The following is a 142,546-nucleotide window of genomic DNA, read 5'->3' as shown; positions in this document are numbered from 1 at the left end:
GCGGCTTAAAAGGCATCATACATATATTAATCAATGAAGTGATATACCTGAAAATGGCATAATATTTATTGTAATCAGGCAGGAAAACTGAGGAACAGATGAGGTTTTAATCTCTGTGGTCCAGGAATTTCTCCTAAAGGTGTAGTTCACTCCAAAGCAACAAGGCTTTGTCCAACACGTTACTTATTCCTGAGTCTGGGACTGCTGATTTGACCCAGGTGACATTCCTGTTTCCTGTTGTTCCCATCATTTAAGTTTAGTGAGTTTATTTCAGCTAATGAATCATCTTCATTCACAGGAGTCTTAACACTTGGCCAAGCAGGGAAAAGCCATTCTAGACCCCTATCTCCTTTGCCTATTAAGCCCTTTTTAATCCGTTCTGGAACATAAGAGGTGCAGAACGAGCCCTCTCCAACTGTTTTTAATATGGCTTTTGAACACGCATCTTTGACGTGGTTTTAAAACATATCAATCCTTTATGTGTGTATCTATGCTGATGAGCATTATGTTCTGCTTCAGAAATATCTATTTCTGCACTCGGGTTATTTTATTCCCTATTGTTAAAATGAGAGATTGGCTAAAGCATTTTAGCACAGCCTGTCAAGCACTTCCTTTCTCCTGCAAATCCTAAAGCTCTGATGCTCATCATTAAGTCACTGACAATACAAAGACCTCTTCAAATAAACAATCATCAATAAATATCATCAAGGCCAGGTTGGATGGGGCTTGGAGCAAGCTGCTCTAGTGGAAGGTGTCCCTGCCCTTGGCAGGGGGTTGGAACTGGATGAGCTTTGAGGTCCCTTCCAACCCAAACCAGTCTGGGATTCTATGATAAATGCACATAAATGATACAGAAATTGGCCTGCAGCATCATTGCAATATAAATAGAACTTTCTGAAAAGGAAACACATCCACATTCACTACCCAGAGCTCAACACAGAACAATAATGACCTGCATTTTAAAAGCCTTCTTGTAGCAAATGCTATGCAAATATTAAAAAGCTTTTCGAATTTCATAGACTCTGTGAAAAAAACCCCTCTATTCCATGCAGATAGAGCCATCAACTCCACAAGACAACAACAATACAGTTATCAACCACTTCTCCCTATGAAAATGCAAGTCCAGCTGAAGGTCAATCCAATAGTCTGCCTAACCCAGTTTATCTGGTAGCAGATGCTTAAAGAACAGCGCAATCACAGACAAGCACACAATGATTTGTCACCCATCCTCCAACCAGAGTTGCACTTTTCAGAGCTGAAAGCTGCATCTGGAACATTGGTGAATGTGTCCTTCAGGAAATCCCACAGTAATCATCCCCTTTGTGTCTTCTCCTTACCCATCTTGATTTGTAACTTCTATCATTGAATCTAAACTGGAAGCCATGCCCTCCAATCATCCTTCTCATCCTGCACTGGCTTCCTCAGTTGCTTGGGCTAAGGAATACCAAGTAGAGCATGGCACAAACTATCATACTACAGCTCTGGAAACCCACATTTACACCTTCCCCAGGCACTGGACATATAGTTTAGCACTTGTTCAAGCTAAGAGTTGACTTACATCCTGAAACAAGCACTTGGAAGTCAACCGGGAGATAACAATTGCTGCAATTAATCCAAGTGTAAAAAGATGAGCAACAGTTTACCCAGCTTTTATTCTCCTATGACTGACTCCAGTTAATTCTGCTAACACCCCCATGGACACACAGGCCAGACCCAACAGCAGCTTAATTGCTGCTCACTCTCTATATTCTTTGCTCCGTCTGGAGCAAAGCCTTGGATGCCACAGTGCTGCCAGAATATTATCATCAGAAAAAGACTCAGGAATAGAAACACAGCATTAGGCAGATGGTTGAGGTCCTTCCTTCATTTGCTTTTCAAATTAAGTATGCCCAAATGGCCACTTGGTATCAGTTTTCCTTTTCCCATATAACCCCATATAGCCATACCATAGAAGAACTTGATATTTTTGCCTTTCTGTGGCTGAACACTAGTCACAAATGCTCAGTTTACATTCAGGAATGAAAAGGCAAAGGGTGCTTCTGAACCTGACTTTATGAGGCCAGGTGTTACAAGACATCAAGTCTTTTTAAAGCATTTCCATGCAATAAACACTGCTTCTTTCATATTGTATCTGAAATCACATCAGTGAATTACCAGCAGAGACTGTGTATATTCCATGCAAGCTGCCTGGGACTGTGAAGTCTTCAAACGACACAGCTAGAAAAAGCATGCATGGATAGAGAAGTGGTTTGAGGTACTGAAGTCATCATTTGAGGAGCTGGGGTACTGAGTGTGCTGGGGTGGCACACCAGAGCAACATAAAGCAACTGCAACAGAACAAGAAATACAATGCAGAGCTTGTGAGGACCAGAACTAATCTTCCTTTTGCCCCCAGACAGCTTCCAAGGTAAGAAAATGACATTGCAGAGGCATGAGACACACACACACAAAACCCAACACACCAAAAGAGAAATGCCATCCCCTTTCATTCTGTGGGACCATTCAATCTCTTGTTAGAGCATCTCATCTGTCCTTGCCTTGCAGATGTGCAGCAACAGCGACTGTGCAAAACCAGATTTCTTGGGGCAGCAAGTGCTTCAGCAAATAGCTACATCAAAGTACAAAACAAGCAGATACGATTTCAAGTGTCTGGCAAGGTGCAGGTACAGCATGACAGTGTGTTAAATGCATTAGTCAACACACCACAAAGTAAAACATGTAAAAGGGATAATTTATAGTGCATTTACCTCCCATCAGCAAAGGTATTTGAACAGAACAGTGGGGACTTGAGCAGCACAAATAACGCAGTGCAAGAGATAACCAACCTGGAACAGCAAAGAAAACAGCTTACCAAACTTAGATGTCTCAACCCCAAAAGGGAATTAAAGGAAATACTTTGAGCCAGAATATTTTAGTGAACAAAACCCATTGCATTTAGTTTGCAGACACTGTCTCCCGTGAAAGAATTTTGCAATCACATTTCTAATATCCCCAGAGCCTCACATAAAAGTGGGTTCCCAAATTATATCATCTACCATTTCTCTTCTATTCTTAATGATCCAAAGAACCCAAGGGGATTTTCTGCACTTAAGTCTACTCAGATACAGAAATAGGAGTTCCTTCTGCTAAGAGCACAGCCTAATGAACTGGGGCTCAACAGACCCGGCTTGTCACCCCAGCTCTGCCACTAGCTTGCAGGCTGACCTAGCAGTGAGGAGTGCATCTCCCTCTCAGTCTCTCCATTTGTGAATTGAGGATAACACCAATACTCGGCAGAACTCTTAGAAACAAGCTGATGTGAAGTACAGGCTACAAGAGCAGACATTATTCTGCTGTAATTAAGCACAAGACCTTCTCATTTCCCTTTTCCAAAGCATTCTCTCAGCTCCAAGCAAACAAAAATGAACTGGGAAAGTTATTTAAGCTTCCAGGCTTAAGTTGATAAACAAGAAACCTGCCTGATGCAGGCACACAAACATAAAGGCAATGACTACTACCTTGAGAACTGAGGCAATCCACTGTCTTTATTGCTGCGGCAGCGGTCGGTGCTGGCCCATGTCATGCAGCCCATGAGCAGCAGCAAAGGGCCATTGCTTGTGTTTATTGTCAGTCATCCACTAAAATGGATGTTACAGGACATTCAAAGTATGTTGGGTGTCCGGGTGCACTAAAAAATTCATTTACCACTCAGAAAGCTTCTCATTTAGTTCAATCAGCTGTGTTTCAGCTGCGTTATCTGTATGTTTCTAACATATTTATTCCCTATATTCCTGCAGAGCGAGCTCAAAGTGAGCTTTCTTTTTTATTATTAATTTAATGTAATTTCTATGTATTCCTGGGAGTAGGCCATGGTGTAACAATTCTGCTGCCACATTGCCATCTCCAGGCGAGCCAAAGAACTGTACAAGCAGCTCTCAGAAGTGCATACACATATATACAATCATCTAATAATCTGGGTTGGAAGGGGCCATCAAAGGTTATCTTGTCCAGCCCTGCAATGAGCAGGGACTTCTTCCACTATCTGTATTTATATATTTTAAAGGACATTTTGGGATACTCTTATGGGAATAAGAATCTATGAGAAGGTGTCAATCATTTGCACTGTGTTTTACTTCTGGAGTATTTCCACCACCTGAAGCAAACTGAGGCAGAGTTCTTGCATCCAGAGCAGCAGCTCAATGCTAACTGTTCTGTCTGAACTTGTGCCCTCCAAAAACTGCAATCTGGTTCTAAGACAGATTTTAGATGTACACAAGAGCTCCATTGATCTCTGTTATTCCTAAAGTGACAAACCCTGAGGCAAGTCTTCTATATCCTCCCATCAAACTACTTCCAAGAGCTTTGAGTGACAAGGACAAAAAGTCAGTCGTTTCACATACACAACACTTGATTCTAACATATCCTGTCGCATTAAGACTTCCAGCGCATTTGTAAGGAGCACTACAAAAGATATGCCCAGTTTTAAGTTTTGGCTAGAAAGGGACAACTAACACTGCCGTAAGGGTTTCTCAACCTCACACTGAAATGCAGAGGCACAGTCTAGCTGTGCTGCCCTGTTTTCAACATAATTAAGCTGTTCCAAGTAATTACTATACCCTTCAAGAATCATGATGAGAAGTGACATATGTAAAACTTCTTGGAGGCGTTGTTCACTCGGTAGATTCCTTGTTTTAAGGGAGCAAAATTAATTGTTAAACGTCTTTCATTTAAACACATATATATTAAGACTATAACATTTACAGGGGAATTATCATGGCTCAGAACAGAAAAAGAGCCAGGTTTACAAAGGCATATGGGTCTATAATACAATCCAGGTGAGATGCAAAAGGAAACTGATCCTCACTAGAAGCAACAGATTCCTACATCACCTCATCCTCCCTCCATCAAAGGTGGCTGGAAAACACAGAGCATAGGCTGTCTCTTCTCTGCATGTTCCTTGTCAAGGAGGATTATGCAGGTATCATTGAAGACTTCAAGGATGGCAGGAGAAAACCCAGTTTATCAGGTTTTAGGTTTCTTTTGGGGGTTACGTGTTCTCTCAGAGGTAGAAAGTTCCATCCTGATGTAAATCATCTGATGGACACATCTCTTGACATTTGTAGTAAGTTTAGTCCCAATACTCAAAGAGCATGGAGCTGAAATGATTCATAAAGGAGTTCTATCCTTTAAAATTTTAAAAGCATCATGACCCAAAAAGGAATCAAAACTGTGGCCTCAGACTATTGTTAGTTTCTTCTCAACTGCTTCTTGTGGGTAGAGGTGAAATAATAGAAAACTATATTGCTGGGTTGTCATTCCCCAGCTACACAGTCATATGCCATTACAGCACATCAGCAATACCTACAAACATAGATGCAGTGCAGTCCTCTAGAGCAGCCTAATCCTCACAGTTCCTCTAAGCAAAGAGGTATCAGGAGATGATTTTCTTCATGATAGCAAGCACGTTGTGTACATATGGCTTCCCTCAAGCAAAAGCTTGATGTGCTGACCTGGCTCTGTTCCACACAGGATGGAGAATGAACTGCATCAGCAACATCCACCTTCACAGTAAAACATTGTGTTTCTCAGCAAGGGTCAATGTTGTGGTAGCACCATTTATACATCCCTGCCAATACCAGACTAATCAGTTCCATTGCAAGAAATAAGAATTAATCCCATCCCTATGGAAAACACTTGTGCTTGCACACCAAATACAAAGCAGAAAGGGTTTCAGAGTAAACCACCTCTCACTGCTGTGTGGTATTCACTGAGAACATGTGTGGCAGCTTCATGAAACCTTGTCCACCACAGCAACCAGAACTGAATCCTTCTTGGAGGGATTTTGTTTCTTAGCCTGCACTTGAACTGGAAATAAAACACTTCCATTGCAGGAGCAAAAGGCAGCATCAGTCGAACCTCCCTGGATGTGCTCATCACCTGCTTCGTGTCAAATCAAAATGGTTTGCTTTGTTCTTCAAATTATGAAACCCAAGGACAAATCACCATAGCAAAATCAGACTCTGCATATTAAAACCCAGGTCAAACGTTGTTGTTTTGGTTGGGTGTTGGGTTTTACTGTGGTTATCAAATTACTATAGCTCTACACGTCAGAAACAGAATGAGAAATTCAGAGGTGGCATCTTCTGTCCAATCACCCATTTCCTAATCCCACTTGGCAGCATTTTATGGAACCCTCCACTAGTCATGAGAGCATCATCATTTTATTTAAACCAACACAAAAGTGGACCTGTTCATTACTCCACATCTTATTTATTCAGAATTAGTGCCTTGTAAAGGGTTATAGCCTCATACTCAATGAGTACATCCACATTTCTAGACCCCAACTAACTTTTTGCCCCAATCATTTTAAAACTCAGTTAAAATTCAAAGAAACTAGAAATGAGAAAGTTCCCATTTGGATGTCTCCTGAGTGAGTCAAGTTCAGCTCTGATGTTCACTCTTCAAGCCAGCCTTACTAGCAAGCATAAGACTAAACAGAGAAAAATAGCAAGAAACACTTCATCTCCTCCAAAACTTGGCAGAAGATTAAGCTGTACCTCAAACATTTGATAGATACCTGACTGTTATTTGTAATTTAAATGGAAGTACTACTGCAAAAACAACACAGCTAGATTTTGATGCTAATAAACATCAAGATACTTCACAAAAGAGGACAGTATCATGACACCAACTTTATGCATTAACTCCCCTTTTCCCCCTTTTTTTAAGCCAAAATCACTTTATAGCCCACTGGGAGAAGTAGGAACATAATCAAGCTCTATAAGTCTAAAATATGCAAGGTTTCTATGAGCATTATAAAAGATAATCACTCTAAGTCATTTCATTTTCATGCTGCTTTCCCCCCTCAGCTCCCAAACTGCTGAATGTCTTTCTTGTAGTTACCTCATGTTTGCAGGAAGCAAATAGGCTTTTAAAGCTGGGTAAACGTTTCTGAAGTTGCCATCAGTCCATATTTTCCTATTGCCTGTGGAACAGCATGGGAACCCTTCAGAAACCCCCAATTACTAGGTGCCTTTTGAATTCCAATGCTTGGAAACATGGTGGGGAATTCCCCCTCTCCATCAGGAGTTAGCAATAACTTGAACCAGCTACAGCAGAGGAGCTCTCTGCTCTTTAAAAAGGCTGATTTCTGTCCCTGCCCTGTTATCCACAGCTGCATGCCTGACATTAACTGAAGTTATCGACAAGAGTGTTAAGTGTTAATGCATCCTCATTAAGCAGATTTACTACTCCCCTTCCCTAGTGCCTTCAAAGGAACCATGGAGCTACCTTGTTCTTCCTACTTTACTATTAACCAAGGAAATCAACTCACAAAAAAGACCAAATAAGACCAAAAAGTAGAGCATGATTCCAAAGGAGCATGTGGATCTACAGCTTCAAAGCATACTGTGCCCACAGCAAGAGAGCTCCTTTCTTCTGCAGCTCACACTGACAAAACTAGATATATTCATACAGCTGTCTTCACTAATTGGCATTTGAGCCAGAAGCCCAAGTATTGCAGCCTCTTTAGATGAAGCTTAAATACGAGGGGCACAAGGCCAGAATCCATGCAAGTCTCCAGCACTGAAGACCATGGGCAGGCTGATTCACACCACAGAGCTGGCCCTTGGTTTTTAGACCCAACAAGAGCAATTCAATACCCCTGGATTTTTGAAGGTGATGGCTTTAAGTCTTTAAAACAGAAGCCATTTGTCTTCTAAAACAGCATGTCAAGAATTATGAATGATCTATTGATCATTAAGTTCTAGCTGTAATTTTAAATGCTCCCAAACTAACCAGATCTGAATAAAGAGCACAGTTTGTGATGCCATTGATGCAGCTGCACACACACACAAGCTACATAAGAGCCATCCTCTCCATCCATAGTCTAAATTATGCAGCAGTCTAGAAAAGGAAGGCCAGCACCTGCCCAGCTTTTGGATTTAGCCTTCAGATATAACACTAGTTTTCACAAGCCATGTGAATACAGGCCACTGAAGTTATGCAGACAAAGCACGTATCTGATTTACCCCAAAATACACTTATTTGTGAGTGCAGTCCTTAAATACACTGACTACTAACACTTGCATCATGTTTTCAATAGGAATTTATTTACCTTTCACTTCCAGTCATTGAACTACATTATGTATTATCTTCAACAGCAGAGCTCCTACTGATTGTTGCTACTGAACCTGCACGCACGTATTATGAGCATTTTACTTCCCACAAAGAATGCAAACTTAAATGATTCAAGAAAATGCACTTACCAGTAGCTAAAATATGCTGGCTTGAACAGTAGCTAAAGAAATATCTTAGTCATGCTCTTCCAGTATTAAATCTCTCTTGCCAAGTTAATTCCAGTGAGGAACAGAGTTCCTGTTAAAGAGATGAGGCCTGGCTCTGCATCTCCTCTGCACCATGCATGTGCTTTTGCATTATTGTTGAAACACTATTTTTTAACACAATATTTGGCTTATATTCCCAAAAAACAAAAAAGGAGCCTCCTTTTTGCAGAGGAATTCAAAGTTTCACAAGGGAGAATCAGACTGAGAAGTCAAGAGATACATATGTCTACACATGCAAAAGCATCACTGCAGTATCTCCGGACTCCTATTCCCTAAGGCATATCTAAATTACATTTCCAAATTAAACCTCTCTTGATTTACTATGGCAAAATGTAACAGCATTACACCAGAGCAGCTCAGCAGAGAGGACAGTGTGATATATCATGAGTTACAGGGCTTCACCAGAGAACTGGGCTCTCACAGCATATACCCACAACGTGACTGATCGACTGTGCACATGTAGGAACTGGAGGAGGATGTTTGAAGTGTTTGCTTTCAGGCTGAAGAATCTTTTTTCTCTCCCATGTTAACTTTTCTGCCAAAGCAAACAGCTGGAAATATTAACAAATATTGCTAACCAAGAAACTCATAACCACAAAATATGAATACAAAGCGGGTACAAAGTGATGGTAAACACTATGAAGGTCAAAAGAGCGTAGGATTTGATCCATTAGGGTTTCATTTCCTTAATCAAATTTTGGGCATTCACCCCTTGATAGCATCTCTACAAATGACACAGTTCTGCCATTTGGGGGTTTAAAACCTTTTTACTGTAGTCCAATGGCAAATGATCAATAAAACACAGATTACAAAGAGAAAAGGCTCACCGTGGAGGACCCAGTTAAAGCAGAACAGCAGTATGATGTGATCTGCTTTACCACTGCTCTGTTTCCACAGAACACTGAGAGTCCAGGGGAAACTACAAATTAATTCAGGTATCATTATCAAGCTCATTCCTCATTTTGTGGAATAACACATGTGGCAGAGAAACAAACAGTTACATGCCTCTGAGCATATTCAATGAGACCCGTTGACACAACAGTGCTGCTGAGGCCATCCAGGCCAATTTATTCTGACTAATTTCCATAATCTATTGTGCCTGCATCTGCAGGCATTTGACTCAATTGCTTTCAGAGGCAGCTCACTTTTCCAGACCCCCTATTTTCCATTCCACTTCAATAAATGCCTTTTTCCCCTATTTCCACTCACTCGATTTTATTAGGTCTTTATGTGAAGAATTCCCTTTGGATCACTTGGAAAAGCATGTAACAGTCCAGAGAGAATCTAAAGCAGCAATTTCCATAGGGATCCTTCTCATGAAGGTATCTAACCTAGCCATAAATATTCCTCATTGCAATATCCAAGGAATAAGCCGAGGTAAGAAAAGCCTTTCTAAAGCATTTTTAAACGTCTAATGCAAGTCACACACACTGAAACAAGATGGAAGAAGAAGCAACAAGCTTCTTTTTCCAGAAGAGCTAAGTATGCTGCTTTTATGTTTCAGTGCAGCTAACAACCTATGATGCTACATTGCTTTTAGGCCCAAGAAGACTCTCTGCACAGCACCATCCTGTGCCCCCTGGGTGTGCAAGAGTAGGCAAAAGGAAGGTTAGTCTCTGCTGCCTTCTACTGCATGCAAGTGGAACACGAGCTCTCCTCTCCTGACTTGTGAATAGACTATGGGTAAACAGAATCACTGCATATCAGGACAGAGGGGACTTCTTCCCATGTTCAGGGCTGCAACTCAACCAGAGCAGAAAAACTCAATGCACTGGGGAATCAGCATCCTGGAGCAGCAATCGGCTCCCTATTGGAAGAGGCGTGTGCATCAGATAACCAGAGGTAACAAAGGAGCTGTGAACCTTTCATGACTTTGCAGAAAATCAGTTGTAAATCTCCCATCCATAAACCAAACCTAAGAGGACCCTGAGTTCCGTGAGTGAAAAGTTCCATGTACATTAGTAGTAGTGTTCTTATTCCCAGCCATCAATCATCCATCTTCTAGCAGCACTAAAAATGCAGGCAAAGCCACTCTCAGCAGAACTGCTCCAGAACAGGTCAGGCTGCATAATGAGTGTTCTCCATTTCAGGACTGGTTGGCTGCTACAACATGTACCAGCCCTTGCTCAGCATGCTGCTGGGCTAATGCTTCCTCATGTACCCAATTATACTCTTGTATTTGTTAATGTTACATGAGAAATCTTTACCATTACAGTAAATCACCCGCTATGAATCCTGGAGCTAAAATTCTTTTAATGAACAGTCGTAACAGGAAAAAATATCTCCTCAAACAAAACCATGGGAAAAAAGTAGTTTTATGACACATGAAATTTTGGCTTTCCCTGATTAGTGTAATTTCTTTAGTAGCTTTAGCTCAGGATGCAGCTCTTGCATACATAAACAGGCAATATTTTAGACTCCATCCATTCAATTGGTAAGTGGGAAACTGAACAGTGTCATTGACAGTTTGGATACATGATACAAGCCAAAATGTCTTGTCTGAGCTTGCAGTGCTTGGCACATAGAATCTTAGAATCATAGAATAGTTTGGGTTGGAAAGGACCTTAAGATCATCCAGTTCCAAGCCCCCTGCCTCACACTAAACCATGGCACCCAAGGCTTCGTCCAACCTGGCCTTGAGCACTGCCAGGGATGGAGCATTCACAACCTCCCTGGGCAACCCATTCCAGTACCTCACCATTCTTACAGTAAAGAATTTCTTCCCTATATCCAATCTAAACTTCCCCTGTTTAAGTTTTAACCCATTACCCCTTGTCCTGTCACTACAGTCCCTAATGAAGAGTCCCTCCCCAGCATCCCTATAGGCACCAAGGGAAACCTACAATCTTCTGTCCTGCTTGTAAGGGTCTGGATTCTGGAACCATGGATTTGGAGAAATATCCAGGAATTTGACAATAAAGTTGAAGGTGACAAGCAGGAGTTAACTCCTCTTAGCGTGTCTCTCCCAGGCATCAACCAGGCTGTGATTATATCACCCTTAAACACACATATTCATTAGATTACATACATATTCATTGAGTTACTTATACATCACATCATAAAACACTGTACCACGCCTTCATAATTTCATTTTAGGATCGTTGTCATGTCAGTAACCACCAGGCCGGTTCTGGCCAATTCTTGCACAGTCTTTATCTTAGCCATTTCCTTATCTCTATAGTTGCTAACAAAGCCTAAGGTCCTTGAAGTCACTCATTTACAACCCTATTCTTCAGTCAACCCCATTCTTCAATCCCCTCTTTTCTTGTCCTATTGCAAATTCTTTTGCAACTGAGTTATTTCATTCCTATTTAAGTTTCCTGGAGTATTTCCCTGTTTCTACCTGATGCTTAATTTTGTTTCTCTTCCATTCTTCATAGTTCACCATGGATTGCTTGCAACACCAAAAGGAGCATTGGACCATTATACACGTAATCAAAACCATTCCTATTATTACCAATACAGTTAAAAACAACTGTCTCAATCAGGAGAGATTGTGTACCCATGATGTTAATTCTTCCCAAATTTCCTCAAATCCCCACGAGGTGTCATCCTGCAACACCTCATGAGGTATTTCAACTTGTTTCCACATCTTTAGGTCAGTAGTAATTCTTCCACTTTGATCTACATAGGAACAACAACTATCATTGATTGCAGAACAAACTCCTCTCCTTGGGATGCTAACAGTGTATCTAATGCCACTGTATTTTGGAGCACTACTTTGGATAGGTTGGTTATTTCTTCTTGTAATGCTAGAATAGCATCAGCAGTTCGATTTTCCATTTCAATTGTAGCTGAGATATTTACAATCACTTTTTCTAATTCCCTAACACCTAGAGAGGAAATAAGCCATCCAACAAAGCTATGGAAAGCAGTGTTTCCTTCTGCTATGAGATTATATCCTCGTTTGATTCCTTTAACAAAACTCTGAACCCAGCCTCCAGAGGGATGAAAGTCAATTACTGTAAAGTTGGGAACCACTACTCCCAATGTGCATGTCCCTTTCCAGCTAGGAGGCAAAGCCTTATAGGCATTTTCTCCACATGACCAATACCACCCTTTGCCTTCAGGAACATTCCAATAACCAGTTAAAGGTTTTGCATTGCCCAGCTGCAATATGGGTAATTTCCTACTGACATGTTGCCTTGATTGAAAGTTTTGTTTGTGGTTACAACATTTAACTTCTGACATATCAAGACTTGTATCCTTAAAACATGTAAATTTGTATGGCTCTTGTCAGTATAAATGGGATCTCCCTATAGTCTATTCCAATTTGTCTTAAAGGGCATGGGGAGGCCAATTAAAGGCATACCCAGTCTCTCTCCTGATTTAGGTAGCTGAGTACAGATCCAACAATCACTCTTATTTAAGACACTGGTAACATTTTGTATCAATCTCAGATACAGATTTTGATTCCATGTTTCTACACCCATTATTATACAAGTCCAAATTATGATCGATGCACTCTCATATATGTGGGTCATGAAGACTCGACACACCATACTTTTTCTTTGTCCTGGTGTTTCTCTGGTTCTGGCTCCTTCTTGGTTCTTGAGTAACATATCCAAGCAGGTTGCTCTTTTATCCTAACTGCAGTGAAGGTGATCAGCAGCACTTGATATTCCACTTTACCTCAAGAGGATCACCTGTAAAGTTCTTCATATAAACCCAATCTCCTGGCTTAAAAGGATGAATAGGATAATCTAAACCTCTGGCCTTGGTCCCTAACACTCTGCCATTTATTTCTTCTAACTGTTTTCCTAAGTTTACTAAGAACTGTTGAAGGTATCCTTCTGCTTCTTGAAGGCTCTCTCCTTTCAACTGAGATTGGTATGGCCTTCCATATAGAAATCCATATAGATTCTTCCATATAGAATCTCAACTGAGATTGATATGGCCTTTCCATATGGAAGATAGGGCTCTTCCATATAGAACCTCAAATGGGATAATTCCTTCCTTTGACCGAGGTTTTGTTCTGATTCTCAATAAGGCCAATGGTAATGCTTGGTACCAGTATAACTTAGTCTCTTGACAAATCTTCCCAAGCTGTTGTTTAATTAAATGATTCATTTTTTCCACTTGTGCACTGGCCTGAGGCCTATATGGAACATGTAATTGCCAATCTATTTCCAATTTCTTGCTGACTTCTTGTAATGATTTTGCCCTGAATTGTGTGCTGCAGTCAGAGGAGATAGCTGCTGGTACTCCAAAATGAAGTATTATTTCATTTAATAGCACCTTAATCACTTGTTTTGCATTATTTGCCCTGCATGCTTCTGGCCACCCTGAAAAAGTATCTGTCAATACCAACAAATATTGATAACCTCCTTTCCTAGGTAAAACCTATTTGCCACTGTTGTCCCGGATAATTCCCTTTTCCAACTGTCCCAACCTGATCCCTGTTTTCAGTCTTAGGGTTATTTTTCAGACATAGTTGACATTGTTTTGTCACTGTCAGGTCCTGATAATTTCTGAAGCTTTATTCTAATATCTTCTGTTGTCTGTCCTAGAAATAAGTTAGCGATTTGTCATTTCCCTTCGGTAGAAGAAGGGTCTAAGGTAGTATGTTTTCACATTGCTTCTCTTCATTTATCTAGGAATTTGGTCGGTGTTTCTTTTGGTCCTTGTTTTGTTTCATATAGAACCGACCAATCTACAGTGTTTGGTATTGCATTTTCTAATCCAAATTGAATCAGATTCTAATATCTCTTTAAAGCAGCATAATCTGCCGGATCACAATGTGGTATAGTCAAAGGAACATGTTATTCCATTCTTCCTGCTAATGCACCAGTGATTATTTGGGCATTAACCTGAGCACAAACTGTTCTTATCTCCAATTGCTTTCTGGTTTCGGTTAATGTATCCAATATTAAGCCTATATCTCTCCAATCAGGATCCTGACTTTTGACAATCAATTAAAATTGTTTTTCTACTCCTATTTGATCATTTTGATATTTTTTTTGCAATCTGTTTCCAAGTATCTAAGTCTCTCACTGAAAAATCTACTCGTGTTCTGGTTCATCCCTCTGGTCTCATTGCATCCCTTAAAGGTGCCTGTGTCACAGGTCCTGTTTTACTACAGACACCAACAGTGATCGGGGTACCTTTAAATTCTTTTCTGCTATTGTCATTACTATTCATTCCTTCCTCCTCATCAGAATCAGGAAGACTTGAAGCAGGGGTTACCGGATTTACTGGACCTCACAGGTTTTGTGTTGCAAATCTTGGGGAGACATAATCTTCTATCCTATCCTCCTCCCTTTTCAGACACATTTCACCTATGTCACATCCTGAACAACATCTTTCTAATTCGTGTTTCAGTCTTTTTCTATCCTTTTCTAAGGCTAGAATCAGAGGATCAGGGGGTGCTCTATTTATTCCACATTCTTTCTGCCACTCTGGGTGACTTCTCAATGCGAAAAGCGTATCTGCATACATTACTTTATCCCATTTTCCTTGCTGCCTTAAAAATAGCATTAATTGCAGCAACATATTATAATTCAAAGTCCCATTTTTGGGCCATTTTTCCTGATCCTCTAAGGTATATAATGGCCACCATTGTTTACAATATTTAATTAAAGTCTTTTTATATACCAAGCCCTTGGGGGATCCTCCTACTTCTTTCCAATGAGCCAGAACACACCAAAAGGCTCTTTTCTCTTATTTCTCTGCTCTGTTGATTTCCTATTATTTTCTTCTACACCCTATACACACACTCACACCGGATCCCAAAAACTCCACTCACTTCTTCACAGTTTATAAAACAAAGATAAAAACATACACCAAGTATACAAATCCTAATTAGCAACACAATATAAATACATACTGTTCACTATTCATTAATTACTCAAGCACAGCATCAAATAATGCAGTTCGGAAACTGGGTCAGATACTAGGAAAATACAACAGTGTTCCCGCATCTGATGTCTCCTATGCCTTATGGAACATGTCAGAATGTATACCTGTATACCAAATGGATGCTAACAGCCAGTATACACCTTTACCTACGAGATTTTTCTATCCCAATTTATGGAAAGCTTTCTTATTCCTGCATACACCTTATGGAATATTAACCACATTCCTGCACTGAACATCTCCTATGCCTTACAGTATGCCATAAAATAATCAAAATAATTCCTTTACAATGATGGGGATGGTCCCTGTCTGTTCCTACAATGATCCAAATGAGTCGAGGGATCCATCCAGGGAAATGGGATCTAGGGTCTTGCAGCCAAGCAGAGGGGGTCCCATCTGGGTGCCAGTTTGATTCGGAGAGAACTTGCCAACAAAGTTGAAGGTGACAAGAAGGAATTCTTTACTGTGGCACCAGGAGACACAAGGGATAGCTCCTCCTAGACTGTATCTCCCAAGCATCAACCAGGCTGTGATTATATTGTCCTTAAACACACATATTCATTAGATTACATACATATTCATTGAGTTACTTGTACATTACATAATAAAACATTGTATCGCACCTTCATCACTCCATTTTAGGATTGTTGTCATGTCAGTAACCACCAGGCTGGTTTTGGTCAATTCTTGCACAATCTTTACCTTAGCCATTTCCTTAGCTATATAGTTGCTAACAAAGCCTAATGTCCTTGCAGTCATTCATCTTCAACCCCATTCTTCAACCAACCCCATTCTTCAACCAACCCCATTCTTCAACCAACCCCATTCTTCAACCAACCCCATTCTTCAACCAACCCCATTCTTCAACCAACCCCATTCTTCAACCAACCCCATTCTTCAACCAACCCCATTCTTCAACCAACCCCATTCTTCAACCAACCCCATTCTTCAACGAGACAAGGAGGCACAAAAGCACAAAATGGAATACATGTAGCCTCATGAATATGTATGTGTGCCCAGGGACCATATAAGGATGGCTTGTGTGGCACTATGGGGACACACTCCTGGCACTGCAATAAAGAATACCTGCTTGTCAGCTTGAGTTTGTTCCTGGAGTTTTCTCTGAATCATCGATCAACCCCATTCTTCACTGTACTAGACATGTGGCATGGGCTCTGGCTGCCTAAATCAGAGTTAAGGAGGAAGTTATCTGGTCTGACATGCTCAGATAAATAACCCCTAAAGACGTTTGTTATGATCCACCCCCAGTGGGTCTCCTAGGTCCTTCAAGCTGGTTTTGAGGTCTGAGTGAACCTGCACCCATCTTGGCTGAGAACAGAAGTTTAGACAGCTTTATGCCCCAAATCCATACTGATTGTTACTTACACCATAGAAGCACCAAACAGCCTCACAAGCCAACCATATGCAGCTTGTACCTCATGTAATCTCTATTCAGAAGCCAGCTGCTTCACCCAGGAGCTGTGAGGGCCATTAGCAGGGCTGCCAGTTAATGGGCAAAGTAATCCTTGTATCTGTAAATGTGTCTGACTTCCACATCAATTGTGCCATAGCAGGTAACAGAACTTCACTGTATCATTTCACTTTAGTTTTGAAGAGAGATGACAAGCAGAATCTGATTTTGAAATCAGGTATTTTGAGGCAAGTCTATGTAATAACAGCTCCTCTCTATTGTCAACTGTATTTTCCATTGAGTGCTCTACTCTTTGCCAAGCTCCCATGAAATGTTTGATGGCTGCATAAGGAAAACACCTCTAGGTATGGTTTTTCCAAGGGATTCCCAATAGACCCAAGTGCCCAAAGTTTATGGACTCTTCAGCCAAAGTGAAGAGCTCATACACACAAAAAACCCTTGAAACAACAAATGCTTCATCCTGTGTCCCATTACAGCCATTTGCAGGCACTCTGGAGTGACTGGACACAGATTTGAAGGGCTGCAGGGACAAAGACATGCAGATGGGTCTAATTCTTAGCGAGGATTGCAGTCTTGTGCCTGTTGAGATTAGATTTGTGCCTGGGATGCATTATCTTTGTGACTGTGATAAAGGAGCCAGGTTCTCAAAGAGCACAATGCCAAAATGCTACCTCATTATTCTACTGTAGCTGAGCTTAGAAGAGGAATCAAATGAGACACCCTGTTTTGCCCTGAATGGCAGGTACCCTCAATTCACAGAGGGAGACATAAAAAGCTGCCTGAAAATGATTATGCAGATTTCCTTGGTGGCTTTGGGGGAGGGAAGGAGATGCCTTTAAGGTCATTTGGTGAGACCTTGAATATTTTTAATTCAAAATATGGATCACATTTTAATCAAACCAGTTCTGTGCTATTTCGAGCCAAGCAATTTGCATTCTGGCTATGTCATGGGGGCAGTTATGAGTCAGCTAAGCTCTCTAATATAATAACTATCAGAAAATTGTCTTGCATTATTCATGTTAATTATGCCGAAGCAAACACTGCAGACAGGAAAATGTATTTCCCATTGCAGTATTTTTTGCCTCGTAGAGGTTTTAGGCATTGATTGGACCAAGTTTCTTTCTCAAGATTAAACCTTGAGACAAAAAGGATGTCAGATGCACCTGTGCCTTGGCAAACAACAGTTCTGCCTCTGGGTTTTTGTTCCCTTCAGCTGGTAGATCCACAGTGTAGAGATTTTGCTTCTCCATAAGCAGCACCCTCAACACTTATGGGTGTCTGGATCAGTCCAAGAAAGAAGGAGGTAACAGGAATGGTGATTTTCCCCAGTTGCCACCACTGCACTCAGCCTCAGATGTTGACTTTCAACTTCAAATTGTAACAAGCAACTTGCTTTCTCCTGAGTAGCCTTGTTAAACATCCCAGCCCACCCTGTAATGCAAATACAACATCTATAGCTTTTCTGCTTCTGCAATCCCAACAGACAAGTTGGCATCATCTGCATCTGTAACACAGTTTTACTGGGAAGCCCTATCTGGAAACATATCCTGATATTCTACACAAAGCAATCTGAACATTTACCCATCCCTTCTGCATTGAGACCATGTTCTGCCAGCAGCCAATACCAACCCTAATACTCCAGATGTTGGAAACCACCCCACTGCACACCAGTGTGGTGCCAATAAGTGTCAGGAACACTGTCAGTAGATGGCAGACAACGACCTGTGAACCATCAGCCAAAGCCACTAATTCCTCTGCTTGGTTTGGTAATTTAAATAAGCTCTTAGCAGGTTTTGGTTCATTTTGTAACATTTAAGAGATAAATTAATTGAGCTTTTTTGGTTGCTTTTACTCTCAGAAATTCTCCTTCAACTTGCTAAAGAAAGCATTGATAAAGTAACCTGGCCTCAGGAGCAGAGCTGCAACCAACTCGTGTAAGATGACATCTGTAGTCTTGTTATCGAGGAACTTTCTGGAATGGCATTGGAATTAATGGGCAAGTGAAGATGTGGGAAGGAAAAGGGATGAAAGAAAATGAGGGATTTAAACCCCCACCTTGTTTTTCACAACTGTGACAAACCCCAGTGAAGGAGTCACTAACAGACATTAAGACATGGGCTGGGCTGGGGAAGCTGCTTTTGCATCCAGAAGGTTGAGGAAGTTTTATGGACCTTTTCCACACCAACCTATCGACACTGAGTAAAATAATGAAAAGGAATTTATCAACATAAAGCCAGCCAGTTCACATCCATTTTGCTCCACAGATTCTCAATGGCTCTCTCGAACCCCATTATCGCTGTATCCTCGAGGATGTCTAACATAAAAGGCTATTAACTCCCCTTGTAGGTGGAGACCTGAACATAACCACTGGCAGATTTATGCTACTGCAAATACAGATGCTTAATCGAGTTAGAGTCTGTGATCAGTAAAAGAGATTGATAGCCCGAGCACACTTAACCCTAAAGGGCAGAGTGATAATACTAACTCTTTATTACAGCAATTCAAAAGGTATGTTTCAGGTAATTATAATTGGAGGTTTTATATAATTATAATTGAAGTTTCTGGTAAGTTTATCAGATCTGTGTGGATCCAGCATGATAACATATAGGCAACCTACAGAGTGTGTGTTAATGGACCATGCCTGTAAGTACCTTCAAAGAAGTCAGGAAGTCTTTTTGAAAGCAGTAAGATACCTCCACTCTTTGTAGCTGATGCAAAAGAAACCATATAAGAAATGGAAGATATTTGTGGTCTAAACCTTGCCTGAAGGCCTTTTAATCCTGTGTTTTCCCATGGCTTTCACCAAGGAAACTTGCAAAAAAGCCCAAGCTCAGCACACGAACTTGTCTCTGAATCAAGTTTTAATGAAGGTCTGTTACTCTCAATTTTCAGGACAGGCTTTGGGAGCAACAGGCAATTCCAAGAGCAGCAAACTGAAGATAATAAAAGAGCAAACTTGACCTGTAAGAATGAATACACATGATTAAGCTGACACAGGTACAGAAACACAGTTGCCTGATACTATCTCTGTCAGCTTCTGCAAAGACTGTTGGTTTTACCTTTATGGGCAATAATTGTGCCCAAAATGACAGCAATTACCAGTCAGGCTAACTAGGATTTTCCCTATTAATCACTGCAATTACCTAGCCAGGCATCATCAGGAGGAATCTCGAGTGCTCACTATACTACATCCTTATTTGTGTTTAGAAGGAAAGCTTGAATGCTTGCTAGGAAAGTTGCAAAGGAAGTGCCTTTGACAGAGCCAGTCTCTCTCAGAAGCACCTACCAGTCACTAGATGGTTTGTTACTCCTTCTATTATTGCTTTACTTAACCTTTACTAGAGAATGATATTAGTTCTTACTATACATACCTGTATGCCACATAGCTGCACACACACACAGACTCCATGAGCCTGAATACCAGCCAGCACAATTAACCCCAGCAACAATATACCTATTATCAGGTTAACTATAGATGCAGTAATTCTTCTTAAGGACTTAAATAACCTTTTAACCAGCTAAATAAAAGAAGAAGGTCAGCCAATGCTAATTAAATATAATGCTACTTTGTACAGCAAAGGCTAAAGATGAAGCAAGCCCATTAGTGAGCTAACAAAATCAAAATTAATGGTTTCTATATAACAGAGCCTATCAATTATTCATAGTCAGCATGTCAGGCAGCATACAGCAAGTTACAGAGCCTGAAGTTGCCTGTGCTGGTACCAGTTTGACCTGAGAAACATCCAGGCATTAATCAATAAGGTCCCACATGTGGCAAGTGGGGTAATTCAGAGTAACTTCAGCTTTGTGCTGCTGGTCCACACTCCACCCCCAGTTCACCCATTAAGAGCTGTTTCTTACTACACAGCATCATCCTGCTCAAAACCTTTTGCTGGGGCTTCAAGCTCTAGTGATAAACACCAAGAGATGACTACAAGAAGCAGCTTTCACGAGCTCCTTTATATGAATGTCATCTGGAATTGCTGAGACAGGGAAAAAATGGAGGAGGATAATGATTGTGCCAACTGGATAGCTCCTTACAGCAGGAATTCACAGTGCTTAAAGCCTTCATTAAGGCTCCTAATGGCCCTTCAGCCAGGTATTTGGCTTCGTATGCTGGAACCAACTCAGACACAGCCATGTGGAGGATCCATCCATACTCTCTGTGACAAAGGGAACAAAAACGTGAGAGTTCAGATTTCTACTTGCCTATCTTGGGATAACACCTTGCCACTGAGAAACCCCAGTTACAAAAAGGAGCTTTCCCTGGCCCTGCCTGGAGAGCAAAGCAAGGCTTTTATAACCCTCAGCCCACACTGCCTACAGTACAATATTGTATTAGCAGTAATTCCCCTAGATAGCTCTCATTATATTAAGCCAACAAAAAAGAGTCAAAATTCATGCTGGTTTTTATGCCACTTTCCTCACTAGACAAAACAACTTCCTCTGTAATTTTCTAAGGCTTGTCTGTAGTGCTGCATCCCTTCACATCTGCCACAGCCTCCCAAGTCCATAAGCTGGAATTTAGCTCCAAAAACCAAACATGCAGACTCTGACTGTGCCATATCCAACTTGGATTTAGATTTCCAAAGCTTGACCTGAAGGAAGTTCTTTCCTAGGCCTTTAACTTCCTACTCTTTAGATCAAAACTTGGAGAGCTCTTACACATGTCACAGGGATGCATACAGAAAAGCTCTTGCAACTCTTAGCATCCAAGTCAGCCATTCAACACCTTCTCATCTAAACCCTAAACTGCTCTGCAATACTCAATATCAGAAGGAATTGGCTTTTCCTTCTACCACACAGGCTGAATTTCCACCTTCAGTGATAACTGCAGATAAGTGGGGCAGTACTGAGGGTGTCAAGCTGGGACCCGGGCACTCACATGCAGCATCCCTCTCCAGTGAAGAGGATCACTGTTGGGATTGCTGCCACAGCAGAAACAGTCCTTTACAAGAGGACGTAATTCACTACAAGTCAACCCCATGTTAAGTGGGGTTTCCTTATCTGTTTTGATTATTTAAGGGGAAAAACTGAGTCATACCAAGTGGCTTGTTCTTTCAGTGAGATCGCACCCTCTTCAAAAAAGAAACAAAATGCTTGTCTAAATGATGATGTATTTACTATTGTAAACTATAAATCAATCTTTGGGTACTGATGGCAACACAAACTGCAAAGCCAAAACTTATAAATCAGCCTTAGTTCCCAAAGATGAAATTCACTGCATCTATCTCCACTCATTGTTCTCTCTATAAATCTCTTTGCTAAGAGCAATACCGGCTTTCCCAGAGGCATCATTTACTGTTACAAGTTCCATTCTTCAGCTAAATTTGAGCACAAAATTATTCCAATTTAGGAAGTCATTTTTTAAAAGTTTGTAGCTCACTTTTTCAAATAAATAAACCAAAGCTTTAAACAAATTGGACTCAGATATCCAGCCCCAACACCCCATTTGTGTTGCTGAGAAGTCTCAGACTTCCTCTCCCTCCTCCGCATCTCCTTCTGTTATTTACCATATGGAAAGTCACACTTCACCTACATGGTATTTGAAACATATCTCTTCCAGATCTTAAGCAGTTATATATACAGCAACAAGAGATGACAAGGAAGCAATGCAGAGCTTAGAGCCAAATCCAAACCCAGTGTTTAGTTCTCCTTTTTGCTGCAAACTCCAAGTCACAGAACCACAGAATCCCAAGGGTTGGAAGGGACCTCAAAAGATCATCTAGTCCAACCCCCCTGCAAGAGCAGGGTAACCTAGAGTACATCACACAGGAACTTGTTCAGGCAGCCCTTGAATATCTCCAATGTAGGAGACTCCACAACCCCCCTGGGCAACCTGTTCCAGTGCTCTGTCACTCTCACAGTAAAGGAGTTCTTCCTGATGTTAACGTGGAACCTCCTATGCTCCAGTTTACACCCATTGCCCCTTGTCCTACCACTGGATATCACTGAAAAAAGCCTAGCTCCATCATCCTGACACCCACCCTTTACATATCTGTAAACACTGATGAGGTCACCCCTCAGTCTCCTCCAAGCTATAGAGCCCCAGCTCCCTCAGCCTCTCCTCATAAGGGAGGTGTTCCACTCCCTTCATCATCTTTGTGGCTCTGCGCTGGACTCTTCCAAGCAATTCCCTGTCCTTCTTGAACTGAGGGGCCCAGAACTGGATGCAATATTCCAGATGCGGCCTCACCAAGGCAGAGTAGAAGGGGAGGAGAACCTCTCTTGCCCTACTAACCACCTCCTTTCTAATGCACCCTAGGATGCCATTTGCCTTCTTGGCCACAAGGGCACACTGCTGGCTCATGGTCATCCTCCTATCCAGCAGGACCCCCAGGTCCCTTTCCCCTTCACTCCTTTCCAGCAGGTCAACCCCCAACCTGTACTGGTCCATGGGGTTGTTCTTCCCCAGATGCAAGACTCTACACTTGCCCTTGTTGAATTCCATCCAGTTTCTCCCTGCCCAACTCTCCAGCCTGTCCAGGTCTCGCTGAATGGCAACACAGCCTTCTGGTGTGTCAGCCACTGCTCCCAGTTTAGTGTCATCAGCGAACTTGCTGAGGGTACACTCGGTTCCCTCATCCAGGTCGTTGATGAACATATTAAACAGCACTGGTCCCAGTAACGTCTCCTGAGGGACTCCACTGGTCACAGACCTCCAGCTGGATTCTTCCCCATTGACCACAACTCTCTGCCTTCTTCCTTTCAACCAGTTCTTGATCCACCTCATTACCTGATCATCAAGCCCACACTTCCTTAGCTTATCTATGAGGATGCTGTGGGAGACAGTATCAAATGCCTTACTGAAATCAAGAAAAAACACATCTACCACTCTACCATCATCCCTCCACCTGGTTAATTCCACATAGAAGGCTATAAGGTTGGTAGTTGCAATGCTAACTACCTGCAGAAGAGACCCAGCACCAGTATTCCCTCCTGGCTCTTCGGCTGTGGGAGCAGAGGCCAAACTTCGTGCTCTACTCACTCTGCTGCTGAGCAGCCAGTGAACACCGAGGATTTTGGATTCAAGTGGACTTTTAGGTGGGAAAGCGAGGAGTGACAGCAATGTGGGTAGCACCGCACTAAAGTCCTACAGAAAATAAGGGTTAAAGTTGTAGGGCAGGAATGACCATGAGACAGGGGAAAAAAGCCCAAGGGATTTCATTCAAATCCCACTTATTATTTACTCCATGCCATGAACTCACATCTACAAATGATTTTGGTATCCAGTTTGCCCAGATATCTTTATATCAATGCTCCCTGGGCAGTTTTAAGATGTACACTTCAACCCAAAGTTCCCTGTGGTGTGAGCTATTTATTTAGGTCATAAACTCTGAGGCAAAAGCCTCATTTAGAATCACTCATCCAGCTGTGCCCAGATGTGACAAACATGTGGATTCTAACGTTATTGCCTCATCACAGCCAACTTCTCAACACAGTGGTGGCTGCCTTGAATGAACTGCAATGCCAAGTCTGCTTTCCAATCACAGCAACGTGTGATCTTCATTTTGGGCTATGTGACTGCCCCATCACTGTTGACAGCAACTCTGGCCTGAAACACCCTCCTTTACCTTTCTGCATTGCACTGGTGGCTATTTCCATGCCACTGCAGTGTACATCTGTCCAGATGACAATGAAATGGGAATGGTAGCGGCTTCTAAAGTGTTGCACTTCGACAAGCCCAACAGCATTTTCCAAACGCGAGCTTCATTGCAGGAGACAAAGATGAGATGTGACACTTACTGCAGACCCATCCATCGCAAGGAAAGCTCAACAGCCTGAAAACATCAGCTCTTGTCATGTTCCTGACACCACCAGTGATTTTAATTGCCTCTTGTCCTTCTCATAGAAAGGACAGGTGGAATATTAGATTTGAAACCTCGGGAAGTTTAATCTAAACATAACACAAATGTAAAACCCTTATCATGCCCTTTGCAGGGAGGGTTTTCAAGTGCTGCTTCACAAGCATATGGCCAAAAGGAAAACCTTTAATGAAACAGTTTTGGCCAGACCCCCATTGAAATTATAACACAGCAGGTCTGTTCTGCTTCCCAAACGTTCACCACTTCCATGTTGATTAACATAATCCAAAGAAACTGCTCCAAAAACCATATTTGTGTAGCTAAACATACATCTATCCCAACATGGCACAGCGTAAGACAGGGAACAGGAAAGGACAGATAACACAGTAGACCCAAACAGAGGAAGACCCAGAGCAGGAACGAAGGCACAAACTGCATGAGACATCTTATAAGGACCATACAAACGGGCATTGAATGAACACAATACAGCAATCAGAAGTCAACAGGTTCCTACCTTAAAACTCTGCAAAATCCCGTTTGGTGCAGGAGAAAACTGATGCATCCCTTATCCCAGACCCTTTTCCCTAGAGCCTCTTTTCACATCGCCTTTAGTTTACTCCTTTCCTCACAGTCACAGGTAATGAAAGCATCCTGAATTACAACAAAATGGGGCGGGGTGTGTGAGGCCCCACAAGGCTCCTCCTCCAAAGCTTTGGGTCATTTCCATGTGATTTTGATGGAATCATTTTCCTTAGAGCTGAGGAAAATGGTGTAATTTTGATTGCTTTATTAAACAAAAGGCAGGAGGGAAGGAAGATTTCTTTCACATCCCTTAGTAATCCATTTTGCTGTGTTTCAGCCCTGTTTACTCCAAAGTTAACTCAGTGAATAGAGGAACTACTTCAGGGAATAGAGACTTCAGTTTGAACAGAACGGTTGGTTTGATGCTGTTTTCCCCCCAGTTGCAAACTTGGAGAAATCTTCAGCCATTGGCTTCCTTTATAAAGGAAGTTTCTACCCCAGGGGATATTTTGTAGTATCAATAAATCTAGAGGTAACTCACTGGGATTCCTTTCAAACAGAGCAGGAAAAGCTTTGAATCTATGGCATCCAGAGAATATTTGCAACAAAACAAGTGAATTCAACCTCAAAACATTGTTTAGAGGCAGCAATATCCTGACTTTAAGGTGGGATGGTCAAATATCAGGCTTGGTTTTTCTTTCAGTTTGAAATACAAACATTACCTTTCCTTTTATAACTTCCTATAACTTCTTAGTGAAAAAGCTATGGAGTAAGCTCCGCACTTCAGATTGCTCTGTGCACTCAATCAAACCTTGGATGGTTAACATTTAGCTTTCATAGTATTTGTATCTATAATATAAGGACATGCTCATCTATTTCCTAACTAGAGCAGAAAGTACCAGCAAAACTAATAAATCCTGCTTCTGATGAGTGCTGATGCAGAACCAAGCCATGAACCATTGCTTTAAAAGCGCACCTTTATCCCTCTGACCTTGGACTTTGCTATGACCCAGAGTAAGACAAATCTCAGCTTTTTTAAGAGAACTTCAAGGAGTTTTGAATTGAGTCTTACCTGCAGCACACACAGATTGTGTCAGATTAAAGGCAGAGTTTTAATACCATTTATTACAGCTATGTATATGCAATATACACACTGGCAGTGATTGACTTCTATACTGTGAAGAATACAGTGGGATGCCTGACACTTGCTATGCAACAGGTCCCATACAGTATAGGGATGAAGGTCTTGCTTCCTTGATGCTTGTTACTGAAAACTGTAGCAACAACTTGATTTCTTTTCCCTGTTTCTCTGCTACACCCATGCCAACAAGTTCTCCAGAGTTACTCATGCAATATATTTGTGGAGGTTAATTTGGGACAAAAACCCCAGGAAGCAAATAGCACAGAAACTACCAACGTATTCTCTTTTTTACTGTTTCTGACAATCAGTAGTAAAATGTGTTGCTGCTACCAAGGGAGCCAGTTCTAGCATTACTCATTTTACATTAGGGTCCAGAAGAATAAATCCTTCCAAAGCTCTTGCTGGCATTAACCTAAAACATAAGTCTAGATTTGTATAGGAAATGTATTAAACAGATGAGACAGCAGTGGAATAGAGATTTAAAGGACAAGACAGACATTGTATCTTCCTTCCCTGTATAGTATTAAGGAACAAACAGAAAGCAATCACATGGAAACAGCTGAGCTGCAAATAACTTCATCAACTAATATATAGATATATAATGGAAGAAATAAATCACTGTATTCCACTGTGTTCTAGTTAGATCCTGGAGGTTCCTATAGTAACAGATAAAGTGACCTCTAAGAGAGAAACTGCACTGTCTGGATGGAAACTGCCCAGTGTCCAAAACTAGTTTCTTACAGAGCACAGACAGAATATGAGAGAATTTTCTCTCATATCAAGCATGAAAATGATGCAGAATTAGGACTTTTCCTTCTGGACAAGGTAGAGAGACTTGCAGTGAAGAATCAGAGAGAAAATAAAAGGGAGATACTTTGATAATTATGAGAACAGGTTAAACTGCACTTTCTGAGCCTGGAATAAGGATAACTGATGGGAGGATGGACCACAAATGCCTTTTTATCCCAAGGTTCACAGGTTCACTCCACAAATCAACTGGGGGGTTTATTTTTGTTATCCTGGACCATTTTAAGAACAACAGCAAAGATCAAACCGAAGGTTTCATGAGAATATCACAGCAGAAGACTTGTTTGGGGCTTTTTTATTGTCACTACTCAAAGCTTGAATGTCTTCCATTATTACAGGCTCCAGGTCCAGCAGAGCCTATTTAGAATGCTCAATCAGGACCATTATATGCTGTAAGCAATATAATTGAGACCAAAAGACTTCAGTAGTCCTAAGGGCAGTTATTTAGCAGCACAAAGTAACTCCTAAGCACTGCCTGTAGTGTTCATGAGCTTGGTTGTGTTGGAGTCCTTATGACAGCTATTGCAAGTATTCATAGGCAAATCAGTTTGATGTTTCTGAAGGTAAAAATAACAGAAAGACAAGACTACAGGATTTGAAGTGTCATAGAATACTAAATAATAAAAATAACATTAAAAAATTAGGGTTCCCAAAAGGTTTTCATTTTATTCTTCAGTACTTGGTTCCTAAAAAGTATTTCAGTGGATGTTTTATCATTGGCAGTTTCTTGTATTCTACACAATGCATCTTGTGGCTTATCTTGTTGTGATAAAATGTGAGCTAGGAGAGGGAAGATGCACTCATGTAACACTGGGTACCACCAGACATGTTCCAGCCACCTCTGGTAAGGTGCTTGCAGCAGCTCTTGGAGTGAGTACACAAGTACCAGCACAGCCACAGCATTCCTGAAACCAAGACTTCAGTTAAAAGATGAAAGCAATGGGCTTTAGTGGTCTCTTAGACAAGAGCCACTTGCATTCATTCAGATATCAACCCATATCAGATCAGGATAGACACTTCTTTCATGAAGACAAAGCTTGAATGTCTACTACACTCTGCTTGCATTCAAATAGGCACAGAGTATGACAACCAAGACAGCATTTAAAGTCACCACTCATTCCCTATCCACAACCAAGAGAGCACTGCAAAGCAGAAGGTAACCCAGCCAGAGATAAAGAAAGGTCCTACTTGTGATGCTCTAATAAAGCATCACATCTTTTGGGCCTGATTAAAACTCAGTTCAGATGCTGTAGCATTGCCTCACCTGTCACACAAGGCTGCCCAACCCAGCTGTTTGAGAAGGAGAACAGAATCGGATTGTCTGTGCTTACCACACAAAGGGAGTGAAAAACCACACTGGCTGTCCAGGTGGAAGAAAGATACAGGCTGTGTTGTGCCAAAGGCTGGAGCAATGATAAGCAGCATCAAGCATGGACGCATTACAGCATGACAGATAACACACTGATGCTGCACCCCACGAAGCTGGTGAAGAGGTGGGGAGTGAAGGCTTGGGGGAAAGATGTCAGCTTAGTTTACATCAGGGTGCTTCAAAAGATCACCTGGATATACAGGGATAAAGGAGTTTCTCATAAGCGCACATATAGCAAGCAAGGAACGAGCAAAAGTATTTGCAAGTCACACAAACATCCTAGTCCAGGCCTTTTGGTGACAATACCATCAAATCCTGTCAAGTAAGGCTGCCCAAGGCTGAAAATTGATCTGCAAACCTTCAGTGCATCAAATTAATTGTTCCTTGTGAGACCTTTATCCAATCCTCCTTAAATACTCGATTATTTCTTGCTGTTAACAGAGGCAACGTTATCTCCAGAGAAATATATGGCTCCTCTTGGATGACTGCCCATCAAGCCCTTCCAAAAGCTTTATATAACAGCCACACAAGCCAAGTGAGCATGTGGGAAACGGTGTCTGAAATGCAGTTCTAGGGCCAACAAGCAAACAACTAGATGTATGCAGACCAAGAATGTCTTGTTTTAAGAGGTATTTTCTCACCAGTATAAGAAAGGGCATCTCTTTTCTGGCTGCTCTAGTGAATTGACATGAATCATTAACCAGTGATCCCTCCTTCTCCATCCATTCCCTCCTCCAGGCAGCACGATCCCATCCACCACATTGAGAAGTGGCAGAGCAACCCACCCAGCCCACAGCATTCACAGGCTGCACTGGTCTGCTGAGAACATTCAAGGCCAATGCTGCTGTTGCCTGTGACATCCCAGCTATAGCCAGCTCACCCATGCCTACAAGGCAGGGCTTGAAGCTTTCAGTGATCCACCACCACCCACCCATGGTTTGTGCATCTGATTTCACTGGCTGCATCCCAACATTAACACAAGTAATCCAGAATTCATCCCCAGATCCTGCACAAAAGGTGGGAGAGAAATCCACTGTCATTCCACTACCTCCTCCTTGAAGGCCTGATCCAATGGGGAATCCTGAATATAGCAAATGCTGCTTAAGGTCTTGGGCAAATCTTACCCTTCTGTCCATCAGCCGTGGAAGGCAGATGTAATGGAGTGTAATACAGAACCTCTTCAACGAGTAATTAGTTTTCAAGTCTCATTCAGTGGGAAAGAAACTGCCTGTGCAACAGAATTTAATGCTCTGTACCTGAGCAAGGCAGACCTGAGCAGGGAGGTTACATTCATCCAGCAGCTGGTTTCAACAGCTGTATTCTCTTTATGTTCCCCTCTTTCATAAAAGAGCTGAATTTCAAACCAGCACAGTATTTGGGGCAGTACCAGAAGAACCAATAGAGATCTATTAATACAGAAAGGAGCCATATTCTATTGAATTTAATCACAATTAGGAGTTGAATAGGAGGCACTTTGGAGAATAGAGACAAAACAGGAAAGAGCAATAAAACCTAAACAGCACCATTGAAGTGGCTTGGAAAGAAACAAATATGCTGCTCAAGAGGGGAATTAGAAGCCCAAGCACTGCAGTTACTCTTAGCAGAAACACTCATCTTTTAGTCAAAACTTAGTTTATTTCCAGCTACTGAACTGAGTTGTACATAATTATAGGGTAGAGATTCAACCCCAATGTATTTATCAGGGAAAGACAGATTAGGAGTCCCCTGCTACAGTATTATTCCAAACGAGAGTGGTGTTTGACCATGCCTCTGCATGAATAGCAGCCATGGGTGAGCATAAAGAAGATTTGCAGGTATGAAAGGGTAACCATTACGTCCGCATGCAGCATAACTTCACAAAGGCAGGACTATGTATTGAAGGTATCACAGCTCTAGATAGAATCATAGAATCAACTAGCTTGGAAAAGACCTTTAAGATAATGGGTTTTATTTTTTCCATTAGGAATAATCGCTTGCAGCTTAATGGGAAATTGTATTCATACAAAAATAGTTTATTTCTGAGCTGGAGAAGCTGCATTTGTTATTGAAGCAAAGCTTTAAAGATCAGTCATCTTAATTGAAATCCTTCTCATAAAAACTGTTAACCCTGGCAAAACAGAAGCTATGCTCTCCCATGCTGTGTCCTGGATGGGGAACTCACCCAAGGCAGTGCAGCCTGGCTACCTGCACCCTGCTGATGGGGAACCAAATGACCTGCCACAAGAGCACATGAGGGTAGAGCAGCCCTTTGAACCCCAGAATCCCAGGCTGATGCTCTTCCCTGCTCTGTTTGAAACCTTCAGGGTGCTGAACCTCCTGTTTATGTCCAGTGTCTAACACCATGAGCCAGGAGACTGCTCTATAGCAGAGAATTAATCTGGGAGGGAAAAGCTAGCCTGTCTTCAAGGATGCTGGAGAGGGGCTCTGCATCAGGGACTGTAGGGATAGGACAAGGGGTGATGGGTTCAAACTGAAACAGGGGAAGTTCAGGCTGGAGATAAGGCAGAAGCTCTTCCCTTTGAGGGTGCTGAGGTGCTGGCACAGGGTGCCCAGAGAAATGGTAAATGCCCTATCTCTGGCAGTGCTCGAAGCCAAGTTAGATGGAGCCTTGCATGGTGTGGTTTAGTGTGAGGCATCCCTGCCTATGGCAGGGGGTTGGAACTGGTTGATCTTAAGGTCTTTTCCAACCCAAACCATTCTATAATTCACTTGTGTCTAAGCCTGCTGGAAGAAGAGTCCCTGATGCAACTCTAAACGCAGGCCACATTATCAAACTCACTCATTACTGAAATAAATACCACTTCTATACTATTCAGATGCAGGCATTCATACTTGAATTGCTTTTTTAATCAAGTGTTTTCCCAATGCTCGGCACAACAGATTATTCTTTGATAAGACAAATTAAGGTGTGTACAGGCTTGTGGAGCATCACAGCAAATGCCTGGTGACTATTTGAGCTGCATTTATAAATTGTTCTATTTTAGCACTGATACAATCATGCTGTTAGAGGGATCAGCACTATTCTCCTTAATAGCACAGCAGCTTTTCTTTGAACCTGCTTGGTTATGGGTATCTATGCCTTTGACTCACCAACTGTGCTTCCTTTCTAGTCCTTTAGACTGAATTGCTGCTCTGTATAAAGAGGGCACCACTGTGGGCTGCAGCCCTCACATACCCAGGAACATCTTTGGACTTGAAACTTCATTTCTTTCTCATTGAAGCTGCTGACATCCTAGTTGTGCCCTGTTCTCAAAGCTCCAGCAGACCCTGACAACATCATACTGAACACCATCACTAGCAGCTTCAGAGAGCTCTTCATGGCCCCTGCAACTCAGTTGTAGGGGAAGCTTCATGTGCAGCATTACCAAAACCACTGAGGGGGGGCTCCAGCCATTCTCTTAAGCTGGCATTTCCAGACTTCATCTGCAGCTTTGGTTGTTTGCATTATAACATCTACAGTTCCAGTATCTGCACAAAGCTTTAAGACAGGAAGGATGAACAGCAAGCAGGTGCTTTACCTCCTGTCCTCTCCCCAGCTATCTGACAACATTGCCAAGGATAAATGGCTTAATGCACAACTAACTCTGATGGAAAGAGGTGGGAAAAGGACCCAAATCCTCGACTTGCAGTGAGGAACATCCTATTTGAGGCCTGCTGAAGACACCCCTTGAGCTCAGAGGACTTCCTCCTGACTACCTGGATAAGGTATTAAAACCTCTTGGGTGCCATGGGTTAGTGTGAGACGTCCCAGCCCATGGCAGGGGGGTTTGAACTGGATGATCTTAAGGTCCTTTCCAACCTTTCCTAACCTTTCCTAACTCTTCTATGATTCCTATTTCCTTTCCAACCTTTCTATATTCTATATATAGAATATATATATATTCTATATTCCTATTTCCTTTCCAACCTTTCCTAACTATTCTATGATTCTCTAACCCAAGTTATTAAAAAGCTGGACAAGGTATTAAACATCTTCACTCCCTGATCAATGTGTACATGCCCACCTCAAGGCACATGCAAGACAGCCAGATCCAACCATGATGGACAGGGTAAATTCTAAAGCAAGGTTTATTGTCATGCTGAACACAAGCTGCAGGGCAAAAACTGTAGGACAAGCAGATCTTTATCTGTGCAGCAACACCATAGCTGGTGGAGCATTTTACAGCCTGCTAATAGACTCTAGAAACAGGAGGAAGTTAGCAGGCTTTTTTCCTTGACCCACTCTATTATGAATTAATACAATGTAATGAAGCCAGGGATGTGGTGTAGCAGATGGTTCAATGGGTTGTATTTAAAGTTCAGCTCTCTACAGGCCTTGGATCAGCTTTGTCCATAGGAACACAGCAAATAGGAAGCAGCCTAACCAGGGAGCACAGTTCCTGTTGTGTTTTGCCTTCCCAAGTTGCCCTCATAAAGAAACCCAGAACTGAATTCATCCCTTGCCTTGGTGAAATGTAGTGAATGAGGTGATAAATGGTAATGGAAGTAGCTGTGCTTCTTACAATGGTTTCATTATTAGTATCAAACAATGCATTAACATTTGTTATATTAATGGAAAAATATGGTTTAATAACCTAATCCATTGCTAGCAGAGCAATGCAGAGCTTAATCAAAATGGTGTTCCTTTGGATAGTTTTTAATCAGCAGAGCAGACCATCCTATGCTTGGGCTAAACAATTGTATCTCTAATCACCAAAACTCACTATATCCCCTTCATTACTTGCTTTCCCTCCACAGTAATACCTCTGCAATGTTTAATTATGCAGTACATTATAGATCCATCAACTTTACAGCAGAAACAAGTGGACATGAAGAAATCTTTCTATTGTGAGCAATGGAGTATTTTTCATTGCATACAATCTAAATAATGTAACATGTTATTTGGGTTAGTTACCCAGTGAGACTTAGGTTTCAAGACCCATTTCTTTTAGAAAGGTTCTGTCTTTTAAAGCTGGTCTTGCATTAAGATACACATTCAGCTACTATTGGATTGAGCATGGTGCTGGCAAAGCCAAACCATTGATGGGATTTCTATCCTACCCCAGATTTAGGGTTCCTATAGGTAGCTATTTCCTATCTCCCTGTATGTGATCTCTGTGTTTCAACCAGCCTGAGTTGAAAAACCAAACCAAGACAGATTTCAGGTAGGACACAGAAGGATTTGAGTGTCAGTAGGTGTAAAATACCATTCCAGCTCTGCCTTTGAGACCTCAGGGTGCTCAGTTTAAAAGGACAGGTTTTCCTCAAGAAAACCTTTTGGGAGCTGCTCAAGTTCTATTTTCCATCAAAGGTTAATAGAAAATGCTTATTTCTGATGTAGCACAGGTAAGTAAGAGAACAGCTGAGAGCTAAAACCAGCCAGTGTGGGAAAAGAAGGTTTAAAAGGATACGTGACCCTCTGCAGGCTTTATAACCATTACTGCTCTCCACACATTCCATTCCAAGAATGGACCCAGGCTATGACCTAACCCCCTAGGCTGCTCTGGTTTACACTCTGCTTCCCATTTCTTTACATGATCCCCAGAAATAACTACTGCAAAGCATGCTCTGACATTGCCTCTAAACCATCTTATGCTGGGAGCTGTGCCAGTGTATAGCTTTCAGACAGCTTTCAATGTGGCCATTTCTGCCCATACTGAAGCTCTTTATTTTACAAGAGCACATGAAAAGGGATTGAGGATAACAGAGAATTTAGTCCCAATAGAGAGTTTCAGAAGTTTCAAAGCAGATGATTTTAAATGTCCCAAACTGATGTTTCAAGCTAAACCCCAATGTCTTTAAAGCTCGCCTGTTGCTTTGACAGCATCCCTGCTGCTGTGGCAAAACCTCTACTTCATGAAGCGAGTGTTAAAGGCATTTCTACATGTACCCTAAACACTAAAGAAATGTTCATCTCTACTCTATTGGCATCACCTGACTAAAAGACAGCCACTTGCTCACCCCCTCCTCCTCCAAACCCCAAACACTGCCCATAGTAGCTACTGTGAGGAAAATCAACTCTACCACAACCAAAACCAGCACAAAGAAACCTGCAAAGGCTTTGAAAAGGGAGGTTTAATTGCAAAGCCTCACTCCTTGCTTGATCAAATTATTCCACCTATTCTAAAGGCCTCCAGCTGCAGTTTTCCATTCCCATTCCAGCTGTGGGTCTATGCTTTATTACAATAAGGCTTAGGAAAGAAGAGGAATAAGATAATGGGGACTCCCAGGCTCTATTTCCAACTCTGTCACTTCCCACATCTTCTCTTATGCGGGTTCACAGGGTGACTTGTGATGAGAGAGCTGAAGGGTTTTAAGGTAAGCATCACCTGGCTTTGAAAGGAGAGATTGAGCTGAGCTCTTAGGCAGAAGCTGTTCCCTGTGAGGGTGCTGAGGCGCTGGCACAGGGTGCCCAGAGAAGCTGTGGCTGCCCCATCCCTGGCAGTGCTCAAGGCCAGGTTGGACACAGGGGCTTGGAGCAGCTGCTCCAGTGGAAGGGGTTGGAGCTGGAGGAGCTTTAAGGTCCCTTCCAACCCAAACCAGTCTGGGATTCTATGATCTAAACAAGTTAGACAGACCAAGAAAGCCTTTGCACAGCAATATCCAGGTGGAACACTGCAAAGCCTCACTCCTTGCTTGATCAAATTATAACTTTCCACCCATTCCAAAGGCCTCCAGTTGAAAACTTCCTTTAGATAAGTATCAAGTAATTCTCTGTTTCCAAAACATCACCTATCCCAGTGCAAGGAAACTAGCTACAGTCTCTTGATGAAACCTAAGAAGCTGTCAGAGTCACGAGTTCATTGAGCTGCCTCTCACCATTCCCCAGAAGCAAGGAAAAGATAGATAAATACATAAAATGAGATTTATAGTTGGCTTTCTTTGCCTTGCCATGAGCTGTAGCTTAATTCTGAACCTCCACCCAGAATCACTTCTACACAATGCATTGGAGCTTCCACATCTTGCTACAGATGCTTCCTCCTTGGAAGCCGATTTCAGTTGTAAAGAAGCTGTGCCCAATGACATGTCTCAGCCAGGTCCAGAGCTGTAATTAAAACTTGCATGGGAGGAAGAGAGGTGGCATCAGACTTCCTGCTGCCCTCTTTAATATTGCTTCTGCTTGTCTAATGCCAAACCAGTGTGTGATTCCAGCGGGATGCTCCTTCACCTTCCCCCCCTTGCCCATTAAAAAGGAATGCCCACTTCATGGTGATGAAGAGGGGAAAAAGCTGGAGGATTTGCACAAACACTAAAGAAAGGCAGCTCCAGATCCACGCAAACATCCCAATCCCACTTAGACTCAAGCTGGACAAAAGGAGGAAGGTATAAATCACATGCCATGCTAGGTCAGTTGCAAAGTCAAGGACACACAACCTGAAGCTGGCTGCCATCCTGAATGAAATGGCAATCATGTTCCATCACCCCTGTGCTATTATTTGACACTTAAGCACTTGTATAATAAATCCCTGCTGCTAGAAGATTTCAAATACAAGCAATAATGCAACCAAACCAGATAATCTCTCACCAGGTACATCAGGCATTAAAATCCAATGCTCTGGGTGTGTTTGCTCACGTTTACATCAAGCAATTTGAGATTGGCCTAGGACTGACTAGGTCAGACCTTAAGCAGTTTCATTGTGTTCCCACACTCGTAGAGCAGAGAAAACAGCCCAGTCTTACTGAAGTCTTTGCTTGCAGACACAAACAGATTCATATGGGCAAAACCTGGCACAATAGTAGATCTTTATAATAGGATTGATAAGGATGGCTAAGATCCTTAACTGTGACAGTCAAAGGATGTTGTGGCTCAGAATAAAGCATGGTATTTGCCTGTTTTAACTGATAACAGGGCTTTTGCCCAGATAAGAGAGTAGGTGAAAGCCCAGTGAATAACCATCTGAATAGGAAGTTTCTTGTGTATGTTAAAAGCCAATTTTCTCTCACATCTTTAAGCATCAACATCAAGAATCACAGGGCCCAGCAATCTGCTTCCCTTTCCATCAAAACTAACTGTTCCCACTAAGCTTCTCACTGCCATTCCTGGATGCTGCAGGTTTAGGGGCTGAGGAACATTGGCTGTTGCTCCTTTATAACACACGGGTAAAGGCTCAGTTCAAGAGCTGTTTGGATGCAAGTTATGCTTTCCTAGCGTGAGTGCTACTGCTCAGGGTTCAGTCCTCACCCCATCATCAAACATGCCCCTGGCCTTTCAGAAGTGCTGACAAACCAATACCTTAGGAGTCAGATGCTGTTTTCTCCTCTGTCACGAAGCCGAGTGAGTGAAGGGACTTCAACAGCATCGATTGCCTCTGCAGGCTTTTCCTTCCCGTTTTCCTGGGGTATTGCTGGGAGATTCCACATTCTGGAGCTCAGCAGTTGCTTTTCCACTTCTTGGGTAGTCCCTTAGCCCCATCTAGTGCCAAAGAGAGATAAAAAGCCTTCTTTTACCAGCCTAAAACTACTCGACTCCTTTGTTTCATGGCTAATTCTGCACCTTATGTGTCCCTGCATAGGGATTTCCGTTAAACCAAAAGGGTTTGCAAGCTGGGTTTAGCAAAGCGCATTAGGCAAAGCACCACTATCAGGTGTTCTCAAGGCAGTTTGCCGCAGGAAGGTTTAGAAAGCCAGGCTTTGAATAATACCCACATTGTGGAAGGATAAGCTGTTAGAGGAGAAAATATTTCCCGTAACAAAAGCCTGATTCTTGTAGCTTGTCTTCTTTATCCATGCTCTGCACTACCTTGTGCTTTCCCAGCTGCTACACTGAGATGCAATCAAAATCCATGATTCCCCTTTTGACAGTGATTTCAACATTACTGTTGCAAAGCTTCCCTGGAGATGCTCCTGGAAACAAGTGGGTTTGAAAGAAGTCTTTGAAACTGGATTTCACAACCAAGGAAGAGCTTTTCTTAGTGTTTCCTGAGCTATTTTCTAATGGCAAGCTAGTTTAGGCAACACTAGCTGAGGGTCTTACAAAACCACGCTCTTAACTCTGTCTTCTGCAAAACTTGGGACATATAAAATGTCTCTGAACCCTTAAAACCAAGTTTCTTGGAAGTAATAAAAGTGAAGGAAAACCTCTGCCCATTCCCATAAAACTGTGCTTTGGGAGAAATGTTATTTCCCACTGGAAGATTTGAAACCCAGGCGTCAGCTTCTGTTCTCTTCCCCATCGCTTTGCCATAAATGCAAATAAAGATCAGGAGGATGGATATGTTGCATTTCAATTGGATTAAATGGGAATCAAAGTCTAAATTAATTTCCTAACATTTGCTATGATGTTACTGAGCAACAACTAGCACGAGAACAGAAAGGCTTGATTTTGACCTTCCAACAGCCCTGATTAGATCATCTACTATCAGCCTCTGTGGCTACACAGATTTGTCAAGTCTTCCATAGCAAACATGCACTGCAGCAAAGCAGGCAAGACAACACAGGAAAAAGTCTTCCCTGATTTACATTCCCAACACATGAGTGTGAGCTTTTCATTTGGGAGAGTCAGGGGGGTCCTTACCTGGAATTTGCACTCTAAATAAACTGCACTTTGAAGCCTGCAGCCCCTTGGGCTCTGTTATTATATCAGGCTTTTCATACCCACGCTGAATGGCAATGACTAACTGTGGAAACAAAGGTACTGTGCTTTGGATAATTCCCAGCATAATTGAAGCACTAATTAAACAAAAAGGGGTTTTTTTATCGTGATTCTTAAATATTTATCCAGTGCAAGAAGCATCCCCCAAGAACAGGCACTTTCCCACATCCTCATTTAGCAACGTAATAGTGATGCAGTATTGTGCATTACCTTACTTAATGCAAAAGAAAGAACCATGCTGCCCAGGGAGTAAGTACATAGAATCGTAGAATAGTTAGGGTTGGAAAGGACCTTAAGATCATCCAGTTCCAACCCCCCTGCCATGGGCAGGGACACCTCACACTAAACCATATCACCCAAGGCTTCATCCAACCTGGTCTTGAATACTGCCAGGGATGGAGCATTCACAACCTCCCTGGGCAACCCATTCCAGTGCCTCAGCACCCTCACAGTAAAGAGTTTCTTCCCTATATCCAATCTAAACTTCCCCTCTTTCAGTTTGAACCCATCACCTCTTGTCCTATCCCTACAGTCCCTGATGAAGAGCTCCTCTCAAGCATCCTTGTAGCCCCCTTCAGACACTGGAAGCTGCTTTGAGGTCTCCATGCAGCCTTCTCTTCTCCAGGTTGAACAACCCCAACTTTCTCAGCCTGGCTCCATACAGGAGCTGCTCCAGCCCCTGAGCATCCTCATGGCCTCCTCTGGATTTGCTCCAACAGCTCCATGTCCTTTTTATGTTGAGAACACCAGAACTGCACACAAAGCTCCAGGTGAGGTCTGATGAGAGCAGAGTAGAGGGGCAGGATCACCTCCTTCGACCTGCTGGTCACGCACCTTTTGATGCAGCCCAGGATACGTTTGATTTTTGGGCTCAAGCACACACTGAAGCTGCTCATGTTAAGTTTGCCATCAAAAACCATGTAAACCAACTCCAATTCCATCACATGGATTAGCTCTTTTTCCAATTGAATGAATGAATCCTTTCAAATTGACCAAAGGCAATAAACATGAGAAGGAAGGACAGGTATTTGGTAGCACACAACTATCATTAATATAATCCTGAACTGAGAAAGGTTCAGAGATGACCACCAAGGGCAACACTACCAAAAAGTTAGATTAGACCAAGCATAAATTGCATAAAGAGTGTTTTCTCACCATGAAAACCCTATATTTCTCCTGGAGTCACAGCATAACCTTCAGATCTCAGCAAGCCAAGCTGCTAATAGATCAAGCTTCCTCTCCACACCCTGTGTTTAAAAGCTATCACCACCACCCTCCACCAGCAGAAACACTGATGTGATTGCTCCTAATTGTCTCCAGACTGAATTTGATTAACTTATCAGCTCATGATGCTAATTTGGGTGATTCTGCCCCAAATGAGTTTGGGGATGATAAGATTCTTAGTGCAGGGAACTGGTTGTTTAGATGCTCAGTTGGCATTTATAATTCCACTTACAGAAAATAAGACATGAGATTCACTTTGAGATATGCCCTATAGAATAACCATGGTTACTGTGTAAGTTGAAGCTTGATTTCTTGGTCCTTTCAAGATCCATTTGCCACACGTTTTCTTATTAGCACACCATGTTTTATCAAGCTTTGTGCCCAGATGTGTGGTGCACATAAGCCAGGATGGCCACACCATTCACTCCAAAAGAGGACTTGAGGTTTACCAGGTGAACACATACAGATTGAAGGATTAATATGAAACCAGTCAATTCCTGTGTAGCTTTGTTTGCCAAAGCTTTCCTTACAATAGACCCCAGGCAGGTTTCGATACCTACTTACCTATTGAGACAGGGCTACTGCCCATATGCTTTGGTTCAGCACAAAAGTGCTCAAACCATCTGCTTGAAGGAACCTGTTTGACAGAGCACTGAAGCAGATGAGGAGCCTTTGCCACCAGAAACTGCATCTCCATTGGGAGAAGCCACACAAAAGCCCATTATCAAAGTCTGGAAGCCTGCTTAGGAAAACCAGACCACAGTTAGGGAATACTGCAGTGCTGTGTGTAACTGTCGGCTAACACTGCGGTGTAAACACGTTAATATTTCATAACACTTAATGCAAAATCAACTTCTATGGACTCTGTTAAAGTGAACCAATATGTTAAACGTGACAGTGAAGACTGCTGAGAGCCTTTTCAATGTGGCATTTTCATGGCAAAGCTTAAAAACTCTAGTATCTGTTTGCAGGAAAGAAGACAATGCATGAGCAAGTGAAGGGTATGGCAGGAGAAAGGACATCAAGGTGAGCAAGCTTCCTAAGGGTAATAAAAATGCTATTTCATGCCATTGAAACCAGTATCAAGAAGAGCAAAGGAAACCTTCAACTAAGGGGTTTTGTTCTGCAGGACATCACACAACCCATTTGCCTGTTGAGGACTGCAGCACCACATTCGTGTCTCACGATATCTTAATGCCCACTCAAAGCCATCAACTGAAAGAAGACACCTCAAAGACTGAGTTCAGACCCATGGGCAAGGCTCATAACCCATGTAGATTCAGCCTATTCTGTACTTGGTATTCAAGCTGTTTGCAAGTCTGGTGTGGTCTCTGAGTCAATACAGAAAGGGTTGGATGGTGGGTAGGCAGTGATAGGAACAATAAAGCCTTGAGCAATAAAGCATTGAGTAACTTGATTGTTACTAGCATATAGACAGAACTGTGGATACTTACATTCCTGTTTCTGGCACATAAACTACCACATATGTATATACAGGCATGTGCTTATTTAACTGGCTTAAAAACATGAAGAGAAACAATAAAATGAGGGCTGAATAAAAGAACAAGGGTGAAAATCAGAACTGGAAATCAACTACTCTATAAAAGCAAAGCAAAACACCACTAGAATTCCCATAAGGCATGCTGCAGTTTTGAATGGTGGATATCAAAGCATGGGCAGATGCCTCTTTTCAGGAAGGTAAAAATACCCTGTGTTTACAGGGATTCTTAAAGCAAACAGAGCTCAGTGTTGTGCTCGAGGTTTCTAAGTCAGGCCCAGGGAAATAGAGACAATAAAATACAGTGGAAAAGGTAAATTGTTTGACTTTGGAGACGTTTAATGAATCAATCAGTGCTTAAACCTTAGTGCTTAAAAGGACTGAAGGGCAAGAAATTGATATATGCCACGGACTCAACTTGAAAGCATAATACCAGATGATAGGATAAAATGGGCTTATAAAGTGAACAATATTGTGATTGGGAGTGACCTCCAGCCTCCCTAATCTTTAACAGCAAAACCTTTTTGACACCAAGGGAAGCATGATGGATCTTTTATGGCATTCAGCTGCTTCTTGAAAGACATCAAATGCTACCTGAGATGGTTTATCTAACTCGAGTTCGGAGTGATCAGAGAGGCTAAGGGGATTAAGGAGTCATTCCGATGCAGTCAGGGCACTACATTTTGGGAAGATAAACTAGACCTCAAAAGCAGTGATTTAAAATCATTAAGGAGCATGAGGACAACCATTAAAGCAATCTGAGAAGGAGGCAAAAGAAAAGGCTTGTTCCATGGTCAGAAAGAAAAGCAGAGTATAGGATACATAAAGAAAAATCCCCAGGGCTAAGGTGGCAGCTAAGGACTCTTAACTACCAGACACACTGCTTGACCTTGCATGGTGCAGCTGGCTGGAATCCCATGTGAAAAACCAGCTCTGTAATTTATCATACTTATTACATGAAACTTCCCAAATGGACATCTCAAAGGGTTTTATAAAGGAGATAAGCATCATTACCCAAGCTGGACAGGCAGACTGTGGCTTGGGGAAGGGCAGCTATTTCTTGTTTCCAGCAACACCCAGATGTAGATACAGGATGCAGCTGCTTGAGTTGAAAAGCTAAATTCATCCAAGCTCCTAGGAGTAAATGGAAGCAGCACAATAGACTCCTCACCTTGTACCATAGTCATAGAATCATAGGATAGTTAGGGTTGGAAGGGACTTTAAGATCATCCAGTCCCAATCCACCTGTCATGGGCATGGATGCCTCACACTAAACCTTATGGCTCTGTCCAGCCTGGCCTTGAACACTGCCAGGGATGGAGCTGCCACAGCTTCCCTCACAGGGAAGAGCTTCTGCCTTATCTCCAACCTGAACTCCCCCTGTTTCAGTCTGAACCCATCACCCCTTGTCCTATCCCTACAGTCCCTGATGCAGAGCCCCTCTCCAGCATCCTTGTAGCCCCTTCAGACACTGGAAGCTGCTCTGAGGTCTCCTCACAGCTTCTCCAGCCTCAACAGCCCCAATGTTCTCAGCCTGGCTCCATACAGGAGCTGCTCCAGCCCCTGAGCATCCTCATGGCCTCCTGTGTGGAGGTGCTGCTCCACCAGCTCCATGTCCTCATGTTGAGGACACCAGAACCGCACACAGTGCAGGAGGGTCTCATCAGTGCAGAGTTCTGAGGCACATAGACCTGTCCATCTCCCAGCACACATTCAGGAGTGATAACACCCGGAAGACTTCATATCACCAAATGCTAATTACAAGAATGTGATGGATATGCTGCCTGAGTTAAATTTTCAGGAACAGGAGAGTATGGAAGGGAAAACAAACAGAAACGAGGAGGAGGAATTAATGATGCATTTAATGAAGAGAAATCAAGCCTCATTTGTTGTTTTGGGAAGGAAAGGCAACTTTTAACGCCATTGCAGTGTTAGCTGAACAACATCAAACTGGTGTCTGGCCTGTCAGAGCAAGAGTAATAAATTATTATTTCCCATGATTTAATTGTCCCTTTTAAGGGAAATATTTTCTTCTGTTAAGCTCTAAATAGAAACCCACATTATTTAAAATGACTTCAAGATATCAGCCTAATGAGCTATAACATAGACATTTACAGAACGCAACATGGTTTTGTGATGAGGTCTTTACCTTCTCAGAAGTCTCAAGGAGCAACATCTTTACTAAGAGGTGTATTTCCCGAGCAATTAGGCACAGGAGCCTAATTAAAAATTAAGTCAGTGTTCAAATGAGCATAATGGAATAATCTGCAGAAACACAGGAACAGCTGGAATGTGACTTTGTTTTACCACGTCCTGGAAGAATGATGGGAATTTCAGGAGCACATCCCAGAAGATGCAGTTCCCAGGTCACCTTTGGAAAGAAAATGTTGCTTCCCTCTTGGAAGTGAGGGAATTGGTGGGAACAGACCTGGGAGGTGTTATCTCCACCCAGGGTGCAGTGGATAACTCTTTGCTTGGCATATGTAGGGAGCGGTAATGAAACCCGCCTTGCTTACACCTGGACTTTACCTACAGAAACATATACACACACATACATTCAGACAGATATATCCACATGTAGGGGCAGATCTGCCTATAAACATCACTTTAAACAGGCAAAGAGATTGTTTTGCACCTTTTTTGCCATCTGAGACTCAGACAACACAGCTGCATCCTGAGCCTGCTTTCCAGACTTTGAAGGTAAGAACCCAAGGTGATAAACCTTAATGGCACACCATAAGCTCTGCAAATATTTACCACAATAAAGAAATCACTAAAGCATTCAAGCAGACACTGATCTGTAAGCTGCAGGATGAAGGACTCCTCTAGGGATTCCCAGATTGAAGCTGCCACTGGAAGGATGACATCCATGTCTCTTCACAGTGTTATCCTCCAGGTCTCTGTACCTACAGCCCCTCAGATATGCATTCATAGAATCATAGAATGGTTTGTATGGGAAAGGACCTTAAAGCTCATCCAGTTCCAAACCCCCTGCCATGGGCAGGGACACCTCACACTAAACCATGGTACCCAAGACTCTGCCCAAGCTGGCCATGAACACTGCCAGGGATGGAGCATTCACAACCTCCCTGGGCAACCCATTCCAGTGCCTCAGCACCCTCACAGTAAAGAATTTCTTCCTTATATCCAGCCTAAACTTCCCCTGTTTCAGTCTGAACCCATCACCCCTTGTCCTATCCCTACAGTCCCTGATGCAGAGCCCCTCTCCAGCATCCTTGGAGCCCCCTTCAGACACTGGAAGCTGCTCTGAGGTCTCCTCACAGCTTCTCTTCTCCAGCCTGAACAGCCCCAATGTTCTCAGCCTGGCTCCATACAGGAGCTGCTCCAGCCCCTGAGCATCCTCGTGGCCTCCTCTGGATTTGCTCCAACAGCTCCATGTCCTTCTTATGTTGAGGGCTTGTATTCTGCATACCTGGGAAAAGGTGATATCCTCTATAAAGGAGTCAGGTTTAACCTTATGTGACACAGAGACTTAAGCCAGAGATAAAGTGAACAGGCCCAGGTCACTGAAGTCCACATGCTTAGGCATCTGAAGATCTAGACAATTTGCCATTTAGCACACTAGACCACCATAGCTAGGCATCTACATACTTTCAGTGATGGTCCCCTGGATAATTACAATACTTCTGTCATTATATATGTTGATTTCTCTTCATAAGCTGTTAGTCAGCTATCATGGTATTTAATCCTACACCAACTCTACAGTAGCTGCTACAAACAAGCTAATACAATTCACAGCCCAGAAGTCTTTGTCTTGAGACACCTTTCAAAGATCTCTCAACACAAAATGACTTATGTTGCTAAAGATAAAGATGCCTGCATAAGTTCTAGAGGCAAATCAGCAAAACCTGGCTTTTCTGTTGCTTGGATAAGCTGATTTCCTGGAGGACAGCAGCAAACAGTCAGAGGGGATGACATCCATGGCCATGGATGGTGGCTGTAAGCCTTGAGGTCCCATGTGTGTGTTGTCTCCTGCCAACACAAGGATTCTGTGATGCAGTGGCACCCACAAGAGCTATGAAATGTCCTCATGCATAGGGAGCAAACCAAGTGCATAGAGGTAAGGTGACCCACTTCCTGGTGGGAATGCTTTCCATCTCCTTCCATCTGAAAAACAAAGCCACATTGCAAAGCCAATAGTTAATAACTTTTTAACCATAGCTCCATCCACATATTTAACATTAATTGGTTACATGTTAATTGCTATTGAGAACTTCTTACATTTAATAATTCTGGCTGACAATTCAGGTCTCCTTGTAATGAACACAAAGCTGCAGATGATGGAGACTGAGATTACACAATCGATTGAAGGAACAAGGTCTATTTTTAGACATGACACTGACATTACAGGCATCTCTGGCAGGTTAATTGGAAGTCAATTAACATGGAGCAAGTTAATTGCTAAAGCTGCCTTGTTTTCTTGCAGTGAAACTCAATGGCATTTGGGCAGATGCTCACAACCTGCTCAAGAACAAAATACCAACAGTTCTGTAACGTATTGGCACAAATGTCAATGTTTGTTCTTGAAATAGAACTGGAAGAAACCCCACCATAACCAGCACTCATTTCCCATTTCATCCACATGGCTGCCCAGATGTTTGCCCATCAAACTCATATCTGATCCTTCAGATCCTCTGTTTTCACTGTGAATGAGTCCCTGACCAAGCTTGCTTAGGAGATGATGCAGCAAACAGGCAGCAATATGTGGTTGTCCCAGAAACTTTATTATCACAGGCTGTAAAATGTAGAAATGAAGTAATTCCCACCCTTTTAAAAGGTTCAAAACACAAACAAGGCCTATACATAGTGTAAGTAGGGGTGTAGTATGAGCGAGAAGAAACAGCAATGTATTTACCTGCAGTTAGATGCATGCTGGGGTTTATTTGCCACTTCTGCAGGACAACCAGCTCACTGTTATGACCAGCATCATTTACTAACTCATCCCAGAGGTGTGCAGAAAGCATTGCTGATTGAAATGAGAGTTATATAGGTGTCTAAAACGCAATTGATACCCAGTGGAATTCAATGTGTCTGTAGCCAGGTGTCTACAGACATGGACCTTAAGCACTGGAAAGCACCAAAATATCATAGAATCATAGAATAGTTAGGGTTGCAAAGGACCTTAAGATCATCCAGTTCCAACCCATTGCAATGGGCAGGGACACCTCACACTAAGGCTCTGTCCAACCAAGCCATGTTGCAGAGATACCATCCAAGATGAAAAACAGGCTGGAGAAGACACAAAAATGATGCATTGGCTTACTGGCTTTTAAATACATTCAGCAGGTAAGCTGTAATTGAAGAGTACACTATTACATTAGCCTTAAATCCCCCACTTGATGCTGGGGAGAAAGGAGCCTTCAACTGAAGATGTTTTGACTGTCATGTCATATAGACCCAGGAGATGTGTCATTCCCTCAATCCCCCTCCTGAACAAATAGGCTCTCAAGAGCTTGCATTATTGCTGCTTCTCAACTGATGAGTTGTAGATCTGTGCAAAGCCATTTACTCCCTTCTAGGCTGCTCCCAAGGGGCTCAAAGAGCAGGAGCATCAGGACAGCACAGAAATAGTGACAATATGAATAGCACAAAGCTGTTCTGCCCTGCCTCAGGGTGTGAGTCTGTGTGTATGCTCCTCAGCTCTGCTAACAGTCAGCAAGGGTCCTTGTATCTAACTGCACTGAAATTGGGGATTGTGTAGTATTTCCAAGGACTTAACTAAAAGCAGTTGCACATGCTCTGGACTGGAATTGGTTCCCATCTGGGAATGAACATTAACTACTTAAGAACAGGAATCACTTCATGGGTAAAACTGCACATACATTACAACTGGTTGGTGGGAAATAAAGCACAGACAGGCTGGTAAGTTGCTAAATAGAACCCCTGCAGTTTGAGCCTGCTTTCTATTAAATCATTGTGCTTATTAGAAGAGCATAGAACCACATTACAGACACAGAGAGAAACATACCCAGGACACTGACGAAGAGATTAAGCATCAGTATCTGCAATGGTGAGAAAACCAAACAGGACTATACCCAGCCCATGTATATTTAGTGGATTGCACCTAAAACCCCATCCTATGAATGTCGTGGCAGACTGACTGCTCATTAGTGAATTCATCTTGTATTCCAGTGGGTGTCAAGAGCTGTTCTGCACAGCTCATGGTGTTTTGACATTGATGGACATTCACATGACAAGCTATGGCAGGAGTGAAAAGTCAAGTGCTTTCCAAAAAGCAGCAGGTTTGCCAACAGCCCAGATTTTGACCTGCAGCTTTCTAAATGGAACTATCTATTATAACCCTCCTACCTGGTCAGAGACTCTAACTCCTGCCTACCATTGAGAGGTTTAGTCCTTACATAGGTTAAATGATGAATACATATGCAGACAGCATGTAAAATTCTAGCTCACGGACAGTGCAGTTCAGTCCTGTGTAATACTTAGTCTCTCCTACCAGCTGCATGATGACATGGACTGGGAATCAGCCCTGAAGAGGGGATATGTGCCTATTAAAGCAATCTGAGCTCTAGCTTTCCATCACCTGTGTGCACAGAGAATACTCAGCTCAATATACTCTATGTATCTGACTTTACCTGCAGTGGCTGAAGAGAACTGTAACAAGAGACAGGATTTAAGGGTAAATCCACATTCCTTCCCAAATTCCAGAGATCACTTCAGAGAGATCTTTATTAACTGAGCAGCTCACATGGATTCCTGCAAAAGGAAGCATGAGAAAGTGTTCTAACACTGATGGCTATGGTCAAAACCCATTTCAGAGAGCAGGCACCTTTGTGATTAGCCTTGTGCTCATCATTGCAGAAGAACAGTCAGTGTAAAGCCTTAGGTTAATGAGTCTAAGGCTCGTTCCTATGAAACTCTTGTGTTGAATTAGTCACAGACATTTCAGTAGCAGTTGACGGTCTGGTAGGGCTAATTCTGGTTGCTAAGGCATTATACCATGGCAAAAGCAACATAGATAAACCTGTGCTCATCTCAGTACATTTCCCTTTCTATTTCTTTCCTCTTGTAGCTCAATTCAAACAAGAACATGTCAAACACTAGCAGGGGCAGACCATGGACATTCCCCTTTGCTCAGCTGGCATCGTGGATAGTCAAGCTTGACACGAGTCCTCAGGCACAGGAGGCTTCCAAAAGAAACACTGGGGAATGGAGGAACGTTACAAATGGCATGGACATTCCCATTATGGCTGGTTGGGGAACAGTCAGGTTCGAACTCCTGCATTTCATTGCTTTTCTCTGTTATTTCCCTTCTTGTCTTCTGCCTCTTATACTGATGTTCTTCAGGAAACAGACATCTCCTCTTGATCTCTAGCTCATGGGATAACAGGAGTGTGGTTTCAGGCAGTAACAGTAGGTAACACTGGCCTACAACAGAGAACAGTTCCCTGTATGATTTGAATTGGATTGTTTCCTTTCCTCCTCATTGCAGGTTCAGGTGACTTCCTGATGCTCTGAGCGCCAGGCTGCAGATAAGGATGTCCCAGCTCACACTGTGCAAAACTTACTCACAGGTTGGGCTCTAAAATCCACATTTTGTAGGTTTTCTTCTTGTCATAAGGGTGGAAAAGGTGATTTTGTCTCCCTTCTTCTCAAGGTGTCTGAGGGAGGCAGTGAAAGGCAACAAGCTGGAGTAACAGCATTTGATTTGTTCTAGATGTGACTGAGATGGGCTTTCCAAGCTCCAAGCAGGGGTTAATCCCAGCAGCAGTCAAGGAGGAAATCATTCCACATCATAGCAAAGCCTGAGGAGAAACAGGAGAGCAGGAACCTCTTACAATAAAACTGGGAAATAAATCAATGGAGTGAAATGGAGTTTCCAAGACAAAGTGGGAAAGTGCAGAGGCCACACAATAGCTTGGCACTATCTGTAAAGCACAGACCACCTTGTGCTGGGCATCACCTACACATGCTGAGCTCCAGAACAGTGCCACAAACACGAATATCCATTAATGCTTTGCCATCTAGAATTCCATGGTATTCCAGTCTATGTGGCCCAGGTTAAACTATGTGGCCTTTGTACCTGGGATGATGGTTTTGCTTTTCCTGGTCCTGCCTCCCCAGAATCCAGACCCCCTAGCAGAGGTGGTAATAGCCATCCCAGCATTATCACTGCAAGCTTTCTCCCTCCTCATATAGATTAAAGAGAGAGGAAAAGAATCTCAGGAATGACAGTGAGTGCTCTGGACATTACTTACATCTCCACATACAGAGTAAGAACAAAAGCCCAAGGGCTCTGACTTGAACTGTGTCCATACTCTCAGGAGGTCCCCATCCATAGGAACAGGTCACCCCTTTCATCTGAACTATGCTTGAAAAGAGAACAGCTTGCCAGAGATCAGGATAACAAGAAGCTCTACCATTGTGCTGTGAGCAGACCAAGCATTTCTAGGTGTACTCAACAGGGCAAAAGCTAACAAGCATGCTTCAAAAAGAACATGCTCCAGTCTTCTTTTATCAGGCAATAGAAGCAAAAACCCCATCAAGTCACAGGCTGGTACCAGCTGAGGCAATGCAAGCAAACAACAATGAAACCAGAAGGCAAACAAACCTAAACTTAAGGACAGCAGGAAACCAGAGATCCCCATACACACAGGAATCAAAGGCAGCCCAACAGCACTATGGCAATAAAGACAGAAAATAAATACAGCAATAAAATAGAAACACTAATAGAAAATATTTATAACACAGCTCCCAGAGAACAGTATTTATATTTATGTATTTATTTTATATATATTTATGTATTTTATATTCATATTATGTATTGATAACACAGCTCCTGACCTGAGCTTAAATACAGAGCTGGGGCCAGTGGGGAGGGATGTGTGGCTGGGGAGGCTCCAGATGAGGCTATTGGGGCGATGGGGACCTGCTGGATACCCTGAAGACCAAGAGTCACCCCACACACCGTGGTCTTTGTCATCTGTGGCATCAGTTATGTTGGGGAGTTCACTCCTTTTGCTTCTCATTAGAACAGGCAAATGATGGGCACAGGCTATGAACTGAATGCTTACTGCTTGGTTTGCTCCTGCCCTTCGCATCAATCCACATCAGCTGAAACCAGAAACACTCATTTAGAGTAACACATGTGGGAACAAGGGAGAAACATCTCCAGCATTCCCAGATCTCAGACCCATCCCAAGCACATCAAGGGCAGCACCAGGCTGGCACCATTTGCAACCAGCAGGATGGGTGGCTCTAAGAAGACAAGAGGTCCCTGTGGGTTCTGTAGAGGGACAGGAGCATCAATCTCACACTTGGATCAGGCATTTACAGAATCACTTGGGAAGTGAAACACCTCCTTCCGAAGCTGGCTTTTCTGCTGGGAAAGAATGGATCCAGTCTGGGACAAGCAGGGCAAGGGGCTCAAATCCCACTCAACTCCAGATGGATTTCCAGCTCCTGTGGCTCGGAAGGGTTCAGGTTAGGTCTGGTTGGGTGACGGTGAGGGTTAGTTTCCTGATGGAAATCCATGTGGAGCAGGTTTGGGTGTTCATTCCTGCCTTGATTCCTCACTCTGTTTCTCAAGATGCTGGTTAGGGAATTCCCACGTTCAGCACTGAGGCGATGGGGAAATGATGGTTCATAATGCAAATCACCGCTCGGAGACCCGAGCCCCTTACTCACGGGCCATGGAACATCTTCTCTGCCCTGTTCCATCCAACAGTGCTTTGGACAGCCTGGAATACTGGGATGCTCCCACCGTGTTCCAGAGCGCCCCATAGGGGGCACCAGAGAGACCGGACCCAACAGCCCCAAGTCCTCCACCAGGGTCCTCCGAGCCGATAGGGGTCGCGGCGGTGCAGCTCCATTCCCTGCTGGCTGACTGGCTGCTCGGGATGTGACCCTGCGTCCGGGCCAGCATGGCCGCCGCTGTGGGGCTGCGGGGCTGGGGCCCGGTGAGTGTTCCCTTGTGTCCGTCTGTCCTCCGCGGCTCCTGTGTCTGTGTGTCCGGGTCCCCTCCGTGTGTTTCGCCTTCGTCTCCCTCTCTGTGTCCCCCGGTCGGTGCCGTGTGTCCGTTAACGGCATCGGTGAAGGTCCTTCCCCCCCCCCCCCCTTTTCCCCCTCTGTCCCCATTCCCAGAGCCGTTCCTCAGGGATGTTCCCCCCCAGCTCCTGCTCCGAGGCAGCTCCTGGCGCAGCTTCACCTCACAGACGGACGGGGAAGCTCGAGTGAGCCGTGTCCTGCGGGAGAAGTTCCCCCGCGCCGCCGCCATCCGCGTCGTGGACATCTCAGGTACAGCCCGAAGCGCTTTGGTCCCCTCCGAACCGGCTTGGGGGGGACGGGACCCCCAAACAGGAGCAGGGACATGGGGGGGGTCACGGGGACCCTCATTTGCTCTGTGGTTGCAGGAGGATGCGGGGCTATGTATGAGATTCACATCGAGTCGGAGGAGTTCAGAGAGAAGCGAACGGTGCAGCAGCACCAGATGGTGAACGAGGTGAGAGGCACTGGGGGGGTGTTGTGTGCACTGCACTGCAGCTGGGCACTCAGGTGTGGGGGGTACTTAGTGGTGATGTGCTGCCTGTACTCAAGCATCACAGTGCTTCGGTTCAGCATCACTGATCGCATGTGTACAGCACAACTGTGGCATGCCCTCCCAGTTAAAACCAGTGTCTCTGCCATTGTGTGGGCAGCACTTGCAGAAGACGCTCTGCCTGTAGCAGGGCACTGTATGTGTGGGCACACAGTCAGTGTTGGACTAAAGTACTCTGCACACACATAGTGCTGCCTGTGACATGCTGTGCCTGATAGTGTCTAACAGCATCACCCTTCTTTTCCCCCCCTTCCTTCCCAGTAAACCCAGTGTAGCTTTCCCTCTCAATCGATAGTGTAGCTGTGTGCAGAGAACCGGTGGCTGTGAACTGGAGCACACTTAAGTACCCAGCTCAAGGTGTCACAGGTAGAGAACAGGTGCCATGAGGAACCACTTTATTTACCTCCCCTTCGTAACAACCAGTGTAGCCCTTCCCTCACAGCTACACCAGTATGTGTACATACACCTGGCCACATGTGTGTGCACAAGTGCTGTGTGAGTGTCACAGTGATGCAAATAGCAGTCCTCCCTTTTTTTGCCTTACAAACTGGTGGTGGGGCACTTACTTGTGCACAGCATGTCCCTGTTGGTGTTGTGAGGGTACTACTCATTGTGAGTGCCCAACACACACTGTGTGCAGGACTTTGCAGCTCTTCCTTTAGCCATCAATAACCACCACAGTCCTTAAACAATAGTGTGTAACCCCCTTAAGTGAGGGTGCTGCACTGTGTGTAACCTTTACACCTGGGCTCACTGCTTACAGCATGTTGTGATGCTCTGAAGTGTGTGTACACAAGTGCTGGTGTTAAGGGTGCACATGCACAGTGCCTAAAACAGACTGTGAAGCACTTAGTTGCTCTTTAGTAAGAGCAGCAGTTGTGTATCTGGTGTGCAGTGCTTGTACTCACACCAGAGAGTACTTGGGTAGTACACACACCATTCTGACAGTAGTGCAATACTCTCCCCTTGCACTGTGCACAAGCACTTCACTCAGAGCTGCTGCTCCCCCTCAGCGTGGTGCTTGTGTCATTGCAGGCACTAAGTGAGGAGATCAAGAGCATGCACGGACTGCGAATCTTCACCTCCACCCCTAAATCCTGAGCAATAAAGGTGCTGCCTCCTTCCAGACATTTCCTGTGCCATTTTGTGCTGCCTCTTTCCAACTATCCCCATGGGCTGTGTTTTTAGTCAAGGCACCTGTGCATAGGGGCTGGGGGATTCAAGGGAAAGAAGGAAGAAGAGGAGGCACCCCCTCTTCCTCTGAAAGAACAGCAAGAAGGAGAAACTTTATTATTGCCTTGCCACACGGTGGGGTCCCTCCCTCAGCCCCCCACTGTGTGAACACCTTCAGCCCAGGACCAGGCACTTTTCTTCCTGCCCCCCAGCACTGCTGCCAAAGGGGAGGTGAAGGCTCTGGGCCAAAGTGCACCTCTTCTGCAAAAATAAGCACTTCCAAAAATAAGCTGAGCCACTCGGGGCTTAGGCACAGAGGAAAACTTTACCTCTGGGAGGAGAAAGCAGCTGAGCAGCACTCGGAGCTTCACCCCATGCTTATGGGGAACCAAACCTGCTCCAAGTCCAGGTCCCATCTTCAACCAGAGCACAGTCTTTGCTGGGCTTGTGCACACACAGCCTGGAGAACCATGTGGGCTGCAGAGGCTGGGGCTGCACAGCAGAAGCATGGAAGTGGCTGGAGTATAAAGCAGAAAGGAGCAGCCAGAAAGGGTCCTCCCTTGAAAAGTCTTATCTGTCCTTGGAGCCCAGCTTCTCAATGAGTTCCTGCAGAGGAGCCAGCTCCCGCCTGTCAATCAAGTTGAATTCCTGGCAGGGAAAAAGCAACATAAAAACTAAAGGCACCACTCAAAGCGCTTCTGGAAAACACATCCCACTATGTGTGCTGGGAAGCTGCTGTGTCAGTGTGTGCCAGTGCCCAGAACATCGAACCAGCCTCTCATTCCTCTGCAGGGAAACTCAGGCATTTCAGGACAACAGAATATTTTCTGCTGTCACCAGGCTGTTCAGCACAAGTCACACGTGCAGTCATATGGAACAGGTTGTTGATATACTGGCAAGGAAAAAGGGACCCCCCACCATTTCTAAGTTGATTCTTGGAGCTACAAACCCACAAAGTTCTCCTCTGAGCCTGTCTGCTTCTGCTGCAGGCTGACAGCTAAAACCCAAGAAGGAAATTCAAGCATTTACAGACAGTTTGACCATGCTTCCTGCAAAAATGCCCCCAAAATAAAACCCACAGACCTACGCTGCTGCAGCTGCATGATTCACATGGAACAGGGTGTGAGCTGAGTGGCTCATACAGGGTACACCACGGCTCTTCGAAGAGCAAAGAGGTGTTGAAATCCAACTCCCCTTAAAAGCAAGTGGGGAATGACAAACCCCAGAGATGTCACTGTGTCACAACTCACCTGCACAAAGAAGATAAAGTGCTTGAAGGAGGTGTTGAGGTGGGCCTCCTCCTGCAGCCGCATGACAGAGTCGAAGTGCTGGTGGTAGATGTGGGCATACACACGGAACAGCCGCTTCAGGATCGTCTTGGCCACTGACATGAAGTTCTTGGGAAAAGGGACCCCTGAATCATAGGATCAATCAGGTTGGAAAAGACCTTTAACATCATCAAGTCCAACCATTTCCCAGCACTGCCAAGTACCCATGGCACTGAGGGCCTTGGCTACACGTGGTGTGAACACTTCCAGGCATGGCTGACTCCAGCCCTGCCCTGGGCAGCCTGTTCCAGCTGTTCCTCTGGGGCAGGAATTGTTCCTCAGCTCCATCTAAACCTCCCCTGGTGCAGCTTGAGGCCATTTCCTTTGGTCCCATCACTTGTTCCTTGGGAGAAGAGACCAACCTCACCTCACTACAACCTCCTGTCAGGCAGTTGTAGAGAGTGATAAGGTCCCCCCTGAGCCTTCTCCAGACTAAACCCCCCAGGTTCCTCAACTGTTCCTCAGCACACTTGTGCTCCAGGCCCTGCACCAGCACCATTTTCCTTCTCTGGACCCAACTCCAGCACCTTCAATGTCTCCAAAGAGCAGAGATGAGTCCTTCAGTTTGGTCAGGAGAACCAAAGCCAGATATTGCAGCAGTGAGGCCACACTTACCTATCTTGGAGGGGAAGAGGGTTTCATCATCCAGCTGGTCCTGCACCCAGGTCATCAAGTAATCGATGTACTTTGGGGCAGAGCACTTGATAGGCTTCTTGATGTTGGTGCCATCTGCCCAGTGGTACTCATATCTGTAGGGAGAGGGAAGGAAAATCAATTCTCTGCTCAAGGAGAAATAACACTGCATTTTCAGGCCCTGCAGCTTCCTCCTTATCCCAGTAAGGAGCAATGCAGCAATGCTAATGCTCCTCTAAAGCAACAAGAGCAGCACTTCGAGTTTCTCAAGCACAACACAACAGAGTGGAGTTAACGCCTCCATTGTGGCCACCCTTAAGGGTTTAACTCTCAAAAGTGAACTTCTACTTTGTGGCAACCTCCTCCATCAGCATTTCCTTAAATTAAAACAAAAAATGTCCAAAAAGGAAGCATCAGGGCTGTTGCCCACCATTCAAATTAATTCAATTATGGCTTTCAGACAGCCTCCAGGAATTTGGTGTTCCTTCTCCCTTCTCATGAGGTGGATGAGTTCTGCAAGAGACCCTTCCCAGGGCTGCACGTGAGCCAAAGGCTTTTGGAAGCCACCAGCTCAAATCAATGTATGTGGTCATTGATCCCATAGCTCCTCCAAACCAGGGCTGATGTTCACTTGGCACAACCCACTTTCTCAGAGATCTTCTGCAAAATGCCTCAAAAGCAGGGAATCCTCCCTGCCCTGTACTTAGTCTGTTGTGTCTTGACCAGCAACAAGCAAAACCAGAGCCATTAGACAGGAAACTGTTACAGGAAATGTCCCCCAGTATAGAAACAGGAACTTGCATCTAGATACTTGTGGGTAGAAAAGCAGGGCAGGATGTGACAGACTGATTCAACAAGGCAGATAATACCAGCCCTGATGCAGCATAGGGAAGGCCTAGAAGACACTTGGCTGGTCCCTACCACATGTACCTGTCTCTATAAGCACTTCCTGGCTTTAGAATCACTTGTGCATAGAAAAACCACACTCTGGTCTCTCAGAGCACCTGCTCTGTGAGCACTAACGGGTTACTTGAGTCTCTGACAGCAAGACCAGACACTTCAGTCAAGTCAGGTCTCACATTTTCTTTCAGACAAACTATTTCAACAGCCTTTTCAGCTTCTAAACACAGGGACCCAATCAACAAGGACTAAAAAAGATCCTCATGCATACTTCCCCTGGATAGATACTGACTGATGGCTACACACAGCATCCCCAACAAACAGCATAGCTTCATGTGTGGGTAAATGACCCCAGGAGAGCACAGTGCTGTACCTTGACCTGATCTGGACACATCCCATACTCTTTCTAGTTTCTTTCTGCACATGCTTGAGTCACCCCTACACCCATCTGCATAGACACTAATGACAGACCACATCTCACCTTGGTCCTGCAGACATGACCGGGCAGCTTGCCTCTGTACAGAACTCTGTGATGGTCCCATATAACATGTTGATTTGGTTGAAGAAATCCACCGCTGGAAAGGAAACACATCAAGTTTACTCCAGGTGTGACACAAAGCTGATGCAGTGCCAGATCACCCTCCTACTGCCAACATAGCTTCTGAGGATCACTGTCATGGGCCCACAGAAGTCCCAGCAAAAACAAGCATCCTCCTTCTCTATAATGTCACATCACTGATGACTTCCACAACTTTTGGACCATCTAGGAACTGGAATTGCTCTGTCAATTATTCACCCTCTGGCTGCCACTACCAACTGATTTGTGTGGCACAAAGCTCCATTGAGCCTGACATACCTTGGACTGCTTTAGGTTCCAGACACCTTTACAGTACCTCAAAAACCTGACTGATTTTGATAATATGGGAGAGATCTTTCTTAGGTTGAATACTTGTGGCCTGACTTACTGTCTTCCATTGTTCAAAACTGCCCTTTCCTCCTCCAGCCTCCAAATAAACAATGTTCGAGGCCACGAATAGCAACTGCTAAAAGCAAAATAAATGTGTAGCTTGTGGCTTTTTAAACTATGGATGCAGTAAAACTAAAATGAAACTAGAATCATAGAATCACAGGATGGTTTGGGTTAAAAAAGACATTAAACTCATCTATTTCCAACACCCTGCCACTGGCAAGGACACATCCCACTAGGGTAGCTTGCTCCGAGCCCTGTCCAGCCTGGCCTTGAACACTGCCAGGGATGGGGCAGCCACAGCTTCTCTGGGCACCCTGTGCCAGTGCCTCAGCACCCTCACAGGGAAGAACTTCTTTCCTTGTATCTAACCTGAACTTCCCCTGTTTCAGTTGGAACCCATCACCCCTTGTCCTATCCCTCCAGTCCCTGGTGAAGTCCCTCTTCAGCATCCTTGCAGCCCCCTTCAGACACTGGAAGCTGCTCTCTAAGGGCTCCACGCAGCTTCTCTTCTCCAGGCTGAAGACCCCAATTTTCTTAGTTAGAAAACAAATAAGAAACTCTACAAACCCAGAGTTCAGTGGAAAACACTGTTCCACCTTTCCCCTGGATTATCTGCTGTCATTGCTTTCACAGTTGTGACAACACTAATTCCTAATTACAAAGAGTGACACTGGAAGGTTGCTGCCCAGTATAAAAATAACCACACACCTCATCCCCTTGGCAAGTCTGAATGCAGAAAACCCCACCCCAAAACCACAACAGCGCAGGTTTGCACCTCACTTTTTGCACCTTTACTTTCCTTTTATCCCAACTCAGTCACCTAAACAGAGCATGCCTGGGGGGGAAACATCATTCAGGGAATTTCAAGCTTCTTCTGAGGCTAAACCCCAGAGATTTTTGGGTTTCCCATCCACCTCCATGCTTGAGTTCATCCCTCTTTTGTAGCACTTACTGTTAACTGCGATCCACTCATTAAGGTCCTCCCCCTCCGGCAGCATAACTGCTTGTCTGAGGTTACCACTCCCCAGCGTGGCTTCCGCATGTTTCAGGAGCTCGTACTGATGGGAGCCTTCGGGGATGTTCTTCTTGGGTTTAAATGTTTTTGAAGACCGACTCCCACTGACAAGAGAGAAAACATTTCCAGTCAGTGCCTTAACAGCATTCCCTTCCCAGAAACATTTCCTGTATCACCCTTTGCTACCCAGCACTTCCAACCAGGGTGACGGCAGCCCTTTCCCACTTCACCCCAACCCTACACACAAGCCACCCTCCTGCTTCCCTCTTTCACCTGCCCTTTTTAAAGGTGACAAATGTTGCGTGCAAAGGCTCAAAGACTCATCAAGCAACAGTGGATCATGGAAATAAAAGCTCATGTAAAACTGGCAGGGAATGGAGGAACCTCCTGACCGGGTCAGTTTGACAATGGCAAATATGAGATGTGCTGTAGGAAACAGCTTGCTAAAAATAGTGATTTAACAGACTCCAGCCCCAAAATGCAAATCACCACCACAATAATCCTTCCCTGTGCTCAGTGACGATTACTGTTCAGCACACCTCACTGAACGCCCACCCCTGTCCCTCCAACCAACTGCACCATAGCCTCTCCCCACACAAAACAGAATGAGTTTTGACACCTCTCAACCACAACACATTGACTTTCAGCCCCCACCAGCTCTCTGCTTCCCAGTACAAACAGGAGGGCTCAGGGGAAACAGGCATTCCACCCCCATTGCTCCTAGTGCTGGCACACGCCACATGGGCTTCCTGGTGCGATGTTCTGCCCTTGCTTTACACACTGTTTACAACGCTCAGTGCGGAAACAAGACCTTCAGATCCAGCTCACTCCTAAACCAAACCACTGGCTACTGCCAAAACACAGGCCCAATAGCACATCACCAACCCTAAACCCGAGGGGGAGGGTCCCCAGCTCCTTCTGAAACCACAAAACACCTCCAGTTCTCACCCACATCCTAGCGGGCCTCAAGAAGCCCTCTCACATTTCACAAGCCTTCACATTCACACCACAGATCTGCAACAGGCCACCCTCTACAAATGGTTAAAGATGCATTTTGGACATCACATGCCTGTAGGGCTGCCAAGTGAACAGCATCCCCCTGGCAACCACCTCACCTTGCAGCGGGGCAGCCCCTCACACAAACACCAGCCAGCACCCTTTGCCCATAGATGCAGGGTAAGACCCACCTAAAGCCCCACAGTGGAGCATCCCTGCAGGCACCCCAACTCCCTCAGCACCTCCCCAAATTCCCTTAGAAGACCAATCAATCTCCTTAAGTCTCCCCACTTGGGAAGTATTAACCCTCAGAAGACAACCCCTCCCTGGAGCCCTCCCTCTAAGACTAACCCCCCAAAGCTCCCTATCCCCTTTTACACCCCCAAAGGCCTCCCCATCCTCCATAGCACTCACCTAACACCAGCACTCCTCAGGGTGCCAGCCCTCTGGGGCTACCAAGCTCCCACTGCCAGCATCCCTTCACATCCCTGCCTGGCACCTTCTCTTACCCCATCTTCCTCCCCACAAACAACTACACCCCCAGGGCTCATCCTTCCCAGGGCTCCACTCCCCCCAGAGTGTGTTCCAGCCCTGCCCCAGACATCCCAGGGACTCTCCAAAAGCTCTTCCCCAAAGGGCCAAAGCCCCTCATGAGCCCCCAGGATCTCTGCCCAAAGCCACCCAAGGCTTCCTCCTAAAACCTCCCATAAGAGCCCCCCTGTACCTCATCACAAAGCCTTAAAAATCATAAAATCACAGACTCGTTAGGGCTGGAAGGGACCTTAAAGCTCACCCAGCTCCAACCCCTGCCATAGCAGGGACCCCTTCCACTGGAGCAGCTGCTCCAAGCCCCTGTGTCCAACCTGGCCTTGAACACTGCCAGGGATGGGGCAGCCACAGCTTCTCTGGGCACCCTGTGCCAGCGCCTCAGCACCCTCACAGGGAACAGCTTCTGCCTTATCTCCAACCTGAACTTCCCCTGTTTCAGTTGGAACCCATCACTCCTTGTCCTAGCCCTACAGTGTCTGATGGAGAGCCCTTCCTCAGCTCCTGGGCACCGCTGGGGCCTTCAACCCCAAAACCCTTCCTTTATGACTTCCCTCAGGGCCCCCCAACACCCCTTGCCCCATGAACCCCTCAGGGCCTCCACAAAACCCTTCCTCCCCCTCAATCCCCTCACAGACCTAACCCTCAAGACCACCCCAAGCGCTTCCCCCTCTAGTATCACCCACAAACCCAGTCAGGATGCTCTCCCCTCATCCCCCCCCATCCCCTCACAGCGTCCCCCTGCAGAGGCCTTCCCCACCAAACCCTCTCACACAGCACCTCCCCAAAGCCCCTTATCCCCCTCAAAACCCCTCAACCCCCCTCCAAACCCCTCCCCGGGGCCCGGGCACTCACAAGAGGAAGCTCATGGCGAGGGGAGCCGCGGCCGGAGCCGGGCCGAGCTAAAGGAAGCGCCGGCAGCGACTCTGGTGCTCGGCCCCAGCCCCGCTCCAGCCCCGCCACCAACTCTCGCGAGAGCTCAGCAACGGGGCGGGGCTTCACGCTGAAGGGGAGGGGGGTAAGGGGGGGGGCTCTCACGGCGCCATCACCATGGCAACAGCCCCGGGCTGAGGTACACGTGGGTCTGCGCTGGCTTCGAGCATCAGCCATGGGGCTGGGAATCCCCATGAACCTGCGACCCCCTCATATGTCTGGAGAGCAGCAGAGCTCCCTTCTCATGGGTCTGCAGACCACCAAAACCTCCTTCTCATTGGCCTGGGTACATTCCCATGGTTCGGGGGACACCCCTATGAGCATGGAGACCCTTCCAGGGACTGGTGTCCCATAGCAGTCCCTTCACATTGGCCTGGGGACCTCTCCATCAGCATGGGATCCCAAAAGGCCCTCTGCATGCGGCTGGGGAGCTATCACATGGGTTTGGGGACTCCAGAGCCTCTTTCTCATGAGCCTGGAGAACTCCCACGAGCCTGAGATCATTCTGAACCCCCTCCGCATCAGTCTGGGCACCCCCAAAGATGCTTTCCTGTGGGCCTGGGGCACCAGGGCCCCCTTCCCATGGGACTGGACACAACCCAATGGGCCTAATGATCCTGCAATCAGCATAGACACGCTTTCAGTGGCTGGGGTTCCCACAGAGTTCCCTCTAGCTTTCCTGTGGACCCTTTAGGCACTGGAGCTGCTCTCAGGTCTCCCCTTCAGGAACCTTCTCTTGTCCAGGCTGCCCCAGCCCAGCTCTCTCAGCCTGGCTCCAGAGCAGAGCTGCTCCAGCCCTCACAGCAGCTCCATTGCCACCTGCGGCCTTGATCCAACAGCTCCAGGTCCCTCTGGTGTTGTTGTCCCCAGAAACATGTTCCCACCCCTCTGGTCTGTTCAGATCTGAATGGTCTCAACCCCAGCTCTGATTCCTATCCCTATCCCTATCCCTATCGCTATCGCTATCGCTATGCCTATCGCTATCCCTATCCCTATCCCTATCCCGGAGCCCACTCCAGACCCAGCCCCTCACCTTGTACAACCCTCAAGCTCTCTTGCCCGCTTGAGCGCAGCCAATGAGCGCCGCCGTGCCCAATTAGAGCGGGGAAGCCCTGCCCACCCCACCAATCACATTCCTCCTTCCCCTTTCGCCCCTCCCACTCCTTTGCCGAGCCCCTCTCTCCCTCTCCCCCAATCACAGCGTGGAGCGCCCGCTCCGCCCGCCCCTTTCCCTCTCCTCCGCCACTCACCTCTCTCCTCGGCGGCGCTCGCCGCGCTGATTGGCTCCCTCCTGCCGCGCTATATAAACCACCGGGTTGCCCAGCCTGTGCCACTGCCGCTGCCGGTCTCTCGTCGCCCGTTGCTGCCATGGCAACCGCGCTGTGCCCGCTCCGCGGCCTTGCGAGCTCCGCGCTCCGGCCCCGCCGCATCCACCTCAGCGCACCCAGGTACGGCCCAGCCCGGCCCGGGGTTAATGTGTGAGGAACCGGGACCCGTCCGCCCCTTCCGCCTATGCCCCGGGGTGCGGAGGGATGAGGGAGGGGGGAGCCGGTTGCCCATCGCGGCCCCACATCGCCCACCGGGTGAGGGTAAGGCCCAGTCTCGCCCCTGCCGGTACCGGGGATGAATGAGGCGGCTCCCAGCGGCCGCGATGGGCATTGCAGGCTGATGAAATCCCGCTCCTGCCTTGCATGGGATGCTCCGGGCATCCATCCCCCGGGCAGGGGGGCACCGGCTCTTCCCGGCCCCTCCGCACCCTAGAGGGGCCTCAGGGACCGGGCTCACCCCGGGTGTACGGGAGATGAGAGGGACCAGAACCCCCCGAGCATCCTGCCCGTGCCCCACCTCATCTGCCCCTCCGTGGGGTTTGAGCTTATGCAGTGAAGCAGCCCCGGAGGGAGCTGTTTCCTGCTCTAAACACGGCTCCGGCTTCGGCTTCCGTGGAGCTTACGAGGGGAAGATGCTGCTCCCTACCCTCTGGGCAGCTCATTCGTGGGGTTATAGGAAAATCTCTTGGCATGAGGTGTTTCTGATATGATTTCTCCTTGTGCTTGCCAGGCGCTCACAATAATTCCTTTTAGATGAGAGTAGACATGCATAAGAACTAGAGAGCCAGTGGGCTCTGCTGGCTTGGGATGGGTTTTTATCGGTTGCTGTTAGATAGGTTTGAGTGGATGATTGCTGTTAAGGATGAAGTAATGTTTAATTCCCTGTAAATGGGGAGCACTACATAATTGCATAGAGCAAGGACTAAAAACGTACAAATGATCATAGAATCCCAGCCTGGTATGGGTGTGAAAGGACCCTAAAGCTCCTCCAGCTCCAATCCCAACACCTTCCACTGGAGCAGCTGCTCCAAGCCCCTGTGTCCAATCTGGCCTTGAGCACTGCCAGGGATGGGGCAGCCACAGCTGCTCTGGGCACCCTGTGCCAGCGCCTCAGCACCCTCCCAGGGAACAGCTTCTGCCTCAGAGCTCAGCTCAGTCTCCCCTCTCTTGGGCAGGTTCAAGCCATTCCCCTTGGCCTGTCCCTACAGGTCCTTGTCCCAAGCCCCTCTCCATGTTTCCTGCAGCCCCTTTAGGCACTGGAGCTGCTCTCAGGTCTCCCCTTCAGGAGCCTTCTCTTGTCCAGGCTGCCCCAGCCCAGCTCTCTCAGCCTGGCTCCAGAGCAGAGCTGCTCCAGCTCTCTGCATCTCTAAGTAAGCAAAACACTTTCCTGCTTTTCATGTGGCTGTCCTGGAGCAGTTGTTGCAGTGGTTCTCCTTGGTGTCAGCTGCCCCCAGAGCTTCAGGGTGAGCATTGTACCTAGAGAAGATCAGAAGACAGCAGCATTGAATTTAATGTGAGAACCTGTACATGAGGCAGCTGATGGAGAAACTCCAGCAATTTACTTGCTCCTCTTCTATGTTGTGTTGAAGGGAGGGTTGGAACCATGACCGGTGTGGCTGGGCTTTCCTCCCATGGGTCAGTTGTCTCCTGGATTCCTGTGGCAAGCAAAATAGGTTGTAGTGTTGATGCACCTTGCTTGGGGATTGCCTCGGAAGTGATTTTTTGTGATTTGGGAAGGTCCTATGGATGACATGGTAGCTTCCCAAATCACAAGGAATCACAGTAATGCGCCTGTGAGCATCTTTGCTCCAGCTCAGGGGTAAGAGCGATTGGGCAGATGACTAAGGTGCATGTCATGAAGCCTTGCAGTGAGGTGAGACATAAATACAAGGTCTAGAAGTGAAGCTTGTGAAGGCAAATCCTCTCACAAAGGGATTACTGGATGAGAATGATGCTCAAGTAAGAGTCACAGTGATAACCTAAAGAAAAAGAGCCAGGCATGAGCAGTGTGAGCAGCCTGTTGTGACAGGGACTGGCCATCTATAGGTCAAGGCTTTCTATATCCTGCAGGGTGTCCAGTTGCCTGGAATATATTTGGCAGTGACTGGATATTCCCGTTTCTAATTTAGAAATGTACGTGAGGAACTGTTCTGATGTTGTTAAAATGGGAAAATGTCCCTTCCACTGCAGACAGACACTGGAGTCTGTTGGAGGGAGTGAAACCACATACCCCAGCTCAGCTTTAACAGCCTGGAGATACAGCTTGAAGATACAGCTCGAGAGGAGAGGGTGTGAGGTTGGCTGTGCAAGGTGTGTGCTGTGCTAGGTGATGGGACTTGCCAAGGAATCTGTGTGGGATGAGGATCTCTGCGAGCAGCGCTCCATACGGAAGTACGGCACATTATGCCAATGCCAGAATTATTCCATAGACCTCTTCAGTGGGGGAAGCTCCACTGGAGTGAGTTCTGCTTTTTGCCTTCACAAGGAATGGGCAACTGCCTTTCTAAAAATGGCAGCTATGAGTATTTTAGCTTGAGATATGTGCCAGGAAAATGATGCACACAGACTCTAGCAGAGAAGAGCGTGTGTGCTCTCTCAGGCTGCATGAATGAGCTGATTCCTCTGGCAGCCTTATTTGCTAAGCCCGGCTTTGGGCATCTTTAAACTAAGGCTGAAATGTGCTGCTTGACATTGTTTAGCAAAAAGTTGCAAAGGGCTTGTACAGAGCTCAAGGAAACTTCACCCTGTGTCCAGCTCTGGGGCAGCAGCACAAGAGGGACCTGGAGCTGCTGGAGTGTGTCCAGAGGAGGCCATGGAGATGCTGCAAGGGCTGGAGCAGCTCTGCTCTGGAGCCAGGCTGAGAGAGCTGGGCTGGGGCAGCCTGGACAAGAGAAGGCTCCTGAAGGGGAGACCTGAGAGCAGCTCCAGTGCCTAAAGGGGCTGCAGGAAAGCTGGAGAGGGGCTTGGGACAAGGACCTGTAGGGACAGGCCAAGGGGAATGGCTTGAACCTGCCCAAGAGAGGGGAGACTGAGCTGAGCTCTTAGGCAGAAGCTGTTCCCTGTGAGGGTGCTGAGGTGCTGGCACAGGGTGCCCAGAGAAGCTGTGGCTGCCCCATCCCTGTCAGTGCTCAAGGCCAGGTTGGACACAGGGGCTTGGAGCAGCTGCTCCAGTGGAAGGGGTCCCTGCCCGTGGCAGGGGTTGGAGCTGGGTGAGCTTTAAGGTCCCTTCCAACCCAAACCAGTCTGGGATTCTATGAAAAGAACCTTTTCTGCCCTGTCTTGCTGTTTGTTTGCATCTGTTTTTCCTGGTGTGTCTTACCCAGAGCTTGGGTTTGAAGGTCTGAGGGGTGCTGACTGCTTTGGTAACACCTTATCTGTTGCAGCAATGATGCAGTTGTGATCTCAGGCAGAAAGCTGGCCCGGCAGATCCGGCAGGAAGCCCGTCACGAGGTCGAGCAGTGGGTAGCAGCTGGAAACAAGAGACCTCACCTCAGCGTTGTCCTCGTGGGTGAGAATCCAGCAAGTCACTCCTATGTGCTGAACAAAACCAAAGCAGCTGCTGACGTCGGTATGTCTGTGCTCTGCTCTGCTAAAGTGGAGCTATTCACTGTTCTGTCTCACTTTAGCTGGTGCTGGATGCTGGGAGAAGCTTTTTGGGATGTCTCCATCTGGCAGCTTTCCACCTCAGCTCTGTGGCAGTTTGTTTGACCCAGCATTTGCTTTATGACTCTTCTGGCTGCCTTCTTTGTACTGGGATGGAGTTAGTAAACACGGTTCACATGTGCTTTGTGCCATTTGGGCCCTGTGGGGCAACATCAAGCTCTGTAGTTTGGATTTGCAGTTGTCCTATGGCCATATAAAACACAGGCAAGGCTCAGATTTGCCTACTTTTCTCAGCTGCCTGAGATGCTGTTGTCATTCAGCAGCCTTGACACCCTCTGATTCCTTCCAGTCTTGCAAGCTGAGGCCCTGCTCTGTGTTGAGCCAAGTGTGCTTGTGGAGAAAATGTGCTGAAAGGGGTTTGGGGCAAGATATGGTTTATTTTTCCCTTTGATTCTGTGCTGCTGAAGCCTTATGGAGCTGAGGTTTTTGAGGTTAACATCCCCCTCCTGCTGTGCCCAGAAGGACCACAGGATGTGTGGCTGCACCTTCATCATTGCACTCTTTGCTTAGGTTGAAGTCCTGCCTGCACTTGAAATGTCTGTTCTCTCAAATAGTTCTTTCCAGGTCATTAGACTGATACTAACTGTCCTTACCCATAACTCACAAGACTTGTCAAGGTCTCTATCCTGGAAGGTACTTATTGTTACCTAAAGCGTACAGTCCTTGGTGTGTAGAGCAGGGAAACCTGGCAGCTTAAATCACATGGATTAAGGAAGTTGCTCACTCACTTGTGCACAAGTGATTCCCTAACATGGGACTTCTGGTTACACAGGTATCAGCAGTGAAACCATCCTCAGGCCAGCTTCTATTACTGAAGAGGAGCTCCTGGATTTGATCAGCAAACTCAATAATGATGCCAATGTGGATGGCCTGTTAGTGCAGCTTCCTTTACCTGGTGAGTAGCTACACTTCCACCCGTTCCCTTTTAACATAAAGCCACAATGTAGCTTAATGAAGTTGATGCAGCTCCTTCCACATGAGTTAAGCTGCTGAGGGTCACAGATGTCTATTCTTGTGTAGGGAATATCAGTTTCCCTTGAGTCAGAAGCCTGAGGCTGCCTAAAATTACCCTCTCAGCAATGCTGAGATCTCAGAGTGGTTCCAGTCTCCTTCTACTGGGCACAGTAGCCTCGTGCTTGCTGGACATCTTGAGCAGCTTCAAGGCTCCAAACCCAAGGACATGGTGCAGCAGGTCAGGGCACTGGCTGACTGCAAAAAGCAGCTTTTTGGCTCATCCCTAGGGTTCAAGCTTTTTGTTTTCTTCCAGAACATATTGATGAACGCAAGATTTGCAACGCTGTGAGTCCAGACAAAGATGTTGATGGCTTTCACGTGATAAACGTGGGGCGCATGTGCCTTGACCAGTACTCCATGCTGCCAGCCACCCCCTGGGGCGTATGGGAGATCATTAAGAGAACTGGTAAGTTACTACTGCTGCAATATTTAGCTGTTGCCTGGTGTAACTCCTGCTTGTCTTTGTTTTAAGACTCCACTTTCTCCTTTGCAGGCATCCCAACACTGGGGAAGAACGTGGTGGTGGCTGGCAGGTCGAAGAACGTGGGCATGCCCATTGCCATGTTGCTGCATACAGATGGCAGGCATGAGCGCCCAGGAGGTAGGAGCTTGGTGGCCTTGGAGCCCATGTGCCAGGCAACTGCAGAAGGAAGCCTTCTGCCTATCACACTGTCCCCTTGAGGCTCTGAAAGGGGTCCCAGGAGCACTTAAGTGGCTCTGGCCCATCACATCAGCTGTGGTCAAGGCTGAGGAGTTAACTTTCTGCATAGTCATAGAATCCTAGAATGGTTTGGGTTGGAAGGGACCTTAGGGCTCATCCAGTTCCACCCCCTCTGCCATGGTCAGGGACACCTTCCACTAGAGCAGGTTGTTCCAAGCCACATCCAACCTGGCCTTGAACACTGCCAGGGATGGGGGCAATCTCTAAGGTCTCCCCTTAAGGAGCCTTCTCTTCTCCAGGCTGAACCAGCCCAGTGCTCTCAGCCTGTACGTCTTGTAATGTTTCAGAGCCTTCTTCAGTGAGTCCTTGTTTTCTTCTGTGCCAGATCCCTCCCTCTGACTTTGGAGGCTGTTCCCTGGGAAACAGCCTGTTCCATCAGGCTGTGATGTTCCTGATAAACACACGTGTGTCTCAAAGGGGAAGATCTAGAGATATGGCTGGGTTTGGGTGTTACATGTGAATAAAAGCTCCATGTATCCACTCTCTTGCAGGTGATGCCACAGTCACGATATCCCACCGCTACACTCCCAAGGAGCAACTGAAGCAACACACTATCCGTGCTGATATTGTGGTAGCAGCAGCAGGTAAGACCTGACTCTGACAGCACAGACAAGGTGCTGAGGGTGAGGACTTCAAGTGAGGGGCTGTTTGAGCCAGTCAGTTGCTCCAGGCCTTCACCACAGGATTCACACACTTGTTCTTAGAAGCAGAGCTGCTTGGAGCCTTTGAAATGCAAAACAACATCTGGCAGGAAGGCTTTGGTGTGCCAACACTTGATCAAATCTAGAGAACAGCTATAGACAGGCTGATATACATGGGGAGAGCTCTGTATTTCTGTGGGGGAGGGAAAATAATATCAAGATAGGATCTGCTTACCTAGAGACAGTCAAATGCTGAGGGACAGATGCTGTGCTGTCTTCAGAGCACAAGGACTCTTCGGAGGTGTACTCCTCTCCAGGCTGTTCCTTTGGCATGGAAGCAGCTCATCAGCAGGGCAGTTGAGCTGATTTGGGGTCTCTATGTGGGAGCCTGTGGGGAGGGAGGAGAGAAAACGTGGGTTGGAAATCGTGTATGGAGACAAGGTGCTGGAAGGATAAGGAGTGGTGCTGGAGGTGTCAGTGCATGTCCTGATGGCAGAAGTGCTGCTGGCAAGTAGAACACATTCATAATCAAAGGGTGGCAGAGCAGAGGAAGGCTTGTATGAAAGAGTTAACTAAGCAAGAGTGGAATAAGCCTCCTGGCTCAGTCCTGAGGCAGCAGTATCTGGCAGGACCAGATAAACACACTCTTAAGCTGAAAGCGTGGCTTAGCTGCAAGCTGCTGCTCCCACCCCTATCTCCTTGTCAGGCTGTGGGTTTTACAGCCCCAGGGAGAAGCCGGTGTGCTGTGTTGGCCTTGGACACTGCTTCAATTTGCTGACTTAGTGCAGGGGCAAAACCACTGCTGGAGCTGCATGAACAAACACAACCACAGACTTCAAATGCAAGCTTTAGTGTTTCGGCTTGGAGAGGATGCTTTGGTCCCAGTTGCTTTGCCAGAACTCTTCCTGGGGGTAAATTCCAGCTCTGAGGTTATCAGTAAACCGCTCACATTCCTGATGGAACCAAACATCACTAGCTCTGGGTTGTGCAGCTGGGGTTAGATATGCATTTTGTGGGATTATTTAGGTTGGAAAAGTCCCTTAAGGTTGAGTCCAACTGCTTTGTGAGGCAGGAAGACCCAGGTGGGTCAAAAGAAGGTGACCACAGGGTGAGAGGAACATATTGAGCTCCACCATGAGTTTGTGATTCTGTCATCCCTTGCAGGCATTCCCAATCTGATCACAGCTGATATGATCAAAGAAGGAGCTGCAGTTATTGATGTGGGAATAACGAGAGTGCAGGATCCCATCACTGCCAAACCCAGGCTGGTTGGGGATGTGGATTTTGAAGGTATGGAAAGGCTGTGGCTGGTTTCTTGAGCATTGAACATTTATGGTGGGGAGGAGAAGGTCCTGATTGATGCAACTGAGCTGATGCAGTCAGATGCTTGCATTCCCTTGCTTGCTGCATCCAATATTGTGCCATAAAATCAACTAAACTGGAACAGACTGTTAAGCTTATCCAGTCCAACCATTCCCCAGCACTGCCAAGGCCACCACTAACGCATGGCACTGAGGGCCTCAGTTACACAGTGTGTGAACACTTCCAGGGATGGTGATTCCAGCATTGCCCTGGGCAGCCTGTTCCAATGCCTGAGCACCCTTTGGGGAAGGAATTGTTCCTCATCTCCATCTAAACCTCCCCTGGTGCAGCTTGAGGCCATTTCCTCTTGTCCTGTCAGTTCATCCTTGGAGAAGAGACCAACTCCACCTCACTACAACCTCCTTTCTGGAGAGGTTGCAGAACTTACCCTCTGGCTGCTGTTCACCACTGTAGTGCCCAACATGCTGTTGTGATGAGCCCTGTGCCTCCAGCTGCCTGCTGAAACACCAGGAACCTCCTCCTAGAATAACAAGAGAGGGAAAAGCTTGAGAATTTTGTTAGCTTTTTACTGTGGCTGCCACCAGGGACAATTCTGAAGCCCACATCTAGTCTTGGACTTGACATTTCTGTGCTAGAAATCCAGCTGTTAGACCTTGCTTTTTGCTTTGCCCCCAGCTTGGGCTTTGCAGTTAAGCTTGGGCAGTAGCAGGGATTGACAGTTTGGTGTGGGGGAAAGTCCACCTTGAGAGACTCCTATTTTTTAGCTGGTCATAGAATCACAGACTGGTTTGTGTTGGAAAGGAGCTTAAGATCATCTAGTTGCAACCCACCTGCTGATGTTAGGCTGGTCACAGCTTCCTGCTGGCCAACCAGCTTGGGAAGCATTGCTGACTCATGTGCTCCTGTCTTCCCTTCCTGCAGGGGTGAAGAAGAAAGCCAGCTACATCACCCCAGTCCCAGGGGGAGTTGGGCCCATGACTGTTGCCATGCTGATGAAGAACACCATCATCGCTGCCAAGAAGCTGTTGAAACCCAAAGAGCTGCAGGCATTAACAGTATAATGGGGGCTCTGCTTAGCCATGAGCATGACATTCCAAACTGACTCCCAAGCAGGCCGAGAGAAAATGCAATATATTTATGGTATTGGAAGTGGTATTTCCTATTCTGGGGCCACAGATGTTTATTGGAAGCTGAAGCACATGCACATTAGTTGTATGAAGGTGTGAATATCTACACTCCTGGCCTACTCGTGCTAGCAAAGCTGCTTTACAGTTAAGTAAGCTCTTCTAGGAGCTGGTCCTGCTCTTGCAGGGCTGGGATTAGGATCCTGGGAGCTCAGCGTGGCATTAGCAATCCCATGGGATGTAGAGCACTGCTCCACAGTGCAAAAGCAACAGCTCTGTGGTCCTGTCCTCACAAAATGCTCAGTCTGCTGGTGTTTGAGAAGACCTCAGCATGAGTCAATGCTGGATGTTTAGTGTGAGTTAAGCTCTTCTGTAAGGTAAGCTACTTGAAGAATATACAATGAAAAGCCATATCTCTGTTCTCAGTCTGTGCAGGGCCCTGGGCATTGGTGGATCTGTTGTAACATGTTAGTAGTGTGTGGCTAAGCTGGATTTTGGTTTTGCTATTTGAAGAGTGACTTTTTAAAGCCTTTTTTTCTAACCAAAGAACAAGATGGGGCTGTTGGTGTGTTCCCTGGGCACACAGGAGGCTGCCTGGGCTCTTGTAAAGTGTTGCAAGTGCTTAGTGAATGATGCAGGCTGGCTCTAAATAAAGTGTGGTAAGGTAAAAAAGCCCTGCTTGTGTCCTGGGATTGTTCCTAAGTCTCCCATTTCTCCCAAAAGCAGTTTATTAAAGCACTTATGGGGTGAGCTCCCTCCAGAGCAGGGTCAGGTCTGGCTTCTCCTTTAGTTTAGCTGAAGCACAACTGCTCCACACATCAACCTGATGCACAAGTAAGATCTTGTACTTTCATGCCTGAACAAAGCCCATTCTGCTTCCTGACTCTGTTTCCTAACAGGACAGTGTAAACTTCACCCTCCTAATGAGTAGTTTGCAAGCTGTAATTACCCACTAAACATTAACCTTACCTGAGGTTGCAATGCCTTGGGCAGGATGGAAAACTACTTGCATGTGTATACAGCGAGGTAAGTCTTGGACTCCTTCCTCTTCACTTAAGTCATGGACTCCTTCCTCTTCACATATTCCCTGGAAAGGTTGATCCCACCTTCCCAGGAGCAGGAAACGTTTGTTGTGATGCTAAAGGGCTGTTGCTGGAGGCACCTGGGGAGAAAACTAACCTTCCATAGGGAAAAGTGCTGAGAAAAACACTGAATATGGGGAAGGGAAACTGAGGCTCAAGGGCTCTGCACCAGTAACACACTGAGAGACTCATTGAAACGAGGTTTATTGGGTTGTATCACCGATAAATACAAAATTACTACAGTGGTACAGCAGCAAGGGAGTAAGTCTGAGATGCTCCACTTTTTCATAGACAAAAAGTATTAACCCACGTGTGAACCATGTAAAATGGACCAATTCAGTCAAGCTGGATGCTGGAGAGGCTTCAGCTCTGCTCTTGGAAACATCTACCAGAGTCCACAAAGCCTTTCTGGAGCTGATGGACTGAATAAAGCAAATTTAACCTGGTTGATTAAAATCTTAAGCCTACCTGTACCACACTTCAGCTACCACACAGGAGTACAAAAATGCTACACAAGAGACACAATGTGCTCAAGTGGAAATAGTTCTTTTAACGTCAGAGCTACGTGGCTCTTGCTTTAAGCAGTGCCAGGAGTAATACTGAGTTAGTTATCTTGCCACATCTCACCAGGAGGTGTACCTGAACCAGAACAAAAAGGGCTATAAATAGGAAATTGCCTTCAAGTTGGTGTTGGACTCAACTATTTACAGAGAGCCAGGATCTGTCCGAGGTTCAGACCAGTTGAGATATTTAACTGGGGTCCCAGCCCCCCCTGTATGACCGGTATAAATAGCAGGGAGGCTGTTTCTGCTCAGGGAGGTGTTGGGGCTCTGTGAGGTTTGAAATAGAGGCAAAATAAAGACTCCATGAGTAAAGGAAATGGATTTGAGGGTTCTTCAGACCAGTGGTTCTGGCTTAGCCCATGGAAGGAAAAAAGCCCCTTTAAGAGCCTTGTCACCACCCTGATGCTGCTGGATAAAGGGAGTCAGAGTTGGGTAGCACCAACTTGAGCTTGGTGCCTGCGCCAGCTCCTGACTTACTCCTTTCCTTCCTTTCCCAGAGGACCCAAAGGCAGCAGCAGGTGGGAAGAGCCCTTTGTGGAGCCAAAATGCCAATGGAGACCGACCAGGGAGCTGCTGGATGGGACCTGAAAGCACGGGGAGGAGGGATGTGTCTCCAGTGGGATAACAGCTTGGACATGTCTTGCTCCCGACCATCAGAGGAAGAGATAGAGCCAATACCAACAACAGGGCCAGGGACTGCTGCAGTGAGCACATGGGGATGGGTGACCAAACAGCTTCACTGCATCCACCATTCCCATTTTCCAGTAGAAACCATGCCTGATTCCCTGTGGCAAGCAAAGCCCCATTCCCTGCCCTGCTCTCCCCCCATAGTCCCAGTGGTGTTGCCTTCAAGCAGCAACAACCTTAAACCTGAGCTGCTTTTCCTCCTTTCCCTACCAGACCCAAAGCTCCTTTCTGACCCTGCCAGGCCTCCTCACCCCCATCCACCCTGGCACAAGCACAGCCAGGTCCTTCCCGCATCCTTGCTACCACATTGGGAATGCCATGCCACAGGAAGGAATTCCCATTGCCATGGCCTGGACCAGTGCCTTCCTGCCCACACAAAGCCTGATGCACCATCTCCTTCATGGAACAAGACTCCCCAGGAGCCACATTGTGGTTTCAGGGAGCAGGGAGCAGGGATGCATGCTCCTTCTTCCTCCACACACCAAAGCCCCCTCAAAACCATCACCCCTTCCCCATACCTGCTCCCACAGCCCTGGTCATCATCAGCTTTTCCAGCTCTGGAGCGAGTAGAGGCCAAAATCTCCGATTTCACCTTTTCAGCCCCATTTCACCACCAGTGGGGATGCCTTTGCCCAGCAGAAAGAGAGGAAATTCCACAAAGCATTTAACCCATGACACTAAAAACTACCAGAGCAACGGAGCCCTGGGGCCACCGGTCTCCTTCTTCTCACATAGAAAAATAAGCCCAATTTGCTTTATATATATATATGAATATAGAAATATCTATATATATATATAAATGGCTGCAGGAGTGCAGCGTGGGGTTATAGTGTGGTCTCACTGCCCATGTCCCGAGGTTGTTTCTCAGTGTCAGTGTCCTCATAGTCTGACTCCATCTCTATCTTCACCTGGGGCACGGCACAGATGGGGCTTCGGGAGTAGTTAAAGGCAGGAGATGATGGGCATGAAATCTTCAGGTGAAGTGTAATACTGAGGAGGAGGAGGAGAAGGGGAAATGAACATCCAGGAATGAGTATTCGCAACCCAAAGCTACCCCAGCACCCTCAGGATGATGCTACCACCAGTAAAACCTCACAAAGATACAGTGTTTTGCTGTTAATATGTACAAGCCTAGAACATGAGGCTGAAGTGGAGAATAATCCCCAGATTTCAAGATTTAGATGAACATCTCCATCCTAAAAATCCCTGTGGATGTTGCCCAAGTGGCATTTTTAGTGCTCTAAACCCTCTGGTGTCAGCCTTGGGATGCTCCATCCCACTCAATCCTGCTCCCAACATCCCTAATAGCTGGGGCCAGCAAACAAAAGCACCCCAAAACCAGAGGGATGTTGTGAAAATCATGGAATCCCACTTGGGAGCACCATGCAGTGACCCCAAAACTTCCCCACAGCTGGTCCCCTGGGATGGGGGCGCAGGTTGGGGGACCCTATTTGATGCCAGGGGGACCCTATTTGATGCCATTTACCTGCGATCCAGGTCCGAACCATTCGGGGAGGAATCAGAACGCAAAGCTCCGGGTGGAGGACCTCTTTCCTGGGGGCGACACGGAGGTAAAACACTTCCCAGGTGAGGAAGGAGCCCCCCAGTAACCCACTCCTCATCCTCCCTCCAAGTGCCAACAGGTCCTGCATCCTCCAGGCAATGGAAGAGGACACAAGCTCCTGGGTAATGCTGATTTGGGGGTGATTAAGCAAAGAGAAAGGCCCAACGAGCAGCTTGAGGATGGAGTCATGAATCATTGCATTCAAACTTGCTGGCACCAGGATGCATCCCGGTGCTGAGCTGGAACTGAGTCATCCGGCTTTATCCTGCATTGCTTTTGGTCACGGCTGCCTTTGCACCAGCTCATGTGTGATGTTTGAGGTTATTGAACCAAATGAGATGGACCCAAAACTTGGGATCAAGATTCCCGTGTTTTGCCATTTCATGGACATTAAGAAGGAAGAGGAGGAGGAGGAGGAGGAGGAGCACTCACATCTGCTCTCTCACAGCTGGGATAATGCCACCATGAGCTCTACATCCCTGGTTTTGAGGGCTCAGACCCTTCCCAGGTATATGTATATGATAGAACAATAGATCAGCATTGGCTCATAGGGGACATCCAGGAGGATCCTGGCTTCCTGGCCACAGGAATACAAGTTATTAGCAGCACTGCATCCTCTCACCCTTGCTTTGAACAGGGCAAACCTTCCTCCCTGCTCCAACGGGATGGATCCAGGCTGCTTCTCCCAGCAGTGTTAGTGCCATCGGATCCTGGTGCAGGGGGTTAGGAAGCAATAGGGAACACAGGAAGGGCTCCTGAGCTCTTTACTTACAGCTGAGGCAATGGGAACCCCCATTTTGGGGCTGCCCTGGCAGGGGCTCCATAGGGATAGTAATGATTGAGGAAGGTGGGAACTGGGGAAGAAAGTGGGGAAATGAGATGAAGGCAGCGCCTGGGTGAGCTCCAGGAGCACCCAAAGGGACCCAGAACCTCCAGGAGTGGGTGCATGAGGAGGAGGAGGCTTTGCCTTCCTCTTCCTAAACACACCCTCAGCTCTTGTGCCTGGGGAAGGGTCTGCAGGAGGGGCTTAGTGATGTTTTGCCACCATACGATGGATGCTGTTCCCTCAGCCATGGGATTTGGGCTCTTATTCCTAATGATTTAAGTATTTTCCATGATTTTCCAGCTTTCAGGACAGTTGAAGCATTCCCTGGAGCCTCTGTCCATCCCCTAAGCATCACTCAAAACCCCTCCATCAGTAAATGCAGTGAAACACCTCCATGAATCAAAGATCTTCATCCCAGACCTTTCCCTCTATGACTGGTCCAGGACATCCTCCCCATCCATGGGAGCCGCTCACCCACCTCCTCATCGCTGCTGCTGTCTCCTTTGTTGCCTTTCTTCTTCTTCTTCTTGTCATCCTCTTTCTTCTTCTCCTTCTCGGGGATGATGTTGTCAATCCAGGCCAGGTCGTGTTGGGAGAAGACAAAATCCAGCAGCCGCCTCACCAGGATCAGGGCTAAAATCTAGGAGGGGAGAGGCACAAAAGCATCTTTCATCCCCAGATGCAGGTAACACCATGGGACCAAGCTGTGGCTGCCCCATCCCTGGTGGTGTTCAAGGCCAGGTTGGACACAGGGGCTTGGAGCAGCTGCTCCATTGGAAGGTGTCCCTGCTATGGCAGGGGTTGAAGCTGGATGAGCTTTAAGGTCCCTTCCAACCCAAACCAATCTGGGATCCTATGACTCTAACCGAGGTTGCAGCCGCTGCCGGGGGTTGCTCTCACCATGACGGGGAAGATGATGGCAGCCACGGTGGACTTGAGGATCCAGAGGACAGCCAAGCAGATGATCTGCACCAGTGTGAAGAGGTGGATGCGACGCAAGGGCACGTGCCGCAGGAAGACATAGTCGGGCTGGTGCTTGGCTGGCATGAGGAAGAGCTTGCAGCGGTCCCAAAACTGTGGGGGGATGAAGGCTTAGCCCTCGGCCCCATTCCCCAGGTTCCCATGTTGCCCAGAGAAACCCTCTTTTAGCCCCCCAAAAGAGGAATTTGAGGGTTTTAATGTGTTTCCTGGAGGGTTTTGCATATCTGGTGTCCCCCACAGCTGGGAATGTTTGATGCATCCAGACACTGCAGTGCATAACCTGGGGTCAAGATTCCTGCGTTTTGCCACTTCATGGACATTAAGGAGGAAGAGGAGGAGGAGGAGGAGCACTCACCTGGATGCCATTCAGCGATGCAACACCCATGTAGAGGAAGACTCCGTACAGCACCGGCATGGGGATGTACTGGGGATATGGGAGAAACACACTGCTTACCCCAGGGAAGGTGGCAGCCCATTCCCAGATATGGGAATGGATGCTGGAGACTATGGTGGTGTGGGAGAATCCAGCTTTTTCTTCCCCCATCTGCAGGCAGGGAGCAGCAATGTGGGAATGGGAATGTTTTACCTTCAGGATAGGGGCCAGGAAGACAGAAATCCCCGTCAGCACAAAGACGATGATCCCCGTCACTCTCTGCTCCCTGGAATGATGAAGAGCAGGATGAGGCCATGCTGGATGAGGGCTCCTCACCCCGAGGAAGAGCATGGCTGAGCCTTCCTCACCTGACACCCAGGAACTGGGGCTGCTCCCCCGGGGCGCTGGTCTCTGTCTCCATCTTCAGGCTGTCGATGTGGGCGATGGAGATGACGGTGGCTGCCACGTACCAGGGCAGCCCCATGAAGGAGCACACGGCCATGAGGATGCCCACCCAGAACAGGTCCAGGTGGTAGCCTGCGGCTTTCTGCAACACAGCACCCAGGAGGGGCAGGGGGGGTAACACGGCTCATGTTCACCCCGGGGACCAGCAAGGTGGGGGTTCCCTGGTAATGCACCCCCTGAAGCATCCTGCATCACCATAGTGCACTCTGTGTTGTCCTGATGCACCCTACAGTGCTATGGTGCACCCTGTATCACCCTGAAGCACCCCATGTTGTGATAGTGCACCCTGCATCACCCTGATGCACCCCACAGTGCTATGGTGCACCCTGTATCACCTTGAAGCACCCCATGTTGTGATAGTGCACCCTGCATCACCCTGATGCTCCCAACAGTGCTATGGTGCACCCTGCATTGCCCTGATGCACCCCATATTATGATAGTGCACCCTGTATCACCTTGAAGCACCCCACAGTGCTATGGCACATCCTGCATCATCCTGATGCATCCCACAGTGCTATGGTGCACCCTGCATCACCCTGATGCACCCCATATTGCGATAGTGCACCCTGTATCACCTTGAAGCACCCCACGGTGCTATGGCACATCCTGCATCGCCCTGATGCTCCCCACTATGCTATGGTTCACCCTGCAGCATCCTGATGCTCCCTACTGTGTTATGGTGCACCCTGCAGCATCCTGATGCTCCCTACTGTGTTATGGTGCACCCTGCATTGCTTTGAGGCATCCCACAGTGCTACAGTGCACTCTTCATCATCCTGATGCTCTCCATAATGCTATGGTGCACACTACATTGTTTTGAGGCACCCCACATTGCTATAGTGCACCCTGCACCACCCAGGTACACCCATCATTGCTGTGATGCACCTCAGATTGCATCAATGCATTCCACATCACCATGAAGCATCCTGTATCACTGCAGAGCACCCTGCATCACCCTCATGCACCCTGCATGACCCTGAAACACCTTACTCTGCTTTATACACACTGTATCACCCTGATGCACCCCAAATTGCCACAGCACACCCTTGCAACACCTCAAGTCACCCTGAAGCAACTTGTGTTATCCTCATGAACTCCACAGTGCACCCTGCATCATCCCACACAATCCTAAACCATCCTGCATCACTCTCATGCAATCCACTTTGTACGGATGCACCCCACCACATTGCCATGGTGCACCCTGCAGCACCCCACATTGCTCTCATACATCCCCCTGATGCACCCTACATTGTCATGCTGCACCCTGCATCCCATGCAGTGCGCCCTGCATCCTCCTACTGCACTGTGCTCCATTGCAACACACCCCATATCCCCCCCCCACACTACATCAGATGAATTTAACACCCTGGAGGCTTTGTCACCCCAGAAATACAGCTTGAAAGGAAAGGGCTTTGCACAGCCAGGGTGAACCCCTTGTGCCTTGCAGCAGCACCCAACAGTGGGTGCTTGCAGAGATGCAGATGGTACCCAAAGTGATGCTGTATCCCCCAGCATGGGATGAGTCCCGGCTCACCCGCAGCTTGTGCTCCTTCCTGTTGACGATGACGGCTGTGATCTGCTGGTCCATGAAGATGAGGATGGTGACGAGGAGGGCAGGCAGGGCGCTCGCCAGGTAAACCCACCATGGGTTCTTCCCAAAGGGAAAAACGAACCACCCTCGGTCCACACGGGTGGGCTGGGGGGGAAAGGGAAGAGAAGAGGGTTGGACACCATGGCCTGGAATGGGTCAGAGAGGGACCCACATCACCCTGAACCCCATTGCCTCTGAGCATTGTCCTGTCCTGTTGGCTGGTCTCTTCTCCCAGGGAATAAGTGATGGGACAAGAGGAACCAGCCTCAAGCTGCACCAGGGCAGGTTCAGATGGAGCTGAGGAACAATTCCTTGCCCCACAGGGTGCTCAGGCATTGGAACAGGCTGCCCAGGGCAGGGCTGCAGGCACCAGCCCTGCAAGGGTTCACACCCCCTCAGTGCCATGGGGCAGGGGTGGCCTTGGCAGTGCTGGGGAATGGTTGGACCGGATGAGCTTAAAGCTCTTTTCCAACCTGGTTGATTCTCTGACCCTGTATCCATCCCAGAATCCCATCACCACCACACATTTGCCACCCAAACCACCCCTGGCATCCACATGCCTCAACCCTACACTTTGCCTTGATGCTCACTGGGACTCCCCACATCATCCATAGCAGTACTGAGGGCAGGGGAAGAAAGACATTTGGGGCAATGTTTTACCCTAAAGGGGGTGTATTTTACCTTAAAATCAGTAGGCACTTGGAGCTTTGGGGTGTTGAGTCCGAAAAGCACATCCAGCCCCACAAACATTAGTATGGACATAAAGATAGAGAAATCACTAATAAGTTTACGCAGCTGCCAAGGATGAGAGAGAAAAGGGAAGGAAAAGAAAAACAGAAGGAAAAGAAGTCACAGAATTAGAATATTCCCTCAGAAAAGACAAAGTAGCTTCTAAGAAGGTGCTTGGACACTGCAGGAGCCATGTTTTATACCCAAGACCATTGAGAAGCTGGAAAGAGAGTGTGGATGGAGAGGTGAGGAGCAGCCGAACCTTGATGATACTGGGGATGTGGAGCTTAGGGGTGTCCAGTCCGAAACAGGCATCCACTGCGCAGAAGATCAGGATGGAGAAGACATTGGAAAAATCAGCAATGAAAGCCCTGACCTGGAAGCAAGACAGGGAAATGGGGGTGGAAAGGGTAAGTAATGGGATGCTGAGGGTTATTAATGGGATGGAGTTATTAATAGGATGGAGAGAGTTATTAATGGGATGGAGTTTTGCTCCTGCTTCAGCATCCTTCCAGCTCTGCTCATTCACGGATAACCTGGGTATCACCATCAAAATGCAGATGTTTCCCCTTTGGGAATGGGTTATTCAGCATGCAAGAGCCAAATCAGCAGCCAAAAGGATCCCAAATAAGGGAGGATTCCCCTAATCTCTCCCAACACCTAGAAATGGGGATTTCTTTTCCTGGAGTTCCTTGCAAGGAGACCTCCAGCTCCCATTTTTCCTCCCCTTTGGAAAAGAAGGAGGTAAAACTTCACATTTCCCTTACCTTGGTGGGGAAATAGCGGCTGAACTTGAATTTCTTCAGGGTCAAGGTCATGGAATAGGTCCCAAAGAAGAGGATGAAGGACATCAGGGCCAGGTCAGGCACGAATTTACAGGACTTCCCTACTAAGCTGCCGCCGTATTTGAGACATTCCTTCTTACTGAGCTGAGTCCAGTCCAGAGCTGTGAGGTTAATAGTATTGTACTGGGGAGAAAACCCCCAAAACAGCAAAATTAGTGGTTTAGGGAATTGCAATGGGATGGGAAAAGGGCATTTCCTGGCCTCAAAAGCTAAATTTGCCATTTAGGGAATTGTGGTGTGCAGGGGAAAGGGGATTTCCCAGCCTAAAAGAGCAAAATTAGGGGTTTAAGTCAAAGGAAAAGGATATTCTCAGTTTCCTGCCACTAGAAACCCCAAACCCATAGGAAAATCCTGGAGCTGCTTGGTAATTTGGGTGAAAAAAGTGGGGATTTGGTGCTGCTGAGTTGAGCCATAAACCCAAATCAATGTGAATCCTGCATTTCCCTGACTCAAGCCAGCACACCTCGCTCCACAGATACCCAAATCCTTTGGATTTGCCCTCCCTTGTCCCACATTTCCCATCAGGATGAGCAAACTCGCTTACCAGAGAAACATTAGTGGTGTTTGGTGCCACTGGAGCTGAAGCATCGAACAAGGTCGCATTGGCTGCGGGAAAGGAGTTTGTTATTGAGGTTTTTGGCTAATATCGAGCTTATGGCACTCAAAGCAGCCGGGCTTCACCCGGAGAGGCCCAGCTGAGCCCAGCCGGTGCCAAAGCAAATGTGGGATCGGGCACATCCTCCAAGAGCCACACAGGGATCAGCATCCCAAGGGCAGACCGGGATGTAGGGAGAAAACCCCCTGGTTCTAACCCCACAGCCACTTCTCCCTGATTAATCCCATGCACCAGTGGAAAACATGGATTTCCTTCAGCATCTTCTGCTTCTAGGGCTGGCAAGCACACAGGGGGATGGAGGTAGTTTTAGGAGCTTCCCAGCTCCTTGAGCTTAAAGGAGCTTCCTGAGGAAGCCACCAGCATCCCGACACCCGCGCCTTCAAACCATGGGGTTAGACTGGAAAAGCAGCCTTGTTTTGGGGAGGCAGCACCCAATTATACCCAATTTGCTTTTGAAACTCATTATTTTGGGTTCATTTGGGGGTTTTACAATATTTTAGGGGTGTTTTAGTGTCTCACTGCAAAAAAATTCCATCATTTCTACCCCCCAGCACCTTCACTTCCAGTGCAAAAAGCAGCTCCGCAGCTCTTCGGGTGATGCAGCTCCAAGCTTCAGGAGCACCCACATCCTATAGGGGTGCCCCTAAGCGGGGTCCAGGACCATTCTGCCCCACCCTCTTCCCTCTGCTCCATCCTCTTTCTGTGCCATGTGGGAATTTCGGCTGCCCCAACCTGTAGCCTCCATCCCTGGCATAGGGGATTAATGAAGGAGAAGCGATTGCTGGGTTAGACACAGAGACCTAAGGCTGCCAAAACCAGGCTCCAGGAAACAGCATTATCATCATTATATTATTATTATTACTATTATTATTATATATTATTATTTATTAATTATTATTATTCCTCCATAACCTTTTACTTTGCTGGAAACCAGCCTTATTTGTGACTTCTACAACGTAAAGGCTAACACCCCATTGGTGGCATGGTAAAAGAGGGTCCCAAAGCTCTACAGAATCCCTCTTAGCAGAGCAGAGAGAAAAGCCAAATACATGGGGGGGGGAAAAAATAGAGCAGCAAAACCTCCCTATGGGGGAAGAGTATCAGAGATTACAAGAGTTTGAATATTTAGAAGGCGATACTCACTTGAGATTGAAATCAGCCCAAATTGATGTGTGCAGCAGAGACAAATATGGGACAAATCAGTTATAATAATCAAAAATCAGAACTGATTAAAAAAGATTTAAAAAAAGGATTTTGAGGGGAATAAATATTATATCTCAGGAGGTAAAGGAATGGAAAATCCAATGTGGATACCACTGCTGTGGGTGCCCAGGGCAGTAAGGGCAAGGAATGGGGCTAGGCTGCAAAGAGACCTCAGGTTTCGGGGTGCAAATGCATCTTGGCAGCCTGGGATTTGCTTGGGATGGGGCTTGGAAAAGGGGAAGACCTCCCTGGAGGTTAAAGGCTTCATCTTCATCCATGTGGATGGATGGAAGTGATCATGGTCCTGCTTGGGATATTTTGGTCCCCTGGGAATTTGGCATCAGGCTTTGCTTTCCTGCAGGTCAGATTTGGGAGGGTTTTGGTTTGGGAAGGGTTGTGTTGTCTCTACTGTGTGCAGGGTTTTCCAAACCCAACGGGATCAGGTTGTTCAGTGGGTGGCTGATGAATAGAAATCAAGGAGAAATACAGCATTCAACCAAATAAATGTTATTCCCATCCTGGAGGGTAAGATCTCTTCCTGCAGCGATGGATGTGTTGGGAACATGTTGCATGGCAGGCCTCGGATGCTTTTATTGCTGGTGTGAAATTCACTGTCACACCTCTCTGCCTCCTCTGTCTGCAGCTGATGCTCCCCAAAAGCACCAGCATTTAGACTTTGTAGCTAAACTCAGCTTTTAGGAAGCGGTCGTTGTCATTAGACCAAAGCAAGGATTCTGCTCCTTTCCAGGTGCCCATAGGAGAATCTGAGCTGCTCAATGCGGATGGGGGATCATCCAGTACATCTATCCAAGAGCAAAATCAGGGGAGCCATCAAAAGACCATCTGCTCCGAGCTCAGTGGCCTCTCCTTTATGAAAAGGAGTGAGAAAGAGAAGGAAAAACAGTCCAAGGAAGTTTCCACATCCAAGTGGGACATCCTGGGGTGTCACAGACACAAGAGAGGACAAAATCCCTCTGGTTTATTTTCTGGGGCTGTTTTCATCGGCAGCAGGTTGGAATGATCTAAAATGTCCTTTTTTCCCCCCATATTTCTTTTTTATCCATCTAGGTCTGGCTGCTCCAGGTTGAAGCTCCAGTTCTCCAGCACCATTTGCTGTGTCCTGACAAGCACCAACGTTTCCATCCATGGGGGACAAGCCTCTACTTCCATCTTGCACCAAACAACCCTCAGAGGAGGGGGACAAGGTCGTTCTACCCCATGCTGACCAGGCAGCTGCCTCCTTCCGTGTCCTCAGCCAATGATCCAGTGGGATTTACTCACAGCAGGACCCCACAACCCCTTCATCTTTCCCAAAGAAACAGATGTGTACTCACCTGGGTCGGGTGCAATGCACTCGCACTTGTACATGGTCACGTAGTCCGGCTTGAAGTCCGAATTGATGGGATAGTACTTAAAGGCTCCGATCATCTTCTTGATGGCATCATAGATGAAGATGAAGCTGATGAGGGTGGAGAAGCCTTCCTCTGTGAAGCGGGTGATGTACTTTATAATGAAGCTGGCATCGGTGGCCACCAGGATAAGGCACTGGAAGGCAGAGTGGAGGCCAATCCAGAGGCGAAACTCCATGTAGTCAATGCCGTTGCCTCTGAAAGTGGGAACAAGGGAAGAGCAGCCCTGTAAGAGCATACCATGGGCTGGAGAACAGCCCAAATCCCAGTACGGATGGGTCCCAGTTCCCCCTGGCATCTCCCAGCACCTACTTGCTGAAGTCAAAGAGCAGCTTCTCGAAGATGAGGATGGGGCCGGTGCTGCTAAGGATGATGAGTGGCTGCCCAGCAAAGAGGCAGAACATGGAGCCTGCCATCGCCGTGCCGAGGAAGCTCTCCATGACACCCTGGGGATGGATCAAACCCAGCACTGTAGTGATGCTGGTCCACCTTACCTGCCCCACCGACAGAGGTGGGAATTAAGAACCTCTCCTTGGATCTGTATAGGATGGTTGGGACCATGTCCCATTGCTGCTGGCTTTGGCATTGAGAAGGGTTTTCCCATTCTGTAGGTATTTCAGGACCGCCAGTCCCACTTGGTGATGAATTTCCATCTCCAGCATTAAAGCTTGGCATGTCACAAGGAAGGTAAAATCCATCCCATCCCACTGTCCCCATGCCAAACTGACCCCCTCCCCTTGGACTTTACCTGGTAGTTGTCTGTGGCATCCCCAAGCAAGCCCCCAAACGTGATGGCATTGGTGATGCAGCCCAGGTAGATGAACAAGATGGCAGAAATGGACTGGATATGAAAGCCTTCATAGAAGTCGCTTGGGAACCAGGGCAGCTTCCTCTTGATATCCAGATAGAGGCCACCACAAAACCTGGGGAGAAACCATGAAGGACCCTGTGCCCAAAAGGATTTCACCCCTCCATGTCCCTGAGACCACAGGATGAGCCAGGAGAGGACACTGATGGGTTTTGGGTAGTGGGGTGCTTGTTTACCTGCCGGTCCATGCAAGTTCTTCCCCGATTTCATGTACTTCAGGCATCTCCCCATCATCGCTGCCTCCTCCACCAGCCCCAGCGCCTGCCCCACCAGCCGTGCCATTCATCTGCCCCACTTCATTCAGTGAGAAAACTGATTTCCTAGGGGAGAGAGCCACCAGCATTGGCCATGGCACCTGCCCTACCAACCCAGTCTTGATGCAGGGCCCATGACCAAGGCCATGGTGTAGTTCTTCACATTCATTAGAGCTTGGAGTTTGGGGTGAATGTGGAAAGATCAAGAGTTGGGTTTTCCCAGCCCAAAGGTGGAAACATCCCTGAGCTGCTCTGGGGGGAAAGAGTGCTGAAAAAGTAGCATTTCTGGAACATCTGCAGGGGTTACTTGTAGGGATGAAGGCAAACAAAGCTGCTGTGTCCCAGCACCTCCAAAACTGGAGGTGGGGATGGCCACAGGGATGGCTCCAGCCCCACATCTCCCACTCACCTCTTCTCAGCTGAGGGCACTTTTTTGGGTGGCTCAATCCGAATGTTGGGGTCCCACTCGCCGGGTGGCAGCACAATGACTTCATCCAGGAACTCATCGATGCCAGCAATCAGGTCTTCTCTATCCCGGGCTTTGTAGGCAACGTCGCTGAAGAGCTGGGGGTCAAGAGAGGAGAGGTGTCAACCTGGGAACAGCATCCAGTACACGTGTCCCATGTTAGTATGGGATTTTAAAGCTCATTTGGTGAGGTGACAGGGCAATAGGGTTCCTGGTGAGGACCGGGTGATGCATCTACTCACATCATCCACCATGAGAGTCGCAATGGCTCTGCCTATCTCATTGTAGGATTTGGCTTTTCCCGCAGGACCAAGGAGAATGAAAAGGAACCTGGGGAGGGAAAGGGATGATGTTGGCAACCTCAAACCACCACCATCTATATCATGAGACCACTTTGGACCCAAACTCATTGTGCTTACCTGGTGGGGACTGGCACCTCTGTCACCCCTCCCAGCATTGTCGCCTGTAGGAGCCGCACAAAAGCCACAAAGGGCTTCTCCAGGAACTCCACTTCTCCCACCAGCACATTGGATGCTTCTGCATCCTTAGGGATCTTCTTCATGAACTTGTTCTTCAGCTGTTGGAAAGATGAGGGTCGGAATGGGACTGGTTGCCAAAATTTACCTTTTCCCCCCTGTTTCCACACTGCAAATGAAAAGCTGAAGCCAGAGGCTCAGACTCCTTCATCTCTGATAGTCTGAGGACTCCCAGAGGTGGGATTTAAGAGCCATGCCCTAGAACGAGCCAGCAAGGATTCATCAAGCGCTATTTCTTCATTACTCCAAACCACCACTAAGCCTGAGATTAACTTGAAACCACACGCCTGGAGCTCCCTGGTAGGACACGCAACTGGGTGGATTGCAGGAGGTGCTACACAAGGAAAACCCCATGGAATCCAAGAAGGATCCCTGCATTTCTGCAAGCCTATCTGCAGCCACAACCTCCCCTATCCCATGCAGAAACACCACTGGATGCTGTGCACAGGGGATGCTTTTGGAGCTCTTTCCTCCTCAATCTCATCCTCCGAGCAGGAATCAATGACGGAAGTAGGAAACCTCACGCATGGATTTGCTCCCCGGGTCTCTTCTCCCCTGCAGCTCTTTCATTATTAGTTTAAAAGGGTTCAATACCAACCCAGGCAGGGTGTTATTATAATCTATATGCCAGCATGAGGGGAGGCATGTGAGCCGGGCAGCAAGCGCTCCCCTTTCTAATCTTTTAAACCCAAATGGAAAAAAATCATCATAATAAAGCAACTCCTCCAATGCTGCTTGGAATAAGCAAGAGCAGGAGTTAACAGTGACCACTAAGCTTCATGTAACACTTAAAAAGTCCCTTTGTAGTGGGTCTAATAGGGTGATTAAACCTAAATGCTTTGCATATTTTGGGATTAACCCTCCGCACCCCACTGCTGGAGGCTGAGATTTGGGGTTCGTTTGGGGCAGTTGGATTGGTTTATTGAGAGTTTTGATTTTGGAAGGTGTCCTGGGAACCTTCTGCTTTCCTATTATCCTGACATGTCCATGGCTCCCAGCAATACATGAACTTCCATCCTTTGCTTCCCCCTGAATTGCATCACCTCAGCAAGCATCCCTGGTGTTGTCATAGAATCCCAGCCTGGTTCAGGTTGGAAGGGACCTTAAAGCTCATCCAGTCCCAAACCCCTGCCACAGACAGGACACCTTCTACTAGCCCAGATCCCTCAAGGCCCTGTCCAACCTTATCCCACACTGTGTTTAGCTTTCCCTTAGGTTTATGCTGAAATCCCACACAAACAGAAGCAAAATGAAGCCCATGGAATGCATCAGCAGGTCCCAACTAAAACACCTTGATGGGAATGGGACATCCAGCAGAAGAACAACACAAACCCTATGGATCCATCCATCACCAAGCAGAGACCTGGCCACAAACTGCCCGAGCAGCCTGAGCTCCATCTCAGCTCTCCAGTTTAAAGCAAACCAGGGGGAAAAAGCTCCTAATGGATTAAATTCACATCCATCATGGTGAAAAACTGGAACCTGCCTCTATTTACAGACCACAGTTGCAAGAGCTGTATCCATGTTTGCAGTCCTGAGTGCTTGGATGGGATTTATCCCCTCCAACTGCCAAGCAAAGGCTTTTGCAGGATCCCAAAGCTCTTCCAAGAACCTTTCCTTTCCTACCTAAAGTTTGTAAGGAATGTTTTCTCCACCATGAGACTCTCAAGCTACATCATCATCCTCACATGTCCCTCCCTGTGTTCAGCTCACAAGCACAGGTATTATTTATGGGACAGCTTCCCCATGAGCAAGCTGGGATCAATACATGGATTCATTTCCCTAATTAGGAATTTATGTGGTTATCGACTGAGTGAAACTGCACAAGGCTCACATGGACTTCCACAACCACAGAGTCCCTCCCATGTCCGAGATGCTCCTCACACCATTGCATTAATGGGTTTGGGGTGATTACCTGGTCGGTGCTCGGTGTGTCCGAGATATCGTTCATGCTCCGACTCTGTGCGTGACCTGATGGAGATGAGAAAGTGAATCATGGAATGGTTTGTGTTGGAAGGGACCTTAAAGCTCATCCAGTTCCAATCTCTGCTACAGGAAGGGACCCCTTCCACTGGAGCAGCTGCTCCAAGGCCCTGTGTCCAACCTGGCCTTGAACACTGCCAGGGATGGGGCAGCCACAGTTTCTCTGGGCACCCTGTGCCAGCGCCTCAGCACCCTCATAGGGAACAGCTTCTGCCATAGATCCAACCTTAACTCCCCCCCGTTTCCATTTGAACCCATCACCCCTTGTCGTATCCCTACAGTCCCTGATGCAGAGCCCCTCTCCAGCATCCTTGTAGCCCCTTCAGACACTGGAGCTGCTCTGAGGTCTCCTCACAGCTTCTCTTCTCCAGGCTGAACAGTCCTAGTGTTCTCAGCCTGTCTTCAAAGGTAAGATAAACTATCCCCTGATGCACAGCTGAATTCCTGCCCCAGATGCAAGGTGAAAACATAGTGGGAGGACTTCAATGTGAGTAAAACCCATACTATTTATTAGAGCTAAGCTTACAAACCAGGTGCAGTAAGATGAAACCCCAGGAATATGAGTTTGACTGATACCAGCCAACCTGTGGCTACACAAACTCCATCTCACTGATGGCTGGGGTGGGATCCCCATGGAATTCTGATCTCCCTGCTTCTTTCAGGCCTGTTTCCCCCTCCCCAGCACCCTCCTTGGCTTACGCAGGCGGCCGTAGCTCGCGCTCTGCCGCATCCGCAGGTCCTCGGTGGAGCGGTGGAAGGCAGCACCGGTGGCCGGGCTCCGGACAGGGCTGCGGGCTGTGGGAAAGGAGCAGTTAGAGATGCAGGTCCCATAGGGAACCATTGGGTGATGCTAAAGGTAAGAGGCCAGGCTGGAAATCAGCTGCCCAGCACAGACAGGAACCTTCCAGCTCATTTGCTTTTCCCTCTTACTCACATTTGCACTTTAATCTCACCCATAGGATCCCAGACTGGTTTGGGTTGAAGGCACCTTAAAGCTCATCCAGCTCCAACCCCAACCCCTTCCACTGGAGCAGCTGCTCCAAGCCCCTGTGTCCAACCTGGCCTTGAGCACTGCCAGGGATGGGGCAGCCACAGCTTCTCTGGGCACCCTGTGCCAGCGCCTCAGCACCCTCACAGGGAACAGCTTCTGCCTCAGAGCTCAGCTCAGTCTCCCCTTTGGCAGGTTCAAGCCATTCCCCTTGTTCTATCTCATTAGCAAAGAGCAAACTGCCCTCACCCAAGTCTTCCCACTGCAGAGGCTCCGTGTACCACCCCACACCTTATCAGTACTCTTTTTGAGGCTATAAACAGGTTCAGAAGTACAATTTCTGTTATTTAGGATGACCCAACACTTTATTTGGCTTTTTTATCCAATAATACTCAAAAAAACCAAACCCTACATTTGAAATTTGTCTATCCTCACCCACTAAAAATAATGATGAAATTCCCACTGGGCATGGCCCTGATTCAACATTCCAATGGTATTTATCCATATATCATGTAGTTGCCAATGGCATAACAAACATGAGGCCCTGACCACCCTGTCCTTGGTGGCCCTATTTGCAAACTCCAAGTGATGCATCATCCCAGCAAGCAACTAGAAATACAGACAGTGTCCATATTTTTCCTATCTACAGGGACTAACCACAACATTTCCAAGTCATGCTCCATTCTGAAGGCTTGTGGGCAAATATTAGCCCAAATATCTAGTCCTCCAACATGGATGATGGCTGCTTTGAAACGATGCCCGTGGGGTGGGAATATTGCTTCTTGATGGCCTCTTCCATGCACACTTTGTGGGTGCCGCTGCTCCTGTCTACCCAGGGAGCAGCTGAAGCCTGGCAAATCCCGGGCTCCACCAGATGACCTCAGTTTAAACCTAAGTAAATAATCTAGCCTGAAAACAAACAAATCCCCTTTTATAATGGCTCAAAAATAGGTTCAACCCCAGCCCAGACGGGATTTTAATGTGGGCTGCTGTGCCAGAAAACCTCTTGGCCAAGTGACCGCCAATGCCATTGTCATTCACACAATGCTCGTGTCCATCTCAGCAGGCATCTCTTTGGTTTCTGGCTACCCCTTACCCTTAAAGCCACCGGTGACAGAGCATTCATAGAATCACAGGATGGTTTGGGTTGGAAAGGACCTTAAGACCACCCAGTTCCAATCCCATTCCATGGGCAGGGACACCTTCCACTGGAGCAGCTGCTCCAAGCCCCTGTGTCCAACCTGGTCAGGGATGGGGTAGCCACAGCTCCTCTGGGCACCCAGTGCCAGCGCCTCAGCACCCTCACAGGGAACAGCTTCTGCCATATATCTAGCCTGAACTTCCCCTGTTTCAGTCTGAACCCATCACCCCTTGTCCTATCCCTACAGTCCCTGATGAAGAGCCCCTCCCCAGCATCCTTGTAGCCCCCTTCAGATACTGGAAGCTGCTCTAAGCTTCTCTTCTCCAGCCCCAGCATTCTCAGCCTGTCTCCATACAGGAGGTGCTCCAACCCCTTTATCCTCATGGCCACCTCTGCACTTGCTTTTTGGGGTCTTTCTCCATGCAGTAAATAGCTGGGTGCCCTCAATTATTGGCTTTCCCCATCTCCCTCCCTCCAAGCTGGCTCACTAAAGACTCAAGGATGCCACCAAGCTTGGACCACAGGGACTCACTTGTGTTGGAGGAGACGGACTTTCCAATGTCAGCCAAGGAGCGGTGGATTGGCTTCTTGGTTTGGTGACGATGCTTCCTGAGGAGCACATAGCTTATCTTCTCCCTTAGCTCTGGCTTGAGCAGACCATCCTCGATCTGCTTCTCAATGACATCGTCTGCAAGCACCAAACAAGGGTGGCCCATGGGTTACCACACTGCAAACCCTCCTAGAAAGCTCAAGACAACACTGATCGAACCAAGTTGATGGCTCTCAATTCCTATCATTGCTCAATCCCATGCAAGTACATGCATTTAAATCTCTTCCCAGCACTGTAGGATGTAGGGGAAAAGCCACCGTCAATACCTGCTGGCTCCTACCTATGATTTGGGGCAAAGAGTAGCCATCTAAGTCCAGGAGTACCGTTCCTGTCTGTAGGCACGTCCGCAGCTCAAACAGGCTGTGCAAGGACAACGTGGACACGTGGGGCTTGCTCCACCTCTCCCCACCTTCCTCCACCTTCTCTTCAAACTTTATCCACCTGAAATGAGAGGTTGGGAATGGGATGGTGTGTGAGAAGGGAACAAGAGAATTGCTTTTCCTGGGGAGTTTCCCTTCTGCAGCTTTGCAGACCTGGGTTTGCTCATCCTGCAAAGGTTTTGCTTGTTATTCAGGGTGGGAATAGAGAGACCAAGTAACATCATTAGACAAAACACTGCTCGCATGCTTGCAGAGCAGAGTAAAACCTCTCAGCTCCATCACTGACCTCAACCCTCCTCAAATGGCTCCTGTGAGATGGGAGATGTTTTCCCATGGAGCTGGCCTTGCCTTAGCCAGGATCTGCATCCACATGGACCAGCCATGCACACAGGGCAATACAAATGGCTTTGTGACCCTTTAGCAATGCTCAGGCTTCATTCCCATGGTGGGAGACAAGGGGGTTTGCAAGTCCTTGGAATTCAGCCCTTCCACTTTTATTCCTTAGCTTTACAAACCAAAGACTTCAGAGCAAGACATCAGTTTGTGGACTAAAGCTGCTTTTCCTCTATAGGAGGTTTGCAGGCTCCATGGATTAAACCTTCACAGGGCTTAACCTTACAACTTTTAACTGGTACAAGTGGAACTTTGACTCTGGCTGCCACAGATGGAAATGATGTAGGAGGAGAAGGGGTTTGGGCTTCTTGGGCTGATGGCTCATGAAAGCTGCAGAGAGAGGATGGGGAGAGCCCAGCATTGTATCACCTTACAGGGGGGTGCCTTAAAATGCTGCAGCAAAGAGAAAATCCTGAGTGTCCCTACTAAAAAAGCCCCAAACGGTTATCTAGGAATGTTAGGAATAGTCTGTGCTGAGGACAAAACCCCAGCATGCCCAAAGGTATAGCATTGGCTTTAGTGCTGGTGGTGAGCACATGGTACTTAGGTCGGTGTGAGGGATTTAAGGCACGTTTCCAGCAGCACCTTTGCGTGGGGATCAGCATCCCATGATCCTTTCTCCAAAGCAAAACTCCATCTCCCTGCTGTGCTCAGCTTCTTGATTCCCATTTATTGGCATTTATTGTGGATTTATCCCAGCAAGGAGCTGCTCTCCTGTGGCTAAAGAGGCTGAACCATTCCTCACTGGAGAGCTGAAATCCAGGACTTGAGAAACCTCCATCCTCCAGCTGGGAATTTGGAAACCTCCATCTCAGTCCCTCCCTGATGAAAACCCCAATGCAAGGAGAAGGATGCTTAAGAGCTCTCCATATATGTGATGATCACAGAATCATGGAATGATTTGGGTTGGAAAAGGACCTTAAGATTATACAGTTCCAACATGCAAAAGATGGAAATAACCAGCCCAAGACATAGGATGAGCACACACAGGGCCTGATCCTGCTCTCTCCTCATTCCTCAGGTGAACTTCTACACCTGCAAATCCCACATGTGCCTGGAAAGGGTTGGGAATACCATCAGCATCCCTACCACCCATCCCAAAGCTCCCCAAAATCCCCCAGCCCTACCAGCCCTTACAAAGCTGAGTCTAGGAAGAGAAAATCCCACTTGGATTTGAGATTTTCCCCTTGGATAAGCTCCTAATTCCATAAAGTGAACACCACCTGCAACTACTCTGCTACTTCTATTACAGATGTAGGTGGGTTTTATTATTATTGCTTGAGTAGAAGTTTAAATCCTGACCTGGCCAAATGTGGGGGAAAAAAAGACCTGGGAACATATTCCTTATATCTCCTCTTCCCATTTCCCAGCTCTTTGCTCTAGTTCTCCAGTTTCCCAACTGGAGATATAAACTGGAGGTATAAAACCCTCATTTCTATACCGTATAAAACCCTCATTTCTATACCTTCCCAGCCCTTTCTGCAGCGCTTTGCTCTCATGCTATGAGTGGGAATGGGAAGAGCTCCAGCTCTGCGGTTGATCCAACCTGGGAGATGTGGGATATGACATATTCCTCCTTTCCTCCCTTTCTCCTCTGCCATGCTAAGCTCACAAAACACCTTGGTTTATGCTTTTGCCTAACCCAGGCATAGCTTTTTTCACCTCTTTAAGAGCAAATCTCATTCCCAGACCCTTTTTCCATGCAGGGATCTTTAGGACATCTTTCCCAAACACATTTCCAACCCAAAGCATCTCACCTGGCCGACTCTTTCCACTCCATCTCCTCACCATCATGTTGCAGTGTGTCCATCTCCGTGAAGAGTGTGGGATTGGGAGGCTCATCATCTTCCCCCAGGATGTAGCGGAGGCGCTCGGCAGCCGGAGACACTGCCAGGGGTGGGGAAAAGAGGTTTTACCATTGACTGGAGGTGAGATGATCCTGCACCATTCCCATATGGAAAGCCCCAGGGTGGGAAAAGAGGGATCTGCAGGTCTAGTTAACATCCTGGGGTAGAAAAAGGAGGTTTTGAGGAAAGCGTTTAAGGCGAGAGACATTGAGGACTGAGGGGATTCCAGGTAATCCTCTCCCAGAATCCCTGTGCAAAGAGATATGGGATGCTGGTGAAAGGATGAGCGGAGACTGTGTAGAAGAATCCATAGGTCTGGGCTGGGAATTAAGGAATGTGGCCAACCCTATATACAACATAGTCAAATTCCCCTTCCAGGAGCATTATGTGCCCTGTTTCCACAGGGTATTCCAAGATTTTTCCCTACCACAGAGCCTGATTTTGCCAGGTTCAATCTGTCTGCTATCAGTAATCAAATCCTTATGGTCTCCAGCACTGCATAGTGGGATGCACGAGCTCTCAGAACACATTTTCCCACTGGATTCTCAAGGGGAACATGTATCTTTTGAGAGGAATAATAAAAATTTACCATTTTTGCAGGAAAAACCCAGCTTCTTGCAGCAAATAACCCACCAGGCAGGGAAAGCCACTTGTTGCCTCCTGTGGTAGGTTAAGGAAAGAGAGCAGCAACACATTGCCTCCTGGCAAAGCTCCCAACTGATGGGGAAAGGGTTTTTCATCTTTGGAGCACTCCCTATGGAATGCACCCATCCAATGGTCATGGAAGGATGATGCATCTGCCCTCTCCTCCTGAAGACAAACCCAGGCTGGGTTTTCCTTTAACCCTCTCCATCTTTAGGTGCTTCTCTAGTAAAGCCTCATCATTTTGGTTGCAGGGAGGAATACTGGGATATGAACCTGGAAGTGGCATGGATTCATTCACTCTCCAGTTGCCCTGTTATCCATACAAGAGGTTAAACTCAGCCCTATGCCAGGCTTCATGGAAATGGTGTATATTTAATCAAATCTTGGATCTCATCCCTCTCCTAATACAGTAGGAATTAATCCAGCTTGGAAATGTCTCTGTTAGTAGGATCCTTCTGTTCTCAAACCTGGGAATGGGAAAGGTGGGTATTATAGTACCCAAAAAAACAGGTAATTAAATTGCCATGCGCAAGAGGAGGGGGAAAACAGGAACATTGCCTTTTCTCCCATCAAAGGAGACAAGAACCAAGTCACAGTGGCCATGAAAGAATAGGATGTCCCTTTCTCCAGGCTGAGCCTGCTTAACTGCTTAAGCCCTTTAAACCCCACCACCAGGACTAAAGCCCTGTTGTCAAGTTCCTCCTTCCACTTCCATAAGCTTCATTGTTATGATTATTAATATTCCTGTTAATTTTAGAGCTGGGCTACGTGCCTGGAGGGCTTCAGGCTCTTTAAGCCTAAAGTGCTGTTCCCGTAAGAGGGGATGAAATCAGTGTGGTGCTGGCAACCCCCTCACCCCGGCCTCATGCTGTGCTCTGCAGCCCAAACCTGACATATCCTGCAAAAACTCACAGCAAATACAGAGCCAGACCATGAAAAATGATAAAAATAAGGGAATTTCCTGGAAATTTACTGTGAATTTACTGGTTTGGGTGGAATTTCTGGGTGGATTTGTTCAAAAATGAGGACTTGTAGTATTACAGTAGGGGAGGGTGAAGGGCTGGAGCTTTGTAAATCTTTGGCTTGGTGGTGACTGCTCCCAACTCTGCCCAAATTCCCACCTTCAGTGCTTAAGAAGGGTCCCTTCTCCTGCATCAACCTGCCAGAGGGTTCCCCAAGCAACTTGTATTGGGGTGCTGGGGCTGCGACACACTTTATCCACTGGAAACCACTAAAGGTAAAGGCAAATTTGCACAGAAAGAGCTTTTTAAGGTGGTTTTTGGTGGCTTTTCCCCCACTCTCTCCCTGTTTAAGGAATAAACCCACCTCTCAACACATAACATGAGCTTCCTGACAGCTTCCCACCGCTCACTGACCCGAGCAAAGAGCCGGTTGCTAAACCAACAATGCCGGGGCTTGGCCACGCAGCCAGAATTCATGGGCTTTATTCACCTGCAGGACCCTTTCGTGCCTGGGACAGCACCAACCTCCTGCTTTTTCCTCCTGGGAATCTGATTCAGCACCTAAATCAATCCTGGAAAGCAGCTGGGGAATATACACCAAATAGCAGTGACCAGGGCTTGGTACCTCTGGGGAACACAAGGCTACAACTGATCATAGACTCATGGAATGGTTTGGGTGGGAAGGGACCTTAAAGCTCATCCAGTTCCAGCCCCCTGCAGTGAGCACCTCTCAGATGCAGTGACACTGGCTAAAACCCACAAAGCCACCCCAAAATCTGCACCTATTTCTTGCAAGATACAGTTCAACGGGTGCCCAGAGCAGATCTGTACCTCCTTGAACCAGCTTTTACAATGGGAAAACACCCCCAGCTGTTTGAAATCAAACCTCTGCTGTGATTTCAGATGCAGTGGATCAGGATTGAGCCCACAGACACAGAATTAGCTTGACATTAACAGTGGTGAGCATCATAGGATGGTTTGGGTTGGAAGGAAGTTTCCAATACCCTGCAGTGGGCAGGAGCATCTTCAACTAGACCAGGTTGTCAGAACCACATCCAGCTTAGCCTTAATATGGGATAACTTTACATATACAATAACCTACATTTCCATGGATAATCAGACAGGACAGACCAGTCACACTGATTTAGACCTCCTTTAATGTGAGGTTCACAGAGCCCTTCACACCCCAACTTTGATCCAGCAGTAAAACCTCACCTAGAAATGCTTTTCCAAGCCAGAATTCCTGTTCTGGTTTTAGGTATAATGAAAAAGGTGATAAAATAGGGGATGGACGAATCTGGTGCCTCCTGGGGCTTGCAATACAGCTATGCAGTGGGACTAAGCCTTATTTAAGGCTCTGGCATATGAGCTGTCGTGGTCCTTCTGAACACACAACAGCCTTTTCCTGGGGTTTCATGGATTAGAATGGTACCTTCCCCTCCGAGATAGAGAAGACTGAGGTGCACATCCCATAGGATTAGATGCTCCATTCCTGTTCAAGAAAACCCCAACTCTGGGAGATTTTTCTCCTTCCAAATAGCCATTTCTCTGCTTTCCCACTGCTGCAGAGCAGTGGAAGATGATACAGATCCACGTGTCCCCACCTTTATATTTGGGGTGAGCTTTGGAGCTTGGTGCCCCAAGCAAATGCTCAACCCAAGCCCATGCTGGCTCCCAAGTTGATTTTGCAAAGGAAAAGCAAAGCCAAATAAACCCCAGAGCTTTTCCTCCTCTCCAGCTCCCCCCCTGCACACACCGAAGAGCCATAGAAATCACCTACCTGGAATCGTTTCCATCCTTTCTCCCATTTCTTCCCGGCTCAACCAAACCTTCAGTGCACGGTACAAAAAAACCCACAACCCCCCAAACTTCCTCCTTTATCCACTCAGGCTTGTTAAACTCCCAAGGCTTAAGGAGCAGATTATAGAGAATATAAAGCACTTTCCTTTCCCTTTAGCTCTCATGACGGGAAGTTACCAAATCAAACGGGATGCGTGTAGGAGAGGTGAGTGGCAGCGGGATGGAGTGAGCGAGGAAGGGGAGGGAGGGAGGCAAAGGTGGGAGGACAGAAATCAAAGGGGTTGTTCTGTGGAGGGGATTTGTTTCCCACCCAGAGCCAGGTGGGAAAATCCCCTTCAAGCTCAGGGCAGAGATTTTGGTCCGGGAAAAACACCCAAATGAGGAACATTTCCAAAAGGAAAATGTGGCTGATGCAAAGTTAAGGCTTTTTAGGGTCATTCCCTCCATACAATGACTTTTCCCTCCCCAAACCAGCCCAGTGTTATATCCCAGTGGCATTTACTGTAGAAAGGAGGTGATATGGTGCTGCTCGTGCCACAGTGAAAGGCTAAAGGGGAACTTTTCCTTCCATAGGGATAAGCCACTCTGAGCCCCTGCCCGCACTGCTGAGCCATGACGTGGTCTGCTTGACATAAACCCAAATGCAAATTTCTATAGGGGGGGTGGTGAATAAAAACCCAGCTCCTTTGCTGTGCAAAATGTTAATCTTTGCTAAGGAGATTTAAGGAGAGCAGGCAAAGCCCCAGGCAAAAGCCTGTTGGGAACAAGGAGTGATGCCCAGAGGATGTCTGCACCCCAGGACCCTGCCATAACCCCGTTTCCTCCCTAGCAATGTCCCAGGGGCAAGCACAGACTCCTGAGGGCAAGGACAACCTCTTTATAGCCCACCCATCACCTAAGCAGCCTGAAATCCCATTTTACACCCTGCTCTCAGAGACATCCACAGGGAAAAATAAACCTGGGAAGCGCTGGGAAACGCAAACACCGGACCAGGGTAGGTGCATGGAGGGTGACTTAATCCCGGACTAAATGATGTTGCCAAAGCCCTCTTGCTCTTTTGGGAAGCCCAATGAGCACTCACTGGTCCTGCTGGCATTGTCATTGCCGCTCTCATAGCAGCCGTGGCCCCCGTCGTCGGTGTCGGAGTGATCCTGGCGCTCGTAGTGCCGCTCGCTCTCACTCGTCCTATCCCGGCTGGAAGCTGATCTCCTCCTGCGTCGTTTCCTCCGGTAGCCCCGGGGCACTGGCACCCCGATGTAGATGGAATGGTAATCTGGGGAGGGGAGGGAAGCTTTAGAGGGCGGGTCTGGGTCATTCTCACTTGCAAGAAAGAATAAAAGCCAAAGGAGACGTTTGCCTTCTTCCCACCAGGTTTAAAGCATCCCATGGGATGTGCTGAGCCAAGCACCGGGAGATCTGAAGCATCAGCCAGCAGGGAAGATCCTGCTGCCATTTGGGACATCCCCGAGGGTTTTTGCTCACCTTCCTCATCGTCGTATCTCCTTCTCGAGCTGCTGAGGCCCCTCTCACTCATCCCATCCTCATCCTCCAGCATGGTCCTGCCACTTGGAGAGAGCTGAGCCATGGGGAGGAGAAAGGAGAGAGATTATAAAGGGCAGGGAAATAGCCTCTGCACACCCACTTGGTGCTCCCTGCTATGGGAATCCTTCACCCATGGCACCAGTGTCCTTCCGGGATGGGATGAGGATGCACCAAGGATCCTCCAGCACCTCCTGCAAGCACCCTTGGTGAGGCCTCAGTCCTGCCTCGCTCTGTGCCAGCCCTGCCCCTGCTCCACCTCCACTCTCCCCAATTATCCAGATGAATTTCACCAGGGTTACATCTCCAGCCTCTTATTCCTGCTGCTGGAGGAAGGTGTAAGTGAAGTGTAAGAGATTCTTGCTGGTACAACCACAGCAGCTCCATTAACAGGGGTTCTTGCTGCCTATAAGCATCCAGTTAATTCTGGGGGGAACCTGCACAGATAAAAGGGGGTTTGCAGATGCAAAGTCCATCTTTCCCCATCTAAGCACAGCTTTTACACCATTCACACGCTGCCACTTCCAGGTACCTTCCTTCAGACCTGCTGATTTAGTCCCCAGATGGATTTCTTTGGAATTCACTCATTAATCTCCTAATTATCTGAGCTCCAGTGATTGCCTTTCACACATGAGTTGGATAGGAGAACGGTTACTGTTCATGGCAGCCCGATCAATGCCTCCCAAAGTCACTTTGAGAGCAGTCGGAGAGCCAGCCCCTCCATGTCCCCTGGTCCAGCTGCTTGCATCCATGGCAATATCATATCATTATCCATCTGTTTGATGGAAGAGAAATCCCAACACAAGCCAAATAGGTTAAATATATAAAGCAAACAGAAAAGCTGGAAGTATCCAGGACTGGCCAGGTTGGCTCTGCTGGAGCTGCTGAATTACTGACCCATTCCCTAGAAGGCAAAGAACATCTTTAGCCTGATACAGGCTCCAGCCTTATCCCAGTTGCTATTTGAAGACTGATTTAATAGATTTGGGGTTTATTTTACTTTGTTTGACCACATGAACCCAACACTTTCTGCACAAGTGCAGGGACCAATTTATTTTAGGGGCAAACACTTCCAGATGGACAAATCCTGCCCCAAACATGTGGGATAATATCAACCACAAGCCTGTGAATAACATTATCAGGCTAATTCTGAGGGGTTTAGGAAGGTGATGCTGGCAGGAGAAACAGCACAATACCCACCCAGATGCAGGCAGAAGTAGTTCTTCTAACAGATGGAGTATTAGGAACCACCCCATGAGGTTTCCAACCAGCTTCAGCACTAGGTTGGGGTTCCCAGATGGATGGTGATACATTGGGAGGAAACAGGACTTCTTATTCAATGCAGCTTGGCCAGCAAGAGCTCTACCAGAGCTCCACTGGGCAGCAAAACCAACCCATCTGCTAAACCCAGGCTTTGTTAGAGCCATCAATAACTAAAAGGTCCTGAATGATTATGGGTGATTGATGAGGGTCACGTAGCCTGGGAGTTCTTCCTTCTGATCTTTTACATATAAAGCTTTTTTCTCCCCCCAGCTATTGCATACAAACACAAGTACAATGCAGACAAGAAGTGTTGGAAAAGGCATCTCTAAGCACAGTAGGAATAAGGGGAGGAAAAGAAGAGCACGGTTACCTTTGCCAATGAAATCCCGCTACTCCCATCAGCTCTCAGTTCCACAAAACCAATCTTTACATTAATAATAAACAAGTTTTACCAATAATAAACAAGTTTTACCATTAATAAACTCACCTTGAGCTCTCCAAACACACTCAGAAATCAGCGGATGGAGCCGTGCAGTGAAGTCACAGGCACTCGTGGGTGCGGGAGCCCAGATTGCCTCGAGATAAAGCTGCTCTCGCCACCATCGTATCGACACCCACTGCCAAACCCTCTGTAGCTCCCAGGTTAAAATGGATTTGGGGCGGCACCAATTGACTTTGGGAGCGGAAAGGCATCATGGGATGCAGATAAACGTCTGGAGAGGATGGAACATCCAAGCCAGGGAGACCTGGTCTTACGCAGTGATGGTCTCTACATAGGGATGTAGGAAATTCAAGGTGTCCATCCCCAACTTGTAGGACTTGTGTCTTTTGGGGTATTTTTCTATCAGTTTTGCCCTGATTGCTGGGATCTGGGAGGGAAACTGTTTTCCTTTGTTTTCTTTGTGCTAGTGGACATTGGATCTTAAACAGAAGAAAATTAAACAGAGAGCCATCACCAACAGCAAGAAGACTCCTAAAGCCCCTGGGGATGATAGGATCAGCCCTATGGCCATAGAATCAAAGAATGGTTTAGGTTGGAAAGGACCTTAAAGCTCATCCAGTTCCAACCCCCTGCCATGGGCAGGGACACCTTCCACTAGAGAATCCTGCTCTTACCCTGTCCCTACAGGCCCTTGTCCAAAGCCCCTCTCCAGGTTTCCTGTAGCCCCTTTAGGCACTGGGAGCTGCTCTAAGGCCTCCCTAAAGCCTTCCCTTCTCCAAGATGAACCAGCCCATCAAATACAGTTTGGGTTCTCTTTTTGATGAGGGTTGCACACTGAATTATTTTCCACAGTTTGCTTTTAACGTGTTAAACATCCTAAAATTGGATTTCATGGAAATCCAGCTCCTGGTCCCATGAGCATGCCCACTGTGCTTCCCAAGCTGTCCGCTTCTATTTAACGCCCGGCTTGTTCACCCCTGCTTAGCCTTTTAATGGGGGTATCAATAAATCTGCATCAAAGCAGCATCCAGCCTGTTATCAGGGTTGGCCTCATCGTTAATGGAAGGAGAACTTGGAAATCAGACTTTGTGCTTTGAGGTCATTCTGTATCAGGGCTTTTCTCTCACCTCCAGGGGATTATTCGATGGCACAAGCCAGTCTCAGCAGAAGCAAACCAAAGCCTGTTTGATGCTTTATCCCTGCTCTCATTTGCTTCTCAACTCCTGTTTTATTAGATCAGCTCTTCCATGTGTAGCAGGTCTGGAACAAGGGAGAAGTGATTGCAAGATGCAGAATTTAGGATGAAGTAAGGAATGCTATTGGCATCTCCTTTATTTAGAGTAGCAAAGCATGTTCATATGTAGGAGAAAAGCTTTTCCAAAGTGTGCTTATGATTTTATGCTCCTGCTTAAACTTTCCCATTTTCCAGGCATTAGAAGGCCAACTGTTTGTGGGAATAGAGGAGCCAGGTGCCTAAATCATGGAAACACAGAATCACTTAGGTTGGAAAAGACCTTTAAGCTCATCAAGTCCAACCCTTCCCCAGCACTGCCAAGGCCACCACTGACCCATGGCACTGAAGGCCTTGTCTATACAGTGTGTGAACACTTCCAGGGATGATGACTCCATCACTGCTACAGGCAACCCATTCCATTCCCTGACTTCTCTCCATCTCCCATTGCTTACTGCCTGCTAAAAACCAGCTTTAATCCAGACATGAAAACCTGCTTGCATCCAACCTGTGCCATGCTGCCCATGATGGGGTCCAGCATCAGCCAGGAAAAGGGTTTAAAGATGCTGGTGGTTGTTTGTCCTGTAAATACAGAGCAAATATAGAAGCTAACTTTCTTCCTACAAATAGATAGAAATACAAAGAGCAGGTTGAGTTTATCAGCTTGTAGGAAGAAGGTTTTACTAAACACATCCTGGAGCGAGGAGGGGAAAGGAAGAAAAGCAGAATCCCAGCAGCTGAACCCTACTGACCCTCCTGTTCAGCTTCTGGGGTTCCCAGCTCCGTTTCCAATGGGACTGGGGGGGGGGGGGGAAAGGGGTCACAAAGTGCTATTTTCAGGCTCGTGCTCTGATTGCTTCTTCTGGTTAAAGAGTAAAGCCTGCACCGAGTCAGAAGAGGGAGACAGAGCCCGTCAGATGCAGGGCATCCAACTAAAGCCAGCCTCCGGCTTCCAAAACAGCCTTAATAAAAGCTCCACTCATAAATGCAGCATTTCCTTTGCCAGAGGCGCTGCAGACACTCAGCTCTCGGGAAACAGATTTGTTTCTTCTTCTTCTTAATTCAACCACACTCTTCATTTTGCAATTCATCTGTTTAAGGTCTCCCTCTGTGAGCCTGTGTCCCATCGCGGCTCCTCACCCATCCAGGCTTGGATGCAATGGGCTCCAGCTGTGTATAGAATCCCAGCCTGGTTTATGTTGGAAGGGACCTTAGAGCTCCTCCAGTTCCAATGGCAGGGACCCCTTCCACTGGAGCAGCTGCTCCAAGCCCCTGTGTCCAACCTGGCCTTGAGCACTGCCAGGGATGGGGCAGCCACAGCTGCTCTGGGCACCCTGTGCCAGCGCCTCAGCACCCTCACAGGGAACAGCTTCTGCATTATCTCCAACCTGAACTTCCCCTGTTTCAGTTTGAACCCATCACCCCTTGTCCTATAGCTACAGTCCCTGATGAAGAGCCCCTCTCTGACATGCAACGAGAGGACCCAATCCCTATGTAATTCCTGTATCCTTAGTGATGGGGAAGGGAATTGCCACCTTGATCACCAAGTTGTGCTAAAAATTCTATAAAAGGCAATTCCTTACCTGGTCATTAGATGCTGGTCGCCAGCAGAGGGGAGTCACAGCACATTCCCACAGTAAATCCATCCTCTCCTTTTGCTTGCCTGGGGACAAAGCCTTAAGCCAGGGCTCACGAGGAAAATGGGTGTATTCCCCTGGTGCAGCCTTGCCCAAAGATCCATCTTGCTCCAGGAGTTGCAAGTTGTGCCTCCCTGAGGATGTGATTCCTATTTTTCAGGTGATCAGGTTAAATATACCTACAAAGACAGCCCAAAGTGCAATGATGATGGTGCCACTTCCCTCCCCGTGGCTGGGCCAGTGAGCATTGAGTGCAAGTGACTTTGCAAAACACAACACAAGTTACATTTATTGTGTAAAAAAAACCCCTAAAACCCCAATAAGAAGATATAGAAATGCTTCAAAAGGGGAAGGAAGTGAAAGGACCCTGGGGAGCTCATGTGCCTGCACAGTGCATTGCAGTTGTGATAACATCCCAGTGTTACTGTCTCCTGGACCTGAGAAGATAAACACATGATGTCCATGTTCAACATCCGCCACCTTCCTAAGAGCTGTGCTCCAAGTTCTCCACCTTCTCACACTTTGCTTTGGCAGATGGTGCCTTCCTCCTCCTCCTCTTCCTCATCCTCAGCATTGATGGGAATGTAGCCCCCTTCCTTGGGCAAGCACCAGCACCAGCCCGCACCGCTCAGATCCACAGCCCCGAAGCTGAAATCCCGCATCTCCAGGATCTTGAAGTCAACAGTATCCAGCTTGGAGTAGATCTCGTTGAGCTTTTGCCAATACAACCAGGCCATCACGAGGCCGATCACCTGCAAAAGATGAGTGTTAGAAGCACTGTGGTCAAGCAAACCCTTTCTGAAGGTCTTTCTCCTAAGGGATGCTGTCATCCGAACTTCCAAACCTGGCCACCAGACAGGAGAGGACAATACCCAGTTAAATCTTCTGCCAAAGCAACAGATTCATTGTTAAACTCATTATTGGTCACATCCATCTCACAACTTCCCACATCAGCCCTGACAGAGGGATGTGGATTAGTCGGACGTCACCATGAGCATTGCGGAGATAGAGGCAGAGGTCCAGGCTCCTGCTAAACTTGAGATATTGCTGCAGTTTATTTCCCATTTCCTGGCAGGCTGGAAGGGAATTAAAAAATACACTTTAAATCCTTAGGAGAAGGGAAGGAAAAAGCACTTTCATCAGCACCAGATGGCAAGCACATTGCTCTGATTTCAACTGACGGTCCCTTCACGGTGCTACACTTAGAGGATAAGCCATGCTGAAGAGCTATTGGCAGACCAGGTACTGATGAGGGGCACGGTGGCAATCTGAGCACTTCCAGTGCCAACTGCATCTTTGTACTAACCCTTCACCCTCCTTGGCTAATGAGCCATACAAATAAGGTTTATTCCCCTATAAGGCCAGTTAAACAGGGCAGTTTTATAGCTCCTTTCAATGCACAAAATGGGATGGAGGACAAGATCATCTTGAGCCTCTGGGCTTTTCCACAGCAGTAGTCAACGTGTTTGTCCTCATAACCACTCCTTGAAGCAAAGAGCCAATAAATAATCCAGTCACATCTGTACCATCCATCACCTGGGGTCTCCTGTACCTCTTACAGCACATTGCGTTTGGAGCTGAAAGAATATTATTAGTCATTGCTCTGGGTCCTAATCAATTAGTTAAATAGTCCGGAAAGTGGGAACATCAAGAGAAAGATAAATGGGGATAAGAGCAAAGGGTTGGAACACATCTGAAATTAGAGACTGGTTTGTTCCCATAGTGGAAAGAGAAAAGTTTTGGCCAGAGGAGGCTGCAGAAAACAGAGGCAAAAACTCCACAGGGAAAAAGCAGATCACCCAAGGGTCTCCCAGCTGAGAGCAACCACAGAATCCCAGCTCATCCAGTTCCAAACCCCTGCAGGGACACCTCCTGTTGCTCAAAACACTGTCCAACCTGGCCTTGAGCACTGCCAGGGATGGGGCAGCCACAGCTGCTCTGGGCACCCTGTGCCAGCACCTCAGCAACCTCACAAGGAAGAGCTTCTCCCTTATCTCCAACCTAAATCCCTCCTGTTTCAGTCTGAACCCATCACCCCTTGTCCCATCCCTACAGTCCCTGTTGCAGAGCCCCTCTCCAGCATCCTTGTAGCCCCTTCAGACACTGGAAGCTGCTCTGAGGTCTCCTCACAGCTTCTCCAGGCTGAACAGCCCCAATGTTCTCAGCCTGGCTCCATACAGGAGCTGCTCCAGCCCTTGAGCATCCTCGTGGCCTCCTCTGGACTTGCTCCAACAGCTCCTTCTTATGTTGGGGACACCAGATCTGGAGACAGGGCTCCACCATCCTGTCATCCACACGAGCACAATGCACAGAAACCACCTCAAGGCAGCTCAATATTCATTTTTCCTTCCCAAGCTCACCTGGAGGTGAATCCCAGGATCAACAATTCAGAAGAAGCAGAATATGACCTCCTTTAAGATGCTCTCCCAACATAGACAATCATTCCTTTAAGTCCTCAGTTGGAGCTTTCCCCATTCCCACTTTCCTAATTGCACTTAGGTATCCTCAAAGAGCATCCTGCTTATTTGACATCCCATCTAATTACTGATAACAGGATTTAATCACCAAAAGAACACACAAGGTGCTGGAGGCTGCTGTGTGGTTACTGCTCACAGGGCTTTCCCAACAGCAGGAATTACAGAAGCACTGGATTCCTGCCATTAGGGTGCTGGGTAAGGCAACTGCAAACGCTGAATGAAAAACTGAAGTCTGGAATCATCTTAGCATCACTTTTTGTTAACCTGATTTCAGGCCATTTGGGTATCTTACAGCGCCGGTAACTTTTGTGTCTGTATCTGTTTAGCTCCCTGCTGCCCTCACAATATTCGCTGCTGCCTGGAATATTATATACCCATCCCAGCAGGCAACTCCTTCCTGAATAGGCTGTGAAATCATTTCAGCCTGTGTACGGAGACAGCATCCATCCCTGTCTCAAACTGTGCAGGATGCATTCACTCCCTGTGAGCATGGAGAGGACCAAAACTGGGCTGTGCAACCTCACACTCAGCTGGGATGGAGCTTGCTTTTGGTGGAGAACCAAAAGTAACAAACCCAGAGACTCTGTCATGGCAATTCCAGCCAGGATCCTGCTCTCCTACCCCATATCCATCACCTCTTTGGTCCCCAGAAGGTGCAGAAAGCTCAGATTAGGGATGGAGGAGGCCAAGGCTTGGAGATTGCTCCATGAACAGCAGGAATTGCCCAGAGCAACAGCTCCCACATGGATCTGGGTAATAAGATTGTGCTAATCCATATTCAACAGCAGAGCCTTTAAGGATTTATGAAGTTTTTAAATGCTATTTAAATGTATGTCAAGCTTTAGCATTATTTACTGCTATTAACATGTCATCACTTGGCAGATTAAAACCCCACCGCTGATCCAAGACCAAGCAAGTAAACCCTTTTGCAAGGCCAAGTTCAAAGGCAAGACATGTCATTTCTTTCCCTTCTAAACAAAACAGTAATACAGAAAAGGTTTGTGTTGACAATAAACTGAATGCAAATGAATCCAATTCTGCAAAAGCAGCTTTGGGGACATCATCCCTCCTACTCTTCCCAATGGCAATGCCATGTCCGAGGTACTGGGATTTCTTGAATGGAATAAAATTAGCCCGAGTCTTCAATCAGCATCCTGCATCCCACAGCCTTCACTCTCCTCTGAGTTATGAACCAGCATCCGTCCCAGCTTGCCTCTAAATACCCTCTTTCACTTAATGAAAACGGAAAAAGCTGTCAGGAATATAGATGCATTCAATATCTCTGGCACCAAGGGCACCGTGTTTTCCAGAAGTAAAGAGATTTCTAACGTGAGTGCTGATTTTATTGCACTGCAATATGAAGGGAGCTATTATTGTGGAGGAGAATGTTAAGATAATGAATCAAATATGAGGCTAAAAAATGAAAAAGCTGCTTTTGTCCCCAATTTCCCCCTCCTCCTCGTGATGGTAATCAACACCAAGCAAGGGGAGAGCAGCTGCTTGGGACTTGCTGCTTGTAGCTCATTTAAAGGTAGAATATTGCCTGTTCTTCCTGGCTGGCGTTCAACGGAGAAGCCAGCCCTGCCTCAGAATGGCCCTAAGTCTGCTGCTTTCTGAGGCATTTCAATGCAGAGGGTTTGCTCAAGGGGTTACAAGAGCACTGAGAAGCTGCTCTTTGCATGTGCAAGAGCAGTTGCTCATCAAGGAAAACATGCAGACCCACTGGGAAGTGACAATAGAATCAGACTGGGTTGGGTTGGAAGGGACCTTAAAGCTCGTCCAGCTCCGACCCCTGCTATGGGCAGGGACCCCTTCCACTGGAGCCCAAAATCAGGGATTCCCTGCAGTGACATCGATGGAGAAACCCACCCTGCAGATGATGCTGTTTGAGAATTCCTGCCTTGCTTCCCATCCAAACAAACCTTCCTGGCTCCAGAGCTCCTTGCCTTTATGAGTGGCTGTAAAACTGGATCCTGCTAAACAGAAGAGTCAAAGCACATCAAGCTTCCCCAGAGCTAATCAAGTAAAAAGCAAGCTTTTCTTCTATTATTGATTTTTCCTTCCATAAATTGGTATTTATAGACCAGGCGTGCACAGAGGTCATGGACTGCAGAGGGAAAAATCCCTTTTATTCCCCTTTTCTACTACATTAAGCACACATCAGCCACTAGAGGATATACCGTCTTCCAGCCCCTTGAGCAACCAGGAGATTAAAAAGCAAACAAAGCACAAATGAATCTTGCAAAGACAAAGGGAATTTTGGCAATTCAAAGCCCTCTGCACAAGGAAATGTTTAACATTACTGTCCCCAAGAGATGAAGAGCCCAACCTGCAAAATGCACATTGCAAGTCTGATGCTGTATTTATGAGGAGTGAAAGAGTTGATCTTCTGGATTTATCCTCTTAGGAGGGAGCATCTACCTCTGCACTGATGCCTTATTACTCTGTAACTGCTCTCAATGTAGAGCTTTGGAGATTGATGAAATACCAAAGTGAAACAGAGGCAGCAACAATTTACTGCACTGGGCTGACAGCTCCTGGCCATTTATAACTTAATTCCCTCCGGAGCTTGGTGGTTGCACTGCAGAGTCCATAGATATTAACCCTCAGCAGTGACCTTTCCGAGATTTGCTCTTTTTAATCACCCTTGTGCCACTTTCTGCTTCTTTAGAAGGGAGGAAAAGGGGTTGAAGAGCTTTTTGTGCACTTGTTTCTACCTTATTACAGTGGCAACATCTTCACCTTGCTAAGGAAGACGAGATACCATTAGGAAACATGCCCTGCAAAGACACAGGAATGGAAAAGTCAGAGATGCTTTTTCCTGAGGTCAATATAAAAGCTGCTGAAGGAGCACCTGGGCATGGCAAAGGGGAAAGAACAAAGCATGAGGTTCTTTGGCAATTTAACAACAAATCAGTTTTATACACACTGGAAACTCCTTGGATAATGTGGATAGATGTAACGTATGGATGCAGCCGGTAGGAAAGAGATTTCTCTGCTTTGCTGCAGGATGTGGGCTTCCTTCATAATTAACCACAAGGAGTATGAGGCCATAACGAGGATTTGCCACTGAGTGCCAGCAACTAAATTGAAATGTCTTGTTGAGAGCGATATGAAATGCATCACAGTTTGGCTGAGAAGAGCAGTGAGGAGATGGGATTGGTAGTGGAGAATGAAACATAGGAAGAAGGATAAAGAGAATTAAAGGTACTCTGCAGAGGCAGAAGAGTAAAGATGGTGCATTCATGCTTTGCTCTGAGTGAAGTAAGACAAATGAACACTCCCCGTTCCTCAAATGCTTCATCCATTGCTTGATGGCTTGCTTAAAAAGGCAGAGACACGAATGGCTTCAGAGCAAGCATAAAATTACACATTCCCTATGCCTGGCACTAGCTGGGATAGAGCCGAGCTGCTGCTTGGTGATGTACCTGCCTCCTCACCCATTCAGTTAGTTCAGCACCCAACAGGACCCAGCAGCTTTACAGCTTTTCCCAAGCCCAGTTAGGCAATGCCCACACACCTTGGGTCCTTCTTTCTGCACAAGAAGAATGGGTTGCTTATCCCAAATCCAAGCACAAAGCTTAGGTGTTGGGATGATGAACATCAGCCAAGCTCAAAGCCTCAGAGTCTGAGCCTTTGAGTTGCTCACCATCGTAGAGGTTGAAGCTTGATCCTAAGGAATTGTGACACTAAGGGAAACTGGGCAAAACCCAAAGCTGGACTCAGGATGTGGATCATGATCCCAACCTTCTCCCTGCATCCTGCAAGTTTTCCACCAAAGTGGTTTGCTGCAACACAGAGAGGCCATGTCCTAAGCGGGATGTGACAAAGACCCGAAGGACAAAGATGGGACAGCTCAATCCACTTATTCTTCCCAAAGCTCAAGGCACTGTCACCTCTCCACCCCAACAGTGCCAACCCCTTTCCCTTTGGATCAGCAATTCAAGGACCATATTCTCCCCCCAGCTTTCTGCTGGCAGCTGCTGGGGATGAAGCTGCGTCTGGGCTGACAGCTCCTGGCAACACAGATGGCCATTTATAACTTAATTCCCTCCAAAACTTGACAGAATCAAATCTGATTTATATTTAAAGCCCAGAAATGGTGAGCAGATGGGAAGAACAAGGTTCTTCATCTGAAGAGCATTTAACGGCACGACAGAAAAATCACAACACTTGCTCAAAAGCACTTGATATTCATCAAGGCTCATTGCCCTCTCTGGTTCTTCTCCCCATCCTTCCCAATTAAAAGCATCATGTTGGCAGGTTAATGGGTAACACAACAGGCAGCTCCTGTAATGGGCTCTTGACATCCTGTGAGGCAGATGGAAGTGGTTGCCTCTATCCCGGCACTTCCTCACCTCTTTTCTGTGCCCGCTGCACTTCCTAGTGGTAACACAGCAGAAGTCCATTGCTCATTCAAATGCTTTGGAGAAAGCACTTAAGAAATGTGGAGCATCACAGTTAGGATTGGGTACAAAATTGTCCCCCCACCTCGGTTTTCCATTGGGAACATGTGAGACTTGAAAAGGAAAGCTCATCCTTTGAAATATGAGCTCAACGTGCCACATATTTCTCCACGAGATTCTGCTTTATCCCACCACTATTCTACTTCTCACTGCAAGCAGAAACACATAAAAAGATAAAATCATTTAATTCCCATTTACATACACTTCCCCCCCCCATTTGGAAAGCATAACCATACACCTACAGGGTAAACCCAATATTACTCCAATGTGATAAAAAGAAAGCTTTTGCTTGGGAGCCCCAAAAGGAATGAGAAAAAGGATCAAATTCAGCACTAAATCATCACAGTTTTGACAGAGATAATTCTGGGAAGATCCAAGATATTCACCTCTTCCCTTATAGTGTTGCAAAGGGACAGCAGCAAAACTCCTCTCCACATTGAGCATCTGTGATTCTGTGATGTGAATGCCCCATCCCTGGAAGTGTTCAACTCCAGATTGGACACAGGGGCTTGGGGTAACCTCATCTAATGGAAGGTGTCCCTGCTTGTGGCAGGGGGTTAGAACTGGATGAGCTTTAAGGTCCTTTCCAACTCAAACCATTCTATTATCCTATGATGAAGAGCTTAATTACCTGTGCTGGAGAATTGTATGGATTTTCAGGCATCATTAATGGCAAGGGGGGTTTATGAGGCATTACAAATTCTGCTAGATTTGTGACTCTGGTTTATTTTGGTTAATATTTATGCTCCATTGGAAGAGAGCTGTAAAAACAAACATAAAAGGGGTTGCTAACCTACGCATGCCTTGCTTTTAGATGCTATTACTTGGTCAATAATTAGATTTCAGGAGTGTGTTATGAGGCAGCCAGAAGTCATAAGCTATATATTTTGCTAAGGATGCTCTAGAAAGTGCTGGGACATTTGCCACCCAAGACACAAATCTCAGATGTAAATGGAGGGGAATTAACTAAAGATGAATTCTTTTCCTCCTCCAGCACACAGAAAGAAGCTGAGAGGACTCCAATAGGATCCACCACATACCTGAGGAAGCAGCAGGGAGCAAACGATGCCAAAAGTGGCCTCAAAGTTGTCTTTGAGCCAGAGCCCCACAGCGTGGATGCAGCCTCGTACATGGATGATGTTGAGCAGCTCCAGGCGCTGGAAGAACAGAGAGAAGCATCATTGAGATGTTGGGTTGGGGGGAGATGTGATTTCTTGTGTTTGATCCTTCTTGCAAGCCAGAGGAGTGAATTGGGAAGTGTTTGGGAATTGATTCCTTGGATTGGACCTTTCTCTGGGTTTTCTTGACAAAAAACTGTCCCTGGGAGCTGCACAGCAGATGTACAGAGATGCTGCAGCTCTCTCCTACAACAGAATCCTGTGGTTATCTCTGAAGGCCTCAAAATCAGCTTCTTTCCTATCACCAAGCCTCAAACCCAACTGAGGACCTTGGAGCTGACCCAGAAAGGCCACAATCCAAACAGGGCTCGAGCTTGCCTGTGCTCTGCAAGCCTGAGCAACCCTGAGATGCCAGAGAAAAGCAATAGGAATGGGTTTATATGCAGCAGCAGCCGTCCTTGGTGTGGAAGAGCTCACCTGCAGGTAACTGTTTGGGTTGGGGGAAGGAGAAGCAAGTCACATATATATGAAGGAAAAAGCCAATCTTACCTCTTTATCGAGCGTCCTGTATCCACACAGGGTGTTAATGACTCCTCCAGGCACCTGTGAACAGAGAATTGGTGAACAGACTTAGCCTGGAGGAAGCCAAAGGGGAAATAAGGATAACAAGAGACAAAAGATCTCACCCAGTTGCCTTGACCAAGCAGTTACTCCCAAACCACACTTTGCTGCCCAAATGCAATGCTGAAACCATGCACGTTGTCAGTAAGTTGTTGGGATTTCCATTTGATCTTACTTTTTAATCACTTTTCTCTCCAGATTCTGATGTTCTAAGGGATATCCAGGTCCCTCTAACACTTTTCCACTGATGAGAGCCAAGACCACCTCCACATCACACTAGCATTTAGCAAAGCAGCTCTTGGAAATGAGGGGAATGTTTTCTTCTTGTTTAATTCCAGCCACCTTTTCTAACACCTTCAGTCACGTCTCTCCCTCATAATAAAGGGAATTGCACAGGGATTAAATATATTGGGCTCTCCAGAAATCAAAGGGTTTTCCACCATTTTGTGGATGTTTTAGACATCCTGAAGGCTTAGATCTTTTGATCCATGATGGGTTTGGTTTATGGCTTGTTTCATGGCTCAAACAGCAGCTTCCATAACACCATGTATTTCTACTGTGCCCAACAAGTAATCGTGTGCTGAAATTATGATGCTTTCAGAGAGATGGTTTTGACAACCGGTAAAAGCTCCTGAACAACAAACCAAAACCATCCCACACGTTGGAGGCACAGAGATGAAAGAGAGAAATGTGCACATTCATTTAGATGTGGATTATGCTCTCCTGCAAGACACAACAGAAAGAAATGTGCATCTCCAGGCAGACTCCAGCCCTAAAGCTGCAACTTGTTCCTCTTATAATCAGCAGGGGAATTATTGCAGTGCCACCCTACCAACAGCTTCTGTATCTACCACATTACTGACAGTGCTAACAAAAATCCCATCCCTCACTACTTCCAGGCACTATTTACACATTGGGCATAGTGAAGGAGAATTATTAGTCCCTGTGCATATGAAAGACTTGCAGGGAGAGCTGGAGATCAGCAGCAAAGCACCCATCAGCATCACTGGGAGACATCTCATCCAGGGTTGGGACCATGAGATGGGAAGCCTTCCACATAAGGGGGAGTTGCAATGCTCTTAATGTAAATGCTGTCACCTGGAATGGCATAAAGAATGTGTACATGTCCATGTATACTTTACATTACAAACAGACACCATTTGTCCTGACAGCTTTCATTTCTCCTTCCTTTTCAGACTCACTGCCATGGACTCGTGCTGGTGAAACACCATTGCTTTCAGTTGTCTGAACACATCTGGCTATGGCACAAATTCATCCCTTTTCTTCCTTTTGTTAAATAATGAAGAGTTTCTCAGTCACCTCCAGTCCTGCCAATTTGTTCAAGTAATTCCCTCAGCTGCTTTTATTTGGGAGATGGAAAAGTGAGGGTTCAGTCCTTTTGTCAAGGTCTTGCATAGAAGAGAAAGCCAGAGCTGAATTGGATTTCAAACACAAACCAAGGCAGAAGCTTTTATTCATCCAGAATGCATTTTGATGACTTCAGAGATCACAAAAGAGCAACACGCAGACATTTAAAAGCCACTGAGGGCAGACGAGTGCAAGCTTTGCACTTTCTATTTAACCAACTGCTTTTCTGCTCAAAAGCAGTGCCAAGTGTCAGCGGTGACACTTCACAAAGCATTTGGAGACACTGCACTTGGCATAGCTCTGCTGCTCCTGCCCTGGGAAGGCACAAATACATTGGAAAACCAGGCAGAAAAGCAGTTAGAGATAAGGATCCAGTTTCACATCCTCAAGCAGGTGCAGGTGCCTTAGGCACTGGGAGCTGCTCTAGGGTCTCCCCTTAAGAAGCCTTCTCTTCTCCAGGCTGAACCAGCCCAGCTCTCTCAGCCTGGCTCCATAGCTCCAGATGGAGCCAGTATCCACCTGCATCCCGCATGGATGGGGCTGCATCTCATGGCTTGCTCCTCTCAACATCTTTTATCCCTTCCACAATATTCAGCTTCCAAAGGATCCCTTCTGGCACTTCCACATCAATCTCAAAAGTCCTTTAAGACATTTGCTTAGATGTTTGACTCTTTCTTATTCATGAAGGCACAAACAGAGAAGGACACAAAAGAAGGGTTTCTCTCCCTAAAACCCAATGAATTTATAACTGGTTGACAAAAAGCTTATTCAGAGGGAGACCATCATGTTCACCTTTACCTGATGCAAAAGAACTCCTCATACATGTGCCCAGCTGGTCCCTGGTTATCCTTCCACCTGCATGACCAATGCAAGATATTCTCTTCAGCCCTCAAGTAACAGACTTTGGTGGAAAGGGTTTTCAATGGGGCTTGTGTGTTGCTAAGAACCAGCCAAGTATGGCGTAAGTATCACACACAAGTACCTCCTCATAGAATCATAGAATAGTCAGGGCTGGAAAGGACCTTAAGATCATCTAGTTGCAACTAGGGACACCTCACACTAAACCATGGCACCCAAGGCTCTGTTCAACCTGGCCTTGAACACTGCCAGGGATGGAGCATTCACAACCTCCCTGGGCAACCCATTCCAGTGCCTCAGCACCCTCACAGTAAAGAATTTCCTCCTTATATCCAATCTAAACTTCACCTGTTTAAGTTTCAACCCGTTACCCCTTGTCCTAACCCTACAGTCCCTGATGAAGACTCCTCCAGCATCCCTGTAAGCTCCCTTCAGATACTGGAAGGGAGGTGCTTCTCCCACCTACTCAGCCAGCAAGGAAACCCCTCCCTTTGTAACATCAGCAAATAGCTCCAAACAGACATGCAGCAGCTTATGGTAAATGCAATTATGGGATGTTCACTCTGCTGGTTAAACTACACTGTTATTAACTTGTTTTGTGTTGCAGACAGCAGAAATCTCCCGAAGGAGCTGGCTCCTTTAATCTGTTTCATGTACTATTGCTCCTGTGTCAGGCTGATTTCTTCACTATCACTCCCTGCGGTGCCAAAATCAGATCTCTGAAGAACGAGGCCACATCTATCTGCCTGCTTACTGTGGTGCCCAAGAACAGGGTTTATTCCTCATAGAGATTTAGATGCGTTGGGTGAGGTCTCGCTCCCCATAAAACCTCTCTGGTTGTCAGAGCCACATTCATGTGCTTTAATTCCTGAGACTAATGGAGAGGATTTACTGTAGACTTTCCCTCCCAGGAACTGGCTGCTCCAGGGCTTCACTCGAGCATCCTCCATACCCAGCTCATTGCAATGGGAAGCCAAAAACTGGCCTTATTTCTAACCCTGCTCTAGGAATCATCTGTGATTTCCTCTCTCTCCAGTATTTCCTTCTGCACTGAGGTCTTTTGTTTTACCAAATTGTCACCCAAAACCATGAGGAGCCTAAAAATACTGAAAAACCCTCTTGAGTCTCTCCAACACATCCTCACTCAGTGCAAAAAGGGCAACACGTGAATTCCTAATTCCATTTTCAGGAGCTTTAGGGTTCTTAATCAAGAGCCTGATTAGGGATGACGATTATATTTGCACCTGATTTGCATGTCAGGCTTCCACTGATAATTAAAACACCTCAGATTTCCCTCTTTTTCCATTAAAAACCCAACAACAGTGGAAGATTGATGGTCTATTTTCCTTGTGCAGTTATTAAAGCCTGGGGCATTGTTGTTATTAATAAAGCCAGAGGCAACGTTGATGCTCCTGATGCCCTGAACGTTGGGGAGGTTTTGTAACCAGGACTATGCTCAGCAAATACTATTTTAGCACCATTTATGGCATTTCTGGTCACAGCAACCAGGGATATTTGCACTTTTCCCCCCTGCCTTGGCCAAGCTCCTGGCATTTTATCCACAGCATGTGTTAGATTGATTGCAATGAGGTGGACGGTTGCATTCAGCAAGAGGGTGTCAGAGCACTTAGCTTCATGGCGGCAGAAAAGCATGGCTTGGTGGGGGGTGTCCTGATGTTCAGCTCTGAAAATCAGCACAGGAGAACATAATGGCTCTGAAAATCCATTTCCTGCTCTCTCCATCTCCATCCGACCCAACTCGCAGTGTGTTGGGAATGCAGCTTTGCAAGGGCAGTTGCCCATGAGATGGTTCTTACTCCATTGCACAAGGGTGGCTTTTTAGCCAAGCACCTCCCCAATACCCATTTTCAGCAGAACCCTCAAAAATGTCCTCATTAGGAGCAGACATCAGCAACATGATCCCCACATAGCACTAAACCCTGCAGCATCAGGCTGAGAATCATGGAATCAACTGGGCTGGAAAAACCCTTTAAGTTCATCCAGTCCAACCATTCTCTGCACTGCCAAGGCCACCCCTGCCCCATGGCACTGAGGGGGGTGAACCCTTGCAGGGCCGGTGCCTGCAGCCCTGCCCTGGGCATCCTGTTCCAATGCCTGAGCACCCTCTGGGGCAGGAATTGTTCCTCAGCTCCATCTAACCCTGCCCTGGTGCAGCTTGAGGCCAGTTCCTCTTGTCCCATCACTTTCTACCTGGGAGAGAAGACCAACTCCACCTCATTACAGCCTCCTTTCAGGTCCTCTTGGACAGAAGAGGAAAGGGCATCAGCTCATTCAGATCAATGCTGGGAGGCAGCCAAGTCATTTTAAGATGCTGCTATTTCTTTGCAAAAGGATCCTCCAAACCATTTTGTGTCACACATTAGGATGAAAAGCAGGAACTTGACATTTCTAACAACTCCTCAGTATGATATGAATGCAACTAATAGTCCAGTGCTTTGGTATTTATTCTGCATTAAAACAGCAGAGCCTATTAAAATAGTGTAGCCCATACATATATATATTCAAGGACAGGTTGGACTGGGTTTGGAGCAACCTGGTCTAGTGGAAGGTGTTCCTGCCTGTGGCAGGGGGTTGGAACTGGATGAACTTTAAGGTCCCTTCCAACCCAAACCATTGCAAGACTCTATGCTGTATTTCATAGTTTCTTTAGTGTCTCACACTGATGTGCTCTCAAACCACTCTGCAAGATGCTACAGCACAGAAATATGGGGGAACAACACATTGGAAGAAGGTGTTTGGCTGAAATACTGCTTGAAATAGACCCACTTTCATGCCTTGGCTGCCTTACCTTCCTGATACAGCATGTGTAGGGCACTCCACACGCCAGCGGCCCACTGCTATTGCAGGAGTGGTACTGGTTAACCTCCCAGTCCCTGTACTCATCACCACCACAGCAAGAAAACTGCCAAGAGAAGCAAAGGAGAGGATAAGACATGCAGCTGAACCAACCTCAACCCCTCCAGCCCATCAACACATCTCCCCTCCTGCCTTGCCCTGCATCTCCCAACACCCCTTTGCAACACCATTGACAACCCCAGTTACCTCTTGCTTCCCAAGACCCTGAATGGGAAGTTGAAGAAACTGTGTAAAAGCAGAATAGTGGGTGTTTAGCCCCATTTTAGAGGTGTGCAGCAGTTAGAGATGCCTCCACGCATGTATTGGAGACGCCCCTGCTTTCACCTAGGAAAGATCAGGCTCATTCATGCTTCACTGATTTAATTACAGGTGACTAATCTATCCTATTCCTGGGGTGTGCAGAAGATCTGGCTCTTTCAGCACCTAGAATGGATGTATTTCTTAGCCCTTGAAGGCAGTTAAGCTGGTTGGTGCCAGTTGACAAAATGCTAATAAAGCTTCACAGTGTAACAGGGATTTCTCTTCCCGTCAAGTTAAATTAGAGATCAAATGCTACAGCTACAAAGGAAAAAAGATGCTTTTTTCTTCTGTTCACACAATGAAGGGAAAAAAAAGAAGTTTAATGAAAGTCATTTTCTGTTCTCCACAGAATAAAAATGGGCTTATTATATATATACAGAGTCATCTCTCCTCTTGGTAAACAAGCTTGAATCTTTACATGCTCCCCTCAAAGACAAGCCTGAAGTGAGCAGGAGAGGTGAGTGTGCTGGGTAAAACAGAGACAAAACACGTTCTCCCCATTCCTTTAAGCAGCACACTATCAAGGAGCAGGTCTGGGGAGAGGTTTTACCCTGGGAGCATCTGCTCCCCTTGCTCCTGATGGGCCAGTGGCAATACTTGGCCAACACAAGGAGGATAAGCTACCAGCTCTTGGGGCTCTCCTGGCCTCCTCCCATGCCCAAATGGGCAGATAGAGCCAGCAGCAGCCAACCCAGACATTTACAACTGGTTTCTAATTTCCTCCCTTTAATTCCTCTATTGCTTTTAATCTTAATCAGTGAGGGAGGTCAGCTTGAGGAGTGACCTAGAAAGAGGGGGAGAAAACCACCTCAAGGGCTATTTGTTAGTGCTACCCATTTGATATCCCCATGCTGTGAAGAATGCCTTTATAATTGCACAAAAATAGGTCCAAAATCCCTACAATGAGGCTTTCTAGCTGCCAAGAAGCCTCATGGGGCTGGTTTCTTCTCTGCAAAGAGAGGTGTAGCCACAACTACTGTTGTATATATAAGCTGGGGCAGACTTCAGTGTGGGTTTTACTTTCATGCAGGCTCCTGGAGCTCAAAGGAGCATAACAAGAAGAAAAATTAAAGATAGCCCACGGAAAGAGCCTTGCAGGTTGCATCTGATGAGCTCTCAGTGTGAGGGACCACTGTCAGCACCAGTGAGATGCACACTTGGAACAGCTAAAACCATCATCCTCAATGGAGCCATGCTGGTGAAAACTGCCTTTAATCTTCCCCAGGAAGAGCTTTGCAAGCCCAACACCCTCATCCATCGCTTCGAGCCTTACTTTGAGTTTGGAGCTACTCGGGTTCGAACAGGAACAGCAGCTCCAGCAGCTCTTTGATATTCAAATCCTATGTGCAGTGAAGTGAACTCTCCTCTTCTACCTGTTCTTAGCAACCCATTAAAGAAGGATAAAGCGAGGAGCAGTGGAGAGCTCCAGTTACTGACTTGAGGCAAACCTGGGCTTTTGAGTCATCGAGGTCTCCAGCCTCACGTCCAAGGGCTGCAAAGGCAGCAATGCAGCAAAAATGAGGGATAAAAACTATTATTTCCTTGAGGGCAATGCATTTCTGTATCTATTTGCTCATAGGCAGCCAGACTGAGGAGGTGTCAACAGGTAAAACCACACTATTTGCATCCTGGCATGTAAAATATGAATGTATACATGATCACTGGTTCTTTTTACTGTATCATACTGGTGTCAGTGTGTGAAGACAGCTGGCTCCAGTTTAAAGCATCAATTGAGAGGCAGTCGAAGCAAAATTCAAATCCTAAGGAGCATAGGGTGGTTTTGCCTGTGTGCCGATGCATAGGCAAGGATTTTAATAAGGAAAAAGGCAAAAATTACCCCAAAATGCTAACAGGATGCTCTGAGCTTGTGTTTTAGCAAAGGAGCAGGTCTGGGTGCAATCCATCCAGACTGACTGAAAGTTTTCAGCACCTCAAAGGGAACTGGACTGCTCAGGTCCCATAAACCCAATCCCCCTTCTCTTCAAAGCCATTAATCCTCTGTGTTGCTTCTCCCCAGTCCCTCAGGATGAAACAACTCTGCATTTCAATCACGGACATTGCTGCTGCTCCTGAATAATAAACAGAAAAGCTCAGAGCACAGAGCTGCATGTTCTTGTACAGCTCCTTCGCACAAGATAAAAGATGCTACTGTTGAAGACTTATCAACACTCTAAGTGGCCAGAAGTTCTTTGAGAACACAAAGAGACTTTGAGATGAAGCCTTTTCCCTGGAAACTTTTAATAACATCCAAGTGAAGAAGTAGATAGGGAGGAATGTAAAAACAGGGTGAGATGAAAAGGTAAGTGCCTGATCCTCACTTGCTTGGAGACACAGAAACCTGCCTGCAGTTCTATCTGCTTTATCTGGAGGTTTGTGGTCTAACCTCCTTGCCAAGGTTCATTGAGGATGGCTCCAGCATGGACTTTCTGCTGCTCTTATACCATTCGGAGAGGCCGGAATTATAGCATCCTCATCGAAAGGCTGGATTAAAGCTTGGAAAGATTCAACTCTTCCTCAGAATCAGTCATATCCTGAGACCTTCAGAGCACTCCCAGGATTCTTAATGCGCTCAATTCGGTAATGATGACTCCAAGAGTCAAAAGAAGGTTTTAAAGCCAAGAGAGGGGAGTGTGAAGGGCACCACTGGCCTTAAATTCCAGCTACATCAAAGGAGCTTCACAATCTCCTTTTCTTCAAAGTGAGAGATAAGATTCACAGATTTATGATGCTTCAAGCAATAACGAAAGGAGAGAAATCTGGCCAAAGTGGGAACATTCAAAGTTCATCCAAAAGCAGCTTTGCTGACAAAGCCTGGTCCTGCTCTCCAAAACCAGCCCAGCAAAACCCCTGCCATTTTCCTCCAGATCCCAAGTTTGGGGGTTTTCCCACTTCTATTTTCATTCACCAAACCCTCTGAGCCAAGTGCTTCACTCCCACTATTGCACAAAGAATGGGTGAACCAAATATCCTCAGCAAAACATGAGCAAACCAACATACCCCAAATGCCCAGGAAACTGGGAAAACCAAATGATAGATTAGAGCCAACTTAATGACGTGGAGAATACCTTCAAATCCTGACTTTCCTTGGCTGTTTAATGCTCAGGGTGATGCATCTCTACTTTGCTGAAGCTAAACCTTGGCTTTCAAGAGAAACACATCTAACCAGGGCTCAATGGTGGGAATTAGGAAGACATATTTAACACTTCATTTAACAGCTAATTTAATATTTCATTTAATATTTAGGGCCTCAAACAAACTACATGGTGTATGAAATACAGCTGCAGCATAGCAAAAGTCAGCTTAAAATAACAAGAGGACTACTTCATCGACCTGCAGGTTGGCCTGAGGATGGGATATGGATACTGCCAACGCCTGGCAGGCTCCAAGCAATCAATATGAGATGGGATATGCAACTGGACACCTAAAGAAGTTAAAGCAGACTGTGCCAAGCCCCAAAATTGGCCTGGACATAGCTCTTGCTCCTGGTGCTGACCATGAAGGGTCTCCTCTCCTTCTAGCTACTGCATGAGAACACCTTATCCCCAGTGTTCCCACTGAGGCAAGGGCTTGGCCAGCTACTGAGGACATCACAAGCAAAGAGACTTACCTAAGGTGCCTACCTAAGCTCACTGCAGCCCTGAAGCAGCTTTAGCACATGTTTTACTTCTCAGTCTCTCTCTATGTAGGTTGGGGTAGTGACCAAAAAGCTTTCAGGTGTTGGACACCAGTTTCTCATTGAGATTGGGAAACAGAAATACCCTGGTATGGTCCATACCATGGTGTGGAGAAGATGCTCTTTGCAGCAGAATAACTCCCCAGAATAAGAGCCCTGTGGGGTGAGCTTGGAGAGCAGCACAAGGCAAAACTGTGCAAACAGAGCAGTGTCAACCTCAAAAGATCAAGATACTTGAGATGGATCAAGCAAAGTAGCTCAGGGATGGGAATAAAGGCTAAAAACACAACAGAAACTATCATTTATGCTTCAGTGAGGCACAGATTGACCATTCCTTTACCCCCAGGCCCCCCCAGTGCCTCCTCCACAGCCAAACCTTTTCTTGTACAAAGTCCAAGATGTTCTTGAAGTCAAGGTCATCATAATAGTGCCTGATGCCCTCTTGGATGTTGGAGTGGAAAACTGCATTCATCTGGAGACAGAGCAAAACCCAAAACACATGGAAAAGTCACAAGGAAAAGCATGTAATAGCAAGTGTTGCCTGCTGTTACTGCAGTAAGAATTGAACCCACATGCTGGGACAAGCATCTTGGGGCACAATTCATCATTCAGAGTTAGCAGCATCATTTCTGAGCTCTTGAGGTGAGCAGCAACCATTGCACCTCCCTGTTCCCCATACATGCAAGCAGACCCATCTGATATTTCCTATTACATTTCATTATTAAGGTGCTTTCTTCACAATCTCCCTCACTCTCCAATCCCATTGGATTTTAATCACTGGTGGGGAGGGTGTTCTGCTGCAGTAGGATTGGAGGAGGTGGAAGGGACTGTGACAGCCAACACGTTGGCTGGTTGCAGGGTGATTTATCCATGGGATAAGCTACAGGCAGGAGCAGAGACCTCATCAGAGCCTTCAATCACTCCTAACCCAAACAACTCATTCTGCAATTCAATCACACCCTGAAAGGGAACGGTGCAGCCAAGGCTGGGGCTGTCCCTGCTGCTCCTTCAGCCCTATCTCCGAGGGCACTTTGACACATTCAGGCACTTCGCATTAAACATTAATTGAATGGAAAATGTCTTTTACAGATGCCTGGGAAGCTTATTAGTGAGCTGGGAATGAAGGCTCAGAATGGCCTGTGCAGAGCCCGGCACAGGTTTGCTGTTGACTCCTGACAAAGAGCCAAGCAGAACTATTAATGAAGGGAAAAGGAGCTTGTTTTATCTGAGCTGGAAGCAGGGAAAGGATTGGGGGGGGGGGGGGGGGAAGAAAACGTTGTTCTTCATAATTCACTCTGACATGAAAATTAGAGGGTGGGCAAAGAGGGAACGGGGAGAAAGAAAGAGAAATGAAGGCACGTCAGAGCAGCAGACAAAGTGAGGGAGCAGCAGAAGGGATGTGAAAACCCTGGAAGGAATTGCTCATCCCTGCTTTGCCCACCTCCAAGCCCAACACATTGGGCACCACCCGGGTTTTACCATTCTCTGCTTGGTTTAGCCCAAATACTTATCTCATCCCCCAATCCCGTTGCCCTACAAGATGCCAGCCTGGAGGTAGCCTCTGGAATTAAAGCTTGGCTTTAAGGTGGGAGGCAGATGTCGCAGGGTTAAATCATTCAGTTCTTTATGAGACCTCTCCACCCTCTTCCCTTCCAGGACACCAAACCCATTATCTCCAGTAATCTCCCCAAAGCCATTTGCATATGAACAGAGCCCATTTCAATGCTCAGTAGCTCCAAGGCCACTAAATTAATTCCTTGTCCCTGCTTATTTAATATAAAATTCCAATTAAATGTGTTTTCAACAAGTTTAATAAACAGCCATTGTTCCAAATGCAGATTTGTGCCTCTGAAACAATTTCAGGGCAAGTGGATTCATCACTTGTCGCATCTCTTTTCTCTCTCCCTCATTGTTTGATTTTTAATTAGGTTTTGATATTGCCCAATACATTTAAATTAAGGGACAATTCAGACTTTAATGGTTTCTACTCAATCCAGGAGTTTAGTTAGTTACAAAGCTGCAATCCCCTCTCCTGATGGTACCAGTGTTTTCCAATTGCATTCCTGCAGTGCAGGATGGTGCTGAGCATCATCGTGAGGCTCAAAGGTGCAACAAAGCAGAGGATTTAATGATTAATTCCACAAAATACAGCCTCTATGTGGCAGCACACATTGATTTTCTATATGTGAGGACTCACACAATCTGATTTCCCTCAAAGAACATCTCTCCATCAGTACACTGTGGTTTTCAGGGATAAGAGGGGTTTGGAGAGCTCTGGGAAGCTGCTGGGTGCAGTTAACAGCAGCATCCAAAAGGCAGTGTCCTTCCCTATTGCCTCCTTTCAACTATGAGGCTTGCCAAGCACATCCCTCCCAACCCCAACCTGTCACTGGTGCTCACCAAGCACATCACCTCAAATCCCAAAGCCTTTGGTGTTCCCTAAGCACATAATTCCCAACCCCAACCTGTCTTTGGGGCTAACCAAGCACATAATGCCCAACCTTGCTGGTTTGAAAGCATCTTTGTGCATAGGGGAATCAATAACTAGAGCCCTAAAGGAGGTATTTCAGGCACTGTTCTCCTGCCTTGTGCACCCAGTGAGCCAGCAGAGATTGAGATTAGCAATTTAACAGCTTGATCGATTGCAGGGGTATGGTTAAATTGAACATGGCAGGGTTCCTTCAGCAGAAGGCAGGCAGCCAGGAAGGACACACATTGGAAGCATTCCCATCAGCTCTAACCCAAGCTTTACCTTGCAAACGCAAGCCAGCAGTTCCTGTGCTTAAGGAGAGGAGCTTAAAGAGTGCCCAGAGAAGCTGTGGCTGCCCCATCCCTGGCAGTGCTCAAGGCCAGGTTGGACACAGGGGCTTGGAGCAGCTGCTCCAGTGGAAGGGGTTGGAGCTGGGTGAGCTTTAAGGTCCTTTCCAACCCAAACCAGGTTGGGATTCCATGGTTCTCCCCCCTGATCGCACATCATGGGGTTGTATTTTGTCACCATTCAGCACCCAAAGCCCTGCTGACTGCACCCACCTTGTTTTCAAAGATGATTTCAATGAACAGCAGCAGCAGCTCCGTGAGAAAGATCGCCAGAAGAACCCAGAAGAACTGGAAAGAGAAAGGGAAGGATTAGCCCTGCTCCATGTCAGGCTGGGCTGTCAGTGGTTACCCACAGCGAGGGAGACCTGGAAACCAAAAGCTGCTTCAAAACACTTAAAAATCAGATAAATTTCATTATAAGCTCACCAGGGACTTGTAGATCTCTTCTACAGATCTCAGCCCTAATCAGGATTGAAAAAGAAACCAGATGCAATTTGAATGGCCAAGGGGAAATGGGTAAAATGGATGCAATGGAAGAAAATGTTATAGAATCATGGAATAGTTTAGGTATCTAACCTAACTCTATTTTCTGCCAGTTTAAAGCCATTCCCCCTTGGCCTGTCCCTACAGGCCCTTGTCCAAAGCCCCTCTCCAGGTTTCCTGCAGCCCCTTTAGGCACTGGAGCTGCTCTAAGGATCCCATTTAGGTGCCTTCAGAGTACAGGCAGTATTTCATGCCTCTGAGGATTGATTGTGGCAACATTCAGGCTGGAAATCAATGCCCTGATGGTGCAAATGACTTAAACTAGAAGGTCTGATGCTCTTGCAGCCCAAACCCACCAGTCTCCTAGTGTGATAGGTCTCACATCCAGCTTTGCAGAGGATGGAAAACAAAGCTCTGCTCTGTTCACTCTTGTCTCCCCAAGTCCATCAGCAACTTTTGAGACTCGCCACTGAAAAGAAGGTAGAAAGTTACCATGGAAACCTTAGGAAAAATCCTAAAGCAAAATCAAAGAAATAATAAAGGGGGGAGGGAAAGGTAATTTAGTACCAGGATATTCCATTTGGCCACTGGTTTATTCAAACACCCGACTTCCAAAGGCAGCACAAGTACCTGCATGCCCCTAACTTATTCCCCAAGATTGGCAAAACCAAAGCACTGTTGCAGGAAAACACCACTTCATTCACCAAACCATCTGGGGTTTTAGTTAACCACCCATCAAGGAGCCTTGTGATGTGTATATGGTAAGAGCCAGCTCGTGTGGTCCCACTGGAGGAGCATCACTTTACCACCAGCTAAATCAGCTCCTTAAAGCAGCTAAATCAGCTCCTAACGGGCCAGGTATCATTTAGGAATCCCATAATTAAGGACTATAATTAACCAAGCACCTGGTATCTCATTGGAAGAGATGATACACAAAGCACTGCACAGAGCTAAAGCGCTTGAAACAGGGCTTGCTTCAGGAGGAAGCCCAAAGCGACATGGTTCACAGCTTTACCAAGCAGGACATGGCTGCATCTTGCAACACTGCAGCAAAAAAGAGACATTTGGGTTTGAAAATATTTTTGTTCCTCAGCTTTAGTTAAAACCCAAAAAAATAAATAAGAGTGAATCATAGAACCATGGAATGGTTTGGGTTGGAAAGGATCTTAAAGCTCATCCATAGAACAATAGAATAGTGTGGGTTGGAAAGGAACTTAAGATCATCCAGTTCCAACCCCCCTGCCATAGGCAGGGACACCTCACACTAAACCAGGGCACCCAAGGCTTCGTCCAACCTGGCTTTGCACACCACCAGGGATGGAGCATTCACAGCCTCCCTGGGCAACCCATTCAAGTGGCTGACCTTAAGGAGCCTGCTCTTCTCCAGGCTGAACCAGCTCAGCTCTGTTTGCAAACCCCTCTGAAAGCTCCAGCTCTTCCCAGGAATCAAGAGTTTAACCCTTGGTGCAGGTTTTCCTGCTCTTTCCAGTGCTTTTGGCCACTGTGCATTGATTTTGTCCCTATTTCCTTCATTTCATCTCCATTTCTGCCATGCAGCCATAACAACCAAGACATAAAAGACAAGGTTTATGCAGTACAACTCAGCCTGCTCAGTGCCTATTGAAATCAAGGCTAATCTTTAATATCCAGGTTTGGTATCTGAGTTATAAGCAAACGTGGGCATGTTGGGCACAAGTCCATGGGGTGCTGTCTGTACCCAGCTATTAGAAAACTGATGCCTGAATGTAGCTTCCAAATGCTCCATCAGATGAGGGTCAGGGGTAGCAAATCCCACTGTTGTCCAAGAAATCAAGCCCAGAAAACAGCTGTGCTCACAGTCTCTATGAACAGGGGAAATGCAGCATCATTTGGGAACAAAGACACAGCAGATGCTGACTGCAGTCTATTGTAAGAGGGAAACTGGGAAGCCACATAGCTGATGCCCAGCTCCCCCTGGACACCCGACAATCCATAACCCTCATGCCTTCAGAAAGCCCATGATTTCCCTTATAACTTATAGAGGATTTGCAAGAAAAGCCATCCCCATCATGGCTCTCCATCATAATCCTTGAAAACGGAGCAGTCTGAGCAAAAACCAGTTCTTCTCCCCTCAAAAAAGGGCTGAAAAGAGCATGAAAACCCTCACTGCTACAAGGACATAGCAAGAAGTTGCCCTGGTTGTACATCCATAAGGACTGCAGCAACCACAATGCACATTTAGGAGTTGGCAAGATCCATGATGGTCCCTTTTACCTAGTGCACTGCAGCCCTCACTGCCTGCCAGACTAATATATTAGCATCTTGTTCCTTAAAAGGACTTCAGCAGCAAAATCAAGAGCAAAACTCCACATTAGGCAGCACTTAGCCCCAGCTTGAGCTGCTGTGAGGTTCAAAACCACAAAGCAATACACTGAGGAGCTGGTTTTAACTCCACTTTGCCAAAATGCAGCCTTTACATGGAAGTGGTGACTCTTTGGCCAGGCTTTATTGCTCACATAGAATAACAGAATAGTTAGGGTTGGAAAGGACCTTAAGATCATCCAGTTCCAAGCCCCCTGCCATGGGCAGGGACACCTCACACTAAACCATGGCACCCAAGGCTTCATCCAACCTGGCCTTGAACACTGCCAGGGATGGAGCATTCACAACCTCCCTGGGCAACCCATTCCAGTGCCTCAGCACCCTCACAGTAAAGAATTTCTTCCTTACCTCCAATCTAAACTTCCCCTGTTTCAGTCTGAACCCATCACCCCTTGTCCTATCCCTACAGTCCCTGATGCAGAGCCCCTCTCCAGCATCCTTGTAGCCGCTTCAGACACTGGAGCTGCTCTGAGGTCTCCTCACAGCTTCTCCAGGCTGAACAGCCCCAATGTTCTCAGCCTGGCTCCATACAGGAGCTGCTCCAGCCCCTGAGCATCCTCTGGACTTGTTCCAACAGCTCCATGTCCTTATGTTGAGGACACCAGAACTGCACACCATGCTCCAAGTGAGGTCTTGAGAGCAGAATAGAGGGGCAGGATCACCTCCTTTGACCTGCTGGTCACGCTCCTTTGGATGCAGCCCAGAATACAGTTGGTTTCTGGGCTCAAGCACACACTGAAGCCAGCTCACGTTCATTTTCTCATCTACCAACACCCCAAGTCCTTCTCCTTGGGCTGCTCTGAATCTCTTCCCTGCCCAACCTGTAGCTGTGCCTGGGATTGCTCCGACCCAGGTGTAGGACCTTGCACTTGGCATGGTTAAACTTCATGAGGTTGGCATCAGCCCACCTCACAAGTGTGTCAAGGTCCCTCTGGATGGCATTCCTTCCCTCCAGATGGCATTCCTGCCCTCTAGCATATCAACCGAACCACACAGCTTGGTGTCATTGGCAAACTTGCTGAGGGCTCACTCCATCCCACTGTCCATGGCACTGACAAAGATGTTAAACAAGACCTATCCCTGAGGGACACCACTCATTACTGGTCTCCAGCTGGACATTGAGCCATTGACCACAACTCTTTGCATGCACCCATCCAGCCAGCTCTTTATCCACCGAGTGGTCCATCCATCAAATTGATGTCTCTCCAGTTTAGAGACAAGGATGTCACACAGGACAGTGTCAAATGCATCCCTGTAGAGGGACCAGGAAGGTACCCAAGGATCTCACCCATCACAAAACAAAGCCCAGCCCAAACAGGAAAACTCCCCAATAAAACCTTCATCTTGCTGAAGACAGATGGATGAGGGAAAAGTTGCTCAATCCTCACTAAATTAAGACATGCCGCAGGCAGCTCCCTTTAAAGAGCTCATCAATCCCCAGGCTCACAATAAATTATGGTGCTTCATTCCCTCAAATACCTTGACAATAAGATTAATCACCCCCATTGCCACCATCAGGCTGCTCCTTCTCTCCTCTAACAAGTCTCCAGAGCTGTTTTGTTCATCGTCAATCTCTGCTGAAGCCCAAATGAGCTCAGAAGGAAAGTTCCCAGGGAGCACACTCAGGTTTTAAGAGGGATTCCTTGAGTTTGGGGAATAACCAGCAAGTTATGCCCCAGAACAGGGTTAGGGTTATTTTACACAAGCAATATATAGCTTGCCTGGAGTGATCCCTTTCCATATGTCCTCTGTATGTTTGGTTTTCCGCCACCTCCATACACCAGATAGTCAAGTTTCATCTCCCTGAAGCTCAAAACCTACTTGAAATACAGAGTTGGTCCAGAGTTGATGCTTCCAGCCATGGGGCTGGCTGCTATTGGGATGGAAACCAGTTCCTGCTTCATTTCCAGACCATAGGCAGCATGCATCCACCTGCAGTTTCCAGCTCAAACATGTCCTCACCAGGCAGAAAGGATGAATGTGGGGCAGGGATGAGTTGCAGGCACCGAGGGATGACTAAACCACACACAGATTCATTCATCACCAGCCCAGGGAAGGAGTTTTGAGCCATGGATAGAGTTTGAGCATCACTCCTGAGCTCAGATGCACTCAAGACACTGATATCCATGGGAGTTTCAGACATGCCCAGCCCACATGTGGCTTCAATGGGATTTTGGATGGAAGAGGGATGCTCTGTTTATCCTTCTGCCCTCTTGATGATCTGTGCATTCAAATAGCACAGGCAGATCATAAAAGCTGCCTAATTCAATAAATCAAGGGGGGGGTGTTGAGAACAAGTTACTGGTTGCACTGAAGACTCTACAAGCCCCATATAATGAGCCCCTATGGGAGCAAATGGAGGAGGAATAGAGGGGTTTGAACCCCTTCTGTGAAGGGTGGAGATAACTTTATCCTCAATCAAGGCCCTATTGTCACCATTAAACCCCTGTGGGAACAGGTATTCCTGCAAATAACCTCCCCAAAACTTCATATTGATCCATTAATAGAGATGCTTCTCCAGCAAAGGAGCTAAGTCAGCCCCACTGAAGCCAATGCAAGGAAAGGCTTTGGTCCTATTGATATAGAAGTGGTCATCAAGGGATGGAAAAGATGGATTTCCCACCCCAAGAAGAAAAGAAACTTGTGCAGCCTCATTTCTCTCCCTTTAAAGCCTGAATCCCTCTGGTTTTGCATGCACAGGATTTTACAGGATGGTGCTTCTGAGGCTGCATCCTATTCTGGGACATCCAGAGCAGGAACTGGTCGTTCCCTCTTGATAAATGGGAACAGAGCGAACGTTCAGCTAATGCAGAGGCGTGTGATGAATCCTTCCCTCTACCTGTGAGGCCACTAAATCATCCCCTTACCCATCTCCTGCAGCCGCCTCTGCTTTCCTTGGGATCACGGCTTGAATTGAGCCCAGAAACACGAATCCGGTGGCATTTCTCCTGAGACTAAGACTTTAAGCACTGCTTTGAAAGAGCTGTTTCTTCCTAATGGCACGTTAGAGCTTTCTCCCACGCAGAGTGGCCCTTTCTAAGGGTTCTCTTCTCTTCTGACAGACAGTTGCATGCAGCCCTTCCTCATGAAAGCCCCAAATCGCTGTTTATTCCCACATAGAAACAGCTTTCAGTGTTGCTTTGAAGGAAGGGGAGAAAAACACCCCAAGCTGTCAGCAATGTCTCCTACACAGATAAAACAAGGACAACAAAGCCCAGATGAAGCCACTTTTGCAGAGCATCTTCTGTTCTAGCAGTACAGTGATAACCCTCTGTGCCCAGGACACTCTTACTCATATAAACCATGCAATGTGCCCCTCCTGCCCATGCACCCAGGCTGGGAGTCATTACCCCTATCTGGGTTTCATGCCTGCATTTGCACAGCTTGGGGTCAAAATACACATTTCAGGAGCTAAATAACCAAGAAGCCTCATTTCAGTCCCCAAAAGCATTGCAAATAATCAAGTGGGACTCCCTGAGAGACCCTGGGTACCAGCTTTACCTCAGCTGAGCCCCACAGATACCTGCTCTGCCCCTTCGAAGACCAAATCTGCTCCTTACACCTGGCAGAAATGTTGGGTTTCCCCCTTTGGGGCTTTTAAAGGCTGCAGCTGGGTCTGTTTTTGGCTGCTGTTAACCCTTCCTTGGCTATAGCCCTGCTACCCTCTGCTGCCATCTCAAGACCAGGATGGATGCTGCAGCTAGAACGTGCTCTGTTTCCTAAAACCCATAGAAAAGCCGGTTTTTATAGACAGGGATGGATGTTGTCTCTCAGACTTCCCCCTCCATCCATTCCATGAGCAATGACTCCTTTCAGACCTAATTTATTGCAGAGTTCGAGGACCAAGCAATCAGATTTTCCCTCTTTCCAAAGATCTCTGCTCCTGCAGCTACAGGGGAAATACTTCAGCAGCACAATCAGCTCCATCCTTGACTGTGCTGAATATCCTAACGCAGATTAAACCACTTGGATGCTATTAATATCATCTCAGACACTGCCAAACCCTCTCCTCAGCCTTATCCCAGTGCTCCCCAGCATCCCTTCATCATGCTGTGGGTAGTATTGGCTTTGAGGGATGCTGCGGACCCACCAGCAGTTATCCTCTGGGAGTAACAATGCAGCATGAGCTATAACTTCTATTTCTTGACAATTCATATTAGAAGGTGAATAACTTGAGAGATGTCCATGAATGATCCTGCTTGGGGAATTTTGGGGAAGGAGTTTGTGATGCCAGTTCCTTTACTGGGCTTTCCAGATGCTGTGAAGCCCCATTAATTCACTGCTGGTGTATTGGACTGGCTAATGTAGTCATGCAGTTCCAAACCCCTGCCATGGGCAGGGATACCTTCCACTAGAGCAGGTTGCTCCAAGCCCCTGTGCCCAACCTGGCTCTGAACACAGCCTTCTGGCCTTGGAAATCTGACCCTTTACTGCAAATCCCAAAGGGATGGCTTCTATTTGCTGGCCTGGTGACAAACACACTCTGGGGTCCATAAGGGACCCCCTGCAAATCCTCTGCTCTCATTCCAGCACCATGAAACCACAAGGAATGTACCCACATCAAATACCCAAGTGGTTGAAATGCAAGTGATGCACCCCCTAAACATTAACTCTTTACACCTATTTTACCCAATTCTTCCCAACTCAAGAGAGAAATAAGGGGAAAGTGAAACTTAGTGGTATTTTTACCTCCTCTGACTTAAAACTGACTTTCAGTGCCTGCTGTAGGGTCATGAATTAGCCCTGGTGATGCGGCAGAGGGATGCTTCCTACGGCACTGCTGGAATAGAGGTTTCCAGGTTGTTTTTTGCCCCTTTCCCTGCAAGATCGGAAAGAACCCCAGCTGCTTGGAGCAGATCAGACCTCCAAGTGCTCCTTCACACGTGTGTTGCTCTGATTGCTTTCATTCAGGCCCCCAAGCTTCAAATCACTGTAGGAGCTGACTCTCTTCGAGGGGGAATTTATCTTCCCAGGAGAAGGACAGTTCTCCATCCACACAATAGCTCTGTGATTGCCAACCATTTCTCACTCTCCTCTTCAAACCTGATATATCTGCCATTCTTTCAGCATCTCATCTCTCTATTTACACATGCAATCAGGGGCTGGAGAGGGAGGGGGAAAGGCACATTTCAAGCCCAGCTCAGGAAGTCGCATCATGGGTCGACCTTGAGAGTAAAAATACCCCAATTGCAAAGAAAATGAGTGGTGAAGCTGATGGTGGGTGTTAGGCTTTGATTTTCACATCCTGCTGTTGTTGGCATTTGGAAATAACAATATAAATAGAAATACACCTTTTCCTATATATATTTCTATAGATTTCTGTTGGGTTTTATGTGTGTGTGCATACATACAACGCCATAAGCACTGTGGTAGCCACCAATCGCTTGCTGCACAAACCCAAGGTCAGATCCTGCCTTGGAATGGCAAATATTGGCAAACCCCAAAACTATTGGCTTGACCCCCAAAACCTTTAGCCTGCCTGGATCCTCATCTTTCTTCCATTCTGCAATAAAAGAAAACCAACTCTATTGAAACCACCTCTAAAAATTCATGGTATCCATGACTTTTTGGAAGCTAAACTATCCATGGGATGAACACATGGATTCCAAGCTCCCAGGTAGGAAACACTGAGCGAGAGATGATACATTTCTAGTAAAACCAGTTCTTAAAAAGCCATGAAATTGAGAAAATTTGGGCATATTCAACTGCAAAACCCAATTGCCGGAGCAGCCTCTCCCACTGCATTCCCAGTTCTGAGACCAACCCATCCCAGCTCTCCCCAGCCCTCTAACTGAGCAATAGAAACAGTGATTTTTGCAGTCTAGTTGCTAAATCACCCCCAAAGCAAAGGGAAGTCATCTCCATCAGACACCCTGCAGCTCTTCAAGCCCTGCAGACCGTAATGGTGATGGAAGAAACTTGATTTCCAAAGAGCAACTCTTCACCTACCTATTAAATGCAAGGGTTTGTAACATCGATTCCATACACCAGCAGCCAAAATCCCCAGGCTTCTAATAAACTTGAGCTGAGAATTGCAAGCAAGCAGGGGCTTTATTGAACTGATTTTGCTTGTGTTATTACAGATGTCACTAAAGACATGAGCATCTGGCTTGTGCCGGGTAAGAGTCAGGTTATGTGTGACAGTGACAGTTGACTGGAGACAATAAGATTGATAAGGGAAAGATTAAAACCTTGCAGGGAATATTGGAATAATACATCAAGTAGTAAATTTGGAGCTTTCCCGACTGTCTTGTCCAAGAAAAATGTCGACAGATTTGTCTCCAGGGGGCTAAGGAACATAAAAATCCATCTCTCAGCAGTACGAGACTGAGATGAATGAGGATTTAACAAGCACATGTGCACCTCCACACACAGCATTCAGGTGGGAAAGGAGTAGGTTATTAATCTCAAGTGCTACCCGATGGATTTTCGTAGGGCATTGAAGTATTTGCTCCTAAGGAGAGAGGAATTTCATGTCTGCTCTCCACATTAACAGGACACACTTTTAGATGAAGAGATAAGTCATTTTCCAAAGCCATTTGAAGTTTGGGGTGGTTTTGTGCTCATCATTAGCTTGGGTTCCCTGCAAAGGCATTTCAGCAGCTGCAGTGCATCTGCAGCTCTTAAGAGCTCAAAGGGATTCATGCACTGATTTTTCTTCAGCATCAGTATGTGTTTCTATGCTGCCTCATGATACAATCTCTAGGGTCTGTTCTGAGGCTGGGTTTGGGGCTCACAGAATCAACTAGGTTGATCCTAGAGGCAGGGCTCCCTCCTCTGTGGTCCAGATTCCCCCTCAAGGTGAACAGATTACAAACCCCACTAATCATTAATGGCTCTTCAAGAGTTTTCCCCAGTAAAAACCAGTAGAAAACTGGTGTGAAGCAAGTATGGATGAAAGCAAACCCCAGTCTCCCACACCTCAAGAGGCTGCTGCATGAGGGAGGTCATCACACAGTAAAACCCCCAATGAATTCCTGGCATGAGCACCCACTTTTGGGTGATGGATGGAAGTGCTAGTGCATTTCATGAGCAATTCCAACATAAACACAGTGGGGAAACCCAGGCCTAACCACATTGTCTTGCCAATAAGACCTGAGTAGGTTAAGAGCACAAGAAAGAATCGAGTAATTCAGCACCATAAAACCATGCCATGGTCTTTCCAACACATCCCAGTCTCATCAGGGAGCTGTTTTTAGGTACAAGGATAAAGCACTTGTGCTGGGATAAGCTACATCTCCACCAGCAAAACACTAATCCAAGGTTGCTCCTGTAAAGATCTGCAGTCCCTTTGAATGGGCAAGGTCTGGGCTCTTATTGATGCTCTTCAAGTACCTTTCTTTTGTCTGCTATGAGCTTGCAATGCTATTTTCTACAAGAAGAGGCAACATCACAAGTTTTGCCTCCATGGAGACCACAAACATCTCCCTTATTTGTGAGATACATGCACAAAGAACACCCTTATCTATCTCATCATCAAGAGCATTCCCGAAATGCTTCACTCCTGTCACGCTCATCTCCTCATGCTGATGCCCATCAAGCTGAATACATCCATGGGGGAAAGAGTGTTGCAGCTCCAAGACTGGAAACTAGACCGGATCCATTGTCAGAAATGGATTTCAGTTCAGTGGATCCATGGTTTAGTGATGGACTTGGCAGTTCTGTGTTAATGCTTGGACTCAATGACCTTAAAGGCTCATTTCAACCAATGATTCTATGAAATATCACTTCCTGTACCTGCTCCTGGAAAACAGGTATTAATGTAGTATTGGACCAACTGTGCTGCTCTGCAGCCAACTAAAGGCAGCTGAGGAGCCTCAAGCAACCCCAAAACCCCAGAAATACAACACACTTTGATGCAAGACAAACATCACCTCTCATATCCCCATCAAAAGGGATGCAAGTGCTACTGTGTGCAATGACTTGCCTGGGTATTGCTGTATTTATTCCACATGGCAGGCGTGAAGCTGCTTATATCCACAGGGAGAAAAAGGCAACCCAAATGGGCAGGATTATTTCTTTTTCTCAGCTGTGCCCATTGATTCAGTCAACAACCTGTGAAATACAGTTAAGGAGCTTGAGTTTCTGTCGCCCTGCATCGCTCCAAGGAGATTTCCTATCCTTTGATGCATCAGTTTTCCGCTTCCAAATTGAGTCTGGGTTGTGGAAATAGAGGATTAACCACCATTTGTGAGTATTAGCACAGGAAGAAAAAGTATTATTGGGAATTTGAATTACTTATCCTGCTTTGGAATAAGCCTGGAGAGAATGAACACAATGTGGCATCGCTTTAAAAGCAGATGAATGAAAAAGAAGATGAAGTGCTCTCCACAAGCAACATAACTTCAGCTTTGGCAGAAAGCTGGTTTCTAGGCTTAGACCATAAAGAAATACAGAGCTTTCCCCATTGTTCTGATGCACAGGAAAGAGAGTGTTGTATGTTAGAGGTATAACTGAGTCCTGGCAGATTCCCACTGTTACCATAGAGCATCCAAACAGGAAGAAGAGTCAGTTGATAGGGAATTAAGAACAAATTAACCATTAAGCAAACAAGCTACCAGGGCTGTCTGAACACCACAGGTATCACTTGGGACACGGTGTCCTTGGCCACTCACTTGAAGACTCCTCCAAACACCCAGGGTTGAGGGTAGCTCCCAAACAGAGCAGAGGGCATCTGCAATAGAGATCCAATGGGAAAACCTCAGTTTCTAAGAGCAATCTTGCAAGTCAGTACAAGAGTGTTTGGCTTTAATAAACCAATCTACCCAAGCAGTGGGAGGTGAAGGTGCCACACAAGCCATTAGCAATGCCAGGCACACACACGCCCCCAGGAAAGCTCCATGGACCAGCATGGATTACTCATCCGAAAGCAATTTCTTCACCAAATGAGCATTGGAAACAACCAAGTTGCCCACAGAGCTGTCATGGAGCTGATCAGTGGATGCTGGCCCTGGTGAGGGTAATGGAAGAGGTTTGTCCTCATCTGTATAGAGGGAATTCAGCATGTAAAAGGAGTATGAGCAGCAGCTCAGGGAGCCCCTCTGCTGTGCTCTGGGGAGAATCCCCTGCAGCCCTGATCCAGCTCTGGGGCAGCAGCACAAGAGGGACCTGGAGCTGTTGAAGTGAGTGCAGAGGAGGCCATGGAGCTGCTGCGAGGGCTGGAGCAGCTCTGCTCTGGAGCCAGGCTGAGAGAGCTGGGCTGGGGCAGCCTGGACAAGAGAAGGCTCCTGAAGGGGAGACCTGAGAGCAGCTCCAGTGCCTAAAGGGGCTGCAGGAAACATGGAGAGGGGCTTGGGACAAGGGATGTAGGGACAGGACAAGGGGAATGGCTTGAACCTGCCCAAGAGAGGGGAGACTGAGCTGAGCTCTGAGGCAGAAGCTGTTCCCTGTGAGGGTGCTGAGGCGCTGGCACAGGGTGCCCAGAGAAGCTGTGGCTGCCCCATCCCTGGCAGTGCTCAAGGCCAGGTTGGACACAGGGACTTGGAGCAGCTGCTCCAGTGGAAGGGGTCCCTACTATGGCAGGGGTTGGAGCTGGATGAGCTTTAAGGTCCCTTCCAACCCAAACCAGGCTGGGATTCCATGATTAAATGCTCCTGCTCCTTGGTGGAAGCAGAGATGCTGCTCCTGAGCAAGGGCAGGCGATGAGGATGGGTGGCTGGATGCTCAACGCACCTATAAACCCCGTGGAAAGCAGGTTAGGAGTGAACAGCTTTGCCCTAGTGTCCTGAATCACTTCCAATTTGGACTTCAGCGGTAACTTTTGCCTCTGCTACAACCTCCCTTGCACAAGGGAACAAACCTATTTGCTATTGCCATTATCACAGCTAAAATAAACTTAATGCTGAAGGCTTTACTCCACCACAAATGAGCTCTCAGCCCCAGAAATAACTCCCTTGTTACCATAGGAGGAAGGCAGCAGCACTTCCAGCAGATGCTGGGAAGCATTCAGCCATGGATAACAGGAACACTAGGATTCAATGGGAGTATGCAATGGCCTTACCGTCTTGAGCAGCGTTCGGTTGTCCCTGAGGCTCCCCACCATGCCAATGAAGGAGACCCCAAACATGGTGAATCCCAACAGGAGGAGGATGATGGCTGGAGCCAGGAAAATCCCTTCCAAGGTCTTGTGCTTCTGCCTCTCCACTTCGGCGTAAATCCCAACACACAGGATCATGAGGCCAAGGATCTGCAAGGGAAATACTGGATGCAATTTGGATTCCAATGAGGAAAAACAGAGGTTTCAAGGGACACAGATGTGGAAGTTGTTCCAGACAGCCAAGGAAAACCCACTTTGCTCCAGGACATTCACATCCAACCCCAAATGGTGCTGGCAGCACTCGGAACATCCCCTTTGCTCAGGGCTGGGCTGCTCTTCCTCTGGCTGACAAGGGGATCTATAATTGCAGTGTGATCAATACGGTTTCAAGCTTTAAGCCAGGTTTTGCTTGGTTTTCCCCCTCCCTACTTGTACCTTTATGGTCTGTCTGAATGCTCCACTTGGCCTTTGATGGACCAACACTGATTAACACCAACACTCCACCCTCCCAAACTCCACCCTTAGAACCATCCCCAGAAGGACTCATTTCGCTCCTGGCTTGGGCACTGAATTGCACCCAAACCCTCTCACCCTCTCTTCACACGCCAACAATGAGACATGAAGCTCACAGCACAGTTAAGAAGCTCTTTTGATCCCTGGATGAAAAGTGCCATAAAGAGAAACAACAGATTATTTAGGATGCTGTTCCTCTCCTCTCTCCCCCTTCGATGAAACAGCTCTGATTGAAAAAGAGCCTAATGATGCAGGGATAAAGCAGCTCCAAAAAGGGCTGTTTGCAACCCTTCAGCTCCTTCCACATCAAAGCCAGCGCCGTTGCCCCAAGTGCTTCATGCTGTCAGGAGCTGTTCCCATTGAAGCGCTTCAAGGCGAGCTGCTCCTCAGCCAGCACTGAGCTGACACCTGAAAAGGTCAGTAAGGAGATGGAGGAGGATCCAGAGCCGTTTTCCTGCTGCTTTTTGCACCATCCCCATCCCAAATCATCTGCTGGGACAAAGCCCCCCAGCCACAGACCCCTGAGATCAAAAACTGCATCTCCAGAGAGGACAAAACACCTCTTTTCAGTCCTTTTCCTTTCACCTTTCCAAGCAGCTCAGCTGCTCCTAATGAGCTCGCTCACACTCTTCCTGCTCATTCATGCCAACAACCCAATCCTTCATTTCCATGCACAGTCTTTGCTTTATTGAGGGGTTGATAGTTTTCTTCTCTAATCCACCTGGACACCAGTTCTGGTGTGTTTGTGTAGCTACTTCGTATCTATCAATCACTGTCAGCTTCCAGGCTCCATCTCATCCATAAAGGCACTGAAATCTCTCCGAAAGTGAAATGTAGACTTGTGGTATTTTACAGCCACTTTAGTTATTTGAAGGCTTATTTCTGATAACAGGCTTTTAATCACAGCTTCATCTTTAGACTCTATTTTAAGCATCAGGTTGGTGCGTTGGGATTAGGGTTGATTTAATGTTTATCCCTTATACAGTGTCCCGGGAAATATATTTGGCTTGGAAGGCAGGGGGTAGACATTAAGGCACACCATGGGTACCCTGCTAATCCCATATGCCAATCAGAACCACTTTCCCTGTTTTAATTAATCCATCTGTGATGAGGTTAAGGGAAGACATCATGGCAAGTGCACAGAGCAAACCCAGAGTGGGTACCAGGGCTGGATGCTCTGGGGCTGAGGAAGCAGCAGGCAAGGGATGGACTTCACTGGTTGGCAAGAGAAAGAAACTGAGGAAGGGTTTAAGGATGGACACAAGCTGCTTAAAAATGGCTTTTCCAGGGTGGAAAGTACCTTTGAAAAGCTTAAAGCCTGTGGCATGCATGAAGCTGCTGCAGAGTGGTGCTTCTTCCATCCAGCATCACCATGGCCATCCCCTTTGGTAGGGAAAACTGGTACCAGTGCTATGCCTAACACCCCTCTTCTTTGGAGGAGGGCATGCATTGCTTATTTACCTTCAAATGCAATGGGGAAATGCACCCTGTGAGGGTGCTGAGGTGCTGGCACAGGGTGCTCAGAGAAGCTGTGGCTGCCCCATCCCTGGCAGTGCTCAAGGCCAGGTTGGACACAGGGGCTTGGAGCAGCTGCTCCAGTGGAAGGGGTTGGGATTGGAGCTGGATGAGCTTTAAGGTCCCTTCCAACCCAAACCATTCCATGATTCTATGAATATCTCAGCTCTCTCTTTGCTTAGGTTCTAGTTCAAAAGATCACCCATCCCTTGGCTAAGGATTAGTGCTGCAGGCTGGACCCCAGCCCATCTCCAAGCCCCTCTGGCTAAAAAGCACCCTCCAATTATAATAAACCCCAACAGTTGCTTCTACTCAACACACAAGAAAGCATCTTGCAAAGCAGCACACGCCGAGAGGAAGGGAATGGATACCCTGGCACATCTCCCAGCAAAGGCAGATTGTAAAGGAAGGCTCCCTGCAATACAACAAGGTTTGGAAGAGCGAGCAAGGAGTGATGCTGCTGCAAGATAAGTGGCAGAGGGATTTGGATGGCAAATAGCTGGGGAGAAAGGGCAGCATTCCTTGAAAAGCAACATTGCTGTGGAAAAAATGTTGGATTTGGAGCAAAGCAGTGACGTCAAAGCCTGTAAAAAACTGCAAGGGAATAATGATGTATTCACCGAAACCTGCTCATCCCATCACCCATTGGCTGGAGATGAGCATCAGAAGCGGCAGGAGAAGTTTGCATCACCCCTTGCGTAGCCTGGCTACCCTGGTTTCCATCACTGGGGTTCTCTGGGGGTTGGTTTTGCTGTGGAAATTCAATCAGCGTGGATATTCTTGATTCCTGGCATCACAGCCCTTTCCTACCACCCACACCCGATGACATGGGAAGGCTCATAATGAAGTTTGCTGGTAAATCCTCTGTAGTTACATATTAATTGCCTGGTGATCACCTCAATAAAGTGCAAACACCAGGACATGCAGCAGCAATTACAACTGCTCTGCAATGCAGCTCAGGGAACAAGCAAACCTCCACTTGTCCTCCAATGAGAGGCTGATCACCCTGTTTCTATCTCATTACAACCACACCATCACCACAGGGAACACCAAGGGGGTGGCTGCAGCTCCATCAGCCCTCATGATAAAGGCATCCTGCATCAATTCTCCTCTTCTAAGCTGGGAAGAAATCACCCTTGGTTTTAATTTCAGCCCTGCTTGATGTTATTGCTGCTTGGAGCTCGTAGGAGTTGCGTGGGCAAGGGATGGAGGACAACAAGGCTTTATGTGCAGCTCCAACTCCAACCTAATGGGATAATGGAGATGCTGCTTTTCTTCTCCATGTATTTCTTCATCTAATGGCAAGGAAAGAGGTGGGGTGGCAAGTTAGAGACATGGGAAAGAGAAGAGTTAAAGGTGGAAACCCCTGTCCCACTGACTGTAGAGTCATTTAGAGATCTGGAGGTCAAGAAGGCAATTAATGAATAGGAAATAATAGAATACACAGCTCAGGGTTGCTGATAAGGCTGGTGGGGGTCCAAATGGATGGCTTGAGCTTGAAGAGAGCTTTTCTTTCCCAACTTCAAGCCATGGGCTTGTGTTTGTGATTGCTTCTGATCCTTGCATTGACTTGACTTTGGCACAGAGGCAGCTCCCCACATTCACAAGAGACCTGCGTGGTCCTCCCAGTGCTAACAAACGACATGCACAGTCCTACCCTGACTTAAAACCCCACTGCACACCCCACTGCCACATTTCCCTTCTCCAAGGCCCAGAAAGACCCAAGTAACAGGAGTTACTCTGTGCCGACAAGTACCACGTACCCAAGGGGACATTAACACAACTTTGAATGGTGTTCAATGGATGAGTCAAGGCCATGCTAACACCAGGCAGATTTCTCCTTACTTGGGAACACCAAAGAGTCACGATGACGGTGGCTCCAAACCCACACAGACCCCATCAGCCAGATGATGTTGAGTCAGAGCTCAGCAGTCCAGGGAGGAGCATGGGGAATGGGGCATCCCTTTATCCTCCATCCAAGATAACCAGAGGTGCAAAACCAAGGGGAAAACGCTTGTTTTCCAAATCCTAGCTCAGGAGAATCCTTCTTCCCAGATTCTGGAGACCAAATGGGCAGATAGAGCTCTCCTGCTCCTCCTACAGAGGTTCAATTGTAACGTACAGGTGAGAAGTCACGATACAGGAAAGTGCTGAACGCTTTTAGTCATTGAAAGATAGAATCATGGGATTAATAATACAGTGATTAAATACACCATAGAATGCTTAACTGCTGATAGTATGTAGGAATGTGGAAAATAGGCTTTTATAAAGGTCAATTAAACCAGCAGTTCTCAGTTTTACCGGAGAAGTAAGATGAGGAAAGAAGCAGCTCTTCAAATCTATGCTCCACTGAATCCTTGACAATGAGGACTAAATCTACCTGTACAAAACCAGCTGCTCCAACCTGTGATGCTCGAACATCTCTGCCCTTTGCTCCATGTTTGGTTTAAAGCCACTCTCTGGCTTATCCCACCTATAAATCAATGCTTTCTCTCCAGGAAAGCACTGGAGAAGATCTAGCAGCACTAGATCCAGTTTTCCGCAGGCTGGGACAACACTAAACCAGTGATGCATCTCACCCCAAACCTCCTCAATCCTTCCTGGTGAACCAACCCAAGTCTTGTTGCACTGAATCTTTACTGGGGGAGGGTTAAAAGCCTTCATGCAACACAAGTGAGAAGCTCCCACATCATTGTTTCCTATCAAACACATTTGGCCAGAGGGAAGCCCAGCCCTGGTCACATCTGGTTTACAGGGCTCTGAAGGGTTAAATTAATACAGTGACATATGCAAATGAGGCCAGAAGTAGGTCATGCAGATGAAAAGCTCACAGGAGCTGAGCAGTCACAGAATCCCAGCCTGGTTTGGGTTGGAAGGGACCTTAAAGCTCATCCAGCTCCAACACCTTCCACTGGAGCAGCTGCTCCAAGCCCCTGTGTCCAACCTGGCCTTGAGCACTGCCAGGGATGGGGCAGCCACAGCTTCTCTGGGCACCCTGTGTCAGTGCCTCAGCACCCTCACAGGTGCCTTATCACCAACCTGAAGTTCCCCTGTATCCACATGGATTCAATGTGAGTGTCCCCATACAAGGAGCATCCCAGGCTGGATCAGAATGATTCAGAATGGGGTTTGTGCAGCTATTTCCCAGTCGCTGGGGAATTGAGTCTCTTCTTGCTGGTGGACTCTCCAGAATGTCCCACTGATCCCCACAAAACATCCCAGCAATTAATAAGCATCTGGAGCCAAGACTGTCCTATCAATCTACATTTGCAAAGCACAACCCCAACCTGGGCTCAGATGAAAAGGGAAAAGATGACCCTGCATCAACTCCCCATCCCTTAAAGGCACCTGGGGAAACCTCAACCTGAGCAAAACTCATCTCTTTAGAGAATCCAAACCCACACTCATAGGATTCGTCTTTTAAGAACAAATATTGCACTGTCTTTAGCCCAAAACTCAAACCACAGCCACAAGTGGGTTAAAGAATCTGGGTGGTTTTAGTGCCACTGGGTGCAGCAGGAGGCACACAAGGGTCCTGGCCACCCAATGGGAGATGCTTGAATCTCTTCTCCCATTGGAAACCTTCCTACCCAGCAGGTATGAAGAAATCAGTGAGATATTCTACAAAGAGCACCTTATTCTTATGCTTATTCTTATTCTTTATTCCTTATTCATAGTTCTCATTCATGCCCTGCGATGGGCACAAGTCATTTGGTGCAGGGACACAATGGCTTCACCATCCCCAGCCAAGAAGAGCAAGCACTGCCCTCCCATCTGAGCTCATTCATTAAAATGAAACTAATTAATAAGGAAATAAAAAGCCTTTTCCAAGTGCTTCTGACCCTGTTTAATGCTCACAGTCTGCCTGGAAAGTCACGTAGGCATTTCTGCAATGACACCTATACAACGAGGTGCACATTCCACTCTACACACCCAGAACGCAACCATGCAGGGGCAAAGAGGATTATTTAAACCTCAGCATGAAATATCAGTAAATATGGGCTGGGTTATGCAAGATGAACTCCAGGAAGATGCTGCCTCCATCTCTCATGCATTCACTGAGGATGCACATAGGGGATTTATTGTGCTCCTCTCCCCTTTCTGACATGTGCTCGAGCCTTCCAGTTGCCAGAGAAGCTTGGCCCCAAATGGAGCTCAATGGTTCAATGCTGCTTAAAAACAAGCTTTAGTTTGATCTCTTCATATATCATCAACCTGTGATCATCCATATATCACCACCATATATCACCACCCTGTTGAACAAGGCAAAGGCTGAGAGGGGCAGGGGAGATCCAGCTGGCAACACCACCCAATGTGTTCTTGTGGGATAAAACCATGAAATCCCCTTGTTTCTGCTCCAGATGGAACTCGCTGCCACAAGGTATTTGTAAGAGAGGTTCTAGGGAAGGGTAGTCCCAAGGAGTGATCTTAAACCCACCAAACCCCTTTGTTTCACCCCAAATTCCCATTCTGGACCCAGTGAGTGCTGGCTCCACAGCACCAGGTTTTACCCCAAGGATCTGGCGTCTTGAAAGGGGAAACAGGGATGCTGAAAAGTAAAATCCCAGCTACACGATGGAGGGGGGGGGGGGAACACCAGGGAAGGACACAAAAGCAACCGGAGCACCTACCGAGAAGAGGGTGGCGTATGTGGACAGAGCGAATTTGATGCTGTAGTAATAGAGGTGGGAATTCCGGCACTCGGCGGCTGGAGCCATCCCTGCGGCTGCAGCTGGAGGGGTTCGGCTCGCTGCCCGCCGGCCCCTGCCTGCTCCTGCCTGCCCGTACTCATGCACACAGCAAGGCTTGAACTTGGGCTGCTGCTCCAACTTCCGCCTGGCAGGAGCTGGGAGCGAGCAGGGGGAAGGCAGCAGCGGCAGGAGCGGCCGCGTTAACCCTTTGCTGAGGCCGGTTCTGCGGCCGAGAGCACAGCAAAGCTCCATTGAATCGCATGGGATCGCAGCTGGAAGGGGAGCAAAGCGCATCCAGTTCCCATCCCTTGCTACGGGCAGGGACAGCTTCCACTGGAGCAGGTTGAAGTAGCTTTACCCCAGTAATTACTCCAACTGTTGGTGTATAATTTGATTCTCTAGCAAGTTTTTAACACCAAATGTATTGCAATAGGGGCTGAAAGAGCCTGTTGCAATCCTGCAGCAGGAAAGGGGGAAGAAGCAGCCCAAAATCCAGCCAGAAGAGGGATAGATACACCCCAAGCAGTCACTCGGAAGCCAGCAATGTCCAGATGTACCTGTTGTATGTTGCTACTGCGTGTAACACCTCCCTTTCACACCGCCTTGAGCTGCTCAGCCCTCATGTGAGTAAGAAGGAAAGAGAAACGATTACACCCAGGCTTGGTGTGATTTAATGCTTGGAAGGAAAGGTGTGGGGAGCAAGAAACAAGCACCAGGAGACCGCATGGCTCCTGGAAGCAGTTGTATGGCTCTACAACCATAGCACTAGGGAGCGTAGAACTGATGTTTAACCAAGAGCAGAAAGAGAAGGCTGGAAAAGCTGCATCTGCAGATGGTCTCTGAGGATGCAAAGGGGCACTCTTTGTATCTGCAGCTTGATTCACTGTGGGTCAGAGATGGGAAGAAGAATCTGTAATCATCTGTAATGCAGCTCATGGCCTGGGAAGTGGTTCAAACCCTCCTGGGAGGAAGATGCTGCTTCTCTCTGGGGAAGCCAAATGGAGAATTTAAAGCAGGGTTT

At 46.9% G+C, this 142,546-nt stretch overlaps 5 protein-coding genes across 7 annotated transcripts; 2 read left to right on the top strand and 3 right to left on the bottom strand.

Moving 5' to 3' along the window:
• Window positions 1-50,415: 50,415 nt before the first annotated feature.
• On the top strand, window positions 50,416-52,254 carry BOLA3 (bolA family member 3). The gene is made up of 4 exons (XM_005145635.3): window positions 50,416-50,486; window positions 50,700-50,823; window positions 50,940-51,028; window positions 52,160-52,254. Exons 1-4 carry the CDS (start codon window positions 50,451-50,453, stop codon window positions 52,223-52,225), a joined length of 315 nt encoding a protein of 104 aa, XP_005145692.1. The 5' UTR covers window positions 50,416-50,450; the 3' UTR covers window positions 52,226-52,254.
• A 125-nt stretch (window positions 52,255-52,379) lies between these two features.
• LOC101878903 (MOB kinase activator 1A) lies at window positions 52,380-59,646 on the bottom strand. The gene is made up of 6 exons (XM_034070547.1): window positions 59,541-59,646; window positions 57,081-57,247; window positions 55,640-55,733; window positions 54,241-54,374; window positions 53,548-53,711; window positions 52,380-52,945 (listed from the first exon to the last, which is right to left on the bottom strand). Exons 1-6 carry the CDS (start codon window positions 59,552-59,554, stop codon window positions 52,868-52,870), a joined length of 651 nt encoding a protein of 216 aa, XP_033926438.1. The 5' UTR covers window positions 59,555-59,646; the 3' UTR covers window positions 52,380-52,867.
• A 1,298-nt stretch (window positions 59,647-60,944) lies between these two features.
• MTHFD2 (methylenetetrahydrofolate dehydrogenase (NADP+ dependent) 2, methenyltetrahydrofolate cyclohydrolase) lies at window positions 60,945-70,104 on the top strand. The gene is made up of 8 exons (XM_005145622.3): window positions 60,945-61,066; window positions 64,330-64,514; window positions 65,382-65,504; window positions 65,877-66,029; window positions 66,117-66,224; window positions 66,836-66,928; window positions 68,150-68,275; window positions 69,230-70,104. The coding sequence occupies exons 1-8, from the start codon at window positions 60,987-60,989 to the stop codon at window positions 69,367-69,369; spliced, it is 1,008 nt and encodes a 335-aa protein (XP_005145679.1). The 5' UTR covers window positions 60,945-60,986; the 3' UTR covers window positions 69,370-70,104.
• Window positions 70,105-72,588: 2,484 nt separating this feature from the next.
• On the bottom strand, window positions 72,589-96,794 carry SLC4A5 (solute carrier family 4 member 5). Of its 3 annotated transcripts, XM_034070391.1 has the most exons (25): window positions 96,722-96,794; window positions 96,321-96,512; window positions 91,743-91,872; window positions 89,493-89,653; window positions 89,135-89,290; window positions 87,173-87,268; window positions 86,406-86,461; window positions 84,374-84,531; window positions 84,197-84,284; window positions 83,898-84,052; window positions 83,411-83,554; window positions 83,115-83,289; window positions 82,679-82,812; window positions 82,292-82,563; window positions 79,683-79,744; window positions 79,061-79,261; window positions 78,556-78,669; window positions 77,508-77,669; window positions 75,877-76,055; window positions 75,722-75,794; window positions 75,491-75,559; window positions 75,055-75,228; window positions 74,633-74,794; window positions 73,251-73,318; window positions 72,589-72,754 (listed from the first exon to the last, which is right to left on the bottom strand). In XM_034070391.1, the coding sequence occupies exons 1-25, from the start codon at window positions 96,792-96,794 to the stop codon at window positions 72,589-72,591; spliced, it is 3,420 nt and encodes a 1,139-aa protein (XP_033926282.1). The 3 variants fall into 3 exon arrangements, with proteins under 3 accessions (XP_033926282.1, XP_033926284.1, XP_033926283.1); XM_034070393.1 differs by lacking the exon at window positions 96,722-96,794 and having other exon boundaries at window positions 73,251-73,311; window positions 74,629-74,794; window positions 96,321-96,336; XM_034070392.1 differs by lacking the exons at window positions 96,321-96,512; window positions 96,722-96,794 and adding an exon at window positions 95,220-95,247.
• Window positions 96,795-101,665: 4,871 nt separating this feature from the next.
• On the bottom strand, window positions 101,666-141,562 carry LOC115945941 (tetraspanin-15-like). The gene is made up of 8 exons (XM_034070491.1): window positions 141,466-141,562; window positions 134,771-134,956; window positions 122,140-122,214; window positions 119,486-119,581; window positions 115,069-115,182; window positions 109,962-110,015; window positions 109,335-109,451; window positions 101,666-102,103 (listed from the first exon to the last, which is right to left on the bottom strand). Exons 1-8 carry the CDS (start codon window positions 141,550-141,552, stop codon window positions 101,867-101,869), a joined length of 966 nt encoding a protein of 321 aa, XP_033926382.1. The 5' UTR covers window positions 141,553-141,562; the 3' UTR covers window positions 101,666-101,866.
• Window positions 141,563-142,546: the final 984 nt, after the last annotated feature.

This window comes from Melopsittacus undulatus, chromosome 18 (assembly GCF_012275295.1).
Source record: "Melopsittacus undulatus isolate bMelUnd1 chromosome 18, bMelUnd1.mat.Z, whole genome shotgun sequence".
NCBI classification, from domain to species: domain Eukaryota; kingdom Metazoa; phylum Chordata; class Aves; order Psittaciformes; family Psittaculidae; genus Melopsittacus; species Melopsittacus undulatus.
Note: the sequence above shows the minus strand (reverse complement) of the source record. Positions and strands in the feature narration are given on the sequence as shown.

Excerpts from the sequence above, each read along its gene's own strand:
- SLC4A5 (XM_034070391.1), bottom strand. The coding sequence starts at position 96,794 with ATGCTGGAGGATGAGGATGGGATGAGTGAGAGGGGCCTCAGCAGCTCG. Across the intron at positions 83,290-83,410 it reads GAACTTGCATGGACCGGCAG|GTTTTGTGGTGGCCTCTATC; the intron begins GTAAACAAGCAC and ends GTTTCTCCCCAG. Across the intron at positions 75,795-75,876 it reads CCCCAGTTCCTGGGTGTCAG|GGAGCAGAGAGTGACGGGGA; the intron begins GTGAGGAAGGCT and ends TCATCATTCCAG.
- LOC101878903 (XM_034070547.1), bottom strand. Across the intron at positions 54,375-55,639 it reads GTCATGTCTGCAGGACCAAG|ATATGAGTACCACTGGGCAG; the intron begins GTGAGATGTGGT and ends CTCTCCCTACAG. Across the intron at positions 53,712-54,240 it reads CCTCTTCCCCTCCAAGATAG|GGGTCCCTTTTCCCAAGAAC; the intron begins GTAAGTGTGGCC and ends CCTATGATTCAG.
- LOC115945941 (XM_034070491.1), bottom strand. The coding sequence starts at position 141,552 with ATGGCTCCAGCCGCCGAGTGCCGGAATTCCCACCTCTATTACTACAGC. Across the intron at positions 109,452-109,961 it reads ACAGGACGCTCGATAAAGAG|CGCCTGGAGCTGCTCAACAT; the intron begins GTAAGATTGGCT and ends CTGTTCTTCCAG. Across the intron at positions 102,104-109,334 it reads GCTCCCTGCTGCTTCCTCAG|GTGATCGGCCTCGTGATGGC; the intron begins GTATGTGGTGGA and ends CATCTTTTGCAG.
- MTHFD2 (XM_005145622.3), top strand. The coding sequence starts at position 60,987 with ATGGCAACCGCGCTGTGCCCGCTCCGCGGCCTTGCGAGCTCCGCGCTC. Across the intron at positions 61,067-64,329 it reads ATCCACCTCAGCGCACCCAG|CAATGATGCAGTTGTGATCT; the intron begins GTACGGCCCAGC and ends TATCTGTTGCAG. Across the intron at positions 66,225-66,835 it reads CAGGCATGAGCGCCCAGGAG|GTGATGCCACAGTCACGATA; the intron begins GTAGGAGCTTGG and ends ACTCTCTTGCAG.
- BOLA3 (XM_005145635.3), top strand. The coding sequence starts at position 50,451 with ATGGCCGCCGCTGTGGGGCTGCGGGGCTGGGGCCCG. Across the intron at positions 50,487-50,699 it reads GGCTGCGGGGCTGGGGCCCG|CTCCTGCTCCGAGGCAGCTC; the intron begins GTGAGTGTTCCC and ends GTTCCCCCCCAG. Across the intron at positions 51,029-52,159 it reads AGCACCAGATGGTGAACGAG|GCACTAAGTGAGGAGATCAA; the intron begins GTGAGAGGCACT and ends GTGTCATTGCAG.